Source organism: Catharus ustulatus, chromosome 14 (genome assembly GCF_009819885.2).
Source record: "Catharus ustulatus isolate bCatUst1 chromosome 14, bCatUst1.pri.v2, whole genome shotgun sequence".
NCBI classification, from domain to species: Eukaryota; Metazoa; Chordata; class Aves; order Passeriformes; family Turdidae; genus Catharus; species Catharus ustulatus.
Window position 1 is genome coordinate 15,345,681 of NC_046234.1, and position 136,531 is coordinate 15,482,211.

General features: G+C 53.0%; 7 protein-coding genes and 1 pseudogene across 12 annotated transcripts in view; 6 read left to right on the forward strand and 2 right to left on the reverse strand.

Moving 5' to 3' along the window:
* Positions 1 to 6,962: 6,962 nt before the first annotated feature.
* NALF2 (NALCN channel auxiliary factor 2) lies at positions 6,963 to 29,494 on the forward strand. The gene is made up of 3 exons (XM_033072261.1): positions 6,963 to 7,742; positions 23,936 to 24,107; positions 24,553 to 29,494. Exons 1-3 carry the CDS (start codon positions 6,963 to 6,965, stop codon positions 24,960 to 24,962), a joined length of 1,362 nt encoding a protein of 453 aa, XP_032928152.1. The 3' UTR covers positions 24,963 to 29,494.
* Positions 28,263 to 30,843, reverse strand: LOC117003005 (annotated as a pseudogene).
* A 12,366-nt stretch (positions 30,844 to 43,209) lies between these two features.
* On the forward strand, positions 43,210 to 103,840 carry EDA (ectodysplasin A). 2 transcript variants are annotated; one of them, XM_033072550.1, is made up of 8 exons: positions 43,210 to 43,488; positions 77,916 to 78,021; positions 94,424 to 94,453; positions 97,531 to 97,710; positions 98,461 to 98,495; positions 98,592 to 98,643; positions 101,094 to 101,224; positions 102,569 to 103,840. In XM_033072550.1, exons 1-8 carry the CDS (start codon positions 43,210 to 43,212, stop codon positions 102,818 to 102,820), a joined length of 1,065 nt encoding a protein of 354 aa, XP_032928441.1. In that variant the 3' UTR covers positions 102,821 to 103,840. The 2 variants fall into 2 exon arrangements, with proteins under 2 accessions (XP_032928441.1, XP_032928442.1); XM_033072551.1 differs by having other exon boundaries at positions 101,094 to 101,218.
* A 2,998-nt stretch (positions 103,841 to 106,838) lies between these two features.
* LOC117003115 (transforming growth factor beta activator LRRC32-like) lies at positions 106,839 to 113,901 on the forward strand. Of its 3 annotated transcripts, XM_033072777.1 has the most exons (4): positions 106,839 to 107,533; positions 108,063 to 110,019; positions 113,123 to 113,307; positions 113,824 to 113,901. In XM_033072777.1, the coding sequence occupies exons 1-2, from the start codon at positions 107,429 to 107,431 to the stop codon at positions 109,998 to 110,000; spliced, it is 2,043 nt and encodes a 680-aa protein (XP_032928668.1). In that variant the 5' UTR covers positions 106,839 to 107,428; the 3' UTR covers positions 110,001 to 110,019; positions 113,123 to 113,307; positions 113,824 to 113,901. The 3 variants fall into 3 exon arrangements, with proteins under 3 accessions (XP_032928668.1, XP_032928665.1, XP_032928666.1); XM_033072774.1 differs by having other exon boundaries at positions 107,457 to 110,019; XM_033072775.1 differs by lacking the exon at positions 113,824 to 113,901 and having other exon boundaries at positions 107,457 to 110,019; positions 113,123 to 113,796.
* Positions 113,902 to 114,054: 153 nt separating this feature from the next.
* Positions 114,055 to 120,447, forward strand: LOC117003116 (protein Wnt-11b-2-like). 2 transcript variants are annotated; one of them, XM_033072779.1, is made up of 5 exons: positions 114,055 to 114,115; positions 116,861 to 117,081; positions 117,429 to 117,706; positions 118,418 to 118,710; positions 119,376 to 120,447. In XM_033072779.1, the coding sequence occupies exons 1-5, from the start codon at positions 114,087 to 114,089 to the stop codon at positions 119,548 to 119,550; spliced, it is 996 nt and encodes a 331-aa protein (XP_032928670.1). In that variant the 5' UTR covers positions 114,055 to 114,086; the 3' UTR covers positions 119,551 to 120,447. The 2 variants fall into 2 exon arrangements, with proteins under 2 accessions (XP_032928670.1, XP_032928669.1); XM_033072778.1 differs by lacking the exon at positions 114,055 to 114,115 and adding an exon at positions 116,702 to 116,772.
* Positions 120,448 to 124,230: 3,783 nt separating this feature from the next.
* Positions 124,231 to 128,875, forward strand: IGBP1 (immunoglobulin binding protein 1). Of its 2 annotated transcripts, none has more exons than XM_033072772.1 (6): positions 124,231 to 124,431; positions 124,895 to 125,194; positions 126,274 to 126,469; positions 127,289 to 127,374; positions 127,958 to 128,061; positions 128,354 to 128,875. In XM_033072772.1, the coding sequence occupies exons 1-6, from the start codon at positions 124,241 to 124,243 to the stop codon at positions 128,500 to 128,502; spliced, it is 1,026 nt and encodes a 341-aa protein (XP_032928663.1). In that variant the 5' UTR covers positions 124,231 to 124,240; the 3' UTR covers positions 128,503 to 128,875. The 2 variants fall into 2 exon arrangements, with proteins under 2 accessions (XP_032928663.1, XP_032928664.1); XM_033072773.1 differs by having other exon boundaries at positions 128,357 to 128,875.
* A 2,109-nt stretch (positions 128,876 to 130,984) lies between these two features.
* On the forward strand, positions 130,985 to 134,417 carry LOC117003006 (diacylglycerol O-acyltransferase 2-like). The gene is made up of 8 exons (XM_033072597.1): positions 130,985 to 131,033; positions 131,628 to 131,756; positions 131,834 to 131,941; positions 132,194 to 132,264; positions 132,344 to 132,548; positions 133,320 to 133,494; positions 133,586 to 133,788; positions 133,869 to 134,417. The coding sequence occupies exons 1-8, from the start codon at positions 130,985 to 130,987 to the stop codon at positions 134,021 to 134,023; spliced, it is 1,095 nt and encodes a 364-aa protein (XP_032928488.1). The 3' UTR covers positions 134,024 to 134,417.
* Positions 134,418 to 135,745: 1,328 nt separating this feature from the next.
* Positions 135,746 to 136,531, reverse strand: part of P2RY4 (pyrimidinergic receptor P2Y4) — a 1,122-nt gene continuing 336 nt past the window's right edge. The window contains exon 1 of the mRNA XM_033072445.1: positions 135,746 to 136,531. This exon is cut by the window's right edge and continues 336 nt beyond it. Coding sequence (XP_032928336.1) covers positions 135,746 to 136,531 — 786 coding nt within the window.

The following is a 136,531-nucleotide window of genomic DNA, read 5'->3' on the forward strand; positions in this document are numbered from 1 at the left end:
GGGCTGCAGAGGTGTTTCCAAGGATACAGGGATGCTGCCAGGGGTGTTGGGGACTGCAGGGATGCTGCCAGGGGTGTTGGGGACTGCAGGGATGCTGCCAGGGACTCCCAGGGCTGCCAGAGGCTCTCTGGACTGCAGGTCTGCTCGGGGCTGGAAGAGTTCTCGAGGCTGGCAGGGATATTCGGGATTGGCAGGGGACTCAGGACGGGCAGGGATGCTCCAGGCGGTGGGGATGCTCCTCTTGGGGAATGTTCCGGGCTATGCTCCGAGCTGTGGGGACGATCCGAGATGTGGGATGCTGGGGGCTGGGGGGTGGCCATGGACAGGAATCCAGGGCTGGATGGCAGGGGCTCCTCCCGGGCCGCTCGCGTGGAGCTCGGCTGTCCTCTAGTGCACGCCCGGCTCCATGACACGGAGCCGTGGGGCTGGGAAGGGCTGGGAAGGGCTGGGAAAGGCAGGGAAAAGCAGGCGGGGCTTGCCCCACCTCCCACTCCCTTCCAACCTCCGCATTTTTTGGGGCTCCGCTATTTATTCAGCATCCCTTTGTCCCTCAGTTTTTTCCCACGTCCCTGTCCCCCTTGGCTTTCCATCGCTTTTTGGTCACGGTTTTATATTAAGTCTCCACTTAATTTAATGGTCTCCAGTTATTCCTGAGTCTCCTGCACCTTTTCAGTCTCCCGTTTTCCCGTTTCCCACTATATTTTTATCATCGTCCCATCTCTCTTTGGCTTCCCCCTCTTTTTCAGCCCCAAAATTTTCTTGGTCTCTACTTGCCCTCAATCATGCCACACCTCTTCGGACTCCCACTCCATTTCGACACAGGGGAGCCACCACAGGCACATGGCACGGGGAAATGAGGGGAAGAGCGAGGGAAGAGGGATGCAGTGCAGGTCCCTGAGCACTCGGGGCTGTCACAGCCTGGGCAGCCTCACCTGAGGTGAGGTCGCCATCGAGGTGGCTGTCCCCGGGCACAGGGAAGGTCCCTGACTTCTGCCAGCGCTGCACAGAGGGACCCCTGTCCTTACTCCACCGGAGTGGGTGGTAGCCCCTGTTCCCTCCGCGGGCTGGGGGCTTTGGGGCTCTTTTGAGGTCGTTTGGGGTGGCGCTGTCCCTGCATTGTCCCCGCGCTGTCCCCGCGCTGTCCCCGCGCTGTCCCCGCGTTGTCCCCACACTGTCCCCCCGCTGTCCCCGCGCTGTCCCTGCGCTGTCCCCCCGCTGTCCCCCCGCTGTCCCCGCGCTGTCCCCGCACTGTTCCCGTGTTGTCCCCGCGCTGTCCCCCCGCTGTCCCCGCGCTGTCCCCGCGCTGTCCCCGCGCTGTCCCCGCTGTCCCCGCTGTCCCTGCATTGTCCCCGCGCTGTCCCCGCGCTGTCCCCGCGCTGTCCCCGCGTTGTCCCCACACTGTCCCCCGGCTGTCCCCGCGCTGTCCCCGCGCTGTCCCCCCGCTGTCCCCCCGCTGTCCCCGTGTTGTCCCCGCTGTCCCCGCGCTGCAGTGGTGGCGGTGGCCGCGCGAGGGCAGCAGAGCCCCGGCGCGGCCCCGAGCGGGACCGGGACAGGACCGAGGCACGGCGGGGATCGGGGACAGGGACCCGAAACACGGGTAGCGCCACCCTCCACCAGAGCAGGCTGTCCCACCGCCCTCCAGGCTGGTCTCAGACATTGCCAGGGGTCCTGCGGCAGCCACAGCTTCTCTGGGCAACCTGTGGCAGGTCTCGCAGGATGCTCTGATGGAGCCAGGTGTTGGCTCCTCTCTCCTGCTCAGGCAGCTCCAGGACCTGGCATTGCTCGCAAGGGTTTCTTCATTTCAACCACCAAATAACAGAGGATTGAGGAGCCAGCCGTGTCTGTGGGTGCTACCTGTGCCTCTACTCTGAGTCATTAACCTGGCCCGGCCCTGCCCTGGCTGAGGAGCAGGTTTGAGGATCATCACTCCTTTGCCCCAGCGGGATGAGGCTCGCAGCAGTCGCTGGTGCAGACGCGGGTCTGTCAGCCTGGCCTCGGGCTCTGTGCCCAATCAGATATCCACACATGAACCCCCCTCACCAGCCCCCTCTCCCACCCCCATCGTCTTCAAAGCCAGGGACCTGGCAGTGGTTCTGAAAGCCGGGCAGAGCCTCCATGCCATGGCTTGGCATGGAACTCAAAGGCTCAATTAGCAACATCTGCTCTTGTGGGCTGTAAAACCCTCTCGCTGCTCCCCTCCCTTGCTCCGAGCGCTCACAGCTGGGAGCAGCATGGGGCTGCAGCCAGCCCGGCCAGGGGAGCTGTGCCCCTGGCTCACAGCTGTCATAGTTTGCTGTGCCACCTCTGCCACCGTGCCATCTCTGCCACCACTCTGCAGACCCCTTCGATCCACGGGCTGATGGCAGCTGAGGGTGAGGGACAATGAGTGAGCTCTTCTCTCTGGTGACCGCTGGAGCTGTGTCAGGGAGGGTGAGGATGGATATTAGGAAAAGGTTCTTCCCCTAGATGGTGGCCAGGCACTGAACAGAGGGAAGGGTCTGGAGAACCAGGAGTGGCTGGAGAAAAAGAGGCTCAGGGGGGACCTTCTCCACATCTCCCTGGCAAGAGAGGGCAGTAGGGGGGATCAGGCTCTGCTCCCGGGCAACAGGGACAGGATGAGGAGGAACAGGGACAGGATGAGGGGAAACAGCCTCAAGCTGTGCCAGGGGAGATTCAGGTTGGACATCAGGAGGAATTTCTACAAGGAAAGGGTGGTCAGGCCTTGGAAGGGGCTGCTCAGGGAGGTGGTGGATTCTTCATCCCTGGAAGTGCCTAAGGAAGGACTGGATGTGGCACTCAGTGTTCTGTGCTTGTTGACCAGATGGAGATCGGTCAAAGGTTGGACTTGATGACCTTGGAAGTCCTTTCCAACCTCAATGATCCCATGATTCTATGAAAACCAGCCCCTGCCCTGGAGGCTGGCTGAGAGCCCCCGCCAGCACCCATTGTTCGGGAGCTGAAGCAATCGGAGCCCTTTCCCGAGGAGCCTGGCGGGCCGGGCTGTCCCGGGAGGGCCATATAGCAGCAGGGCTGGACACTGCTGTCATCATTCCACAGATGCCTCCAAACGCGGCCAAGCGGCGCCACACGAGGCCACCAAGGTCAGGAGGGAGTGGAGCCAGCCGGGAATGGGATTTGTGAATGGGAGCGGGACGGGCAGTGCAAACGGGGTGAGACTGTGTGGTACCCGCTGGAAAAGGGGTCCCTGAGCCCCCATTTGGAGGCAGCTGTCCCCTCACAGCCTGGTGCCAGGAGGGGACAAGGGACAGCACTGGCAGGGTATTACAGATGTCTGACACCAGGCACCAAGTGCTTCGCCGCCTTTCCCAGCCTCATTCCAAGAATGTCCAGTATGTCCACTCCTTCCCCACATTTTGTCCATTAGATCTGATTATCCTTGATTTACTCGCTGTCTGGGGAGCTCTCAAGGCCTCTCCCTCTGAAGCAACCTCAGCTGAATTCTGTCTGCAGCAAAATATCCCACCCTGGGGACATCCCTTGGGAGATTCCCCAAACCCCAGTCCCTCCTCAGCTGAGGATGTCCCTTAACTCCTGCCTGGGAGCTGGGGGGACAGCAGGGCTTGCCAGGACTGTCACCCCAGGACAAACAAGGGGTGTGATCACAATCCCATAGAAACACACAATTGAAGCTCAAGGCCAGGCCAAGCCTTGATGGTGAGAAAACACCTTGTGCTGATGGTGACTTCCTCCCCAGTTATCCCCACCGAGGCTCTGCCTCACAGGTAATCATGGAAACTCCAGATTCCCCAGGGAATCCTCCTGGAGACAGCTCTGGCAGCCTCTCCCACCTGAGAACCAGGACTTGAGTGCCAGCCTGTCCATATCTGCTTGGAGTAAGAGAAACATCCATAAACCACATTTCTGTTGGAATACAGGCAGTAAAACATCCACACAACGCTGGCCTCAGTACACCAGCAGCAGCAGTAGAGGGAGAGAAGCCAGAGGAGGGCTGAGCAGAGCTGTTCTCTCCTGAAGGGTCATGTGTGAGCCGCTGGTTTTGCAGGGAGTGGGAGGAGCAGATAATGTTTTGCCAAGCAGAGGAAACTCCTGGGTGGAAATAGCGCTGTGCCCTGGAAACGGAGCCGTCAGCAAACAGGGCTGGTGCAGCCTCATCTCTGCAGGTGATGCTGAGCTGGGCACAGGCTCTGTGGTGAATGAACCACTCCCAACAGGAATGGGAGCGATGAGCTCCTGTCACAGCCCTATGGGAGCACAGGGGAGGGGAGCAGAGGTCAGGGATGGGCAGAGGGTTCCTGCCTGGTGACTCTCTGGGACACCCTCTCCGTGCCCTCCCTCACAGTTTCATTCAGCCCCAGGGACACTAAAGGACCAGGAGTTGTGGGGCAGGAAGAAAGCTGAGTCCTCAGGCTGGGGAGAAAGCTGAAAAAGGATGGCAACAAGTGAGGCTTTGTGGGGACAGGAAATAAGAGAGAAAGGACAGCAGGGCTCAGTGTCCCTTAACTATCAGAGTGCACATGGCTTGGAGGGGCTCTGTTACTGTCTCAGCTCTTCCAAGACTTGATGTGCCTGCAGCATTCCCCCTGAGACATGGAGCAATGGGACAGGGGGGAATGGCTTTAAACTCAAGAGAAGGGAAGTTTAGATGGGATATTGGGAAGAAATTCTTCCCTGTGAGGCTGGTGAGGTGGGGAGGTTGCCCAGAGAAGCTGTTGGTGCCCCTGGATCCCTGGAAGTGTCCAAGGCCAGGTCGGACGGGGCTTGGAGCAACCTGGGCTAGTGGAAGGTGTCCCTGGATGGATAAGGTGATGTTTAAAAGTCCCTTCCAACCCAAAGCATCCAGTGATTCCTCAAAACACTGTTTTGATCCTGCATTCAAAGAGTAGGCACAGACACTCCTGGAAAGAAAACCACCACAGGAACCACAGACCTGCAGGAACAATGCTCTCAGCTATTCCAGCATCTCCTCCCAGGGAGGCTGTGCACATGCTGGAGAAGCAGGAAGGGATGGGGTGGAAGAGCCAGAGGGAAACAGCCCCTGAGGGGTGGAAGAGCCAGAGGGAAGCAGCCCCTGAGGGAGTCTCAGGTGTCTGTGCCACGGCTCAGAAGAGCTGAGCCTCCAGCCTGGGTTGCAGATCCTTATATCACTCCTGGTGATGTTCAACATTTGCTCGTTCCGGCTGTAAAACCTCTCCTGGCTCCGCACCAGGTGTTTCCCTCCCTGAGTGCCTCAGCCAGGGCTGAGCTGTTGGAGCGTGAGCAGCTCACACACCGTGGCCTTTGTGACTAATGGCACCAGCTTTGGTGACAGTCCCTCCAAGAGAGCCCCTTGTCCAGGGCTTCCTCGCAGGTTAGGATGATAAACAGGAGAGGGAAAAAGCCTCTGGTGTCTTTCCCCGTGCCTGCAGGATCCCACTCTCCTGAGGGAGCTTGGGTAACCAGCTCCAGCACCTCGTGGCCTCCAAGGAACTAGTTCATTTTGGGACAGAGCTTGAGGAAAACCCCAGGAATAGCAACCTGAACCAATTCCCAGAGCCAGGGTAGTGCCTGAGGCTGAGGATGGCTTTGTGCACAAAGAAGGAGCCTCCAAGCAGGCTCTGCCCTCTGTTCTGTGTACACTGGGGTTTCGCGTCCATAAAACTATGGAATCATTTAAGTTGCAGTGGCTCTCAGGGACTGTTGAGTCCAACCATCACCCCCAGCACAGCCAAGGCCACCATTAATCCATATTCCCAAGTGCCACATCCACATGATCATGACCACATCCAGGGACAGTGACTTCACTGCTTCCCTTGGGGTCTGTTTCAATGCCTGACTACCTTTTCAGTGAAGAAATTTTCCCTAATATCCTATCCCTCCTAAACCTCCACTGGGGCCACTTGTGGCTATTTCCTCTTGTCCTGTCTGTTCTCTGCGAGCAGAGCCCGATCCTCCCAGCTGTCCCCTCCTGTCAGGGAGCTGTGCAGAGCCAGAAGATCCCCTGAGCCTCATTTTCTCCAGGCTGAGCCCCTTTCCCAGCTCCCTCCGCTGCTCTTTATTTTCCACTCCAAGGGAGCTGATGGTCTCTCAGGGTTTAGCCATGCCAAGAACCCCCAAAGAGGGATTTAGGGACATGAATAAGGGATGTCCCTGGGAGCTGCTTTTGCTGTTTGGTGATATCCCTCTCCTAATCCCCCAGAAAAGGAATCGTGGGGGCTCTGTGGGGCTGAGGGTGTGTGGGCAATGAGGGGACACCTGTCGTGTGTGTGGCATGCTGTTCCCATGGCCCGTCTCCACTGGGACCTGTTGACACCGGAATAGGAATGGGACCGTGAGGGTGAGGATGGAGGTGAGGACTCAAGCGAGAGTGAGGATGAGGGTGTCAAAGATGAGGATGAGGGTGGGATGAGGGTGAGGATGACCATGGGGGTGAGGCAGCGGAAGGGCTGAGGAAGAGGGTGAGGCTGAGGGTGCGGGTGAGGTGGATGAGGGTGCAGGTGACGGTCAGGGTGGGCACGAGGCTGAGCGCGGAGCTGCCGCCGGGGCAGCGGCGGTGTGCGGCGCGGGGGTGTCCCGGCCCGGCGGTGTCCCGGCCCGGCCCGGCCCGGCCGAGCGGAGCGGAGCGGAGCTGTCCTTCAGCACCTCGGCAGCGCCGGCCGGGCCGGGCCGCGGCCGTGCCGGTGCCGGCGGAGCGGAGGCAGCGCGCAGGCGCAGCGCTCGCGGCTCCTCAAGGTGTTGGCGGCGCGGCCGAAGATGGCGACAGACTGAGGGCGATGGGGCCGGGCGGCGGCGGCGGCGGGCGCGGCGCGGCCCCGGCACCGCGCCGGGGCAAGCGGAAAGCCGAGTGAGGGCGGCCGGGGCATGCCCGGGGCCGGGACCGGGGCCGGGGCGGGCGGCGGCGGCGGGGCGCGGCGGGGGCGGCGCGGGCATGGCGGCGGCGGCGCGGGGCAGGTGACAGCGGCGGCAGCGCGGCGCTGCCCGCCCGCCGCCCGCGCGCCCCCGGCATGATCCGCGGCGCCTGGATGTCCCCCCGCGGGGGCGCCGCCGGCGGGGCCGTGTGCTGCGCGCCGCGCCGCAGCGACAAGCCGGTGGCCGACCCCGAGCGGGCGCAGAAATGGCGCCTGTCGCTCGCCTCGCTCCTCTTCTTCACCGTGCTCCTCTCCGACCATCTGTGGCTCTGCGCCGGGGCCAAGCTGCGGGCGCGGGAGCGGCCGCGGGGCCGCGGGCCGCGGGCGCTGCTGGCGGCCGAGCCGGCGGGCGGTGGCGGCGGCGGCGGCAGCTGCGAGGCCCTGCTGGGCAACCTGAGCCGCGGCCCCGGCGGGCCCTGCCCCGCCGCCCGCGGGGACCTGGACTCGGCGTGCGCCCGGCTGCTCGCCCCGCAGCGCCCGCGGGCCCCCGGAGCGCCCCTGCGCTCGCCCCCCGCCGCCGCCGCCGCCGCCGCCGCCGCCGCGCCCTTCTTCGCCTCGCCCTCCTCCAAAAGGACCTTCCTGCAGGCTTACTTCAGGAACTTCAACCTCTCCTTTTGTGATACTTACACGATCTGGGACCTGCTGCGGGAGATGGCCGGCCCCGACGGCCTGGACTGCAGCCTGGACAACCTGATGGTGGACCTGGTGGTGGCGGCGGCCGGGGCGCTGGGAGGGGAGGCCTGTAGCAGCTGCGTCCAGGCGTACCAGCGGCTGGACCAACACGCTCAGGAAAAATACGAGGAGTTCGACCTCTTGCTGGAGAAGTACTTGCAGTCGGAAGAGTACTCGGTCAGATCCTGCCTGACGGACTGCAAGGTACAAGGGGTTGTCCCGGGTGTGCTGGGCCACAGAGGGTTTGGTGGTGTGTGGGTACCGTGGTTCCCCTGCTCTCACACCTGCCTGCAGGCTGGGGTCTCCTCAGACCTCTGTTGGCAGTGGTGGTGGGACAGGTCTGGAGCCCTTGGGAAGGTTGGGACAGCGTGGTGGGACAGAGAAGGCAAAGCAGAACTTGGCCTGAATGAGCACTCACACATCCCTTCGCACTTGTGCACACACAGGCAGCTCCTGACATCCCACTCCCAGCACTCCATTTCCAACACCCTGCTGCCAACACCTCAATCTGAGCACCCAGCTCATGACACCCCACTCCCAACACCCCTCTCCTGACACCCCAATCCCTACCAGCCTCACCCACACCCCTTTCCATGTGCACCCCTGTGCTGGGTCAGGTGTGGGGCCTTTTGCCTCAGACCTGCTGCTGCTCCTGGGACAGCCCAGGGTTCTGCCTGGCTGTCATTAGACCAGTGGTGACCTGAGATGAACCATGGTGCCAGGGCCCCTTCCCTGTACACAGCAGCAGTTTTCCAGCTCTTACACCCTTTCTGCCTGGGGAGCTGGCCCAGGGGTGCTGGATGTGACTCCCACCTTGGTGCTCCCCCCAGTGTCACTGACTGTCCCCAGCCCTGGGGCACAGTCCCTGTTCTGGAAGCTGATGGGTTGGTCGTGTCTCCCAGCATCAATGGGATGGAGGCTCAGGAAGGAGCCATCTCCTCTCCCAGATGGGAGATGTGATCAGATCTCCATTGGACCTCCAGCGTGGTTTTGCTGGATGCTCCATTCTTACAAGCCCATTGTGCCTCCAGCTTCCACCTGCTCCAAGCTGCCAGGCTCACCTGTGCACCCTCCAGACATCATCTCTGGGAAGTGCAGTGTCCATAATTAAACCTGCTTCCCTTTCTCAAAGCTGTGCCTTAGGGTGTGTGACAGCATTGTCCCCACAGGGACGGTGGCAGAGTTTCCTCCCTGGGTTGGCTGCTCCTCTTCTGGGACAGGAGTTTTGAGGGACACTTGGAGCTGCAGGACAGCTCTTGGAGTGATGTTCATGCCCTGGGAAAATGCAGGAGTAGTGCTGGGACTCTGAAGTGTTGTCTTTCACTGAGGGCACATTTATGAAGTCCTGGCCACTACTCCAAGGGTCACTTTTGTGAGGAGCTGGGTTTGAGCAGGAGCTTCTGAGCCCGAGCCAAGGCAGGTAATTACAGTCTGCTTCCCAAATTCCCCCTGTGCTTTCCAAGGGACGTGGTATTCAACCTGCTCTGAGTAGTTTGGTCCTGCTGCTCCACTTCCACGGGGAGTTTGGTGCTGTCCATTGTGCTGCTCCTGCTTCCAGGGGCCCAGCAGGATCAGGATCTCCCTGTGCCATTTCTGGTGGAGCATAAACGTTCCAGCTTCAGATTTAGGTTCCATCTCTGCTGGGAGACCCAGAGGTGAGAAAATAATCATTATGTTGGGACTCCAAAGTGTATAGAAACAGAGCTGTGCTTTAATGAGTATCCATTAAGTGTCCCTGGGTTTAACATCCTTGATGGGAGAGCAGGAAATGTGCTGGGGAGATGCAGAGCTGGAGGTAGTGGCAGGACTCGTCCCTCTGAACTGGTTCTGTGTTGTGTCAGTGCATCCTTAAAGCATCTGAGAGCTCCAGCCTTGCATTCCACAGGCAGCACTTGGGAAGCAGCAGGAGGCAGGAGCAGCAGGGACAACCTGTGCACACTCCCCTGGGCCACCCACTGGGGAATTCCCATGGGAGTGCCTGAGTCTGCACACTCCCACCAGAGCCCTCACAGCTCCCATCCTTTTGGTTGCTCCTGAAAATCAGCCTGCTTTGTTTAAGGCCATTCACTCCATGTTTACGTGTCTTACTCCAGCCTTTCACATCCATGAGACTCAGCTTTTCCCTCTCAGTGGCTGTTCCCCATCTGTGACTTGAGGCTGATGCCAGACCCCTCCAGCATTGTGGTGACGAGCGAGTTTTGGCCTGATTTGGAATCCTCTGGACTTGAGCAGGGACTGCAGTTACTCATTGCCTTGGAAAAATGTGGCTGGCGGGATTTTTGAAGCAGTTTGAATTTAGAATTCCCATCCAGATGCTGGATAATACCTGTTTGTGAGGGATGGCAGAGCTGTTGCTTGATGGTGATAACATCTGAGAGCAAACAATAGGAAAACAGGAGAGGAGTGGAGGAAAACAGAGTGGAATGTGCAGCTCGGCCAGTGTGAGAGCTCCTGCAGAGCCCTCACAGCAGGATTCTGGCTGCAGGAGCTCTGGAGCTGGAGAAACAGGATTTAAATGATATTTCTGGGACACGGGGCTGTGGGAGCAGGGCTGTACATGGAGCATTAGTGCTGTTTCCCATTCACATCCCTGCCATGCTGTAACAACAGCTGGAAAATTGAAGATGAGGAAGCACAGCAGCTCCAGCTCACCTACCTCTCTCTGCATAGCCACAGATCCCTCTGGAATTTGGTGCCAAAGAAGTGTGGCTCAGTACACAGCTCACAAGGAGCTCTCTGGTGATTTTGACTCTTTATTTCACCTGATTTCAAACAACAGCAACACCAAATCCCAGCTGGAGCTGCCAGTTCCTTCCTATGGCAGCAGGTTTCACCCCCAGCTAAAAATGTGGGAGTGTGTGAGTGTTGTGGATTGGTTTAGGAGGACATATAAGTCCCTGTTAATAAATCTTCTTGAGAGCTGCTCTCAGGTTTGGGGAGAAAAGGCAGATGCTGTCAGGAGGGGAAACAGCATCCTAGACATGCCAATCTGTCTGTGCCTGGAGACTGGGGAAGACTGGACCAAAGTCTCCCTGGGAGATAGGAATCCCATGAAATGGTGTAATGTGTGTAATTCAGCTGCTGAAATTACTCAGTGCTGTAATACTCTCCCTTTTTATTTTCTGCTTGGGGATCATTCCTGGGCAGATCTCACTTTCTGTATATGTTCTTATTCCCATACAGCACCATCAGCTTCCAAATCACTCCTTGAAGTGTTTTATTTGTTACTCTTACAACTAACCCAAGAAATCCCTGTGGCTGAGAGGTAGCAAACCATGAGAATGCACTTCTGGGGTTTATTGTTTGCATTTCCCATTTGGTGGGATTTTGGGGGTCTGGCTCCCACAGGGATGCTCATGGACAGGGGCACCAGCATCCTGTGGACAGGAGGAAGAGGGAAGTGGGTCCACAAGGTCCATCCATCTTCTCAGATATATTTCATCTCATGCTGCAAGGATGTGCCTGCCAGCTGCTGGGTGATGGTGCTAGGCAGGGATGATGTGGATAAAAGGTGGAAAATGCCATTTTTTTCTGAACATAAGAGTGAAAAGTCATTAACTGAGTCAGGAGCAGCTGCTGGCCGCCTCCATGTCGCCTGTTGCTGTGTGACTTGTACCCTTTGTCACTGCAAGACACAATGAACTGCACTGAGCAGGTGTGGGGACACTTTGGAGCATCCTCCAAAGGGGCTTGAGGAGGTCACAGCCTGGGGATGTGGATATTGGACTCGAATATCCATCAGGAAATGTGGGGCAGCAGCAGTACTCAGACTGTCAGCCCAGGCTTTGCAGGACTTAGTGCAGGAGGAAATCGCTGTCCCTCCAAAGCAATGCCCTGAGGGATGTTTAGGGCTCCTTTGTGCCTTTTTCCCATCTTTCCAGACAGGAAAAGAGCAGTGTTGCTCCAGCTCAGACACCAGATGAGAGCTTTGCTCGTGCCAAGGCTGAGCTCTGCGTGCTGGCTCCCGCCCCAACAGCTCCCAAAAGTGCCCCCTCCCACCGGTCCTGGGGCAAATCAAGATCTATGGGACAAAGCCTGCGGAATTAAGGAGTCATTAGGCTGCAAGAAACAAAGCTGTGGTGAGAGAAGGGCTGACAGGCAGGAGGAGGCTGGCAGCAGAGCTGGGCAGCCTGGGCTGGACAGGACCTGTAGCATCTCAGATGTGATTAGATTATCAGGATTCTCTGCGTGGCTGTGGGATCTGGTTCTGCACCTCTGGTTTCCCTGGCACCCCTGGCAGGGCAGGATTTCACTCCCGAGGTTTTGATGATGTTTCTGTGTGCAGTGATGTGAGAAATGGGGGCTGTTCCTGCTCTGGCATCAGCCCACATGGAGCAGGGAGCAAATCCCCAGTGCCCAGGTTCAGCACCCTCTGGGATCCTGTTTTCTGGCTCTTGTTTAACCAGGAATAGCATCAGCAATCAGCATCCCTCTCTGTGGAGCATCCTCTGGAAACCCAAGCCTGCTGGCACCAGGAGTTTTGGGAACACCATGTCTTGGGGTTACCCCAGTGCCAGGGACACCTCTTGGGGCAACCAAAGCAGTGTTTTACCTTCACAGAAGTAGTTAAAGTTGGATTTTTTTGGCCTGGGCTTATCCAAAATTCTGCTCAACCTGGTGCACTCCTGCTCTGAGCCTGGATGGCTCCATGCACAGAGGGAAGGTGAGAACCACAGCAAAAGTGGTTTCACCAAAACTTTGTGCTTTTCTAAGGGAGTTACTTTAGCAGTGAGGCTCCTAGAGAATCTGTGCATGGGTGACTGCAAAGTTGCACTCTGGATCTGATCCCCTGTGGAGCATTTGGTGCACCAGGAGCAGCACCTGGGAGGGGAGAGGCTGCTCCCACACATCTGTGTCAGCTCCAGAGCTTCTCCAGAACCAGCCTGGCCAGTGAGGCGTTTCATGAGGTGAAAGAAGGTTCCAGAGTGAATTCCAGAGTAATTCCAGCAGATCAGTGCAGTTATTTGGCGCCTTGAGCAGGAGCACATGCACAAGCTTAACCAAGTGTGTGGCTCCATGTTCCCCACCCATTCCATGGGAACAAAGGGAATTTTTTTGCAACCTCACAAAGATGTGATTCAGTTGTATAAAGAATTTGGGCCAAAGGACGACGGTGGGTTTGGTCTGCAGGTGCTGTGGCTGCAGCCTCTGGCACAGCCCAGTTCCAGTGCCTTGTGTCTGGTACCTTGAAAACTGAGATCCAGGCTTGGAGAACAGGAGAAAAACTGATGGAAGGAGTTTGCCCCGTGGAATAAAAGATGTAGAGGTGTCAGGAATGTCAGTGGTACCTGGACTTGGGACAGCTGCAAGCCAGGCAGGAGTGGGGATGCTCAGATAGTGCTTGGATACTTCTGAGTTTTGCTTGGGGTGTGCTTGGGGTTGAGACATCTCAAGCTGCCTAGGAGTGTGTGGTGGACTGGAGGCCCAACCTACACAGATGCTGTGGGTGAAGCAGCCTGTGGTGGGGTCAGGGTGTGAATGGGAGGGATTTTGGGGGGATTGGGTGGTGTTTTGGCTGCCTCTTTTGCACTGGTTGTCTGTCAGTTCTTGTCTGCCTGTCCTCACCTGTGTCTGTCAGTGGTGCTGTGGGGACAGCCCACAAGTGTCCCAAGGCAGCAGCAGGTCTCCATGGAGCGACAGGCAGGCCAGCAAATGGTGCAGGGACAGCAAGGGAGGGTGACACCTGAATCCATCAAACTGTCACCAGCAGCTCCAGGTGCCACAGGCTCCGTGTGCTCCCGGCTGTGCCTGCTGCCACCAGTGCCAGGTGCAAGCACAGGTTCTCCATGTGTGCCCATCCCTGGGAGCATGGTGGGCACAGAGGCTTCATCAGCAGGGTGGGATGAACTTCTCGGAGATGCCACCTCAGCAGCTGGAGATGGAAAGCTGCTCTGTGTGATGTGGGAAGGCTCTGGGAGTCAGAAGCTCAGCAGTGATATCGGCAAAACAGGAGATGTGGGAAAACAACACGACCCCCAGCCCCCTTGCTGTGCACATCCATTGTCATAGGCTGCCTGTGTCCTCCAGATCAGGGCTGTCTTGCCACGCTGCTTTTCCTACCAGGCAGTGATCTGTGCTCCCCATGGACAAAGGGATCTGCTGGTGCCACGCTGACTTCCAGCCCCGCAGGCATCCCGGGGAGAGGAGGCAGCACCTCCCACACCAGCACCGGGAGGTGGGAGAGGATGCTCAGGGTGTCTGAACCCAGCTGGACCTGCCCTCACAACGGGCTTCACCTGGTCCCTGCCTGAGGACAGGATTCTTTTCCATCAGGAAAGGAGCCGTTCATGCCCAGCGGGGATCACACATGGCCTGGCCTGACCCCAGTGCTGGGCAGTGCCAAGGATCACACACAGAGAGGCTTTGTCAAAACATCCCACAGCCCCAGGCCTGTCCCTAGGGATGCTCCACGGGCTTTTCCTCTGCTGTGGGCTGCTCCAGGGTGGGAGGCAGCAGGCGGCAGAGGCAGGATGTACTTGGCTGCCGGGGGCTATTCCCGCTGTCACCGGGATGCCATTAGGATGCGACTCATGCCTGGCTCCACGCAGGAGCTCAGCTCCGCTGTCCTTTGAAGGGCAATGACTCAGGGACAGCAAATCTGTGAATGAGACACGGAGGCTGCCTGGGCAAGAAGTAGCCATCTGTCCACGCTGCTCCAGCCCCATTCCTGTGGGCAGAGCTGGCAGCTGCCTGCCCAGAATGGCTCGGCTCGCCTGCTTCAGCCTCACTCCTCTTCCCAGCTCCTGCCTTTTCCCTGGGGCCTCTCTCCCAGCTGTGCTCCTGGGGTGTCACAGGAAGAGCAGTGCTGGCAGCATTGGCTCCCCCAGATGCTGCCAACGTGGCCACTCTGTTAAAAAAGCAGCAGGAAATGGCCTCACCTGGCAAGGATTTGATTTTCCAGAGCGCTGCCCGTGCCAGCATCCTGGTGTTCCTGGTCCTGGCTGGAGAAAGAAATGCCACCTGCCCTGTTCATCCTCTTGGGAGTAACAGATACACGTGTTTGGCATCTTGGCTGGAATCTTATCCCTGCACGGCAGCTCTGCAGCGCTGCTGGTGGGTGGAGGCTGCGGATGGACAGGAGAGCAAAGGTAGAGCTGGAGAGGGGGCCTGCAAGTGGCTGGGTTGGGGGTTTTCCTGCTGAGGGGTGTCCAGCACCTGGGTTTGCCCACATCAGGGAGGCTGGAACACCCTGTGCCTGCAGGCAGGCAGCATTCCCCACTGCTGCTGGTTACAGAGGGACAGGAGGCAAGTGGGATTTTTTTGGAATTTTCTAAACAGCCACAGTTTGGGAAGGACTGAGCGGTGCTGACTGGACAGGAGCTGTATTTCTGTCTTTAAAGTATGAGTACAGCCCCCTTCAGAGCCAGGCATCTCCCTGACATGCTCCTAATCTTCAGTGTCGTATTCCTTGGAGCTGGTTATCTTCGATGTCATTTTCCATGGATCTGGATGTGGAGAGGAGGAATCCACAGGGGTCTCTGCCTGTGTGTGCAGGGAGCAGTATTTTCCTGCCGAGCTGTGTTGCTTGATTGTCAGCATTCCTTGCTCTCCCGTTCAAATGAGACTGTCAGGAAGCACCAGGAGCTCTGGGGAGGCAACCTGGCTCAGAGCATGGTCCTGGGACTGCTCACGGGAGTGCAGGGGAAGCACTTTTATTGTGCAGAGCGCAAGGAGGGACAGGGACAGGGACAGCCCCAGCCTGTCCTGGGCTTGCTCCAGGGCAGAGCAGCAGGAATGGGGCTTCCCTGCAGTGGAGCATCCCTTGGGATTCGCTGCCTGAGGAGTGATTCCAGCCGGGAGTGCCTGCCTGCTGCTCACCACGGAGACTCACAGTTACCCTGGGGCTTTCCTCCCCTGGAAGGGAGAGAGATTTCTGCAAGTGCTGTTCAGCCAGAGATAGGAAACCAGAGGTTGCAGCTCTCAGGTCTGACATGAGCCTGTTGTGTGTCTCCAGCAGTAGGAGCTGCCAGGAGTGCTGATAAGCATCTCAAAAACATCTTTGCTTGCATTTAAGGGACCTGTGGGCACAAGTTGAGCTGGCTACAAGGCCCAGCATGAGCATGGAAAATTGTGCACTTCCCTGTGACTATGGAAGGTGCCCAGGAGTCAGGATGCTCCTGTCTCCCTGCTGTTTGCTCCATGAGGGAGTGGGGATGGACCAGATCCTGCTTGTTCATCTCCATGAAGTGCACAAGGATGGCATGAGGGACCAGGTTCCTCCTGCTGCCTTGTACCCTGTCCCATCCCCACTGTCCCATGCCCCTGTCCCATTCCCACTGGAGCCAAAGGGAACCTCACAGGATGCTGTGCAAGGAGCTCCTGGCACAGAGCAGGATTGGGCCCTTCCATAGTCACAGGGAAGTGCACAGTTTTCCACTCACACCATCCTGAGAACAATTTTCCAACCTCACCACTTCCTTGTGGAAAGGGGGATGAGCAGAGAAACTTCTCCCTCGCCCCCATCACTGGTGGGTAATTTATGGCTCGTGGCACTGAAGTGTCTCGCCTTTATTTTTTTATATCCTATCTAATGTAACAGGATGTTCTCATTAGCTGTATAAATGTTTAATCCACTTTTGAATCCTGCTAAGCCCCTGGCTGCAGCAGGATCTAATGGGAGTGAATTCCTCAAGCCATCCTAATGGATTGCAGGGACCTCACTTTCCCTCTGTCCCCAACTCCATCATGCTCAGCTTCAGTTTTGCAGAGTCTTTAATTACTTTTGAAGTCATTGGCCTGGTAGGATGGGCTGGTATCTGACCCACTGGAGGCTGGCAGGTGAGGGGCTGTACAGGAGGGAGCTGCTGGAGCGAGTCCTGAGGAGGTCCTGGAGCTGCTCCAAGGGCTAGAGCCCCTCTGGAGCCAGGCTGGGAAAACTGAGGGTGCTCACCTGGAGAAGAGAGGCTCCAGAGAGATCTTAGGGCCCCTACCAGTGCATGAAGGGACTCCAGGAAATCTGGAGAGGGACTTGGGACAAGGGCCTGGAGGGACAGGACACAGGGAATGGCTTCCCACTGCCAGAGGATAAATGGGATATTGGGAGGAACTTTCCTCAGAGCGTGGTGAGGCCCTGGAACTGGAGACCTGGTCTCCCCTGTTCCACCTTGGGGCACAGCTATGTGGTGTCACAAGGACAGAGCCCTCCAGATGCAATGAGAGCTGCTCTCTCCCTGGCCACCAGATGTTTGTCCCTGTCTCCTGGTGTCCACCCCCTTTCCATACAAACCTCCACACTCCATCTGGCCTCACCTTCCTGACAAACTGCTCTTCTCTTCTCTTCTCTTCTCTTCTCTTCTCTTCTCTTCTCTTCTCTTCTCTTCTCTTCTCTTCTCTTCTCTTCTCTTCTCTTCTCTTCTCTTCTCTTCTCTTCTCTTCTCTTCTCTTCTCTTCTCTTCTCTTCTCTTCAACCCTTTTTGAAAGGGGAGCACAGAGCAGCAACCTGGATTAACTGCAGCCTGGATTAACTGCAGCCTGGGAATGCTGGTCCCTCACTGTGCTCCCAGGCTGGGATCTTGGGACAGGGACTGGCTGTGCTGAGGTCTGGCAGCAGTGCCCAAGGGCAGCCCACCAAGGCTGGGCCACCCTGTCCCAGACACTGCCAGGGGACACATCCAGGATGTGAGGAGGGGGCACAGAACAGGAGACTGACATCAGGGATGTCAGTGAGCAGAGCACTGTCACCCTGTCCTCACCCCCCTTGGAGAGAGGATGCAGCTACCCCGAGGTGGAGTTTGATAATGAAATGGAAATATTCCATGGGAATTGGGATTTTTGTAGCAGTGATCTGGGGTCAGGAGCCTCCTGCAAGGGACTGGGGGCTGTGGAGTGGTTGGGAAGGGCTGGGTGGCAAAGAGGGGGTAACCTCCAGCCAGATCCCAGCCTGCACTGGGAAAAGTGGGAGCTGTGGTGGGAGGGAAGGGGCTGCAGACACTGCTGGGCAGGGACATGGAGCAACCTGTGACAAGCATGGAGACAGGCACTGGCTGTGGGAAGCAGGAGGGCCTGGCAGTGGTCACTGCCTTCCTGTTCTTCCAGCTGTGCCATGAATTGCTGTGATTAATCAAGAGACACAGGCACATGGCCATGTTGGGATGCCATGTGCTCTGTCCCCTCAGCACAGGAGCTGCCAGAGGTGTCCAAAGTGGCTCCACAAGCTCTGCTCTTCCAGGGAATGCTTCCTGCTCACTGCAACCACGAGCACAAGCTCTTCCTCCTGGGCTAGTTCCAAGGGCAGTGTGTCATCTGCTGGGATGAGAGCAGGCTTTTCCCTGGGTTCTGCACACAGCAGCCCTCGGTGCCATGAGCACATGAGCAAAGCCAGGAGGCTGTGACTGTGGTGTCTGTCCCCTGAGAGCATTCCCAGGGCTGGGAGCTGGCACTGCCACCCCCAGGCCATCACCTGTGGGTGCTGGGGGTGTGTGTGTGGTTGCAGAGACAGGTTGGGGTGCTGGTTCTCCCATCCTTTCCCACTCCAGTCCTTCCCAAGGCATGTGTTGTGCTGCCTGGTATTGTGACATAGTGGGACAGTTGTTACTGGGCCCTAAGTGTGTTAGGTGTGTGGGGGTCACACTTTAAAACTATTTTCTCTAGTTTGGACCAATGAGCACCTGGGGTGCTGTGTGTCTCAGACTGGGGTTGAGTGGTTTGAGGAGGAAATTTGGGGCTTTTCCCTCTAAAATAAGGAGCATTCAGACAGCCTCTTTAATCCAAGAACTGGGAACTAAAGCTAAAATGCTTTCTTTTTAAAATGAAAACTCAAAGTTTTAAACTTTAAAACTCTCAGCTGCTTCATGAGGTGATAGAGTGGTGAGTGAGTAGCTCTGGCAAATTGCTTCCAGGTAATTTGGGAGTGACTTCTTCACTCAGGTCAAGGGATATGTCTGGTCTGTGGGGTGTAGGTGGGAAGCCACAGTTTGGGAGCACAGGGGACATTCCAGTGCCCAGGACCTTCCCTGAGGATGAGCTGGTCAGTGCCAGACCCGACCCCCTCTGTGCCCAGAACGACACACAACAAGCAGCATACAAACTGATGTCATGGATGGGATGGCTGGGGGACAACTTCTGGAAAAACCAACCCTGGAGAGGGGTGGGCTGCAGGAGAGCCTGGAATGGGCACGTGCCAGCCAGCCCAGCTCTGTGTGGAGTTCCCAGTGGTGTTTGAGGAGCATCCATCCCCATTCCCCATCCCCATTCCCCATCCCCATCCCCATCCGTGTCCCAGGCATTCCTGCTGGCAGCCCCATCCCTCTGTGCCCTCTGGAGCTGGGTACAATGGGCACAGGCTCCCCTGGTTGGGAAACGGAGGAGCTGCGGCTCCAGTGCTGTCATCACCAGGAAAGAGGCAACTTTATATTAAAAATGAAGGAAAAACAATACAAATCTCATAATCCTGTCCAGTTGTTGGGGTTTAGGGTTGGGTTGATGTTTTTCTCCCCCCTCTCCTAACCCAGAGCATGTGGATGTGTCAAGGCAGGGATAACAACTCCAGAATTATCAAAGAAACCAGAAATCAGCTGCTGCAGAGATGATGTTGGAACAGCCCATAGCAAGGATAATTTTTTTAAAAGTCTAAAAAAAGCCGGTTTAAAGCTCCACATTGTTACTGTCCGAGTTAATTGAATACAGTGGTAATTGGACATTGCAGATGTGTTTGTGACTCCTCCTGACTGGCCCTGGACCTCAGCATTCCCTTAATCCTCTGCCATCCAAGGGGGCTCTTCTCTCCCCCCCAGCCTGTCCTGCTTCCCGCGCTGCATCCTGATGTGCCAGAGCTTGGAGAGCTGCCCGAGCGGCTCATTAGCAGTGCTCATTTCCCTGTGTCCAAGATTAATGAGGCACAGCCACTCCAGATGCTCCTCTCAGGCCAGGATGGAAATGTGAGTCCCAGGAACTGCTCTGAGAGAGGAGGGAGCTGCTCCAGACTGGGAGTCTGGCAGGGATTTTTCTTCTTATCTCTGCTGGGAGCTGGGTGCACCCAGTGAGGAGAGGGAAAGGAGGAGAGGCATGAGGGAAGAGCTTCCAGAGTGATCCTCATCTCTGCCCCAAGCTCACTCCTAGGTTTCCTTCTGGGGTTATTTTGTAGGGGAAAAGCTCCCTATTTCCCCCTCTGCCTTCCAGTCTGCATCTCCCCCTTCCATAGAAGTGATTTTGGGCTGGGGATGCTGCCCCAACCCCTGCCTCTAATTAAGGAGAAGGGTTTGCTACATTTGTGCCATTAGCAGGATTTTCTTGGGGGAAACTTCCCGAGCATTGATCCCTGTTCAAATGGGAAAACACCACTTTGTTGTGTTAATTACAGCTGGCATTCCCAGTGGGCATCCAAACATATCCAAACATCCTCTGAAGTGGTGCTGGATCCTTAGAATGCTGCTCCATTCCTGCTCCTGGGTTCTCCCAAAATGTAGCTGGGATGATTTCACAGGCAGTGACAATGTTTCCAACATACTGGACTGGCCTTGAAGTGGCCAAATTTGTGCAGAAATCCTAAGGACACAGAAGACTTTGGAAAAGCTATTTGGTAGGGAATGCTGTCCTGGTACTGACAGGAGACAGAGGCAATAGTGCAGGCAGGGAAGAATTCCCATTTGGCACAGAATTCCCTGTGAAAGCACCATCCCTCTGACTGCTGCTTCCACATCCCACTGGAAGTGTGAGCAGACAGGGAGCTGAACTCACTGTTGGAAATTCAATTCATTTTGGGGTTTTTTAATGTCTTTTATGATGAGGTTTTTCATCCCACCTGGAGAATTCTGATGTGGACAGAGAGCCTGTCCTCCTCCTTCCATATAAATTGGGTGTCTGAAGCTGGCTCCTTTCCTAGGCAGCCAAATTCCATGTGCTTTCTCAGAGTCATGCAGCCAGTCCTCCAGAGCTAAAAATGCAGGAAGAGGGCACCAAACTGAGCTATTTTGGAGTTGAGGTCACTTATATTTACTTGGCCAGGCTGGAGATCTGCCAAAAGCCAAACCAGAATGGCTGGAACAGTGATTGCAACCCAACTCGCTTCCTGAAGAATCCAGAGAGGGCAAGGATGGAAACCAGGGAGCTTTCCTGGTTGATCTAAGCAGGGAATAAATTTCTTCCTGTCTTAAATTCTCACATGTTCTTTTTAACAGAACTGAGGAGGTTGTGTGGGATAAGGTTGGAGATACCAAAGCCTTGAGCATCTCAGGGAATTTGCTCCTTGTCTGTGACATGGATCTCTGTGGGTGAGTGACAGGGGGACACTGGGATCTCCTGGAGATCCTGTCCAGTGGAGTGGGAGAGCCCTGTTGAACCAGCAGGTCTTGGATGTCTCTGGTTTTGAGTACACACAGGCAGTTTCCATCCTGCAGAGCTGCAGGAATTCCTGCTGCAGCACGTAGAGGATCTGCCACAAGGGAATGGCAAGGGCTGGCTGGGGTCAGTGCTTCTCTCAGGGAAGGCAGGTGCTCTGGAAAGGGAAGGAAGAATGGAAGGCAGCCAGGGAATCCTGGTTCAGCTTCTGGATGAGTGCTCCAGCTCTGCCCTCCCTGGTAGCATCAAGCTCCTTGCAGTCTCTCCTTGCACATTTTCATTAAATTCATGGAATGTCCCTGTGTGTGCCCCCAATCCTCTGCCAGAATTCCCTGACAGGAATCATCATTCTAGGGGGAATACATGTGGATCCATGCAGAACCAGCTCTGTTTCCACATGAGAGCAGGATGAACCCAAATTCCTACAAATTCCTGTAGAATTCCTACAAAGCTCTGGGAAATCCCCAGTTCTGTCTTCCTTTTCCACTTAAAAAAAAAAAAAAAAGCTGGGACAGCTCTGGTGACACCCACAATCCTGTATCCTGTGCTGGAGCACTCAGTGTACCATCCATGCCAGGCTGCATGTGAGATGTGAGCCCAGGTGGGAGCTGGGATGTGACTGGGAGCTGGGAAGCAGCGTGGGAGAGAAGACTGGCAGGAAATGGGAGTGAGTAAATCAGCCGAACTCGCCTCAGTTGTGACTAAAGGGGGAGCGTGAGACATCTGCAAATATTAGAGATGTGTAAACACGGAGCAGGGAGAGGGAATGGTGGAGGGAATGATTGAAGGGAGTGAACTTTTGGATGGAAAAATGTAGGTCAAGTATGAAGGAAAACTTGTAGGCAGCGAAATAAGTGCTGTAAAACAAGCTCCTTGGGAAACACGAGGAAGTCCCACTGATGGAGATGTTTATCCTAAGGCAGATGAGGGCTGGAATAGAGGCTGAGCTGGAGGAATGGATTCAGGGTGTCCATCCCAGATGGGGCTGGGCACACCAGTGCTGTCCATCCAGCTCCTTGGATGTTCACAATTCCCCTTTAAACTACACGCTGGATGTGATTTAGTTATCTGGATTTTAATGCTGGCCTTGGGGGGAATTGAATTCACCTGCCTGACTTCAGCCAGTTCAAATTCAAGCAGGTCATCCACACCAAAATCTGTCCAAAATCTGTCCAAAATCCTGGATGGTCATCAGGGCAAGGAGAAGCTTGTCCAGCCCCTCGCTGCCAGATGCTCTGAGGATTGGGATGTTCTCAGGAAACCCTCTCCTTGTTGTTCTAAAGGCAGCCCAAATAATGAAGTTAATTAATAAGGCTTCTCTCTGTTTTGCTCCAGATTACACTGGAGTGTGTCTGGAGTGTATGGAAACAACAGCGTCATGTCCAGGCAGGGATTTGTTGAGGCTGGAATAAGGATATTCCTGTCTGGATAAATCCTGGGCAGTCAGTGCATGCTTTGGAGCCCATTTTACACCCCCTGGTGCTGTGTCCCATCAGTGTAAGGTGTCACTGTCCCCTGAGCTCTGTCACCATCCTGCTTGTGTCCTCACACTCTGCAGCAGAGCCATTCCACTGTGTGCCTGTAATTAATATCCAACAGGACAAGGAGAACCACACCTGCACTCCCACATCCCAGGGGAAAGCCACAGTACTGGGGACTGCTCCAAAATACTCACTCCATAAATCGTGTCCTGGTGCCCATTAAACTTTCTGGGATAAAAGTTGCACCAAAGCTAACACAATTCTGTGAAAATTCTGGGTTTCATGGTTTGGCATTTTCCAGGAAAAAAAAAACAAAACCAAACTAAAATAACTTGCCAAGAAATTTCCCAACCAGCTTTAATCCTGAGACACCACCGTGGTCCAAACAAAGGAAACATGGGGAAACAAAGAAGTGATGGGTTTAAAGCCTCCAGAAAATGAAAATGCAGCTGGGAGGAGGAGCACAGGGTTTCTCTAAGCATGCCAAGGAGGGAAACTCATTCCCTTTGTATCACAGGGAGCCCTTTCTAGCTGGTTTCAAAGGAAGTTGGGTGTGGTCGTGGAATGACCGTGGTGCTGTCACTTGTACCCACACGAGTTCGTGGATGAGCTGGAAGTGCCACGGGTTCCTTGCAGCCTGAGGAATGATGCACACCAGGAGAAATGGGAACTCTCCCTCCCTCTCTGCTGCAGCCAGTGGAGACAAACAACTTCCCCTAGGCCTGATGCTGGGGAGATAAGGGAAAATATGGCTGTAACTGAGGCCATATGCCCGTGTGCCTGCCATGGGCACAAGCACATGGAGGCTGGAAGAGGGAAACTCAGGACTGGAGAGGCAGGGAGTGTGGCACAGCCTTGCAGTCACAGCTGGGTGCTCTTCCTTGTGGAAATGTTGCCAAGCACAGCTTGAAGTATCAGGAAGGAGAACAGAGCACATGGAGGCACCTGTACCACTGGTACATCCCGGTGCCAGAACACCCATGGAAAATGAACAAGCTTGAACCAAATAAATGGCACAGCAGAAGTTCCAGATGTCAGGGAATCAGGAACCTCTCCCAGGACCTGCTGGGGAAGGTGAGGAAGGTGTTACTTGGTGGCAGAGAGGGACAGGCCTGAGGAGCAGTGACTGTGTGTCCCAGCTGCTTCTGTCCAGCAGCTTTTCCAGCAGGAAATTTCCAGTGAAGACCAGCCCATGATGTGTTTTGCTGTGCCATGTCCAGAGCTGATGGGGACCAAGGCACTTTAGAGGAGGTGAGAATCCCTCCTCTTCCCAGGAGAGCAGTGGGATGTCTTGGGGATGAGGAGGGTGCTCTTGGATGGGTGATAAAGCAGCATTTGAATTTTTGTGTGACAGGCTGAGCTCTTGGGTCACTGATATTGGCAGAATCTGTCACGGTGCCTGTCTGTAGGGGACATTATCCCATGTGGCAATTAGCTTTATTTTTGTGGTGGATTTGGATAGACGAGTTCCACCATTGTTACACTCCAGCGGGTTGTTTGAATCCATCAGCTGTTCAACAAATGACTCCACCACACATTTCCCACAAGAGCTGGGAGCTCTCCCATCCCCTTTCACACTGTGATGCTCCAGCTATCCCAGTGCTCGGGAAGTGACGTGTCCCTCTCCGTGAATTCCCCCAGGCTGTCTACAAGGCGTGGCTGTGCTCCGAGTACTTCAACGTGACCCAGCAGCAGTGCCGGCAGCGGATCCCATGCAAGCAATACTGCCTGGAGGTGCAGACCAGGTGCCCCTTTGTGTTACCGGACAATGACGAGCTGATCTATGGAGGTTTGCCTGGCTTCATCTGTACGGGTAAGGAGGGCAGGGCTCACACCGGGCACGGGGTGGGGTGATGGTGAGCCCTGCGGGTGTTTCCAAGCCACTTCCCGGGTTTGGAAGGTTTGTGGGGGCGGAGTAGGTGTGGAAATGTTTGATGGCCGTGCCAAGGGTACGGGATAAGGGGTTAATGGGGACACAGCAACATCTCAGCTCAGGACCTGAAAGCTAAAGCACGGAAGGAGCTGCAGGTGATGGATTAAAGCAGGGTGGGAATATTGAGCCGCTGTGAGCAGGATTTGGGGAGCCTTGAGCTCACCTTGCTGTTGTGTGCAGGCTCACAGATGCGCTGAGGCCAGTCCCAGGGTGTGTCTGGGTGTCCTGGTTCTCAGGTGTGCCCATCCCACAGCTGGTGGGCACCAGGGCTCATCCCCAGTGTCCCGCTGACCCCTCCTCCTGCTTCCTTCCTTCCTTCCCGCAGGGCTGCTGGAGAACCAGCTGCCCGACGAGGAGGCCAAGTGCTGCGAGGTGCAATGGGACTCCTGCGAGCACCCCCCAGACAGCAACGAGGACACATCCCCCAAATCCACGGCGTCAGAGTCGCTCCATTTCCACCGCCACGACCCCCACCTCCATCACCAGAGGCAGAACCACTACCACCTCTACCACCACCACCACCAGTACCACCAGTACCACCAGCCCCGCTCCCCGTCCTTGCTGCCGGTCTCTGCGGGGTCTCGCCTCGGCAGCAGCAGGATCAGACTGTGCGTGCTGGTCCTGATGCTCCTCCACACCATGGTGTCCTTCTCGAGCGTGCACGGTGGCGGCGCCGGGGGGCTCGGCCTGGAGACCCCACCCGCCCTGGAGGAGAGCGTGGCACGGGACGAGTGACACAGAGGGCAGAGCCGACCTCCAAGGAGAACGCCAGATCTTTTTCCATAAGGGGGGCACATGCTATTCCTCCAATGGGAGGCACGGGGTTGGGGGTGGCTCACACGCACCCCCGCACATCCCCCAAGAGCTGCTCGCCAGGGGCATCCCCGTGGTGAAGAGTCTCTAACGCGCACAGGGCTGCGGGACCCGGCGCCAGAAGGGTTCGGGCAGGGGCAGCATTCCGGGCCCCGCAGGAACGGCACGGGGGCGGGGGGACCGAGGGGAGGGGTCCCTTGGATGGAAGGGTGTCCCCATGGGACTGCCGAGTGTCCCCCGGCCGCTGCCGCGAGTGCCTTGGGCGCCCGCGCCTCCCCCGCCCGCGCCGTGCCGAGGTTTGACGGTCGGCCCAGCCCAGCCCAGCCCAGCCCTCGTTCCTTTTCTCCTGGGTCTGTGAATCCCGAGGGAGCAGGCGGAGGGGCAGCACCTCCCGGCACAGCCTGGCCCACTCCTGTCCCAGGGAAAAGCCACCGGCTCGGGGTAGAACCGCAGTGTCCTCAGCGCGGCGCTGCCTCGCTGGTGGCGTTTGGGGACAGGAGTGGGACGCTGTGACGCTGCACTGTGGTACCACTCGGGGTTGGTCTCACTGCATCCCAACCTGCTCCTCCAGCCTGGCCTTTCCTGCTCCTCTGTGCGAGGAGGAGGAGAGGGAGAAGGCACAGAGCAGGAGGGATGTCCCCAGCATTCCCACGTCCCACTTTGCCAAGTGTCCTGATGATTTGGTGTAACCTTTTTGTTGTCCTCCCTGGCTGGTGGGACTGGTCTCAGTGAGGAGTTGGGGAGATGTGACTCCAGCAGCACACAGGCTGTGAGGGAGAGGGTTCCCACGTGGCAGCAGTTGGATGCAGGGAATCCCAAAGGCGTCCTTCCATGCTTCCCAGCTACAAATCATTGGATGGCAGGAGGACTGGGCAAACAGGCTGGAGAAATCTGGCTTGAAGGGAAGAGTCTCCCACACAAAGAGGCACTAATAAAGCCCAGCTAGGGAGGAGCATTTTTGTGAATAGTTTCAATCCATGGATGCCCCCAGATCCGGAAATTTCTGGGAGCCCAGCTGGACTTGGCCGGGCAAGGTGCTGGCTGGTGCAGCCTCATTCGGCTCACTTGGGGTGTTTTTTAACCTGAGCTCAGCATATCCAGGGATTCAGCCCCAAACAAACATCAGATCCATAGGATCTGATCCCCAGGTCATTTCCTAGGAAACTCCCAATTCTCCACCCACCCACCAGAGCTGTTCCCAGCGTGGACACTGCGAAGTGGTGCCTCCAGGCCGGGCACCAGGGGCTGTAATTTGTCCTGGGTGTGGGCAGGGAAGGAGGAGAGGGTGTTCTAGCACAAGGTCACAAGTTGGGTGTGAACCCACTCCCTGCTCCCAGAGGGACTGGGATGGTCCCTCTGTTTCCAGGCTGGCTCTTGACAGGAACCTACAGCAGAGCCCTGCTTGGGTCGCTGCAGGAGACAGAGATGGAGCAGGAAGAATGTCCCAAATTGATCCCAGATCCCTGTGAGGGTGCAGGAAGCTGATGACCTGTAGGAGTTTTGTGGTTTCTGGTCTGTTGAGGTGAAGCAAAACCAAGCAGAGCCCGATGAGCAGAGCCCCATGAGCAAAGCTACTTCCTGCCCGGCTGGAAGAAGGAAGTACCAGGCATCTGGTGGGAAGCACAGGTTTCCTGACATTTCCAGCCCATTTCCAGACCAAAGAGGCTCTGAGAAGCAGCTGAATGTTTGATTCCTGCTTTGACTTGAATCTCAGAGCTTTGGGGTGATGTTTACACACCACCAGTTGCCTGTTCCCAAAGTCCTGCAGAGACAAGGCCTGTGATCCCGTTGTCCCATGGTTTTTGGGGTGGGAGAGGTGGTGCTCATGGAAGATGGAGAGTGTTTCCTGGGCAGATTCTCTTGCTGTTGCCACCCAAAAAGTAGGATGTCTCTCATTTGACTGTTCCTCATGACATCCATATGATTTCAGCCTAGTTTACAGCAATCAGAACAGTTGGGCATGGAGCAGTTCTGCAGGCCGGGATCCAATCCCTTGGTTTTCTGTGAGCAGTGGGTTGTGGAGCTGCTCTGACAAGGAGCAAAAGCTCCCAGGCAGGCCAGGGGAGGGAGCACAGCCCCATCCCTGACTCAAGGAAATTAGATTTCTCCTGTGCTGCCAAGAGTTAAGCTAATTCCAGGCTCCTCTCTCGGAGATAGACTGTGCCCAATCTCGGAGCGACTCATCGGCAGAGGGAACAGTAGCCCAACGTCAGCAAGTGGCCCTGAGTCACTGGCCCTGTTCATTGTGTCATGTGAGACACTGAGCAGTGCTGGTGGGCACGGGGTGGCCCAGCCTCAGCCCCTGCACCACATCCAGATCCAGCAGCATCCTGAGGGATGTGTGTCCTTCTCCCTGCCCAACCCTTGTGTCCTGCTGGTGATGGAGCGTCAGGCCAGGCTTGGGGTGGTGATGGGTGATGTGGGATTCCCAGAGAAGCTGTGGAAGCGTCCAAGGTTGTACAGGGCTTGCAGCAAGCTGGTCCAGTAGGAGGTGTCCCTGCCCATGGCAGAGGGTAAAACAGAATGAGCTTTAAGATCCCTTCAACCTAAACCATTCCATGATTTCCACAGAGCTGCAGGAGTGAGATCCAACAACCCAAGTCATCTTCAGGGGGTGCTGTCAGGGATTTGCTGTGAGAAACAGTTTCACCTTCCCTAACACCAGCTGGAAGCTTCCCTCAGGTGGTCAGGAGTGTATGTTGCATCCCAGTGAATCAGGAAGTGGAGCCGGTTCAGAACTGGGCTGGTTTGGGTGGCTACTGGAGAGGTTTGAGCCCCATCCACTGAGAGTGAGGAGGCCCCCAGGGCAGGAGATCCATGCATTTTCCAGGCCATGGCTCCCAGGGGGTGTTTCCAAGGAGATGAGATGCCAGAAGGAGCGCACGGGATGCGGATCTGCTCTGGGAGCGTGGGATAGGCTTTACCTGCTGCAAGTGGGAAGAAAGTGCTGAGTCTTCCCAGAGCGAGGCTTTGGAAGGAGATCTTTCCTTTAGCGAGTCTGGGCTGCTGTCAATAAGTTCTGTGGTTTTAGGGCACCATATGCTGCATTCAACACTTTGCCAATCTCCTTAAACAGATCCAGACAAGGCTGTTCCCAGAGCAGGAGCAGCTGGAAGCGGTGTATGGAGCAGTCCATCATCAGGAGCCCGTCAGATAAAATTCCTGCCTTTGGTCTGACATTACAACCACCTAATCCTCCATCCCTGAGTGCTCTGACTTTGCTCTCTGAGAGAACAGCCCTAGAAGCAGACGGTGACATTGTCTCACTTAACAGAACTGGCATTATTTTTATTGCAAAGTGGAGGGAATGTGCCTAGAAAAGGAGGGAGTGTGCTTAACCTGTGCCTGCCAGAACAGAGATCCTTTGCAATCCCAAATGCTCTCCACATTCCCAAAGCCACCTTGGAAAACACGAGCTCTAAATGATTCATCCTGCCAGGAATTAAACCCAAAGGGCTTTGTCCTTCTCATCCAATGATCTTATCTCTTCTCCTTAAAGAAGATGCTCCATGTTGGGATGGATATGTAAAACTCAACTTTTCCTTCAGTGGACAAACTTCTCTTTGCTCAGAGAGAATTCCCAGTGAGAAGCAGTGATTCCTCCCTGGCCAGGGGGTTTCTCATCCCCAGGGAAGTGAGGGGTGTTGATGTCTCCACAAGCTCCAGGTGTGGGCAGAGAGAAGGAGCAGAGGGAGCCGGGTCCAGCGTTATTCCCGGGTTTTGCACTTTCATGTAGCTGCCAGTTGTACAAATTAATTAAAAATAACTGAAGAAAAATCCCAAAGAAAGGCCCCGCTTCCTCTGGGGAACATTAATCATTAGCTGAGTCTTTTTCTTATGAAAATACAGATCCATGGTAGCCCCAGGCAGAAGATTCCCAGGGAGAGCCCTCACCATTCGTGCTCGGAGTTAGGGAAATCGCTTTGAAAGCATCTGACAACTAAAGCAGAACATGTTGAGTAACTTGGCAACACTGGGAAAACATCTGGAACTGGTTTTTCTTCAACACATTTTGCTTTGCTTCAAGAGGAGATGTCAGGGCAGTTCATTCACTGCCACTCAGGGCCGCGGGCGGGGCCGGGAGATGCTCGGCTGCCGCCTGGAGGAAGGGAATAAAGGGAAAATCCAAGATATCTGTGGCTCCTGGGCAGGATCCTGCCAGGCCACACCATGGAGAGTCCCTGTGCTGAGCTCTGCAGGTGCCTCCTGGTCTCTGGTGGCACTGAACGTGTGTGGTTTGGGATGAGGTGTTGAGTTTGCTTGGAAATGCTGTGGCTGTCCCATCCCTGGGAGTGTCCAAGGCCAGGTTGGACAGGGCTTGGAGCAACCTGGGATAGTGGAAAGTGTCCCTGCCTATGCCATGGTCTTGAAGGTCCCTTCCAACCCAAACCACTCTGGGATTCCATGGTTTCCACAGAGCCAAAGCAAGTGAGGTCCCATAGCCCAGGTTACCCTCAGCTTGTGATTCATCCTGATCCCATTCCTGCTGCCGTCTGGGAAAGGAATGCTAGGTGGAGACAAAGTCAGGACAGAAACATTCCTGCATTCTGCCAGAAAGTGATGGGGCAGTGTACTAGTTTGAAAGCAAACCAGCAGGAGATTCCAGTCAGAACTACAATTTAATAGGAAAATGAAAGGTAGCAGGACAGAAACACGGGCTTAGACTGACAGAGTGAGAATACAACCTGACACCAGTCAGGGTGGTGGCAGCAGTGCCATTAAATGGGGGCTGCAGTCCTGTTGGAGTGATCAAAGCATTGATCCTGTAGAAAGATCTGGTCATTCTCTGGAGGTCCAGTGGTGGTTTTGGAGCTCCTGTCCTCTGGGAACCCAGTGGTGCTCCCGTGGGGATCCAAGCCTCAGGTTATAACCAGGTAGGAATGTTCAGTTCCTCCCCTCAGGGCAGGGGAGCTCACAATGAGATGATGTGATTTTCTGAGTCATTCTACAGGACCCTTCCTCAACACCTGTCACTTGCTCCTCCTCCTCTTCCTCTGGGCATCTCCCACAGTGGTGCTGGATGTTGTGGTTGTGGAAGCAGCGCTTGTTGTTGTACCTTTTTTAGTGCCAGTCACAAATTCAATCTTTGTACGTTGTTTCTTGGCCTTCTTCCATTTGTCCATCTCAATCGTCTGGGCTTTAGCTAGTGCCTCATAATATGAATCCTCTGACCAGCTATGGGGATCAAACATGTCCTTTGGGAAATTTGTACCAAATTCATCAATGGAACAAAACTGGATCAGCTTTTCATAGATGCTGGGATTGCGAAATGCCTTTTTCTTCTGGATTATGTACTATCCATGCCCTCTTTCATTTTCCTCTCATACAGCTTCTCAATTTTACCCTGCAGTTGCTTAGAACATCTGCCAGGAGGCTCAGGAGGGATTTTGATCTCATCTGGAGACATGTTCTGCACTCTCTTTGAAAAAGAGGCTGCCAGTTCCTGAGGATCTCTCTCCTCCACTTCTCAGAGCTCCTTTAGGTCAGCAGCCTCAGGTTTTTCAGTCTGTGAGTCTCCATCTGACTGCCTGCTGTTCCCATCATCCCCATCCAGGCAGGTAAAGTCATCCTCTCCATACCCAGGTGACACCAGGCCTCCTTTCTGTCCTGTGGGTGCTCCAGGGGATGCCTTGTCCTTGCTGTCCAGCTCCAGCTCCGAATCCTCGGCGCAAACCGCCAGCGAGGAGAGACCGCTGCTGTGCTTCACCCCTGCCACCTTCCACCTGGAGCTTCCCACTTCCAGCACCAAAAATGTCCTAGTTTGAAGGCAAACCAGCAGGAGATTCCAGTCAGAACTAAAATATAATAGGAAAATTCAAGACAGTAGGACAGAAACACTGGCTTAGACTGACAAAGTCAGGGAGAATAATACCTGGCAGGGTGGTGGTGGCAGTGCCATTAAATGGGGGCTGGAGTGATGGATGTGGCTCTGTCAAAGCAGTGATCCTATAGAAAGATCTGGTCCTTCTCTGGAGGTCCAGTGGTGGTTTTGGAGCTCCTGTCCTCTGGGAACCCAGTGGTGCTCCATTGGTGTTCCAAGCCTCAGAATATATCCAGGTAGGAATGTTGGGTTCCTCCCCCTGGGTGGAGCATCTCCCAGTGGGGTGATGAGAGTTTGTGTGGGACCCTGATGGCCCATTAGGAATGGTGCTGCTTCCCTGGAGGAGTTACCAGGGCTGAGTCATGGAGAGGATAAAGAACTGCCCCATTTACCTTTTATTTACATCTTACATTGTAACCCATGACAGGGAATTCTGTGTATCAGCTTTTTGTGCAGCTTCCCATCCCTGGGGGTTAAATCGCTCTTAAACCGAGCTGGAAAAGTTGGGAATGCCATGTCTGCTGTTCAGGTTGGATGTTAAGGATCTCCCTGTATCCCAGCTGGAGGTACCACCATCACACAACCCCAAAATCCCACAGAAGGAGCCTGCTCAGAGCTCCTGGATCACAGCAGCCCTGGAGCTGCACAGCTCCCCCTCCATGAGCCCATGATCCCAGCAATGGAAGGATTTCAGCAGCTCTTTTTGGGTGTTCTTGGTCCAGGTGGCTCTTTGGGTGACCCTGTATGTCTCTGTGAGGAAGGAGTAAAGGAGCAGAGGGAATGCTGTGATGGGGGATGGACCATTTTAAATTGGGGATCATAAAAAAATAAGGAATAATAATTTTTTTAAATTGTTGGGGTTTTATCAAAGCTCTCAGCCCCTTTCAAAGGCCTGGGCAGGAGATGGGTGAGTTCCTGAGCCCAGTCCCTCCACTCTTTGCTGCTCCACATCTCCAGGACTTGTGTTCCAGGCAGGCCAGGAGTGGTTTCCAGCCTTTTTAGCACTTCAGGATGATCCTTTTTCAGCCCAGAAAGCTGACAACTCCGCATGTTGTAAACTGAAACTCAACAAAAAAACCCCAAGAATTAGGTTTGGCTTATGAAATTTGGGGTTGGTTTTACCATTTTTAAATGTATTTGGGAACTGGACATGCCTGAGTTGCAAAACAAAAAGACAAAAAGAGCCAGACAGTGATTTTTTTAATTTTGAAACTTGTCAAAACAAGCCAGATTGATCATTATGACCAATTTTTTTTCTTTTTTTTTTCTTTTTTTTTTCCAAATTGAGAAACGCATCCAGAACAGTCCTTTCCCACAAACCCTTTCATTTTCCAAAAAGAAAACGAGGCAAAATAAAATAAAATAAAATGAAATACCAATCACACTTTTTCTGCTCGCACAGTTGGAACGGGCAGCAGCGGATTTGGGAGAGAATAGCAATTTGTAAGGAATTCCAACCAGCTCTCCTTAAAATAGCATCCAGCCAGTTTCTCCAGGGCAGGAGGCTGGGTGGCTCCGTGGTGGGAGCAGGCTGGAGTGGATCCTGGCTGAGCAGGGATAACACCTTGGCAATGCAGGGACACCTTCCCCGTGGGAACCAGAGATGCTGATCCTGGGAAGAATTCCTGGGGATCCCTTCTGATGGAGGTTTGGTTCGGTTTTTTTGTTCCAAACCAAACTGAATCCAGCTCCTCTGAGCCTCCTGTTTGGACACAGCCTCAGGATGCCTTCCAAAGGGAAACGCTGCTGTCTGAGCACAGGGGTGGAAATTGGGAACAAATTCCATGTGCTGGTCCTTGAGGGAAGGGAGAGCAGGAGGAGACTCCAACCCCTCGTGCCCTTCTCCCTCCGGAGTGTCCGAGCTGGGGCTCCCTGCCCTGTGCTGGCTGTCCCAGGGCCTTGGGGGGACCCGTGGGGACCTCAGGGGGACCCGACCCCTGCAGAGCCCCGGCTGCTGCTGCCCGAACCCTTCTCAAGTGCTTGTGCCGTGTGGGTGGTGACAGAGCTCGGCCCGACCCCAACGAGGTCCTGTATCAGTGCGTGGTGGTGAAACACAAACCAACATTGCTGAAGTCAAAGTATCCTTTCTAATCCCCCGGCCCGGTTTCTCTTTCTTTCCAGCTTTTCCTCCTCCGCCTCCTGGACCCTCCCTCTGTTCCCACCCCCCTTCTGTTTCTCTTTCTCCCTTCTGTCATAAGAAAGTGACTGTGTCCTCGAGGGGACAGTTTTCTTATGCCATTTTATACACTGTGCTTCATGTTTAGAACTTTTTTGCACTAGTTCCTATTACATTTATTTTCCAAACTGGTTTGACAAAAAACAAACAGAAAAAAAACCCAACAAAAACACAATCCCATGCTATAATTCAGTTGTATTAAAATATTATCCTACTACTCTCTGTGTTCAATAGTCTCTGTACCTGTAATGCTTTCAGTTCTGTTGTATTTTGGGGCCGAGGTTTTCTCTGCTCCTTGTTTAACCCAGTAAAGAAATAAAATGTTAAGAATTGATGATAACTCCTCCCTGTCTCTGCTGTGTCATTGGGGCCACCGGGGTCCCACAGGGACGGGCTCCCCCCAGAACCTGCTCTAAACCCCAGCCACTGTCCCGTGGGGGTTGTTTTCCTGCCAAATCCAATCCCAACTGGAGGCCAGAGAGGCGGGATGGAGGGACAATAACCCTGCCTTAACTGAATTTGATTTCGTAACCTTTCTTTATATTCTTTTGTTTCTTGCTTTCACATTTCTTGCCACGGGGCTCACCTCAGAACAATAGGGGCGAAGGCTGTCACCAAGAGATTCATCAGACAATAATGACTCAACCAGGGTATCCAAATTTTGCCCAGCTGAAGTCCACACCCACACATAATCTGGAATTAATTCCTCTGGACAACAGAGCTCGGCATGGAACAGAGCGAGGACACCGCGCTCCAAATTGAGCGCTGCGTGCCAGGCTGGGAAAGGCCACGGGATAAAACTCTGCAGTTACACTCTGGCCATCCCCATCCCGGGCTGCAAACACTCTGTGTGGAGAGAAAACCAGGGAGAAATTGGATGGGGGTGGAAAGAAATGTTTTAAAAATCCAGATTGGTGCGGGAGGCAAGGCACAGAGTGGGGGGTGCAGGAGGGGGAGTTTGGGGGGCTGGTGGGTCACAGTGAGAGGGGCTGGGGGTGATGATGGGGGCTGCACATCCCCAGCGTGGCAGCAGGAAGGGGGGATTCTGTCCCTGTGCCCTGCTCAGGTGAGACCCCACCTGCAGAGCTGCCTCAAACTCTGGAACCCCAAAATCAGAAGGACCTGGAGCTGCTGGAGCGAGTCCCAAGGAGGTCACAGAGCTGCTCCAAGGCTGGAGCCCCTCTGCAGCCAGGCTGGGGGTGCTCACCTGGAGAAGAGAAGGCTCCAGAGTGACCCCAGAGCCCTTTCAGTGCCCCAGGAGAGCTGCAGAGGGACTGGGGACAAGGGAGGGAGGGACAGGACACAGGGAATGGCTCCCACTGCCAGAGGGTGGGGATGGATGGGATATTGGGAAGGAATTCCTGGCTGTGAGGGTGGTGAGACCCTGGCACAGGGTGCCCAGAGAGGATGGAAGAGGTGTTTGACCCCCCAGACAGCAAAGCACCCACTGGAGCCTGTCCCCAGGAAACCTCAGGTGCCCCAGCCTGCCCTGCAATTGCAGCAGCAAGGTGAGCACCAATTCCAGGGTGATTCCTCCTGAGTGTGCCCTAAACTGTCCCAGTTTGGGAGCTCTGGGCCCCAGCTGGGCTTTAGGAACAACAAAAATGGGTCCTGCAAGAACCTGGGATATGAACAGCGTTGGGACGCAGCATCAGCCTTTTCAGGAGAGTGTTTAGGATTTTTTATTTTCCTTTGGGATACTGGCAGGATGTGTCCTGGCAATCCTGGTGCCACCTCTCATTCCAACCTCCTGGGCGTCTGGGGGGCTGTGGTGCCACTCCTGAGCTCCCAGGGAAGGGTTTTGGTGGCCACATGGTGCCCAAACTGCTGCTGCAGCTGCAAATCCACCCAGGAACGCGCTGGTTCCCCAGGATTTGATTAGCAGGGATTTGAGTTAAGTGGATGTGAATTTTCATGGCTATAGGGCTGTGCACATCAAAGCTGGGAGGCAGCATGGGGCCAGGGAGAAGTTTCTCAGCTGTAAATTTGCCTCGTGACTCCATAAAAACTGCAATGGGCAGCATGGAAAGAATTCTGCTGGAATGGGCCTGGAAAATGCTGCACCCCCGAGAAAAAAACACAAAGAGCTTTTGCAGACCCAAATCAAAGTCCAGGCCTGGGAATGTTCTGAGGTGAGAGATGGGACTCTCCAGATGCTGAAATCCTGGGTGGGGTCTGGGTTTTGAACCTCAGCCCTTCTGGATGTGGATTAGGAATTCCTCTTTTATGTCTGTATTTATGGTTTAATAGATGGCACACCAGCTCCTGCTTTCTGGGTTATCAGAAAGGAAAAGGATCGTTTTCAAATGGGTATTTCTGAACAATTTCAGACCTCCTGCAGCTTCTCCATCCTCCCTGAGCATAGGAGAACTTGGGATTCATGGAAATCCAGAAACAGGGATCTAGAAACATGCTTGAGATCCTTGTTTTTCACACCAACACTTGACCATGGGGGGTTACGAACACTGAAGAGAGGATTCCTCCTCTCAGAAATTCAGTTTTCAGGGTGTTTTCCACCTACCAGGAAACTCCAGGATGATTTTAGGCCTTTCCAGTTCTGGATATTCTGGGCATATTCCAGCTGGAACTCCTCATGTTGGTGAGTTCTGCATTTATTTTTCTGGGATCAATCAGGTTTTTTGGGTGTGTTTATGGCTTTTGTGAGTTGACAATGTGATGCCACCTCAGCCAACTGATGAAAATCCTGGAGTGAGGAGTTGACGTTATTAATGATTGTCATTTTCCACATTTTTTGCCTGAAGGACTCCTTTGTTCTCTTCTTTTTGTCTCAAAATCTGTGTTAAGTAACAGCTTACAATTAATTTTTCATTCCAGCCCCCTTTGCCCCAGCAGAGCCTGGAGGGGCTGTGGAAGGTGGGTTTGTATGGATTTCCTGGGAGCCAGATGGGTTTTACTGGGTGATTTCTTTCTCCCTTGTTCTGCTTTTCCTGGTTTCTCCTTTGGATCATGGCCTTGCATCTGTTTTGGTACCTGAGGAAGATCAAGGTTTCACTGATGTGTTTTCCCCACTGAAAAATTTGTGTCTTTATTAATTCAACTTTAATTGCAGTGAAGAGAAGCCGTTGATGGGAAAGAGCTGGGGAGGGTTGGGTTTGGTGCCTCCACCTCCCTCTGGTTTCCTGCTTACCCTTCTCCCTCAAACCCTCACCTTTCCAAGGGCTCTGCTCTCTGTGACCAGGAACAGGACCCAAAGAATGGCTGGAGCTGTCAGGGCACACTCAGGTTGGATTTTAGGGAAAGGTTCTTCCCCAGAGGGTGTTGGGCACTGAAAGGGCTCCCCAGGAATGGGCACAGCCTCCAGGAGGGTTTGGAAACCCTCCCAGGAACAGGGTGGGATTGTTGGGGTGTCTGTGCAGGGCCAGGGCTTGGACTGGATGATCTGTGGGTCCCTTCCAGCTCAGGAAATCCTGGGATTCTGTGGGATTCTTCTTCCTCCAGTCTCAGCATCTTCCTACCACCCTCTCCTCTCCCTCAGCCATGTTGCTTGACTTTTTCTCGAAAACTTGTTGAGTTTGGGGCTTTTTTTAATAGAATTACTTGGGTTGGGATCTTTGGGTCACTTCTACCCCACTCCTGTTCCTTGCAGAATGGGTTCTGCCTCCCCCACATCCCTTGGAGCCCTGCCCAGGTGAACAACCAGCCCCAGGTAAAACCCAGCACAGGCTTGGAGCAAAGCCTCGCCGCCAGGAGATCCCCTGACACGTCTGCACTCATAAACTTGTCAACATTTGGCTTTTTTTGTCCCTCTTGGGGGAAATTGCTGCTGTTCCTCACCCCGTGTCAGCTCCCGAGCCGCGTTGGGAACGGTGCTCACACCCCTGCTGTGGGCGAGGCTCCGGTGGGAGCTGTCACTACCGCGGGGTCAGCAAGCCAACGGGAACCTCTGCTCCATAAACTGTGAGTTTTTCATAAAAGCCTTTCTAATTTGTACCAAAGAGACTCCAGCACACCCTTGGGACTGGTAAAAATAATAATAGTTTGAGTGGTGGAAGACTGCGAATTTGAAACAGAAGGTTGTGAGATCCACGAGAATTACCCGAAACATCAACGTTGGACATCAATTAATGTAATTTAGATATACAATGAGATAGCAGAGATTCCCACAAAGAACTGTCAGCTCTTACCTCTTCAGATCTCGGTGAGACAAAGCAGATGTTTCCATCCCATCGATCCGGAGGAATCGGCCCTTCCATCCGACAGCATCGCCTCCACTCGCACAGGAATTATTCCTCACCAAAATTACAGGGTTTGCTATTTTTTCAATCATTTTTTTATTCATCCTGAGATGAAATGCACATGTTCCTATCAGCAGGTTTAGCTCAGGAATGCTGCATTCCCAAAGCCAGGAGTCTTCTCGTGGAGGTGAAGGCGAATGGCACTCGGAGCTGGAGGTGTTCCCTCTGGAAAGGTCCCTCTGTAACAGCCAATTTAATCTTCACTATTCCATCCCCAACAAACGGCTCCTGCCCCTTCCCAAATCCCCTCAGCCAGGCTCACATGGAGTGCTTTATCCTGCCTTGATCTCACATGGGCTCTGCAGAGGAAATTGCTGCTTTAGGGCTGTGTTCTGGAGGATATTCTGTCTGAGCCTTGTGATCTTTCTCCTCACTTAAATCCACAAGTGCTGGCGCGCTGGGAAGAACAAACACGTGGGGTTTTCCTTGCCTGGTTATTGCTGTCATCTCACATTAGCAATCCCAAGGCTGGAAATCGCTGAAATCCTGGGTCACCTGGAAACTAAGCCCCGGATGTGGGGTCCTGTAGCTGGATCAGGGCCTGGGTGTGCAGTTTCCAATCACTGTGAGCAGAAAAAGACCCTTCCATATGTTCTCCTTATGACTGTTCCTGCTTTGATATGAATTCCTAGGATTTACCCTTTTTAAAGCCAGGGCTTCAGTTCTTAATGCTGGGCTCGCCCTGCCTTACACAAAATAGTTGGAAGTTTGAGTTCAGGCCAGAATTGAGCTTTGGAAAAGGGCCTGGAGTGATGGGAAAAGGGGGAATGGCTTCAACCTGACACAGGGCGAGCTAGATAAAATTTTGGGAAGAAATTCTTCCCTGGCACAGGGTGCCCAGAGCAGCTGTGGCTGTTCCACCCCTGGAAGTGTCCAAGGCCAGGTTGGACAGGGCTTGGAGCAGCCTGGGACAGTGGGAAGTGTCCCTGCCCATGGCAGGGGTGGGATGGGATGGAATTAAAGGCTCTTTCCAACCCAAACCATCCTGGGATTCTAAACTGGGGCTGGAACTGTGGCCCTGCTCCACCTGCAAAGGAGTTTGGGCACTTTGTGTTTGTCTCTCTTCATGCAGAAATTGCATCTTTAGGCTCAAATCATTATCCATGGAATTTACATCTCTAAGGAGAGAAAAGCAAAGACCAAAGGGGCTGAAATGGGCACGAGCCTGGGGCAGGGCATTTCCAGGAGCTCTCCTGACAGAATTCCCCCTGCCTGGAGAAGACACAAGTGGTGACACTGAGGTTCCAGTTTCCCGTGCCCACAATTCAGTGTTAATCCTATGGACTTCTGGCAGTGGGAAGCCATTCCCTGTGTCCTGTCCTTCCATCCTTTATCCAAAGTCCCCCTCCAACTCTCCCTTTAGGTGCTGGAAGGGACTCTCAGGGTGTGACAAAGCAGCTGCAAACCCTTGTGCTGTGACAGCAGTCATGGTTTAGGTGGGGAGGGGTCTGCTTGGGGGGATCCCACCTGGACAGGTGTGGATCCTTTTCCCCAAGGAGCCCCAAATCCAGAGCTGTGCTGCTGGGCAAACAGGCCTGGAAAATCACAGAACTGATTGAGATCCCTGAGACCAACCTAGGACCCAACAAGCCACGGCACCAGGAGGGCTGGGGATTGGATAAACCCTCACCAAGGGGCAGGGAGAGGAGCCCCCTCCCCGTGCTCAGGCTCAGCATTAGGGTGCAGCCCCCTCCTTCCCCTTCTCCTCTTTTTCCCTGCCTTTTGGTGAGCGATCTGAGGGGCTGAGCAGGCTCTGGGCTCTCTGGCAGAGCATCTTTCATGTAGCACGTCTGCTCCTCCAGGCACAGATCGTATCCTCTTTCCCTGGCACCAGCACAGCCCGAAAGTGGCACCCCCAGGACAATGCCTTGGCCGGCTCTGGCGCTGACCCGGGATGTGGGAGCCGAGGGGTCGGCGTGAGGGGGCCAGGAGGCACCGGGGAGGTTGAATAAAGTGGTGTGGAATATCATTGTTCCAGCCAGGATGAGTAAGAGCACAGCTGAGCCTGGTCACCGACGGCACTTCCACGATTCCGGGGGAGGCAGGGGCTCGGCGACGGCTGCACAGTTGAAAATCGAGACAATGAGTCTATAAAAGTTTAAGAACTGAATAGACCCCGAACATTTGGTTCTCATTATCACCAAATAACATATAAATAAACATACAACAGAACCAAGAGCAGCATCTTCCTCACCCCCTCTGCAAGAAGTTGTGTTTAGGCTGAGCTTGGCCTCCTTGGCCAAACCTCCTCCGGGATGGAATCCTGGGGCTGCCAGGCCTCATCTTCCTCCAAAACAGAGCAAAGCCTGCTCCAGGCAGGAAAATGAGGTGTCAATGTGCTGCTGGTCCTCAAAAGTCAGCAGTGCAGGGGGAAATGTGAAATAAGCCCAGCAAGAGTCAATACAGATATTTTTTTTCATGTTGTAAAAAGCTCTTTTCACTCCACCACGGGCAGGGACAACTTTCCCTATTCCAGGTTGCTCCAAACTTCATCCATCCTGGCCTTGGACACTGCCAGGGATGGAGCAGCCACAGCTGCTCTGAGCAACTCAGTGTTCATTGTGAGAATTCGTGGAGTAAAACGAGAGGGAGAGATGAATCATCAGACACTTCGATGTCCTGAGAAGGAAAATCCTGGCAGAGCCAGGAAAAAAGCCATGAATGTAATTCCTCAGTACATGTTGCTCTTCTAAGATTAACACATTGCTTAATCCCTGCCCTATGGACGCAGCTGGACACAAATAATTATCTTTCCTGCATGGGCAGAGCTCACAGTTACTGAAAAAACAGCCCTGAGCAAAGCAGATTGCATGGAACATCTTAGATCTCACTGAGGAGAAGGAATTGAGATTGCAGGGCTGGATGGAGGCTCCATAAAATCGGGATTCTCCTTCCTAAGGGCTTGTAAACACCCGTGGATGTGCTGTTGGAGTGCCAGGATTTCAGGTTTCAGGAAACTTTATTGTAGTTGTGTTGTTGAGAACATCACTGAGAGAGCAAGGGATGGCTTTCCTCAAAAGAAAAGTCAGGAATTCCAAAGCTTTTAGGTCACACATGTTAAACTCCACTCTGCAGCCGCTGCAGGAATTGCAGCTGCTGCCAAAATGTAAATGGGAAATGGGCTCAAAGCTGCTTTACATGGCTCAAAGGTTCCCTGGTCTGTGGAATTCACGTGGGGAGGGGCACACAGACCTGCCAGGGAGTGCCCTGTGCTGGGCAGAGCTGTCCCCATTCCGAAGGGAAGGCAGATCTGAGCTGCAGCAGCTTCCTCCCACCTGTGGTTAAACCCTGCTGGGATGGGAAGGCCGTGCTGGAAAAAACCCAGTGAGTTTGGGAATCAAGAAAAAAAGTCATTCCAGGCATGTTCTCTGTGTGTTGTCCTCCTCTGTAGCCTCTGCCCACCCTCTCAGCTGCTCTTTATTTTCCCACCCAGAGCATCAGGGATCCCTGTCCCTTCTGCATCTTCCCCACCCTCTGGTTCCCGTTTCTCCTGGACCAGGACCTTGGAGAACAGGCAGGATATAAAAAACAATTTAAACCTGAGAGGTTCCTCATCCATGTAACAAAGTTTTTCAGGGCTGGCAGAGGAAGGGGAGGGAATGCTCAGAATAAGAGGAATTAAAATAAAATCCTGGATAAACTGCAACCATGGGCTGTGGGGTTTGATGTGAGGATCCCACTTATTAATTATGTTTTAATTCCATCATCACATGGGATTCCTTTTTAATTAGCAGGATGATGATCAGCTCTTGGAGGCAGAAATCCCTCGATCTGAGGATTTGGCCCAAATCCCTGATGAGATCTAGGCAGGGATGGAGAACTCACATCTCCCCCTGACCCAGCCCCAGGCTGACCTGACCTCTAAAACTCACCTTCAAAGTAACCTAAATGTCTGTGGAAAATGGGATGAGGCTGCTGCAAGCATGGCTAGGATTTGAGTTAGGATTTTCATCTTGAAAAACAGGATTTTGGTAGTGCAGGGGTTTCTCTTGACAATCCTTGTGGGTCCCTTCCAACTCAGAATATTCTGTGATTCTATGAGAACCAGTAACAACACTAAGCACTCAAATAATTATAAATGTTCTTAAAATAATTGCAGAGTTTTGAACAGAGGGTTCATTTGTGTTTATTTGCTTTTTGCTCCTCAATTGTTGGGGTTGGCAGCGCTTGATGCTTCCAGTTTTGCTCTTCCCAAATATTAGGGAAGCATTTCTTTCTTAAATGAAAACAGAGACTCTCATGGAATTTCATGTCTATGACACAGGACTTATAGGAAAAAAAACCTACTGCAGGAAAAGAAGGCCAGGAAGGGCTGGAAAAGGTTGTCCTTGTCCCCAAAGGCAGGACAAGGCCACCATGGGACTCTTTATGGCTGTGATCTGTGGGATGAAGACCCCACAAATTCTCAGACCATGTGTTCCAGGGATTCTCCTGGAAGGGACAGCTCAGCCTGCCCCCAAGGTCTGGGAGCACAGACCTGGCTCAGGACCACCCAGCTCTGGGAGCCCACCCAGGAGAGCTCAGCAGGACCATCCCAGGGATGTGAGTCCTTGGTGCTGGCCCTTCCTGGAGATCTGGGGATGGCTCTGACATCTCCCAGCACTGCTGACCTGCTCTGCATTACGTGATCCTCCAAACCCAGCTGGAATCTTCCTCTGCAGTGCCACCTCCTCTGCACCTTCTATTTAATCCCTTTTTTTCCTTTTGCTTTACCAAATCACATCCTATTCTCTTCAGGCCACCTCTCGAGTTTGTTCAGAACACTTCCAATTCCTCAATTCAAATTTCCTGGCAGCCTGTGAGCATCACAGCACCTTATTCATTTCATTATCCCTCTCATATCAATTAAACCCCTTAATTTGGAACAGAACCAGCAAAGGCTTTGCCAGCTCCTTTCGATGAGCTTTAAGGTCCTTCCAAGCCAAGCCAGGTGTAATTCTATTCCATGGTTCCCTCTCCCTGGTTCACTCTTTCCCAGGCTGTTTTCCAGCATCCATTAGCTCCCAGCAGTGACAATCAACCTTTAAAAAGCCGGAGAAGGCAGCGACAGCTCCCCCAAAACACTCACACCCCCCTGGGCACCCCGTGCTCGGCCGTGTCCCCTGGCAGAGCGGTGACAACGCTGCCCATGCCCGGGGATCGGTGGCGTTTGGTGTCTGGAATTCCCGGGAATCCTCCGCCGGCTGCGGGGACAGCGACAGGCGGGACTGCGGTCACCGGGAGCGGAGCGGGTCCATCCACATCGGGATTGGGACCGGGATGGGGATGGCGAGCGGGGCTGGGACTGGGATGGGAAGAGGACTGGGCTGTCCTGCACCACACTGGGCTCGGGCACACCCATCACCTGCCTGTACCGGGACAGGTACAGCAATCAGGATCGGAACCGGGACCGGGATCAGGTCCATCCATACCGGGACTGGCACTGGGACTGGGACTGAGATGGGGATGTCGAGGAAGACTGGGACTGGGATGGGAAGGGAAGGGGACTGGGCTGTCCTGCACCGCACTGGGCACGGCTCCATCCATCACCGTGCCTGCCTGTACCGGGACAGGGACAGGAACCGGGACAGGGACAAGGACAGGGACAGGAACCGGGACAGGGATCGGGATCGGGCCCGCAACGGGGCGCGGCTCCAGCCCTATATGACCCCGCCCTCCTAATTTGCATATCCCCGCCCAGCACCCTGCGCTGCCCAAGCCCCGCCCCTGCCCTGCCCAGGCCCCGCCCCCGGCCGGACGCTGAGGCGGCGCTGCCCCGGCCGGGCCCCGCCCCCGCCCTGCCCAAGCCCCGCCCCCCGGGCTCGGCCCCGCCCCCTGGCGGGGCGCTGGCGGCCCGGCCGCGCAGCCCGCGGTGCCCGGCGCGCCCCGGGAGCAGCAGCGCTGGGGCCGCTCCGCGCCGCTCCGCCCGAGCGCACCATGGGCGCGGAGCGCAGGGCGGCGGCGCCGGCTCCCCGCGGCTGCGCCTGCGGCGGCGGCGGCGGCAGCTGGCGGCTCTTCCTCGGTTTCTTCGCGCTGTCGCTGGCGCTGCACGTCCTGACGCTGGGCTGTTACCTGGAGCTGCGCTCCGAGCTCCGCCGCGACCGCGGCCCGCAGCCCGCGGCCCCGCCGCGCCGGGACGGGACGGCGGCAGCGCCCGGAGCCCCGGCCGGGGGCCGCCCGCAGCGCGCGGCCGAGGGCGCGGAGCGGCGCCAGCAGGTGGGTCCGGCCGGGGGCGGGGGGACCGCGGGGGCTCCGCGCCGCTCGGGGCCATCCCCGGCTCCATCCCCGCGCTCGGTGCCGCGCCCGGGGCGCTCCGGAACGGCCCCTTCGCGGAGTTGGGTGGGAGAAGGGGGACAGCCCCGAACTCGCGGTGCGGGGATGAAGAGCGGGGGGGAGCTCGTCCGGGCTGGGGGTGACGGGCTGCGGGGCCGCCCGTGTTCCACCTGCTGCTCGCCGTCTCCATGTCGCGACAGACCCGCCGTGTGTCCCGACAGCACGGCCGTGGCCGGGGGCAGCGGCTCTGCCCCGGGCCTTGCGGGGTGTCCCCCGGGAGCGGGGTGTTGCTGTCGGGGAGCCCCGCACGGCACGGCCCCGCACCCGCCGTGCGCGCTGGGTCCCGGTCCCGCACGGCTCTGCTTGCTCCCCTCCCTGCTCCTGCTGGGTTCGTGGTTCCCCCTCTCCCCCGGCCCAGGTGCATCCTCTCCTGGGTGATACCTCGGTGTGCCCCCCGCAGCAGCTCCTCAGCCCGTGCAGGACAGGTGGGCAGCACCTCCCGGTTGTCCCCGCCGGTGTCCCCAGCCCCTGGCGGGGGTCGCCTGTCCCGAGAGCTTCTGCGAGAGCCGGAGCAGAGCTGGGGCCTCCGCTCGCAAACTTAGCTCATTTTTTCCAGGCACGAAACCTCGCTGCGAGCAGGATAAGCTGGAGGAAGGAGTTTCCTCCCCTCCGAGCCTCCCGAGCGGATGGCCCGCTCCCCCGAGGTGCCGGGTGGCTTTGCCGCGGAGTCGCAGCGGGGTTTCGGGGGAGATGCCAAGCCCTGCCTCGGCACCCCGGCGGTCCTCGCCTTGCCGCTTATCAGTGTGTGTGGGGGGAAGGACAAAAATAGCTTTGATAAAGCGGCGAGTTTGGAACTCTTCCTCGCACTTGGCAGCGGGAGCCGTTCCGCCGCGCCGGCCTCGGCTGCCCCCGGGAAAGCCGGGCTTGCGCTTCCTCCGCTGCCTGCATCCCGCTGCTTCCCGTAAGGAATGCAATCCCGCCTTGGAGCGGAGGGAAGCCGAGCCTCCCGGGTCACCGCTCGGCGCTGTCCCCTCGAGCGGTGTCAACACAGAGTGAGCCGGAGCAGTTTGGTGTCGTGCTGGGATTCCTGGGTTGCCTTGGAATAGCGCGCGGCTGGAGTGCCTGTCGTGTTATCGTGCTGGATCTGTTTAGTCTTTCGAGCTCTTCTTTCCAGCGAGCGTATAATGAAATACCAGGGCAAATACTTGAGGCATTCATAAATTACAGCGTTAGATAATTTGTCTCTGGATGCGGACGGAGCTCCGAGCGTCGCTCTCTGCAGCTGACGGACTCCAGATAAGGTAACGCTAATTATTTATTTCTTTATTCTACATCTGGCCTGTCAGGCTCGAGATGAAATATTCTTTGGGGCACATTGAAGCGGTTGGGTTGGAGAGAAGAGCTGCTGGTAGTAGGGACGTGGGGAAGGAAGGCTGAGTGTCCCAAGCTGCTCCGGTTGGGAACGGACAGCGTGTGATTAATGGGATTTGTAGTGGTGCTGCTCATCTGTTTCTCGCTGGTTTTTCTGCCTTGAGTCGATGTGCAGCTGAAAAACAAGCACTGTGAGTGTCCTGGGGTGCTGTGAGTGCAAACAGCTTTATTTAGGAAGTTATTGTCCAGCTTTGGGTCTCGGCAGCTCTTCCAGGTTGTGCTGCTGATAAACCCAAAGTGTCATCCCATACGTGTGATGCTTGCATAAATTGGGCTGAAATTACGAAATAATTAATTCAGGAGATGTGATCAATGACATTGCTCTCCTGAGGACCATGGCCAGAGTCAGGATTCATTTAGGGGGAGACCAATGGCCACAGTGCTGTGAGCCCTCAAATCTCCTTCACTGTCCTCGATAAAGAGGCTGAGTGCTGTGCGTGTTGTGATTGTACAAACTGATTTAAACCTGAAAGATACTCCCCGTCCTGACCCTTCTTGCTTTATTTTTAAATTCTTTTATTTCCCCCTTTCCTGACCTGAGGCAGGAGGAAGAGGAGCGTGGGGGGAAGGACGGGGAGCGATGGTCAGCGCTGAGAATTTGGCTGAAACCTCACCTGGCTGTGTGCCAGAAATGACCTCATGACAGGAGTGAGATTTGGCAGCTCGATAACACCCCGCTTCCCTATCTCACAGGGTATCCAAATATGTAACTCATTTGGGATGGAAGGGCAGATTTTCATGGCAGAGGTTGAGGCATTGTAGTTCCACATCTTTGTCCCAGAACCCGCCGGGTGTTGCATCACTGCCTGGCTGTGAAATCAGGAGTTTGTTAGAGCTGCTTTAATTCATTGACTCTTCAGTGGCTCCGAGGTGTCAGAGAGAGTTTGGGGAGCGCTGGAGCCTTGGCTGGTGGTATAAAATCCAAATAATCCCTCTGGATGGGTTTGGGATGGGAGAGGGGTTCTGCCAGGTGGGCTCTGCTTGCTGAAATCCACATCAGGGCACTGTGTCCCTTTAGAGGATTTTGTGCCTAAGTTAAATTGTATTTTGCTGTCAAAAAATCATCCTTGCAATATTTGAGCTGTGCATAGCATCATCATGGTTGGTTTTTCTCCAAGTAAATCCATGTCATGCCACTTTTCTGACAAAACTTTAGCTGATGCTGGGTGAAATGTGTGCCTTGAGAGTGTCCCAGGATGGGGATAAAAACTGCCAGGGCCTGGCAATGGGATCAAATGCCATCGGTTTTGTCAAAGTAATTGTGGAGATGCTTGCAGCTGGTGGGGGGAGGGAGGGGGGGTGCTGAGTCATCCAAAAAATGTGCTGAGCAGCAATTTGCTTACTGGCACTTCACCTTCCCGGTGCCAAGGTGTCTGATCTCAGTCTTCACTTCTCACCTTTCTAACAAGAGATGTTCTCACTCTGGAGCAGTGCCCACATCGGCATTCCTGACCTTAGCTTTTATGGAATCATGGAGTAGTTTGGGCTGGACTGGACCTTAAAGCTCATCCAGTGCCACTCCCTGCCATGGGCAGGAGCACCTTCCACTATCCCAGATTGCTCCAAGCTCTGTCCAGCCTGGCCTTGGACACTTCCAGGGATCCAGGGGTAGCCACAGCTTCTCTGGGAACCTGTGCCAGGGCCTCACTACCCTCACAGGGAGGAATTTTTTCCTTTCTTTTCCCTCACCAGTGTGAAATTGCTTTTATTTTTCCCTTTTTTGGTCAATTCTGGCTCCAGAGTAAGAGGGAGCTCTTGGTGTGGTTGGCACAGAGGCTCTAAAGGTGTCAAAGCTGCTCCAGAGCAGCTCTCCCCTCCCCGAGCATACCTGCAGCTCATCCATGCATCTTCATCCCCATCCCAGCTGAAACCTGCCCAACCCTGCAAGCTTTGAGCAGAGCTCCTGAAAATGCTTCAGCAGCCTCAGCACAGATCCTGTGTGCTCAGAGCTTTAAATCCCTGCTCAGGGCCTGTGTGTTGGGATTTCACAGCTCTGATCCCAGGCAGAGGGAAGGTGGTGATTAGGGATGTGCCCCCCACTGTGGGTTTTCCCTCAAATCCCACTTTGTGGTGCTTTGTGGAGCTGGAAGAAGCTCTCAGAGGGCAATAAAGGGAGTCCACAGAGCTCTGTGGCAAATGTCAGGCTCTGGTTACCTTCATTCACAACTCAAATTCTCATATTCCTGCTGCTGTGCCTATGGATATTCCATGCAAAATGTGGCCTGAATCCAGAACTCCTCCTGTTGAGATGCTCCAGAGCAGCAGGAGCGTGGCAGTGGCTGTGGGATGTGTGGCATCCTTTGGGAAATTAAATACAGGGCTGGAGGTGCATCCCTGCATGTCCTGTGGGGTGAATTCCTGCTGGGAGGAGAAACCTTTGGCAGTGTGGGAGCAGCCTGGCTGCTCCTTGGGAATTGAGGAATCACAGAAGGGTTTGGGGTGGCCACCAAGTCCAATATCTCTGCCACAGGCAGGGACATCTTCAGCTCAGTCAGAACCTTCCCAAAGTCCTTATTCCCAGATTTGTGGTGCTGCAAGGCTGAGCTGGGCTTTAATTTCTATTTTCTGCTTATTCCATGAAGGAGAAAAACTGTGACATTGTGTGAGGACCAGGATGTTTTATCAGCATTTACCGAGTTCCTTGATGGAGAATGTTGTTGCCAGAGTGTTTGATTGACCCATGGCCAAACTGCAGGGTTTTTCCACAGTTTTTAGATGAGTTCCCTGGCAAATCCTTGAACTTGGGTTTTTAACAACATTCAGTGGCATTCTGAAGTTATCTTCCCTTTAACCCCAGAGTAAACAGTGCTGTATCAGCCCCATATTATTTTAACCTTTTAACATTATTTTTCTTACCACATAATAACATAAATCTTCCCTGCTCTCCCATACACATGTAGTGTCTTGTAATGCTAATTAAACTGCACATCAGCCTAATTTTGCTCTCAGACTAATCTAATATATTTTTCTTGACTGGAAGCCAAACCCTGAGAGCTTCAGAGCATGCGGAGCTCTCATTCCAGTCTTATTATATGTTAATGGCTTTATATTTTAATATCTTTCAACACTTGGGGAGGATGTTATTTTTAGAGGTGTCTGGCTGCAGAAGGTACGGTGTGTGAGGGGTTTGGGGGATGTGAAGCACCGAGTAAACTGTGCAGTGAATAAGTGGGAAGCGTGTCCCTGAAGAGGTGTAATCTGTCAGGATCCATTGTGGAATCACAGGGAGGTTGGATGTGATTTCCCCGTGGTTAAGTGGGGAGATTTGGCTGCAGTTTCGCCGTGGTTAAGTGGCAGGTTTGGCTGCAGTTTCGCCGTGGTTAAGTGCCTTTATGGGGCGGTTGCAGTGGTAAGTGCTCTCTTGTTAAACTCTGGGTTTGTGTGCTAATGGTGCTGATGCCAGTCGGGCCTGGATGCTACTACAGCAGGAATAATCACTCCCAGATGGGTGTGGATGGAAACGAGCTCTTTCCCTAAGCCCAAATGAAACGCTGTTATAAGTGCAAAATCCTAATGATGCCGGACCCCATTGATGGGGTGCCAGCCCTGTAACACCTTCCAAATGGAATTGCCAGCATCCTCCTGCCTGGCTGCACCTCAGCTGCAGGGATGGAGCTGAGATTCACTCCTTGGGGATGGCTGTGGCAGTAGAATCCCAGGATCTGCTGAGTTGGAAGGATCCCATCAGGATTGGGGTTCACGGCGTGGCGCGGGGTTGAGTTGTGTCTGCAGCTCAGGGCATTGTGTGACACCAAGTGACATGGTGTGGTGAGGGTTTGTGTCCCTGGTGTGAGGTATTTGTCTATGAGGAGGGTTTCTTTGGTGTGGGGTGGTCTGGGTTCCATGGTGTGAGGGTCTGAGTTCTATGGGGATGGTCTGTGTTCTGTGGTGTGAGGGTCTGAGTTCTATGGGGAGGGTCTGTGGTCCATGGTGTGGGGGTCCATGTCCATCATGTGTGGGTTTATGTCCATAGGGAGGATCTGTATTCCATGGTGTGAGGGTTTATGTCTATAGGGATGGTCTGTGGTCCATGGTGTGAGGGTCCATGTCCATCATGTGTGGGTTTATGTCCATGGAGAGGGTCTGTGTTCCATGGTGCGAGGGCCCATGTCCATCATGTGTGGGTTTATGTCCATGGAGAGGGTCTGTATTCCATGGTGTGAGGGTCCACATCCATCATGTGAGGATTTATGTCCATGGGGAGGGTCCATGTTCCATGGCTGTGCCATGGTTGGAGTTCCTGGCTCTGTGGCTCCATGGCAGTGCTGTTGTGTGATGTGTCTGTGCCATAGTGGGAGCTGCTGGCTCCATGGCAGTGCTGTTGTGTGCTGTGGCTGTGCCATGGTTGGAGTTCCTGGCTCAGTGGCTCCATGGCAGTGCTGTTGTGTGCTGTGGCTGTGCCATGGTGGGAGTTCCTGGCTCTGTGGCTCTGTGGCAGTGCTGTTGTGTGACGTGGCTGTGCCAGGGTGGATGGAGCAGGGGGTGTTTGTGCTGCACAGGGCTGTGCTCACTGCATGGTGTGTCCTCACAATGGCTGGGAGCTGCTGGATGCTCCCAGGAGGGAGGAGAGGACTGGGGCAGAGTTGCCTCCTGCCAGAGCTGCCCCTTGGGAGCTCAGACCCCTCCTGGGCAGTGCCGGTGCCCCAGGGGTTAAATCCCATCCCTGTGTGACAACAGGGTTAAATCCGGGTGCTGTCCCTGAGTGCTGCCTTTGTCCTTTAATCCCTCTTTGCAATTCCTGTCACCTCTGGGCTTTCAGCCTCTCCTGAGGCACAGACAGAGGGGGCAGACAGGGAAGGTGTTCCCTGAGCTGGGCTGGAAGTCAAACCCACCTGGGAGCAGGTACAGGCTCTGTGTTGTAAATTATCTGCAGGGGGGGATTTTGGGGAGATGCTGTGTGGGACAGACCCCATTGTGCTTTTTAATCCCAGAATTCCAGCATGGTTTGGCTGGGAAGGGACCTTAAAGCTCATCCCATTCCATCCCCTGCCATGGGCAGTGACTCTTTCCTCTATCCCAAATTACTCCAGCTTGGTCTTGGGCACTTCCAGGAATGGGGCAGGCACATCTTCCCAGGGCACCTTCCCAGTTGTCTCTTCTTCCTTTTCCATTTCTTGTTTTAACTGGATAATGCTGACATTCTTTCCCAGATTTGAGAAGATCAGAGTGCCCTGTCCAGAAAAAAAAAAATTAAATACAAATCTCTGAATCTCATTCTGATTTGATAATAGTTTTTATATTTTCTAAAAATAACTAATTCTTCCTTAGATTTTCTGATCCATGAGGCAGCAGCAGCTTTCCTGGGTTTCCCAGGGAGGTGTGGGGCCAGGGATGTGGGGCAGGCACTAATGGCCTAAACAGACCTTTGTGATCCTTCCAGCCTTCCCCACGTGCCAGGCTCAGTGAAATTAATCCAGGAAATAATTTCAGAGCAATCATTTCCTTCAACTTTGCAAACAAGTTGCTGAGTACTGGTTCCCTTAACCAGCACTTTATTCTAATTTTCCCATGGGATAGGAAAATAGGATAAGGCATTTAAAGCTGGCAGCTGGAACTGCTGCCAACCCAAGAGGATGGAACAGTTCAGACTCAAAAATGAGAGGTTTATTTTAATTTTTACTGCAGTTGCTGCTGTTCCTGGGGCTGCAGGAAAATGAATTCTCATGCTTTCCCATAAAACATAACCCATGGCAGAAAAATGGGATCAGACCAGGAATTGCTGGATGTGCAGCTGACGAGGTGCATTTGGAGAGCAGGATGGAGACAAAGTTGGGATTTCTACTGCAGCTGTTTGTATCTTTTGAGTGATAATGAACTCAATGAGTAGCTGGCTGCCTTGGGGCTGTGGATGGGCTTGTTGGTGCTTGCTCTGTCTGTCTGGGCTGTTAACTCTTGCTGGGAAGGGGGGAGATCCCATGCAAAGGTGAGGGAAGCCCATCAGGAATTACCTCCACATGCCTCTGAGTAAATTCTGGCAGATTTCTGAGGTCAAAAGAAGGGTTTGGGTTTTTTTTAGGGGGCAGGAAGGTAAAGTTTAAAGCTGGTAATTGTCCATTTTAAAGGAATGTTTAATGTTCTTTTGAGCAATATCTTTATTGCCAACTTGGGGTTTTCTCCTGTTGTTGACAAGAGCTGTTTTGGCTCAGAGCATGGGTCCTGCAGAGATTCCTGGGCTGTGCAGGACTTGATGGTGAAGGGACAAGGGGTGATGGGTTTAAACTAAGAGGGTTGGTTTAGATTGGATATTGGGAAGGAATTCTTCCCTGTGAGGCTGGTGATGCCCTGGCACAGATTCTGTGGCTGTTCCATCCCTGGAAGTGTCCAAGGCCGGGCTGGACAGGGCTTGGAGCAAGCTGGGATAGTGGAAAGTGTCCCTGCCCATGACAGAGGGGGAATGGAACAGAATTTAAGGTCCCTTCCCACCCAATCCATTCTGTTCTTCATTCAGCTGTGTGCAGGAAGCTGAAGGCTTCAGCTGAGCCTTGGAAGCTGAGCTCTAATCCTGGCTCAGCTGAGCTTGGCCTCTGTGTCTGGTGAGGTGCTGAAACCAAGAGGAAAACCCAACCTTTTGCTGGCAGTGTGGATTTTGTTTAGGAGATGGGGGAGGCTCCATGCTCAGCACCTGCAGGAATGCTGTCTGCTGTAATCCCTGGATCCCTGGATGGAATCCAGCACTCCAGTGCATCCTTCCCTGTGTCCCTGGTTCTTATTTTGGGACAGGAGAATCTCTGTGCCACAGGCAGGGATGCTGGGAGCCAGCACACTCCTAATAAAAGCAGGATTTAACCTCAAACACAGGTGCTCACGGGTCACTCATAGCCCTGTGTGGCTGCAGGGCTGGGACAACTCCAGATGTGCTGTGTGACAATTCCAGATGTGCCATGCCCTTGTCCTGGCTGGGATGGAGCTGCAGGAGGAGCTCTGGGGAGTTGAGGTCTTCAAGTGTTAAATCCCAAGCGCTGCTCTGCAGGCTCAGCTCCGATCCCGGCTCTGGCGCACGTTCCCAACAACAGCCTGGATTTGCCAAGGAAAATGACGCTGGATGCTGCACAGAGCTGTCAACTCTTTCCTCCCTACCCTGCAGGGCAGCTTTTCTCCTGCTTTCTGGAATAACTGGGCTGTTTGGAAGTGGTGTGGAGCCTGGGGTTCTCAGGGATGCTTTCATCCCCTCGCCTCCATCCTCACCCCATGGCAGACAGCAGCGCCTCACTTGAGGGCTGAGGGTCACATTTAGCTGAGAATAACTCATTTATTACTCCTCTGGTATAGAAATGTTGGATCAAGGGGGTTTTGGCTGGAATATTAAAGAACTTGTTCCTAAAAAAGGCTTTCTGAGCCTGGTTTTGTGCAGGTGGGTTCAGGAGAAAACCCCCCACTTGCTGACCATGAGCTTCTCTATTGAGTCCTTCTGACTGAAAACTCTTTTTTTCCCATCTCTGAAGATGCTGAAACCCCAATTTATAAATGATAATTCTGCTGATGAGGGTTCATGGAGTGTTTGGGGCAGCTGCCCTTCAGCTGAATCCCTGGGAAGGTCCCATGTGGCTTCAAGCTGGATCAGGTACTGAAGGAGTTAAAAATTCCTGCTGCTGGTGCACATGAGCAGCGCCAGGTATCTCGAAGGGGATCCAAGTTTGCTTTCTGAAATCTGGCAAATAGCAAAAATTTTGATGTCTGTGAACAGCAATCACAGCCCGAGGCGATGACGGCTGACAGGGAAGGGCTCCTGACATATTTACCGAACAATTTTCTTATCGTGAAGTGCTCAAAAAGCCCAAACCTGGAGAACAATAGCAACAAAAGCCCCACTGCAGGGTTTGTCAGCAGATGCAGCTTGGAGATAACAAATGATTTTTTGCTTTTTGTTTGACTCCTTGGCATTTAGGGGTTAATTGGAGCGAGGCCAAGTGTGGTGAGATAGTGCCTGAATCAGAGTTTTAAAAACACTGGGGTTGGAAGGGTTTTAACTTTTAACTTCTGTGAGGCTTTTAGAGGCTGGAGAAGAGGTGAGTTAGAAAGAACTAAAGGAAAACATTTGGGTTGGGCAGTAAAAATTGACTTTGGGAGGGGCAGCCCTTCCTGAGACCCCCAAAAATCATCTCAGCCCTCACCCCAGCTGGGCTTCCCCTTGTGCTGGGGCTGGATTGGTCTGAAGTATTATTAAATGGGAATTAAATGGGAATAAATGTTTCTGTGAGGGTGTTGTGTCACATGTTCATCCCCCAGTCCCTCTGTCCTGGCTGTTGCGTGTGTTTGGAGAATGAAGCAAAACTGCATTTGTGACAAACAGAGGGACTTTGACACAATAAATCAGGAATAAAGTTGCAGTGTTGGTCCTGATCCAGCTGCCCCCTTTGATTTCACTCTGATACAAGAAAGGCACTGGCCTGAAACTGGTCCAGAGGGTATCCAGGATGCTCTGTGAACTCTGGCATGAGGAATTCTGAGCAATAAAACTTTGGAAGTGCGGCCTTCGAGGGCTATTGTGGAAGGAAGGGCATAAGAAACATGACACTGGGATTGTGATTCCTGGCAGGAATGCTTTGCAGTGGGGAAATTTCAGTTTGGTTTGTGTTGCTTACATGCCTTTCTTCTCCCTGAAGGGCAAATGACAGTGTCAGCATTAAATGTGAGGAGCTGACATCTTCCCATGAAATATCCCCAGAACAGAGCTGGAACTGCTGCTCGCCTTCCCTGGATTTTACTTTTGGTCTTACCCCGAAAGGGACCCGGCTGAAACGTTCCTGCTGATGCAGAGGTTGGTTGTGGAGGGAATTGTGCTCTGGGGAGAGAGCTCTGAGAGCAGGAGGAGCCGTGGCTGAGCTGGATGTCCCCGTGTCCCTTTTGGCCCCCGGGCTCTCGTGTCGGGACGTGTCAGCCTGACGGGCGCCTGAGATGGAACAAAACCCAGGGCAATTGCTTGCATGTTTGGGGATATTTTTATTTTTTTTATTTTTTTAAGGCCACTTCTCTGGGTTTGAAGATCTTGAACTTCTGTGAGGAAAATTTATGGCGGTTTAGAGATGGAGGAGATTGGCCACGTTCTCTGTGATGCCCTGTTGGTCCCGTGGCCCCGGCAGCTTCTGTTGTGGTGGCTTTTGGGTCGCTTGGTTCAGCTGGGCTTGGTGTAGCCAGGGCTTCACCCCACAGGGTGAGTGATTTAGGGAGCTCTGGGAGCCAGTGGAGATGTGTGTGGCAACTGGAGCTGCAGGAGGATGAGGAGTCACTCGGTTTATCTTTACATCCAGTGAGTTGTGCCGCTCGTTTCGCAGATCAGGAATTGCTCGTTGGGCTGGGCTGAGTTTGGGCCCCTCGTGGGTTTTTCCACCCGGATCTGCCAGGATTGGTGTCCATGGGGAAGAGGAGCCTGTCAGGCTGCTCAGGAGGTGCCAATGAAGCAGGTACAGAAGATCAGCTTGGCTAATCTTGACCTTGCATGGGAAGGGTTGTCTAGCCCTGCACAGGAGTGGTGGAGTCCCCATCCCTTAGCTGGAGGTGGCACTTGGGGACATGGTCAGTGGTGGCCTTGGCAGCACTGGGGGAATGGTTGGACTCCAATCTCACAGGGCTTCTCCAACCTCAATGATTCCATGATTTTTCTCAGGCTTCTGCTATCATTGCTTGGTGCTGACATGCTCAGATTGGAAGAAGTTGGATTATTTCATACGCAGTCCTTGTTTTCTTCTTTCCCTCTGAAATCTCCACAACAGAACCATTTGCACATAAATGAAGCAGAATTTTTGGCCAGCTCTTGAGCACACCTGTGCACTCCCATCACCCACCAGGAAATTGCTGCCCTGAAATGCTGCTCCTAAAATATTTGCCAAGGAATGGTTCAGGAAAGCTAAAAATTATTCTTTTGAGAGTTTTCACATGGTCAGTTGTGAACTAAGGCTGCACAAAAAGAGTTGTTCAGGCAAATGAGCTGTTCTTAAAAGCAGTGGGGTCAAGATGGGGCCACCCCCTTCCCATGGGCAGGAACACCTTCCACTATCCCAGGCTTCTCCAGCATGGCCCTGGACCTTTCCAGAGATGGGACAACCACAGTTTCTTCCATAAAATGGTGGAAAACACTGGGCTGGAGGGTCTCTGGTGAATATAGGATTATTTCATGTATAGGATGATTGAATTTCTGTTTCAGTAGCTCTGTTTGCCATTGGGGGCTGGGGTCAGCTGGGGTGAGGGAGGAGGATGAGGGGATGAGGCAGCGAGTCCCTGCTCCAGCAAGGCAGGATTTCCAGTAGGAGAATGCCCTTGGAAGAGCCTGTGTTTGTGCCCACAGCCATTAAGCTCCATAATCTTGGTGTCTGTATTGACTTACAAATGAAAGCTTGCAGTAATTTGGAGCAGCATTTGAATTGTGAGTGGTAGTGATGATGCTGAGCTTGTCTTTTAATGCTGAGTTTAGAGGCTTTGAGGTTTGGATTAAAAAAAACTTCAATGAAACCACAAAAAAGACATTGGAAGCATAGCTGAACAGGTGGAACAAATTTGTTAAATCTGTTATTGGGAAAACAGCAACTTGCTTTTAAGAAATAAATCAATCTGCAGCTCAGTGTTTCATAATGAGGAGTGGGATAGGAAAATCTAAAAATATCTCCAAATGAGAGCTAATGCTCCGAAGGAACAGATCCAAACTAGAATATAATATTGCCCATTGTGGTGACAATAAGGATTTTAAAGTTCATTGAGATCCTTGCTGGGATGCAGATGGGACTTGAAGAGCCAGCATATTTCCCTTGGCCGGGTCCAGTTTTTATTTGCATAATAACTTATTATATGTATTGCCAGTAGCTCGCAGAGCCCCTGGTCAGGATTGGGAAACCACGATGAGTTCATCCCCCTCTGCCTGCTGAGACAATATATTCCCCAAGAACTGGGAGGGAGGCGTCTCTAGCAACTAAAGCAAGTGATTATGTGCTTGAGAAGGCAGGAAAAAGCAGAGTTTTAACCCTGTGAACCTTTGTGCACCTCGGATCTTCTCACCAAGCCCCATTTCAAGGGTCTTTGTCCTTTGGCTGCTTTTGTCCCTGTCCCTCCTCCCGTGGCGTGAGCTTTAGCAGCTGATTGTAATGAAGTCAAGGAGCTTTTCCAGGTGGAAAACGCGTCCTGGGTTTTCAGGAGATGGGGCATCTGTGCTGTGGTCTGTTATTGTGGAATCAGGGAATGGTTTGGGTCAAAAGGGGCCTTAATGATCATCTCATTCCTCCCCCTTTTCTGCTCCTTCCCTTAATTTCCTCTGTGCTGTTCAGGCAGCAGAGCCAGCTCCGCTTCCATTTTTCTTGGAAAGCGATTCCACAGGCTCATCCCTCTCTTAGCAGGTTCTTCCAAGCGTTATTCCAGAGTTTCCCTTGCTCAGCAGAGCCTGGGTGCTCTGTCACACCCAGCCAGGCCAGGCTGGGGCACTGCCATCGCCTTTCATGCTCCATCATCCCTTTCTTTTGGGATTTGCTGAGGGCTCCTGGGCACTGGGGGATTCTTCCAGTGCTGCTGTGGAGTAGCTGCTCCCAACTAACCAAATCCACATGGACAGCTGTTGCTCAGAGGGGAGTGGGTAAGTGCATCCATGAGGTTTGGGATTTGTGCCGGAGGGAGCGCAGCTGGTGCGTGGCCATCGCTCTCTGGGAGCCCTCGGCACTGAAACCCAGGGAAACAAACCCCAAAACCTCCCCAGCTTCCAGATTCTGGTTGTGGGAAGAATCAAGGTGCTGTGGGGTTGTAAATGAAAATGCCAGGTTTTCACAGCTGGGTGTTCCTGTGCCCTGGGACCAGGATTGCTCAGGGTCAGGGATTGTGTGTGATAGCACAGCTTTGTTTTGGAGGCAGAGGAGGTTTACCTGAAACTGCCTTCAGCTGGATTTTAGGAAAAGGTTCTTTCCCCAGAGGGTGTTTTGGCACTGAACAGGCTCCCCAGGGAATGGGCACAGTCCCAAGGCTCCCAGAGCTCCAGGAGGGTTTGGACACTGCTCCCAGGGATGCTCAGGGTGGGATTGTTGGGTGTCTGTTCAGGGCCAGGAGCTGGACTGAAGATCCATGGGGGTCCCTTCCAGCTCGGGTTATTCCATGATGCACTGTCCTCTTGTGTGCCAGGCTGAGATGCCCTTGGGGGGACAAAGGCTGGGCTGGTGCCTTTGCCATGGTCAGTGCTGGCTCCAACCAAACCTTTGGGGCTTCCATTCTCCTTGGGAAGCATTTCTGAGTGTGGGGATCCCAGCTTTTCCATGCTGGGATTCCCTAAGTGATTTATAACATCATTTTCTGTCCCAACCTCAGCTCAGACTTCAAGGACTTATTTCTCACCTCACCACTGTCACCATGCCCAGGCTGGAATCTGGATGGATCCATGGCTTTGGAAACTCCTCCTGTGGCTTTAGTGCCAAGAGGGGCTGGTGTGGCGCTGGTTTGGGCAGCGCTGCTCTCCGTCTGCTCCGTGGTTTGGGAGAGCTGGGATGTGATGCCGGGATCCCCACTCTGACCACGACAGCCCAGCTGGCCAGGAGCCACCCAGAGCAGCCACGAGGCAAGGATTTGGCACCCATGGGTGCTGCTGGAGGTGCCAAAGCTTTTGGGAGGTGCCAGGAACTCGCTCTGGCCACGCCGCCAGCGATTTTTCAAGGCTGAGGGGTTGGTGGAGCCTTTGTGTTCCTGCTTTGAAGCCCCGGCCTGAAAGTGTTGTAATGAGATTTTATGATGTATTCTGGCAAGGCCTGGTTATTTTGTGTGTGGATTTATTGTCTAATGAATTGAGTGATTTTGAAATGTTTTGTGCAACGCTTTTTTGGAAAGGACATTGTATTTTGTTTATGGGACGTGTGAGTTTTTATGAAACTTTATTTAGCTTTTAGCAAGAATAATCTTTATTCAACAAATAGTGCAAATAAATCTTTAATTGAACAAATATGTGCCAACTTTCAAACACAGTAACAAACAATGACATGAAACAAGGAAACTTTGGAACAATATACAACTTTAAACATAGTATTAAAAAAAAAAAAAAAATAAAACAAACCCCAACCCAAAACCCCTAACAAAGCAGAATTTGGGCTGTGGAGAGGAGCATGGATATGTGGGACCTGCCAAGCTGGAGGGAGCAGAGCAGGGAATGTGGTGCCTGGTGCCTTTCCAGGGGTGTCCAGGGATTGGGGTGCCCCCCATGCCGGGGTTTGGAGGGAATGGGAGCTGCTGGATGTGCCTGGGCTGTGGAAACTTCCCTTGTGCAGCCCAGTGGGGCACCCCCAGCCCCAAGGAGGGGTTGAGGATTTGCCTTGTGCAGCCCCACGTTGTCCTCAAGCTCTTGGAGGGCAGCCCAGGGGCTCTGAGCTCTGTGTCCTGTGTGGGAACTGGGATGAGCATTCCCTGCTCCTCTTTATTCCTGCCCGGGCTTGGCTGCTGCCACTTTGGTTGGAAATGGAGATTCCCATCCCCTGCACTGCATGCAGCTGGAAATCCCTGGAAAACTCTCAAATGCAGCATGAAAGGGTTTGAAATGAGGGGAGGAAACCCTCAGCATTTTTATTTCACTTTTTGGGTGTTGGTCTTTAGGGAAGATGGGCACAGTCACCTTTCTGTTTATTTCCTTATTAATCTGATCCTACTGGATTTCCTTCCTTGTTCCAAGTGTGGAATGTTCCTTTTATATCCCTGGAAGTGTTTCAGGCCAGGTTGGACAGGGCTTGGAGCAACCTGGTCTGGTGGAAGATGTCCCTGCCCATGACAAGGGGTGGAATTGGATGGGATTTAAGTGCCCTTCCAACCCAAACCATTCCAGGATTCTTTGCAAATAATTATCCTAAATATGGAAGGAGTTCAGTACTGAAGATGCTCATACAACCACTACTTTTCCCTGGAATTTCCTATATTGATGACAAAGTTGGCAGGAGGAGACCAAGCTCTGCATTTAAATGACTTCCCTACATCCTCAAACCCCAGGAAGATGAACCCTGATATTTTTTCTTTCTCTGGGAAGAGCATTTTCAGCCCTTCATTGCCCTTTTCAGCCCCTGGAATTGGAACAAAAGAGCTTTTCTTCTAAAAGTGAGCCATGGAATTGGGTGTTAATGGAAACTAATTAATGCTGAATGGAAAATTCCTTCTTGGCTATGTTTTGCCATTCTCTTTTATAGCCCCAACCTACCAGACCTCTCTTTTCCAGGAAGGATAAATGAGGCTTGTGTTTCCAGAATGGGAGCTGGAGCCATCTCACCCCTCCATGCACCCTTGGATTGATCTGACCCAACCTTCTCCAGACCTTTGAGTGGTCCCAGAAGTGCTGCTCTGTGCACCCACCTCACCTTCAGACCCCCCTTTCCCTTGGATTTGGCCTCATTTTCTGTTTCAGACAACCACAGGATCATTCAGGTTGGAGAAACCCTCTGGAATTATTGAGTCCAACCTTTTCCCAGCACTGCCAAGGCCACCACTAGCCACATCTCCAAGTGCCACATCCACGTGGCTTTTAAACCCCTCCAGGGATGGAGACTCTAGGGCTGGACAACACTTCCATAAGAAATTTTCCCTAATATCCAACCAAACCTGCCTTGGCACAGCCTGAGGCCGTTCCCTCTCCTCCTGTCCCTGTTTTGGGAGCAGAGCCCAAACCCCCTGGCTGTCCCCTCCTGTCAGGGAGTTGTGCAGAACCACAGGGTCTCCCCTGAGCCTCCTCTTCTCCAGGCTGAGCTCCCTCAGTTGCTCCTGGTGCTCCAGACCCTTTCCCAACTCTGTTCTCTCCTCTGGACACAGGAGAAGCCCTGAAGAGCAGCAGGAGATGGTTGGGTTGGGGAGTTTCACCCCATCATAAATGGGGAGATGTTGGTGCTCCATACCCAAAGTGGCAGAGTTGGCTGAGCCAACATTTCCAGTTGGATCTCCTGAGCACAGCCCTGAGCTCTGCCTGAAGCTCTCTGAGCCCTTCTGGCCTTTCAAACAGAGCCAAAAGCCCAACTGTGGAGGGAAACACCTGCCTGTGCTTTGTTTTGAAATCCATATTAAATCAGGAGATCAAGGAGTCGCTGTCCATGCAGAGGGATGGAGGAAAGCCATTGATGTGCCAGATGTGTGGTTGGAACATCTGTGGTTGGAGGTGCTCTGCCCAGGGTTTCTGTGCTGAGGAAGGCAGGGAGGTGGTGCCTGAGGGGGCTGTGAGTGGTGGTCTCCTCTCTGTGGTAAATCCATCTTCATCCTGAGGCTCAAATCCATAGAACAGCCGGGGGTGGTGTTAAGGATAAACTCACTGGATTCATGATTGGTGTTTTTAACTTCAGTTCCCAGTTAGTGAGGAGGGATAGTTCCCTGTAGGAGCAGACTGAGCATCAGAGCTGTTTGTCCTTGCTGAGCTGGGTGCAGACACACCCAGCAGACAGTGGGATGGGGGCTGTGATGTTGGGAGCTGTCACTATGGAGATGTTCCACATCCCCGTCTCTGGATGAGCCCAGAGGAAAGGGACATTCCTCAGGCTGAGGCTGTGTCCCATGAGGATCAGAGGGACAATTGCACATGGCATTGGGACTGGTGTCCTTCCAAAGGAGGAGGGAAGGAGCACTGGCAGGATCTTGGTGCTTGGCCAGTTTGGTGATGGATCCCAGTAAAGCATGGTGAGGTCCAGAGCACAGACCGAGCTCTTCACATTCCCTGGGAGGAAAAGCTTTTCCTTGCTCTTCCTTCCCAGATCTCCCCATCCCTCCCCAGCTGTGGCTGCTGCAGGGTGAGAGCTCAGAGCTGCCGTTGGGTGGGAGGACGTTCCCACATCCCAGTGGGATGTGCAGGTGTCTTGTCTGCCACAGCTGCTGAGCTTTTTTCCTGGGATACACCAGGATCCTGTGAAGCCTTGGCTGCTGGGAGTCCTGTCAGCAGATCACCTGCTCCTGCCTGGAAGTGATAAGTGCTCTCTGTCTCCGTGTCAGCAGCCTATCAGACCCACAAGTGTGTTGGCAGGAAACCTTCCTCTCTCCCAGGCTCTTGGATCGCAAGGGGAGGATCAGATGTCCTCAAAATCCTGCATATCCTGAGGCTGACCTGCAGCTGGCAGGGAAAACCTCACTCTGTGTCCAGGGAATCTCTCCCAGGTTTTGTAAAGACAGAGCAATTTCAGATCTCTCCATCCCTCCTGCCTCTCCTTGGTCCATGTCAGGCTCCAGCCTCCTTTGGGGTGGTCAGAATGGAATTTGTGGGAGACCAGAAAGGTGCTGAGCTTCTCCTGCAGGGACTGCAAGGAATGTGTCTGACACTTCTGCTTTTCCCTAGGGATTTAAGGATGGGGGTCAGGGCAGCAGGGCTTGGAAGATATCAATGACTCAACCAAAGAAGTAATTTATTTGCAGCAAGCTTGGCATTTAAATGCTGATGGCTAAGCAGGAATAATGCATAGAATTGGTGATACCTGTTTAAAATAGCTCTGTTGGAGCCCCAAACCAGACATGGAAGGTTTGGATTTCAGACCATCCTCTTGTTCCAGGATCTTCCTTTGGAAAGAATGCAATATTCCGTGCCAGCTGCTCGTGCTGCCCCAAAGATCCTCCTGGTTTTGGGATGCAGATTTTGATCTCAACCTGGGAGTCGGAGCACGCACTCGAACAGCATCTTAATGAGCTTATGGTTGAGAGCTATTTATTATCTGTTAGAACAGGCCTTTTATTCCACTGGCAGCCTAATTTGCATGGTTTGTTGTAATTAACACCATAAAATGTTTAAACAAAAGTACAGATAGAAATTAAATTTACAGGCATTGAATTCAATAGCATCAGAATAAACCTTTGATTTGTTTTTTTCCTTTGGCAAGAAAGTGATTCACTCAAATTAAATTTAGGAAAAGCTCTCAACTTGGAAGGAGGGATTTAATGAAAAAAAGGCATCCCAAAGTGCCAGAGCAGCTCGGGGGAAAGCCGGGATTTCACTTGGACAAGGCTGCTGAAGGGAAACTCAACTGTTTTGGGTGGGAGAGGCGTCCTGAAATCCCCAAACCCCACGTCAGCCCTGCTGGCAGCACACATGCAGGCAGGATGGTGCCTTTGCTGTCCATCTGTTCCATTTTTCCATGCTCTAGCAACTGTTTTGGAGGCACTGAGGGGTTGGGATGGAGGCAGGTTGATGGGAGTGTTCCCTGGAATTGTCCAAGGGTGGGTTGGACAAGGTTTTGGAACAACCTGGGGTAGTGGAAGGTGGGGAAGGAGTAGAACAAGATGAGCTTTAAGGTCCCTTCCAATCCAACCCATTATTCTGTGATAGTTTGGAAAATCAACCTGAGGCTGATCCAGGTGAAGGAGTTGGGATTCCTGAGGGGCTGGAGGCATCTTCCAGGAGTTCCTGTGGCAATACATCCCCTCCTGCTGCAGAGCATACAAGGTGGCTCTGGAAAAGTCTTTAATGGCACCAAAAGAGGCATCACCATGTCCACCCCCAAATGATGTCATCAAACCCAGGCCACTTCTGCTCTGATTTATGCTGCAAACATTATAAAAAATTATATTGAGAGCAGCAAATGGTCTCTGGGTGAGGTTTGGATTCCCTTCTATTGTTTGGGATTTTGGGTTTAGTGTTATGGCTGGGATTTGTATAGTCAGAACTAATTTGTAGCGTCTGGAGCAAGGCTTGGAGCGGTGCAGGAGTTGGGATTGAGCTGCTGGAGACGTTAGTGGGGAGCAGCACGTGTTCCCTGGGGTCAGGGCTGCCAGGATTTACAGCCTGTGGGATCTCAGGAGCTGATCCAGCAGGAATTCTGGTAGTCAGGAAGCAAACAGGGAGAGTTCAGCACATCTCTGCCTCTCCCTGGATCTTTGAGGTGCCAAATCAGGCTTTGGAGGGTGAGCCACAGGTTCCTGCTCTGCATCCCAAGGGATTTGTCCAGAATTTCCTCTGTGAGATGTTGCTGTAGAGGATATTCCCCAACAGGTTGGGTTTTGAAGCATGAAAAGATCTATCCCAAAGGTTTGTAGTGTGAAAATTGGGGTGATGATGGAGCAGATTGAAAGCTCCAGGCCTTTGCCAGCTCCTGGGCAGTGTGATAAACTTCCAATGGCTTCTCCTCCTTGATTTCCTCCTGAAATCCCTCCTGGATCAGGGTAAAAACCACTACCAAGGACCTGTGTCTGTAGAGGACATGGAAAAAGTGAGATAAGTGGACTAAAAACAGCTTGCATCAACACCTTGAGGAGCAGTGCTGGAAATCACAATTTCTTGGCCAGGTCATGCACAAACTAAGATTAATTAATTAATTTCTGTGGCTGCAGCAGGGAGGTCTCCATGTTGTTTTATTCGCTCTGTTGAAGCATTTTTATTTTTACCTCTGGCTCCTATTGCTCCACTGGTTGCTTCTCACTCTTTCCCAGCTAAACCTCTAAAAGTTCAAGGCTCCATGAGATTTTTGTCTTGTTTAGGTCTATTTTTATTCTCTATATGATTATTTGGATTGGTTTTCCAGGAGAAATCCAACCTTTCACCCACTGGCTGCTGCAGGTTCTGAACATTGGCTCTATAGTAAATAAGAATTAATTTAGCATGAGTTGTTTGACTCTGGGATAAACCAGGAAGAAGGATCATCTTGCTGTGCCAACACCTGCTAAGAGCACACTTTGCTGGTTTAGGAGGGATTTGTCATGCCCAAACTGGAGATTCTGAAGCAGGAATAAACTTTTCCCCTCTTTTCTCACTTGCTTTGTAGTGTGAAGGGCCAGGTAGGGCCCTCTGCTGGGGTTTGCAGTGTTAATCAGTGATTAACAAAGGAAAGTTGTAAAATTAGGGAAGACACAGTGTTTAATGCCTGCAGTTTGATAATTGTGTGGTTTGGGGTTTTTTCACTTCAAATTAGATGGCTTTGGTAACATGATAAGCTGCTGTTACATGTTGGAAGCACAGGACTTGAATTTGAGATTTGTCTTTTCTAGCAGAGTTTTTTAAGAACAGATTCTCCTTGTATTTACTGTCAGTTCTTCTTTGTAAATGACATGTTGGGAATGATGTTGTTGGAATTTGAGGGGGTTGGAGTGAGGTTTTTTTGACTCAGAGACTGAATTTTTGGCTTGCTATCCAAGGCCAGGTGATGTGCCCCGTGACAAAGGTGACCCCAAATGGGTCCCTTGCACCCCAAACCATCCTGTGAGTGTGGGATTCTGTCTCACATCAGAGCCTGGAGGAGCAGCTCAGCCTGGGAGCATGTCTGGGCAGGGACAGGAGGGAAACGGGGAGCAGAACTGCTATTAAAGGGATTATTCCCAACATTATTCATCAGGCAGGCTTGAGTGATGGCCTCAGATCTGCTTGTGTTTGTTTTGGGAGCTTGTTTGTGTTGCTGATGGGAAAGTGGAGCCTTGCTCTGGGTGGGAACTGCTTTTATACTGGTTTTGGGGAAGTGTTGGTAAAGAGGCTGCTGTTTATATTTACATTTATATTTCTGTATCATGTACATACATCGGGTTTTTGGGGTAGGGGCACTGTCCATCCTTAGCCCATGGACATCTCCATGGACACAGCCACAGAGGCTGGGCCTGCCCCATCCCTGGAAGTGTCCAAGGATAAAACTTGGAGCAACCTGGGCTAGTGGAAGGTGTCCCTGCCCATGGCAGGGGGTGGAACTGGATGAACTTTAATTTCCCTCCCAACTCAGACCAGTCTGGGATTCTTCACAGGGAACATGAACTTGTGCTCTGAGCTTTGTTTGTGACCCAGGTTGTTCCAGTGCATTTTCCTTTTTCCTGGTCTGAGTTTTCCTGTGGTTGTGAGGGGAAGAGGTGACTGCCCTGACTGTTGGTGGAAAGGCTCCAATGCCACATGAGATGTGTCTCAAAATCTGCTTGTCAGGGGAAAAACTGCTGCTAAAAGATATGAGCTGGCACTGGTGTCAAGAGGAGATTCTGGAACGTGGATGGAGCTCCAGCTGAGGGCTCAGGAAAGGTGCTGGAGGTGCTAAACAGGGAAAAAGGTGGAGGAGCAGCTTCCACTGCTGCCTGATCACACATTCCCTGCCTGGAACATTCTGCATGCAGTAAGTGCTGCTTTTTCACTTCACAACATCACACAGAATCACCAAGGTTGGAAAAGCCCTCCAAGATCATCCAGTCCAACCTGGGACCTCACTGTCACCCAGCCCAGAGCACTGAGTGCCACATCCAGGCGTTCCTTGCACACCTCCAGGGATGGGCACTCCAAACCCCTTCCAATGCCTGACATTTCCATGCAGAAATTGCTCCTGCTGTCCACCCTGCACCTCCTCTGGCCCAGCTGGAGGCTGTACTAGAAGTGAAGAGCACTTTTGTTCATCTTGTGCCTCTCATGGAGCGCGGGGTAGCCTCGTGCAGCCTGTTTGTTGTGGCTGTTGCTGCCTTTCCCTGGGTTTTGTGCCTAATGCCTGGCTGAGGAATTACCCTGATGGATGCACAGAACAGGCACAGCTCCTGGCTAGAGGGATGAGAGCAGCTAATCCGCAGGAACACAGCCCAGCCTTTTGTTACTTCCCGTTGTGGGGAGTTGTGCAGAACAGGATTTGTCAACACTCACAGAGCCCCTGACGGGCTGTGGGTGAGGCCAGAAAGCAGAGCCCCAGGGGAAGGTGTTGGGACTTGCTGCTGGAGCTGTGTCTGCACACACAGCTGGTTCAGAAATCCCTCCTCTCCCCTGGGAATGCAGAGCTGACAGTTCTTTTGGCATCCCACAAGGAAGTGGGTTCAGGAGGTGCACACACACTCGGGCCATGGGGAGTTGTTTTCTAGCAGTGAGGTGAATTTTGGGGGGTTACACCTTGTGCTTCTGGGGTTTCATCCTTTTCAGATGTTCTTTTCTCTTTTTTTCTTCGACTCTGAAAGTTGAAAGAGGCCTTGGGTGGCTTCTCCTTTTGAAAGGTGACCTTGCTGCATAAAGTTGTCTGAGTGTGCTGTCCATGCCCAGTGATATATGGGAGCATCTGGAATGAGGGGGGGCTGCTCATTAATTCCCTGAATTTCTCTAGGATCACACATGTACCTCAGGATCCCTTCCCAGCGCTGGTGAAATGTTCTCCCTTTAATCCAGCCCTGTTTGAGGATCTGCCATGTGTAGGCAGAGCAAAGAGAAGTGGGGAATGGGCTTTTTTGGGAGTCTGGCACATTCCAGTAGTGCCAAGTGTGTCTCAGTTAGTCCAGTGTGTGCATCTGTTATTTCACTGTGGTCCTAAACAGCACCTTCTCCTCCTGCCTCTCTGACCATGGTTTAATCAGTTAAATTTAAAAATTCAGCCACAAGCTGTAGGTGAAGGTGCTGCTGGGGGAGTGGGAGCTGCTACCAAAACACCATGGTTAAGTGGTGCTGTCATTCCCAAATAATCCACTTTATAAGGCTGTTTTATTGGTAGTTTCTGTGCTTTGCTACTTCCAGGAGATCTCTCACCAGAGGCTGGTTCCTGCTCTGCTCACTCACTTCCCACCTCCACCCTGCACCTCTCCAGGCTAATAATAAAAATCAAATTGTTTTCTCTGCTGGAGAAAAGAAGGAGAGTCAGAACTGAGGCTGATGTGATCCAGACCAAGCATTTCCCTCTCCTTTGGGTTCTGGATGTCCGAGTTCTCTGGGAATTAAAACCACCAGATGCATTTCTGCCCCTTGGGCACCCTGAGCTCCCTGCAGCAGCATTCCCAGTATCTTTCTCTCCACATGGGATCCTCAGTCATTTGGTTTTTCCTGTTGCAATGTTACAAATTTCTGCTGCCCTGGATTTTATTTGTGGGTTTTTCAGGCTTAGCAGGTAATGGTTATAAATGGAAATTTGACTGCAGCACGTGGTTTCTGGCTGCAGTAAATTCATTCCCTGCGGGCTTGGGGACGGATCCCATGTGTTTTCTCCAGTGCAAATGGTTGTTTCAAACATCCATCTGCTTTATCTGCTGTTGTGTTTACAGTTCCCCTTTGTAGTTCCCAGCAGCATCTCCTCTCTCTCCTCTGCTTTTGTTTATTTAAGGTTATGGTAAAATGCCCCTCTCGTTTGGAGCTGTTTTGTGGGAGCCTTTCCCAGCTTGGCTGATCCCAGGGGTCAGGGAAATAAAATATCATGAACCTGATCACTCCAGGGGAATCCCACAGTGGTGGTTCCAGCTGGTCCCTGGTGTTGTTGCTCCTCTGGAATGGGATTTTAGCCAGATCCTGCCCTTGACCTTCCGGTGCTCTGCAGGCAGCATGGCTGGTCATTATTGAAAAATAAAGGGTTTATCCACTCAGTTGGTAGCAAAAGCTGACCAGTGGATTCATCTTTGTTTGGGTATTGAATTGTGTGATGTCCCTGGTTGTTTGTGTGTCCAGGATGATTTAGGAAACCAGTTTCAACTTTAGAAAAAAAACCTACCAACAAAATAATACAACAAACAAACCCAAACCAAGCTGTCTGAAAAATCCTAGGAGGATATATTTGATACTTTTTCCTGGCAAAAGTTAAACATTTTCCATCCTTCTTCAGTTTCCAGCCTTCAGAAGGTTTGTGGGTCCTTCTCCAGCACGTGGTGATGCCTCTCCATGTCCAAGCAGGAGCCACAGGGAGCACCCTGAGGCTCCACAGCCTTTGGAGTTTCCCTCAGGTTTTGTGTCCCCATCATGGGCAAAATATGACCCAGGATGACATTTGGAGAGGTTGCAAAATTCTCTCTGTAAACAGTATTTTATTTCTTTTTTTCTTATGCTGAGCCCCAAGCAATGTCACTGCTTTTCTTGCACAGAGAAGTAGGAAAATAGTCCCTGGCTGCAGGAGGGGGTTGTTTTCCTAATTTTTCTTCACCACAGCAGCATTTCCTGTTACTGGTGAGTGTGGAGTGCCTGGATGTCACCCCAAGTTGTGTGCTGGAGTTTTGTGGGACACTGGAGAGCGACCTTGGAGTGGGACCAGGACATGGAATGGCTTCCCACTGCCAGAGAGCAGGGTTAGGTGGGATATTGGGAAGGAATTCCTGGCTGTGAGGGTGGGGAGGTGCTGGCACAGGTTCTCAGAGAAGCTGTGGCTGTCCCTGGATTCCAGGGAGTGTCCAAGGCCAGGTTGGATGGGGCTTGAAGCAACCTGGTCTGGTGTCCCTAGAACATGATGAGCTTTAAGGTCCCTCCAACACAAACCAATGTGGGATTCTATGGTCCTGATTTCTCCACCCTCTGCTGCTGGAATTCTCTCTTTTCCGGGGTCAAAAGCTGCTGACCAGCTCCAAAAAGTCCAAGCTAGCTGAGTCTCATTTTAGCCACTGGGTATGGACAGAACTGTCCATGAAATTCTTTTTCTGGCTCCTTTTTTATTTAACCTTCCAGTATTTTCAACCTTCTGTTTGTTTTAACTCAGTTTTACCATACAGTGCAGAACCAGCTGCCGCAGAGGCACGAGCAGCATCCAGGAGCTGAAACATTAAATCCTTTCCTACTCTCCTCACTTAAACTCCTCTCAACAAACAACTCAGACGGCACAAAACCCTTTTTCTTTCGAGCCTCCCAAAGTCAGAACATGTCACAGGGGATGTTGAGCTAGCGCTGCTCCCTCCCAAGAGCTGCCCCAGCCCGACACGAGGCAGCTGTGCAGCAGCTGGCCTGGCTGCCTGGCTGGAAACATCTGGATGGGCTGCGGCGCATGGCGGGAGCCGCCGAGCCGATGCTGCTGTGCAGCCTCGGGCGCTGTTTGAAGACGTGAGCCGGGCTCTGCACTTCAAAGCCCGGCTCAGAAAGGCTTGGCTTGCACAAACTCACACCTCTGTCTCTGCTCTGGGGCCGCCGTGGCTCCCCAGCCGCAGCCAGAGTCCCAGGATTGCCGCGGTTGAGGTTTGTTTGCTGGGGAGATAATGGAATTCCTGCGCGCGGCCTCCAGATCCACTTGCTCGCGCTGTGCCAGCTGCTCGCGCTCGCTGCCGGGCCGTGGGGGCTTGGGGATGGCTTGTTTGGATGGAAAACGGAGCTGTTGCCATGTGGAGGGGGAGTGGGGAATGTTGTTGTGATTAGGAGCTGTCTGGTGCCTGAGCAGCAAGTGGAGCCGGGTTTGGCGGCCCAGAGCCGGGCCTAGAGGCGGCCGGGGATGCGCTGGGCCTGGCTGTGAGATAGCAGCCCGTGGAAAACTCACATTCCTGAACTCCTCCCAGCTCCTTTTCCCAGAGTTTCTGCAGCACATCGTGGCGTTTCTGCTTCAGCTCATCCCTCCCAGCTCAGGGTTGTGCTGTTCCAGTGATGGGGCAGAGCCATCCTTGTCAATCCCATGGAGCCATCAGGGATCCCGTGTGCCTCCCTCAGCTGCCCACACATCCCAGAGCACATCCAGGGGTGAGGAGAGGCACAGCTGGCAGGGGGACCAGGCTGCCACAGGATCCATCCCAGAAGTGCTGGGGTGTTGTTTTCCCCTCGTGTCAGTGATTTCAGTGGGTGCCAAGGCTGTGGGAGCTGCTCTGGTATCCTCACTTCCAGAGGAGAAAATTCCTGCTGCTGGGCTCACACAGGTAGGGGAAGCCAGGCCAAGAGGGGAGTAAAGAGCAGCAGAATTTGAGGTTTTTTTGCTATGAGGTTTTTACCACTGCTGGCACTGGATGCCTGGAAAGCAGGTGGATACCCCAAACCCTAGAAATATCCAAGGCCTGGTAGCATGAGGCTTGGAACAACCTGGACTAGTGGCAGGTGTCCCTTCCCATGGCAAAGGAATGGGTCAAATGGTCTTGAAGGTCCCTTCCAACCCAAACCATTCCACATTTCTATAATCCAGATTTTGGGAAGCAGGATGTTTATCTGGAGCTGCTCCAGTGCCACGTGCTGGGACGCCCCTTGGTTCTCCCTGGATCCAGGGCTTGAGGGGATGTTCCCTCTTTCCCCCATTCCCATGCTGTGTCATTTTGGCTTCTGAGGAGTCCCTGTAGGATCTGCAGTTTTGCAATTCCTGCATGAAGAAGCATCTCTGGCACCGCACCCGGCCCTGCCTTGCGGGGACTTGTTCCCATGGCCGTGCCCGGAACGGAGCCTTGCAGAGCTCTTAATCCTGTCTGCATGAGGTCACTGGCTCCTTGACGTTAATTGCAGGGGATCTGATTAATTAGGCAACAGAGCATAATTTATTTGAGCAGATTATTGTATAGAATTAACCAGGCAGTGGCTGTCTCCCACCACAATTCCATGCATCCCTGCAGGTGTGGGAATTGCTTTTATTACCCAGTGGATGGCTGGGTAATAATTGGATTATTTCCCTGTTGCTGCAGTGGGATGTTTATCCACACTATTTTCATGGATGCATTATTTTGTGGCTGTTACATTTTCAGCAGACTTGTTTTCATTTTAATTCTATTCAATTTGGACTCCTAGATTCCCTCCTCCTGTTTCCTTCCCTTCCGTTTTTCTTCTTCCAATAAAATGTCATAAAAATTAATCCCCACCGAAGGCCAAATTTAACATTCAGATTGAGAAAAGAGGATTTTAAAGCCCTTGTGCTGAAAAGGGAAAAAATGCACTCAGACAGGAAGTCATGGGTTTGTTATGGAGCAAGGAAAAATGTTTTTAAAACTTTATCATAGATTTATGAAATCCCAGGATGGTTTGGCCTGGAAGGGACCTCAAAACTCATCCATGAGCAGGGACACCTTCCACTAGACCAGGATGCCCCAAGCCCCATCCAGCCTGGCCTTGGACACTTCCTTAAACAGCTCAATTACCTAAACAGCAGAAAGATTTTAAAATTGTGAAGATTTCCCCCCAAGAATCGATAGGAGGGGTTGTCTAAGAGCAAGGGCAGAATGAAGTTCATCGGTTCCAGTGTGTGACAGATGTTCTCCTTTAACTTCTCCCATATGGATCCATCTCCATGAGTGAATCCAAACCAATTCCTTGCTGCAGCTGGTCCCACTCCAGGCAATGGGGTTATATAGAATGGAGATAAAAAGCCAAATACCAGAGAACTGAAAAATGCCGCAAATTTGGATCCTGCAGCCACATTCCCAATGCAAAGCTCCAGAGCAGGATCTGGTTGGTCACCTCCTGCAGGAAGAGGTGGCTTGGTCACCTGGAGTGTTTGTCTGCTTTGGAGATTGGGGACTGTGCATTGAATCAGCTTCTCTTCCCAGATGTCAGGATTTCAGTCTCTTGAGAAACATCTGGAATTGGTGGGAGTTGAAGGAGTTGGGTGGCAGAGAAGCACCTTCAGTGGAAATGATCCAAAGCATCCTCTGGGAATGGTCCCCGTGCATGTCATGGTCCATGTTATGTTGGTTGTGGAAGCTGTTGAGGTCATTGTTCCTGCCATGACTAGCAAGACCTTCCAGATATTCCTAAAAGTGTTTTCAAACCTGGCAAAAGGAGTGTTTCTCCTAAGGAGGAGCCCCAAGGGTGCTTTGAGGCTGGAGAGAGCCCAGTTCATTCTGCAGGGAGCAGAGGTGCTCCAAGGGAAGCAGCAGGGCCCTGAAGCTGGAGCAGCTCCTGATTTGGGGAATATTTTTAAGAGAGATTCTGGCTTGAGGAGGATTGTGCTGTTGACTTCATGCTGTCCTGGAGAAGCTGGAGAAGCTCCAGGTCATGAGGAGCAAGAGCAATGGTGCAGCTGGAGAAAGGAAAGGGAATTATGGTGATATGGAATTGCTGTGGGTTGGGTTCCCCCAGATCAAGTGTGTGCTGTGTTTTATAAAATGCATGAATATTTTGGGAATCTAACTGCTCAAATAAGGAAGGAATTGCTGTTGGAATGCAGGAGAAGAACCCATGACCTCCATCTGGAAGGGGGCGTAGCCCAGCTGGCTGAAAATGGGCCTGAAAAGGGCTACAAAAGCTAATTAAAATGTGAAAAACTGAGAAATCCTGCTAATAGACAGCAGATCCCTGCCTGGCGCTGCTTCACAGCTAAATTTGATTTCCTTGGGAGGCAAAAGGAACTGATTTAAGTTCCTTACCTTGCTGACATTGATCCCTCTCAGCATTTAGCCTGTTCCCAGCAAGGAACTTCCCCTGGCTCTGCTGTGCCGGACCCGGAGCCTGCAGCAGGAATCTCTTACCCCTGCTACCAGTAAAAAATTCACTGCAGGTGTCTCCATGTGCAGTGTTAAACTCAGCTTTGACCTTGTTCTCCTCACATCTGGGTTGTGTTTGAGCTTTCCCTTCAGAGCCAGCAGGTGTAAGGATTGGGAAGCCTCAGCCATGGCTCAGCTGGAGCTGTGTCCATCGCTGTGACATTGTGCCCCCATCAAAGCCCCACTCCAGCACAAGGCAGCTCCAGGGAAAGGTGTCTTAGACAAGTGCATGGACAAACAGCCTTGTTGAACAAATCATGGTCTTCCAGGCTTGAGGTGATGCTGGTTTGGGGTCACATTTAGTGATTGAGGTGCTCCTGCAGTCGGGGAAAGTTGTGGGGTGTGTGGGAACCAGGGATTCAGACTGTGGGCCTGGTTCCATTTTGTGCTGAAACAAATTTTCTATGGAGGTTTAAGACAGAAAGTGTTTCTGAGGGTTTCAGAGGTTGTTCTCCCTGTGCTAAAGGAATGCTGGAACTTTCCTTTTCCAAAGTTACACTTCACTCCTCCCATGAGGAGCAGATCCATCTCCCTGCTGCCTCTGTGGTGTCCTTACCTGGCAGGTTTACCTGCATTTGCTCCAGGTTTCCTGAGCTGATTGGAAGTAAAAATCAAGTGGTGTGTTCAGTTGGATCAGTGGTGGAAATGTAAATATTTGTGATGTTGCTTATTGAACTGGGTGAGCTGGGGAAGGTTTGGATTCGAGGAAAGGAGGAAATTCCCGTTGGGACTGGGAGTTGCAGGATGATTGCTGCTGTCGTAGGTCTGCTTAAAGCCCAGTTCCACATGGAAAGGAGGAAGGGAGAGGGAAGGTTTGGGGCAGGATTTGGTTCTGAAGGGAAGTTTATAAGATGCATAAATTGTTCTGGTGGTAATTCATTCCCTGTGTCCATAGCTTTTGCTTGGACTGAGAACTGGCAGTTGGATTTAGGGTTCTGTCCTGCATAGCACAGTGCTTTCCTGGGTAATGAAGGCAAAATACCAATAAAAGCCTGGAAAAACTGTTCCCTCCTCTTCATAGCTCTCCAGTCAGTGCCTGTTACTGCAGTGCCTGGATGACCCAGGGTGCCATTCTCCAAACTGGGATTGCACAGTCCTTGGGGCAGGCTGTTGACCCAGGGACAGGGATGCTCAGCACCTTGGCAGCATCTCAAATCCCGTTCCCAAAAGCACTGGTGGCATGTTCAGGGTGTAGATGTGCTCAGATGGGGGTTCCTGCCCCTGGCAGATACTGTGCCCCCAGACCATGGCAGTCCATGGTCCATCTCCAGGTCCATTTCTGTTTTCTAGTGGTCAAATACTCCCTTGACTCCTTGGCTGTCATTTTTGTGAAGCTCCTCATGAGTGTTGGAGGGAGGTGGCTCTGCTGTTACAGCTCCTGCCCTCCTGCCTGGACCTCAGTCCCTTCTCCCAGACAAACTTCCCACCTGGATAAACTCCTTAGCATCACTGCTGTTTTGGGATTATAGAACAGCTTTGAGTGGAAAATGCTTTTGAAGTTCCCTGTTGTGTCTGAAAACCTTGGTGAGGATCCTTGAGTGCAGGTTGGAAGGAGGAGGAGTTGGGATTTTGTATCAACTCCAGGGTGAAGGATTGTGCCTCTGGGGTCTTGGGCTTCAGGATGAACAGCTGGAAAGAGCAGGAGTGGCATTGGGAGGGAAGGATGTCAGAGGTGAAGCAACAGGGACCAGGGAAGTTCTGGGCACCTCAAAGATGAGGACCAAACTGGAGCTTCACACAAAAAAAAAACTGAGGGAGGAGATTTGTTATGGTGTGGAAGCTGCTCCAGAGGATTCCCACAGCCAGCTGGGAGTGCCAGCTTTGGGGAGGCAGGTGGCTGGTGGAGCTTCTACCATCTCTGCTCTCTCCATCTCTGCTCCTCCCCCTCATGGTATTGATCACATCCCACGAGTTTGGCAGGCAGGGCTGTGGCTTGTCCTGCAGACAGGACACGGTGTCAGAGTTCTGTCACGTTGAAATGGGAATTGTTCCCTCGTTTGCTCCTTGCATTTTTATGAGGAGCAAGAAATGATGACAAAAACAATTTTTATAATATGTTGAATGGGGTTTCTTTTCAATAAAGCAAAGCTACTCCCTGAGCTGGTGGAATATAAATTATCTACTTGATCATTTTTTTTTTGCACCACGTGTGACCAGAGGCGAAGTTCTGGAGGACAATGGGGCTGATATTCAAGTAGCTGCTCCTCTGAACCACAGGCTGAACTTGAGAGCACCAGAAAAACAACAATATTGCTTACAAAGAATGCTGCTGCAAAGCCTGGGCTGGTTCTTAGGCTCCTCACACTGCTCATCTCCCAAACTGCAAAGAAAGAGGGAATTTGACTTTAACAATCCTATTAAACACTTGTTCAAGAGGGTGAGCTCATGGGTTTTTTTCTCAGGTGCTTTAAGACATTGAGCTGTGGGTTTCTGGATGAGATCTTTGGCTGGACTTGCTTTCTCAGGAGGAACTGGGAGCTGTTGGATGCAGAAAATCTTTGTTTGTTTGTTTGTTTTTCACTTTTCACCCGAAAGTCCTTGTACACCTGAAGGTTTGGGTGTTTTTCCCTTCTGGAGAAGAAGACACACGTTGTTCTTAGCAATTTAGCCTAAGAAAAAAATCCAGCCTTTGTGCTTAATTGTGTTATATTTTTCCACTTTTCTTCCTTTGAAGCTGTTTGACCATTGGAAATACTTTCCCTTGGTGTCCAGTGCTCTACAAAAGACTTTTGAAAAGGGCCTGGAATGACAGGACAAATAATACTTTATTTTATGAAAAATGATAATACCTTTTTTTTTACCCCTACTTGTGTGGAGTGCAGAATGTCCATCCTCCAAAGTTTGAGAGGCCCTGGTATTTTGGGAGTTCCCACAGTGCTCCCTTGACATCCATCCTGCAGCAGCTTTGTCCAGTGTTTCCCAGGCAGGTTCTGCAGGGAAAACCAGCTCTGTGTGCCTTTGTTTTGCTTTATTTTGCCCAGAGAAACCGAGGCAGATCCGATTCCCTCTGGCGAGCAGTGCCTGTGCTATTGTTTCCCAGGTTATTTTGAGGAATGCCTTCCCCTGAGATTTTTCCTGTGTTGGATTTTTGACCTTTTTGCATCCTATAGTGATTCTCTTGATTAAACTTACGGTGTTGCTAAAATTAAAGGTGATTTGAGGGCTTTAGGTTGGAGGAGGAGGGAAATGGGGATTGCTTAAACTGTGCAGGGAAAATACCTGCTCCCAAAAAAGAAGCTGTGTGTGCTTCACTCTTGAAAAATTCTCTGCCTCTAAAAGTGCACAGGCTGAATCAGCTCCCTGTGACTGAGCATGGGGAGTTTCAGTGAAATCATGGACTAGGTAAGAATTCCTTTTAGAATTCTGCAGAAGGTGGCCAGGTTTGATGCAGAGGAGGGAAGGAGCCTTAAAAATTATTTGGTTCTTGGGCACCTTCCACTGTCCCAGGTAGCTCCCAGCCCTGTCCAGCCTGGCCTTGGACACTTCCAGGGACAGCCACAGCTTCTCTGTGCCCAGGCTTCACAGGGAGGAATTTTTTCCCAGTGTATTATGATATCTCAGGGTTGGTGAATGGAAAAAGATCCCAGTGGTGCCGGCCACGATTCCCAGGCGGACACAGACGGGCCCTTCATCCCCTGACCCCCGGCAGCTGCAGCCCTGGAACAAGAGAGCCCTTGAGTCCCCAGAGAGGGACTTGGCCTTTGGTGGCTCTGATGGCTGCAAGAGGCTTGGTCACCCTTTCCCTGCCCCTGACCTCGCCAGGGGTCTGAGCATTGCCTCCATCCCCGACCCCTGAGCCCTGGTGCCAGTCACTGGAGGGTCAGTGCTGTTATTTGCATAATTCAGAGCACTCTGGAAGGTGCACCCTGGGGATAGCCCCTGTTTCTGCTCTCAAGGGTTGTGTCCTTTCCCAGGTTGGAGTTGTCCCAAAGCAGCAGCTGCTGTGCTCACAGTTAGTGTCACAAGCTGCTTTTATGGGCTTGTTTCCTAAGTAAAAGGTGTGATTCAGTCATTCACCCTCACTGCCATTTCTCTTTCTGACTAGAAATACAGAGTTGAATGGGCTGATTACTTTTAACCAAAATTTAGTGTTTTTCTGAGTGGTCAGTGACAAATCACATCAGATTAAAACCTGGAGTAGCAGCAGAGTTGGGCTTGTTCAGCCTGGAGGAGCAGCCTCTATTTCCCCCTGTTCTGTAAAACTCCAGTAGTGATCCAGGCAATGACAGCATTCCAAAGCCACGCTGAGGATTTCATTGACACTTTAACCTAAATTATAATGCAATTTGTTCCTTCAATTAGTTCTCAGTGTCTCAGTGTGAGTGAAATAAGGGGTTTAAAGGGAAATCCATTTGTTCTCATGCCTGGCCCTGCTCTGGTGTGTCAGGAAAGGTGCTGGTGGTGCCTGCAGGAGCATCCTGCTCCAGTGGGGCAGTGCAGTGGGATGTGGGGCTTTGGGAATGTGGTGCTTTGGGAATTGTTCTCGTCCTTTACTCCTCGTTGTAAACAAGTTGTCCACCCACCCCTGTAGCTGGCATCCCTCTGGCAGATAAATTTTACTCATCACTGCTTTTTTGGGATGTTTAAAAGCCCAGCAGTGAGGCTTTGGGAAGCTGATCCCAGGTCATCCCACAGCGTTTTAGGGTCCTTTCAGCCACGGCATCATTCAATGAGAAACACCCAGGAATTTTGCAGACCTGCCTGCACAGGGACAGAAGGAAATAGCAGCAGTTTGGGAATTTGAGAAATGCTTTGGGGGTTCTTTGGAAACCGAAGGGTTTCCAAACGTTTCTGTTTGTGGGACTGCACCGGAGCTTGTTGGAGTAAAGCAAAATGCAGATGTAAAATCTGAGTGAAGGTTGGGAGGGGAGCTGTGCTTGGGAAATGCCTTGGGAATTCGAGGGGAGGGGAGGTGAGAGCCCTGGGGCTTGTGAAAAGCCGAGGGCCTTTGCGATTATTGCTCTTGATAGGGACTTTTTATGGGTTGGAGCTTAACGAGCCCGGCAATTCAGGGGAGGTGTTTGTTCTTCTGTGCTCTTTCAAAGATGCTTTTGATGCCCCAGGTTTTGTTCTCAGGACAATGATGAGCTCGATAACCTTTGGGGCTGCTTTTTGAAGCCTCCTGGTTCTTGTCTTGGGCTGTGATTTTGTTTTGCTGTGTACTTACAACTTAAATCACTTAAATCACTTACAGCTTAAATCATTAATTTTTTCAGCAAGAAAACCCATCCTGGTCGGAGCAGCCCTGGCTGTTGGATGCAGTAACACACAGAAGGTGTTTGGTCCCTAATTGATCTTTGACTTCTCTTTTTTATGAAGTGGAAATAACAGGAAAATGCTGCTGGTGATGATCTGCCACACCCGGGGTTAGCTGGGATCCTGGTTTCTATCCCCGAATTCCAATTTCTGGGTCGGGATGTTGATCTGTTAAAGGCAGCAGCAATTTTTTCCTGAATAAGAGGTCGCTACATAAAATTTTTGCCTCCTGGCAAATCTCATGTTACAAATGTTGCTGTAGGTTTAAAGTGTTAATTTATGTGGCATATTGGGTTGGATTTAAAGGTCCCTGAAGACCTTTGAATCTCAGTAGCTAATGAGGCTTGCAGAGAAGAGCTTGAAAGAGGAAAAACTTACTGGCAGTGAGTATTGCTGGAGGAAGAGCTCCAGGATTGAGCAAGTTTTGCAGAGAAGAATTAGGAATTGTCGCGTCGGCCTTTGAGGTGTTAGATTATTTCCAGCCATAGATCTCCCTGCAGCCCCCATCCCTGGGGGAAGGATTCTCCATGCCAGAACCCCTCAGGTGGAGTTTTCCCAAATCCTAGACCACTTCCAAGAGGACATTTCTCCTTGGGATGAGCTGAGATCTGTGAGCAGCCATCTCGTGTCCTCCTCGGCTCATCCCTGATGGAAAGGATTTGGCATTTGGGCTCCAAGCTCTCAGCTTGGCTGAAGCAGCTTTGCAAAGATGCTTAAACTTGTCCCTCTTCTTCCAGCTGGCCTTGCTGAACTTCTTTCACCCTGAGGAGAAGCTGCACGTTGGAGAAGAAGGGAGACGCGTGCGTCGGAATAAAAGGAGTAAAGGCAGCGAAGGGCCCGACGGTGAGTCCTGCTCTGCTTCTCCCTGAGTTTGGTTCCCTCCCAGATGAGGAATTCCAGGAGTTCTGATTTCTTCAACTGTAGGTCTTGTGTGAATTAATGCTGCTTAGGAATTCCATCTTTGACTCCTCGAACTGTGTTCGTTTAAGGCTTTAATTTGTGCTTGTTTGCCTTTATTTGTTGTCCTGCACACCTGGCTTTGCTTAAAATCGTCAAGGAGCTTTTCACAATCCAACAAACATCTGCATCCCAAACTGGTGACTGCTCTAAGGGGGTTTTGAGGTGCTGTGGGGTCAAAACCCCTGTGAAGGGAAGGCAAAGTTTTACAAAGCTTGGATTAAAAGAGCTGAAAGGTTCCTGATTTCTTTGTGAGGAATTTGATTTCCAGTCCTGGCTTTCCACGATTGTCGTGACACAAAGACTGGAGCATGAAATTCTGGAAGAGTTCCCCTGCTTCCCTGCCACAGGAAAGCACAGATCCCTTTTATAGGAGAGGAGAAAGGACTGGAGGCCAGGGAAAGCAGGGGCAGAACTGGTGGTGTCGTGGTTCTGTGCCTGGCTAAGCCCAATCCTAACTCTGTAATCATCGTTAGTTTTCCAGTGCAACTCTGTGAGTTTCCCATCTCCCCTGAAACCTTTGCAGTTTCACAGTGGAGAAACATTCCCTGTGGCTCTGCTCCAAGACAGAGCTTGGTGAAACTCCCTGGATTCCTCTTGCCCGGAATGCTGACAAGTCTGATGCATTTGGTACAGACTGCCTGAGTGATTCCAGCCCGGTGTGGGCCACCAATTTTGGAGCTGGTGTTGCTCTGGTGCTCAGATGGCTCAGGCAGCATCCCAGTCCTTTTCCCAGTCTCCTTGAAATCTATCCCAGTGTCTTCACCAGTTGCTTGTGTAGTAGCAAGTTCCCACTGGAGGCGAGCGCTGTCGGTGGAGCGCTGCCGACAGATGTTGGGAGGGATTAACTTCATCCCTCAGGCTGCCTCTGCCTTGCCAGATGTGCAGAGAGCTGCTGAGGAGGGATAGGGAGGCTGAAGGTTGGTGTCTAATGAGGGTTTTGCCTATCACCCTTGTGTCCAGTGTTGTCCTTTCGTGACTGGCATTCCTTTCCCAGATTTCCCTGATGTTCCCTGGATGCTCAGAGTTGAGCATGCCTCCATTTATCCAGTGCTGGAAGGGGAATGGAGATGGGAAAGGATCTGGAGCACCAGGAGGGGCTGAGAGAGCTGGGGAGGGGCTCAGCCTGGAGAAAAGGGGGATCAGGGGGGACCTTGTGGCTCTGCACAACTCCCTGACAGGAGGGGACAGCAGGGAACAGGGACAGGAGAGGGAATGGCCTCAGGCAGGGCTGGGATGGGTTCAGGTTGGACATCAACAGGAATTTCTCCATGGAAAGGGCAGTCAGGCATTGGAAGGGGCTGCCCAGGGAGGATTGGAGTCCCCACCCCTGGAGGTGTCCAAGGAACACCTGGCTGTGGCACTCAGTGCTCTGGGCTGGGATCAGTCACAGCTTGTGGCTGTGATCTCAGAGGCCTTTTCCAGCCTCACTCATCCTGTGATTCTTACCTGTGTCTTTTTGAAAATTAGGAATTTTGACTCCACAGGCGGTGGAGATGGGAAAAACTGCCAGAGTGACAGGTTGTGTCCCTCTGGCTTTGGCAAGTGGTTGCCCCTGTTTGGCTGTGGTGGTTTGAGAGCTGCATTTAACAAGTGGGAGCCATCAGGGCAGGGCTTGACCTTGTAACAACCATAAAATCGAGAAACAAACAGAGCCAGGCCTTGGGGAACTCAGGCTGTTTGTTTTAGACCTTCGTGAAGGAATCTTGCTGTCAGAGCAGGGCAATGAATCATGAAAGCAATAAATAAAATCATGTCATGGTCCTGATAACACCGTTTTCTTCGTGAGTTTCGCAAAGGGAAAGTTGATCAAATCTTTGATCTCCAAAGAGCCTCCCGAAGATAAAAGTGGCTGAACTATAAATTCCCAGAAGGAAAGAGATGTGCTTTCCACTGAGGCCTCGCTAATATTTGTCTGGAATTAATTTTATGAACTTTCAAGTGCTTTTACACATGCAGGGAGAGACCAAAGTGATGTGAGCGTGGAGGCTGGGGTTGGAGGGAGGCTGCTCCGACCCTTCCCAGCTCTGCCAGTCCTGCCCATCCTGGTACCAACAACAGGCTTGGATGATTTATAAACATCAGGGAGAACATGGTTCCTTACCCAAAAGCTTTTTCTTTTTTGGAGGATTTGCTTTCAAGCCTTTTGCTGTGATTTTGGGACAGAGCACAGAGCCACAGGGATGGGACATGGGAGCAGCAAAGCTGCTTTGGTGCCTCTTTCTTAAAAAATCCAAGGAAAAAAGTGCAAAGCCATCAGCTGGATCCTGTCACTCCCCAACAGGACTCTGGAATGTTAGGGGCTTCTCCTTGGACAACTCTGGTTTCAGCCCTCTGACCCCTGACATGTTTTATTGGTTGGGTTTGTGGCTCTGCACCAACAGTGCCCTGGGGCCTCTTAAAGCAGCTGAGGTTGTGTCCTGACCAAGGTCCCTCTCCTTGTCCCTGCATCCCTCCAGCCCTGAGGGATCCTGTGGGATCTCTGGGGGCTGGTGCCTGTCCCAGTTCTGGGATCATCATCTTGAAACCCCTTTCCAGTCCATGCCACCAGACCCAACTTTTGCACAGCTTTAAAATCTGCCACCAATTTTTCCAGCTTCTCAAGGATTCTCCTTTTCCACTCTATTTTTCCTGCCTCTTTTCTCCTCAGTGTTCCCATCTCCACCTGTCACTTTATTTCCTTTAATTCTCTCAAACCTGCCCCTCTCCAATGCCTCTTCCCTATTTTCTCCTTTCCCCCTCCCTCCCTTTTGCCCTGGTGTATTTATGCTGCCGTGGAACCGCCGCTGCTCCCAGATGAACAAATCATTCTGGAGCTGCTAATTAGCAACAGTTGTGCTAAAAGGAACCATCAAGGATGTTAAATTAGTCCACTTTTAAATAAACTGGGTATGAAATGTTAGATCTCTATTCCCAGAGTGCCAGTAAAAATGCTGCTGGCTCTTTGCTAACAAAGCCAAAATCTGGGAGTAGCATGGTTGTAACTCCAGAGACAATTCCATGCTCTGGAGGTTATAAATAATGACAGAGCATTTACAAAGCAGATGTCAATAGGACTCTTTAAAAAACATTGTTTTAAACAAATAAAATAGTTTCTTTTTCTCCTACTTTCATCTCTGTTCCCAGTTAGATCCCTGCCGGGCTGCTTTCCTGGTTTCTGGGTTTTTTTGCATTTTGGGTTTGGAGTTGTTGGGTTTGTTGGTTTGTTTTTTTTCCTTCCTAGATTTTTTTCATATTGAGCTTGGTGAGAAACATCAGGGATTGTTCTCCAGGCTTTGATTGGGAGCATGGCAGCTGGGAAGAGGCTGAGCAGATGGCTGGCCTTAAGCTGACAACAATTTGGTTCCTACTACTTTGGCAGTTCTTACTGCAGAGGAAAGTCCTGGAGGAGAACTCCAGCACTGCAAATGGCTTTGGGTTGAAAGGAAAACGAAATTCTGGGGGATTTAAAGCTCTTCCCCATCCCTGCTCCTACCTGGAGCTTTGGAAATGATGCTCCAGCTACGTGGGTCCAGTTTCACCCTCTTAGGATTTGCTTTAAGGTGATCTCAGTGTGGTTTTATGATGATTTTAGAGTGGGTTTTGAATAGGTTTAGAATGGTCTTGCAGTGGTTTTAAGGTGGGTTTTGGATGGTTTAGCAGGTAACTGATGCCAGAGCTTGGCTTTTAGAGTAGTTTTAGGATGGTTTGAGGGTGGGTTTATGGTAGAATTTGGATATTTTCTGGATGGTTTAGCAGGTAGCTGATGCCAGAGCCTGGCTTTAGGATGAGTTTAGGATAATTTCTGGGTGATTTAGCAGGTAGTTGATGCCAGAGCCTATTTTTTAGGATGAGTTTAGGATGTTTCTGGGATGGTTTAGCAGGTAGCTGATGCCAGTCTGGCTTTTAGGATGGATTTGGGACGTTTTTGGGATGGTTTAGCAGGTAGCTGATGCCACAGCCTGGCTTTTAGGATAAGTTCAGGATAATTTCTGGATGATTGAGCAGGTAACTGATACCAGAGCCTGTTTTTTAGGATGTTTTTGGGACAGTTTAGCAGGTAGCTGATGCCAGCCTGATTTTTAGGATGGATTTGGGTTAGGGTGCCTGACTCCCTTTGGGCAGCCCCCAATCCCACAGGTGCCCTGCCCCAGCCACCCCCTTTTCCCAACCCAGCAGCACTGATGATGCAATGAGACTTTTTTTTTTTTTTTTTTTTTTTTTAAATATCCAGCTCACAATAGCAACTTTTCCTGCTGGCTTCCTCTCCTGTGGAAAGGGCAGGTTCGTCCCTCTGCCTCCAGAACAATGGGTGCCTTTGTGTCAGCCCCGTGCAATTCCCAAAGCCCCAGCATTCCCAGAAACACAGATGGATGCAGGGTGATAGAGCCTTATTGTGCTCTGAAACCATGGTGATGAGCACGCAGTAAATACTGCACATTTCCTGGATCCTGGAGCACGGGAGACACTCCCAGAAGGAAAGGCTCACCACAAAGTGCTTGTTCTTACTGATTTCCCCCAGAATTTCTTTGAGATTTCCCCCTAAATGGGAGGAATTGGGAATAATGTGATGTTTTATTCTTTGGGGGTAAACTCATCCTTTTCCTGGGGTGTTGCTGTCAGGATTTGTTATTACTGTGATAAAATTAAGGCTGCTGCTTATTTACTTATCCCTATCTCTGTGTTATTCCCAGGTTTATGATATGTTTAAGATCTTGTCCCTGCAAGCCCAGAGTGGTGTTTAGTGCTGGTTCCAGCTCTGTTCCAGCCCTGGCACAGGCTGCTCAGAGAAACTGTGGATGTTCCTGGAAGTGTCCAAGGCCAGGATGGACAGAGCTTGGAACAACCTGGGGTAGTGGAAGTTGTCCATGGGAAAAGCTTCAAGGTCCCTTCCAACCAAAGCAGTTTATGATTCCATGATTGACTGCTGTAGTCTGGAATTCCTCACTGAGCTCTGCTATGTCTGTCCTGGTTGGGGAAAATAATAGGAATAGGATTAGGAATAGGAATAGGAATAGGAATAGGAATAGGAATAGGAATAGGAATAGGGATAGGGATAGGGGTAAGGGTAGGAATAGGAATAGGAATAGGAATAGGAATAGGAATAGGAATAGGAATAGGAATAGGAATAGGAATAGGAATAGGAATAGGAATAGGAGTAGGAGTAGGAAAAGGAATAGGAATGGGAATAGGAATAGGAATAGGGATAGGGGTAAGGGTAGGAATAGGAATAGGAATAGGAATAGGAATAGGAATAGGAATAGGAATAGGAATAGGAATAGGAATAGGAATAGGAATAGGAGTAGGAATAGCTTTTCCCATAGGAAAAGCCCAGTTGTGTGGTGTCCAGGGTGAGGAATTGTCCCATCTCACAGGGATCACAGTGGGATGATGGGCAGTGTGTCCTGACCCATCCACAACACCCCTTTGCCCCCTGGCTTCTTCCAGTTGGGATGTGGATTGTTCCAGAAGGAACTCTGCTTTGTTGTTGGGAAGTTCACAAAGCTGTGATGAGCTCTGATCTGCTTCATCCCTGGAGCTGCTCTGGGGCTCTTCATCCTTCCCTGGTTGGGATGAGCCCGTGGGAGGTTTGGAGTTGCTGAGGGTGAGAAGGAATTCTCTTCTCATTGTCACCTCAGGGACACTTTCAGACACTTTCCCTGCCTGCTTTTGTGGATTCTGAGCTGTGCTCAAAGCTGACCAGAGCTGAGCTCCTAGTCCAGCTGCACTGTGAGCAGTGAGGGATGTTATTGGAAGTGACTGGTGATTCCGTCTGAACTGCGCTCCTCAGAGCCGGGGCTTTTCGGAGCGCCGCGGGTCAAACGCTGAGCTTCAGGAATCTCACAGAGTTCCTTGTCTTACAAAACAGGGCCAGCACTAAGGAGAGGAGAACAGATGTTCCAGAGGGGCAGGAATGTGGCTGCAGCTGAGCTGTGAGTGCAGCTGAGCTGCACTGAGCGCTGGAAATGCCGGACTGCTCTGGAAGCTGCTGCTCCCCTCTCGCAGCATGAGAGGCTCCATTGTCTCCCTGCTGGAGGATTTGCAGCTGAGCTTTGATTTCGGTGAATAAACCCTCAGCCAGGGAGGTTCTGCAGGCTCAGCACGTGCTCCAGGCCTGTCTGGTCGCTGCAAGTGGAGGAATTGTTGTGGAACTGGATCAGATCCACCTTCCCCACCTGAGCCCCTCCTCAGGACCTGCCCCTGCCACCAACAGGGATCCTCCTCCTCCTGCACGTTTTGGGGTGAATAAGCTTGTTTTTGTGTCTGGGGCAGGGCAGAGGGGATCTCATAATCCTTACAAATATTCCAGAGGGTGTCAGAGGATGGTGCCAGGCTGCATAAACTACAACACAAAGAGTTCCACCTCAACATGAGGAAGAGCTTCCTTCCATGGAGGGGGCAGAGCCCTGGAGCAGCTTCCCAGGGAGGATGTGAACTTTCCCTCTCTGGAGACATCCCAAACCCACATGGACGTGTTCCTGTGCCACCTGCTCCAAAGGGTGACCCTGCCTAGGTCTGGGTGATCTCCAGAGGTTTTTTCCAAATGTTCTGGGATTCTGTGAAGAGCCAAACCTGGAGCTGCTGCTCTGGTGGCAGGAGTTGTGATTGTCCTCACTGGAACCCTCTGGTCTGTCACAGAGCAGCTGCACCAGCCCAGAACTGCAGAGGAAATCCAGTGAGGAATTCCTTGGGGGAAAAGCTGTGAATGAGGCTGGGGCTGAATGTTTTCATGAGGGCTTTGTTGGCCGTGATGTATGGAGACATTGTTGGAGTCATATCTGATCCCACTAATTCCTGCAGGATTTGGGGAAGTGCCTTAATTGCTTTCAATGGATGAATGCAAGGGTTGGCTGAGCCAGGCAGCATTCCCTGTGTCCCAGCTGCTGCAGGGACTCCACTTGAGCTTCCCAAGAGTGGTAGAGTCTCTCCTGGGTTTCCTTTTTTCCCCACTTTTTTCCCCTTTTTAACCCCCTCTTATCAAATTCATCCAATTCTCACAAGAGCAATGGGATCTCTCCTGGGTTTCCTTCTTTCTCCCCCTTCTTCCACTTTTTTTTCCCCTCTTTTTTCCTGTTTTTAGATTCATCCAGCTGTGGATTCACACAGGTAGATCCTTGGATATAGACCCCACGTTTTTCCGTGTAATTAATCCATCAGTTCTCAGGCAGCTGCTCACTGCCATGGAGGTTTTCCATCCAATTAGGCAGGATTATGGATGGGAGGAGGAAAAACACATCAAGATCTGCAGGGATGAGACAGTCACAGAGGTTTCCTCCCACCTGCCCTCCATTCCTTATGGATAACCACGGGAAGAGCTCATTTCAAACATCCAGCAAGCAATTCAGGAGATCCTCTCACACTCCCACTTCAAACCTTGCTGCTGCCCCACTTGGGAATCATTTCTGCTGGAATTCATGACATATGTTCGTTGTTTATCTTAGTGGGATGTGACTGAAAATGTCAGAGTGTTTTGTGTTAGGCAACAACCGAATAAAACAAACAAAATAAAAACACAGCTGTAATGCTACGCTTCAAATTGCTGGATTTAAATATGTGGGATTGATAAAGGAAACAAGAGGGTGCAGTGGTGGATAGAAAATCAGCCTGGTGACTCCAGCCAGCAGCCAAAAAAAGCCTTGGGATCCTCGAATTAGAACTGGGAGTGTTGTTTGTCAGCTCTGTGCTTGGAATCCAACCGAAATGCCTGAAGGGAAACAAAAGGCACATCACATCCTCCTTCCAGAGCCAGCCAGAGGGTGGAAAATGAAATATGATGGCCACAGGTTCTGGTGTGAGCCCCAGGAACTTGGCTGGGACTGGTGATGTGGGAGCAGAGCTGAGGAGGGTGGGGATTTCTGTTTGATTGGCTTTTTGTGTTTCTGAGGAGGCAGTGCAGCAGGATTTTGCCAGCAACAGTGGCTCTGGAGTTAATTGGGAGCAGGATTTTGTCTTTGCTCGTGACCACATTTGTGCTGTGGTGTTCTTGCACCTACTCAGAGACTGGAGCTGGTTTTTTAGAGCTTTCTGGTGCCAGCAGCCTGTCCTGGTGCCTTGCCATTGATCCTGCAGTGGATCTGGATGGGATGGAGGAGGTAAATCCCTTTGGTTGTTCCTGGGGTGCTGTAAAACCTTGGAAATTCCCCTTGCAGTGAGCAGGGACACATCTGCCTTGCTCAAGGAAATGAGGAGGGATTTTCAGCACAGCTCTGGCTCTTGAAGGGCAGAGTTGAGGCTGTAGGGTGGAGAGAACCCCAGGAGGTGACTGGATCCAGTTCTCCTAAATGGGACCAGCCCTGTGACAGAGGTGACAACAGCAGAGGTGCCAGACCTCTGAAGGGCAGGGGCTGTTCCACCCTGCTTCTCCTACAATCCTGCACCTGCATTTTAACTCATGTCAAAAAACCCTTAGGAAGGAGATACACAGGGCTGGGGGGCTCTACCTGCTCCAGCACCTCCCTTGTGACAGCACCTGGTGCCCTTTGAGTCCCATCATCCTTCTGAAGGTGGAAAAGCCTGTGGAATGCATGAACACAACTAATTCATCCTGCTCCTTTTGTCCTTTCCAGCTGGGGGTTGCTGCCCCCAGCACTTTTACCTGGAGCAAACATCAGGTTGTTGAGTGTTTGTCCCTTAGGTCTGTGTCCTGTTCACACTTTGGTTCTGATCATCTGCAGTAATCAGATTTTTTTCCCTTGAATTTGATTATAGATCAGGATAAACTACATCACAACCTACTGCATTGACTATTGGCATTATTTGTAAATTTGAGTTTAACTGTCCTTAGGAGCTTCACCAAATGATTCCCCAAGGAGTCCTGGGTTTTGTCAAGCCAAGCAAAAATCTCTGAGTACTGGCAGGAGAAAAAAAAAAACTTTCTCAACAGCAAAAAACCCTCTGTTCCTGATGAGATCTTAGGAGAAGAGAGATTGTGGCTCTCTGGCATCTCGTGTCTCTCCAGGGATTCCAGGGATGAGCTGTGACTTCCCTCTGTTTGTTTTCAGCCCCATGAGCTTGAACTGGGGGGCTGGTGTTTGGGATCAGAGGAATGGGGAGGGGGCAGGCTACTGATCCATGGAGCTCCTGGAGCAGCATCTGCTCATCTGGATGACACATGGATGGAGGTTTGTCCTTTGGTGGAATGTGAGGAGAGGAGCAGGGAGGCAGCAAAGGGCACTCTCATCCCTAAGCCACCACATGAGGGATGATTCCCAGCCCTTGGTGCCAGGGCACGAGCTCTTCTCACACCCTGTGGCCAGGCAGTCCCAGGAGTGACCTCAGTGCAGGACATTTCCCCTGGAGAGACATGAAAAATCCATCAAAGAGATGCAGAATTGCCTCAAAAATTGGATGGAGCCAAGGGAGTGCCTCAGAAGAGTCCAGAATGAGCTGCAAACTGTCCTTGATCTCCCAGGCTGGAGGAGACAGCTTTGAACTGGGGCAGTCCAGCACTGGGCTGGCAGGTCACCAGTGTCACTGTCCCCAGGCCTTTTCTGGGGACTCTCACTCCACTGTGGGACAGGGCAACACTTAGCAAAGGCTCCTGAAATTCAGGGTTTGTGTTGTGCAGGCGGAGCAGGCTGGGGTGGCCCTCTGGGGACTCTGGGAATGGCACAGGACCAAGATCCCGGTGGATGAAGGACAGGGAGGGGACACTGGTTTGTGGGGTGCTGTTGTGGAGCATCTTGATTTAAAGTGTAACCAGGCAAGGACCATTAGGGTGGCTGTGTTCACATATGAATTTTGAGGAGTTTTAAAGCAAGGTTGAAACAAAAGCAGGGAGAGAAGGAGAAGTGGAATGCCCTGGGCTTTGCCCTATGGGCTCACACATCCCACAGTGCTGTTTCATCCTTCCCCTACTTGGTGTCATGAATTCCCTCCCCATTCCCTTACAAAACATATTCTCTGTATTCAGATTTGTTGAAATTAGTTCTAGTTTACACCCCTGGCTTGGGTTCCTGTAAGTGTGGGCAGCACTTTGCCTCTACTCTCAGCAGAAAGCCACCCTGGGAAGGTGCACCAGAATTCAGGAGTAACACAGGATGAGATTTATTTCTGGGATGTTTTCCTAGATTTTTCATTTATCATATTCTCTAAATATTCTGCAGTAATAATCCCAAAGCTGCTCTTCAGCAGTTCTCTCTGGAGTTGGTAAAGAAGCACTTTCTTTTTTTCAGGGAAAAGGGAAAATATTCCTCTTGTTTCAGTGTTTGTATCACTGACTGATAGTTCAGTAGAGTCCAAGAAGCTTTCATCTGGATAGACCAAATTTCCTGAAAATGTTGAAAACATATTGGTTCCAAACCTCCCCCGAAACCACATGTTCTAGATTAGGCATGTGTTTGGGAGCTAACATCCCTCTTTCCCCAATCCACTGGAATCTGGCATTAATAACCCCACATTTAAAAATATTTGAAAAGCTTTACATTTCTCCTAGCCATGGGAATGAAGTGAATGTCACTGCACCAATGCTGGAAAGGCAGCTGCTGAATTTTGGAAGTTTCTTGTTCATTCTTGTCAGGACAAACTGACATCCAGCATGGCAGGAGGTTCATCATCACCTGGAATCTCAAGGAACATCCAAGCTGCCCTTTCCACCCTTGGAATTGGTCAAAGAGGGATAGAGGGGTTGAGGTTGGAAAAGCCCTCCAAGATCAGCCAGTCCAAGCTGTGATCCCCACATTGTCACCAGCCCAGAGCAGAGTGCCACATCCTTGGACACCTCCAGGGATGGACATTCCACCACTTCCAGTGTTTGAAAGGACCTGCAAGGAATTCAGAGAGGGACTCCTCATCAGGAGTGGTAGTGACAGGACAAGGAGAAATGGGTGCAGACTGAAAGAGGGGCAATTTAAGCTGGACCTATGGAAGGAATTCTTCTCTGTAAGGTTGGTGAGGGGCTGGAATGGATTTCCCAGTGAAGCTGTGGCTGCCCCTGCATCCCTGGAAGTGTCCAAGGCCAGGCTGGACAGGGCCTGTGGGAGGTGGGAAGTGTCCCTGCCCATGGCAGAGCTTTAAGGTCCCTTCCAACCCAAAGCATTCCATGATTCTGTGATGATTTAATGTTTATTTTATGGAAGGGTGAGAAGTGATGAGGTGTTTCTGGATGACACTGACATCTCATCAATCACCAGGATTTTGTCTCTACTCTGTAACCTGGGATGAGGAGAATTCCTCAGTACCTCCATCCTCCCATCTCCCAGGGTGAAGAAGAGATGCAAACACAGAGGTCCCTCAGTGGAATTAATCTGGTCTTACATGTCCCCAAACCAGTGTCACACTTAGGGAAGAAGATTGAGAATGTTCCATAGTAACTCAGTGCTGGGAAATAGAAGGATGCATAATTCCCAATGAATGCTGAAAACAGGTTGGCACAGTCTCCAAAGGATGGATGGATGGATGGATGGATGGATGGATGGATGGATGGATGGATGGATGGATGGATGGATGGATGGATGGATGGATGGATGGATGGATGGATGGATGTACCTTTCCCAAACTGGATTAAAACCTTAAAGACATCACTTGGTGTCATGTCCTGAATCAAATGATGCTGCTAAAACATGGTTGTGGCATTCCATGGCTTTTTCCTGCTCTTGGCAACTGGGAATTCCAGCATGTTCAGCACCTCTTTAGGTGTATCCTTTGTTTGGCTGATTCCTATAATGGTCAACCTTTTATAGGTTTGATGTAAAATCAACATAATTACAAAGATCTGTTCCCGTCCATAAAACCAGTTGGAACTTTTTGGCAGGAATTTAAACTATTTCTTGTTAATCCACACACACAGCTAATAAGGGAAGGCAGGGGTTTTTTAATATCCTATTTATATCAGCAGATGTCCTAAAGAAGTTTGGGATATTTGTGTATTTATAGTAAATCATAGCAGTGTGTAGCGTGCAGAAAGAGAGATTGGAGGGGGGGCAAAGTCAACTCTATTAATCTTGCTAAGAGCAAACATGTCACATGTAATATCCTTGAGTTGCATCACCATCTGGGATTTTTCTGAAGGCCTTGGAATTGATCCAGCAGATGGTAGGGCTGCAGGAGCTGGGGCTGGAACCTGCTCCCTGAAGCATGGGGAGATGTCTTCTGCTGCTGGCTGGGTCACAGCTGGGGGTTTGCACACCAAAAATTATCTCTGGCAAGTGTTTGCCTCAGCTTCAAGGGAGATGTTTGCATCTGAAGCCCAAGTGCTTCTGCTGGAAGGGACTTGGAGTTGTTTGGAGTGGCTTGGAATGGTGTGGAGCTTTCTACCTGTGGTGGTTGTGTTTGGGTTGAGGTGTTTTGTCATCATGTAGAGATGTCTTTCCTGCTTGTGCCTTCCCCTCTAGGTTTACCCCTCCTGCAGGCTTGACATTTCTTTTCTTATATCCCCTTATATTTTCTGATATTATAGCTGTGGAAAATCAGCTTTTGGAGGGGTCTAGCTCTGGAGTGCTGCTCACAGCCAGGGTGTCCAGAGCCCTGCAGGCAGCATTCCTGCTCCCATCTTTCCTGGGGGAATCCCATCCTGTGATGAGAAATTCCAGTTACTACAGCAGAATCAGGGGCTTTTCCTACAGGAAAAGGGAAAGGGAAATCAGTGGTAGGAGGACACCAGGTAGCAGCAGCTTCAATAGCAATGGCTTCTGTGGTTAGGCAAAAATAATCCCAAAAGTAACATTCCAAAGGGAATTTAGACTTTAGAGAGACTTTCCAGCCATGCCCTGAGACACAGGAGGGCTGACTCTGAGCCAGAAGATCCTCCCAGACCTGTGCTTCTCCTTGGAAGCCTTCTCATTCCCTACTCAATGGTCTGGGGAACAATTTGGGTGTCCCAGCACTGTTCTTGAAGCCCTCCAGGTCTTCTCCTTCTTCAGCCTTTCCCAGAGATGCTCTCACCCCTTTCCCAGTGCTGACCACCAATGCAAGCTCACTTGCCCACTTCTTGCCCTTCCCAGGAGCCTTTCTGTGGAATTCTTCTCATTTCAATTCATCTTTCTGTATCAGATGATCAGGATTGACTTCACTGTTCCCAGGATTCCCTGGCATCAGGATTTCCCCATGTTTTCCAGAGTTATTACCATTTCAGGACTGTATTTCTGCCTTGCCTGGCTGAGCAGCAGCAGCTGAGCACGTGCAGGTGTCCTCCAGCATCCACCAGAACACTTTATTATTTCCCATGTATATATATATTTTATAGGACTGTATATTTTGTATGACTGAATCTCATTCCATGCTTATTATCCTTCAAAGCCATCCAGCCTGTCCTGCTCTCCCAACCCTTTTCTGTATTAACAGTTCTGGCCAACTTCCCTCCCCTTAAACAAGGGGTGAACAGACTCCTTCAGGGAGTGATCAGAGTCTAAACATATATTTAATTCCAGTTGAAAGATGAGAAAAAATAGACTTCTTTTGGTTTGACCTCAAAGGAGAAGAAGATGTGGAAAGGGAGAGGTGGAGTTAGTGGGAAGGACAGAAGTTGGGAAGAATAATTGTGCTTGTGTGGCTGTCACATCCAGTCCTGGCAGCTGGCACCACCTGGATCTTCAGGACATTCCTGATGGATCTGGAAAAGGATTCATGAGGAGCAGAAAGGTGCACTCATAAAGGTGCACACTTCTAAAGAAGGGTGAAGAGGTGGCAGGGAACAGCTGAGAGGTTGGGTTGCTCTTAGATCCCTTTGGGACTGGAATAAATCCTCAACTGCAGCACGGCCAAGTCCCTAAAATCAGGTATGGGAGATGCAGATCAGTCAGAAATTCTTCAAATCAAACCAGTTTCTTTCTCCATGGAGGTGGCAGGTCTGTAGACTCTGGAGCAGCAGAATATATCCTGTAATTTGGTTTTTGATACTCCTGTACAGTGGAGGAGCATGGGGGATGCACCTGTGATCCACATCATGGAGTGGAAAAAAACCAGAGTTTTCTCTTGGGCCATCCTTGGAATCAAGGCCTCCATGAAACTGCAGTAAATAAATGTGGGTTGGGTAACAGGCTTGGAGTCCTGGAGCCTCTCCATGGCAGGAATGGGATGGGGAGGTGGGAAACACTTAGGTTTGCATAACTTGTGGGTATTTAACCATCAGTTAAGAGGTAACCAGTGGGTCAGATCTATCATGGGATCCCAGACTGGTTTGGCTGGGAAGGACCTTAAAGCTGAAATCATTCCCCTGCCTTTGACAGGGACACCTTCCCCTATCCCAGGTTGCTCCAAGGCCCATCCAGCCTGGCCTTGGACACTTCCAGGAATGAGGCATCCATTATATTATAATGACATTATCTTTGTCTTCAACCACTGCATCTAAGTTTTAAACTTAAATGTGCATTAAGTGCAAGTTTAAATATTTTGAAAAGTATTCTAAAATATTTTAGCAAGTTTAATGTTTAAATATTGAAATGTAGCCTCTGAAAACCCTGGCAGAAAGGATTTTTTAATCACCATTTTTCTCTTCTGCACATCAATGTTGGAACAACCTTCATCAAGCCACGTTTTCAAGCCTTATGCCTCAACACCTCAGCACCTGGGAGGAATATTGATCTGAAATTTTGGTGGCCCTCAGCTTAGGCTCAGTAATTGATTACCATTTTAGCCTAAATGGAGCAGTAGCTCATGAACTCCCCATTTTGAGCAGAACCAAGGAAAATTCTGCTGCATCAGAAGCTTCAATTAAACAATCCCCCCCTGCTCTCGGGAGGCAAACAGATGCAAACCCCAGAGAGACTCAGAAGCTCCCAAGCTTAATAATCCTGGGCTTTTTTTTTCTTCCCCCCTCGTGTCAGGAATATTTTTGTGTCTGTCGAAAGCTCCACTTGCAGATCCATAACATCTCTCTCTGCCGTGCCTGGAACAGATGCGTGTGTTGTAATATAGACTGCGAACATTGACATCCCATGTGGTTCTCATTCCTCCCAGTCATCTTTGAAGCTAATTGGATCCAGCCAGCCCAAATGTGTCTGGCTGGCCACAGCTATTTGTACTTTCACTCTGGTTCTGGTGCTAATGGTGGGATCTATGGAACATGAAATAAACTCTCGTGACTCCGAGGGCTGCCGAGGCACAGCCGCTCGCGTCTCGCTGCGTTGGGATGGGCTGGGATCTTTAAATGGGATTTTTTTTTTTCCCTCTTCTAATGTTGTTCAGTGGCTACAGTGAGGACTCAGAAGTGCAGAATCAGGAGCTTGGTTGTCCAGCCTAAAATGTTTTGCAGTCGGGTGTGGATTCCTAGTGGGGTACTGGGATGGCATCGTTAGGAATCCATGTGTTGTCCAACCTGTGAATATTACTAAAATATTGAATAAAAATATTATTTAAAATTGTGAATTAGCAGAAATTATTATTTAGATGGAAGCACCTTAAAGCTCTTTCACCCCATGGGCAGGGACACCCTCCCCTATCCCAGGGTGCTCCAAGCTCTATCCAGCCTGGCCTTGGACACTTCCAGGGATCCAGGGGCAGCCACAGCTGCCAAGCCCTTACAGGGAAGAATTTCTCCCTAAAATTATATATACCCCCATTTATAGAGAATGTCTTTTACAGATAATGCCTTTTGTAGATAATACCATCATTTTCCCATAACCCAACAGCACAATGTAAGAAAACCAGTATTTCTGTTGGAAAGGCATTAGTGAGGTTGATGGGTAATTTCTCTGGTCTTTTTCCTAATTTTCCCCTAATTGTCCATGGGGAAAAGGCTCTTCTATTGGGAATTTACCTTTCCCCACCCCCTCAGACACAAAGCAACCTCATTACCTTCAGTTAATTATAATTTTCTCTCAGTTAAAGGTGATTTCAGTCAGAGCTGTGCTAAACCCCAGGTTTTAGAGGGATTTCCCTCTAGAATCACGAGGGAATATTTGGGGATTTTTGCAGTTCATTCCCATACATGATGAATTCTTGGGGAAGCAGTGGAACATGTTTCACACTTCAGCCTCTGCTCACAAAGTCCTGTCATTTCTCAGCTTCACTGTAAATATTTTCTCTCCATGCTTGGGAGGTTTGGGTCCCCATTGTTTCAAACAGCCAGTTCGGAATAATTCTTTGCTTTTGTGGTTTTTTAGTGTTTTATTCTTATTTTTAAACAACTTGGCTCACAAGGAGTCAGCAGGGAGTTGGACCAGATGATCTTTAAAGGTCCCTTCCAATCCCAGCCACTCTGTGATGCTCTGAAATTTGGGTTACTGCTCTCAGCTGAGACCATTCCTGTGCTGCTGCATGGGCCACAAATACATCCATTGTCCACTTGGAAATTAAAATGGCAATAGGGATTTTCTCTGATGAAATGATCCCTGAATTTCACTAGTTTTCTTTTTTTTTTTCCCTTTTGTAGGTCCAAGTTCAGTGAAAAACAAGAAAAAGGGTAAGTTTGAGTTTTAAATTAATTTTCCTTTCTGTGCTTTGTGAATTCTCTTTGGCCAGCACAAAGGAGAAACCAATGGCAGCTTCCCTCTCCAGGAAAAGCTGGAACAATACCCACAGGCACCCTTAAAACTTCTTTAAACACTGAAAAAAGTTAATTGTGTGAAAGTAATTCTGAAGATTCTCCACTTTTGAAGAGTTGAGTCAGTAGCAAATAGCAGGAGCTGTTGCTGTTTGCCAGCCTTGCCTTTCATGCCAATCCTGCCAACCTGAGCTTGGATTCTCCTCCAGACCCACCAAACTCAGCATGAGCACACTTTGCATCCCACTTTTCCTTGTGTTGACCTCCAAATTATCATTTTATGAGCCCCTTCTGGGTGTTGCTCAGTTTTGTGGATTTGGTGATGTTCCTCAGACAGTTTGCAGTGGTTTGTTGGGATTTGGGTTATTCAGGCAACCCTGTTTGGGGGGTTCCTGATGTCACCCTTGTTTCTGTGGGACTGCTGGGAACACTTAGGGTCCCACACTAAGGGTCCCACACTAAGGGTCCCACACTTAGGGTCCCACATTTAATTCCAGGAGTTTTAGTGAGTTCAAGGAGCTCAGCAGTCGAGTTTTCCATGTCTGTACTACTGCAGTAGCACATCAAATGGCTTTAATCCTTGGATGCAAACTCCAGAGCCACAGCTGAGAGGTGGGAACAGGCCACACTTAGCAACTTCATTTATATTTTCTCTGAGAAGCAGTGTAAAATTTTATGTTGGAGAAGTTTGCCCTAACAAAGCTGAACCCACGTTCAGTCAGCCCAACAAATAACAAGTGCTGGCTGCAGCCTCCAGAGCAATTCCAGAGGGGCAGGGGGGTCTCATGGAGCTGGATTGCATACAGCTGTATAAAGTAGCTTAATTTTATGGTATTGTCACATTTAATTCTTTTTCGAGTTCCAGTTCATTGTTTGATGATGAGGATTATGGAGAACTCCCTGCTTCTGGTGCTCTGAGCTTTGGAGCCCCTGGGTACGGACATGGGAGACTTGGCAGGCTGGGATTTGGGTACTGGGACCCTCCTTGGAGACCTGATAAGGGAGCTGTCAGATAATAAATGGAATATCTTTTGTCTTGTGAGGTTTGTTGATGCAGAGGAGTGCTTGAAATGCCTTGAGGGAGGGAGAGGCACAGAAGTGTGTCACTGGGGTGAGCGATTGTGTCACTGCTCGAGCAGCAGCTCCCTGAGTAGCAGAGCAGAGTGGGGAGGCAGATGAGTTAAACCAGCTGTGATGTGCATCCCTCTTGGGAGGGGAAGCCTGGAGTGACAGCAGCAGCATTCCCATGGATGGGGGACGGGGGACAGGAGAGGAGTTTGGTGTGGTTCAAGGTGATCATTTCCAAAGCATCATCCCAAGGAGGAGGAGAAATGCTGGATTAGAGGAAAGCTGGATTGTGGCCAGCTCAGGTTGGAGGTCATGGCTGCTGATTTGGAAATACTGCTGTGGAGATTTGTCCTCTGAAGCATTTTCCCACTTTTTGTAGGACACCAGTGTGGCTTTACTCACCCCTGCTTACTTTAACATCATTTTCTGCACGTTTAAATTATGCCCACAGTTGTCCCACCCTGATGTCCTTGTGCCCTTGCTCCTGGCTAGTGACCATCCAGAGATTCCCACACCTATGCTAAAACAGAAGGATTTTTCCTGACACTCCTGTCCATTACAAAGATGGATAATAGTAGAGAAACAAGTACATAAATATACTCAGAAACTCTTCCAACAGCTACAATTTCATATCCCAACTGCTGCTGTCGTGTAAATACCAGTTTAATTCTGTCCTACTGGGGACCTTGTGGCAGCAATTGAAGCGATTTTGCTCCGTTTATGTTCCTTGGCAGAAAAGCTGTTCCTAAGTGGCATTTTAAAAACTACATCAAAAGATCATCAGTTTTGTCAGGATTGTGGAAAATCAGGAGAGCAGGGACCAGGCTTTCCCTGCAGAGTTTGTTTCATGCTATATTGTGTGTGTAAGAGTCATTCCTGATGTGGTTATGTCATTTCTCTTCCGTGGGATGTGTGAGGTGTTAGAGGATCATGGTGGGGAAGAAGGTTTTTACCTTGAGGCTGGTAAAATACTGAGACAGTTTTCCAGGGAATCTGTGGCTGCCCCATCCCTGGAAGTGTCCAAGGCCAGGTTGGACAGGGCTGGGAGCAACCTGGGATAGTGGGATTTGTCCCTGCCCATGGCATGGGTGGAACTGGATGGGCTTTCAGGTCCTTTCCAACCCAAACCAGTCTGGGATTCTGTGATTGTAACAATTCTCCAGTGTTTCCATCCCCTGGATGGGGCCAGTCCTTCCCAAGCCCCTTCCTCCATCCAAAGCCCAAAACATTGAATTATTTTGAGGCACAAGCAGCACAGGGGCTCCTCCAGTGATGCTGGGGAAGAGCTGGAGCTCAGCTCTGAACTGCCCTCTGGAGGAGACCAAGCCATGGGGATCATCTCCCAGTCCTAATGTGTAACAGGTAGGGAAGATTATCCCTGTTTTCCATGGAAACCCAGCAGACTGAGAAACTGCAGAGTGGTTCATTTACACCACAACAGCCCAGCCTTGGCTTGGTTGGAACGTGCTGTGGGAGCATCCTGGCTGTATCCAGAGACCATCCCAGGTCTGTGGGGATGTGACCAACCCCAGGCAATGGGACTTGAGGACTGACCCCATGCTGTGGGAAGAGATCCCCTGAGCCTCCAAGCCTTGAGAGGCCCCGGAGAGTCCTCGTGCCTCACTGGAGTGTAATTCCCAACAGGAAGGAGCCTGCAGGGTGCTGACCTGGTCCTGCCCTGTTGGCAGTGTTGTCCTCATGGTGCAGAGCCTTAGGACACCCACCCCACCCTTTTGTGTTGGAGAGGTTTGTCCTGACAAAGCTCAACCCACGTTCAATCAGCCCAACAAACAAAAAGTGATGGCTGCAGCCTCCAGAGCAATTCCAGAGGGGCAATGTCCTGAGGCTCCTCCTCATCCCTGCAGTGATCCATCCCCAGCCTCCCATTTCCTGCAGCCCCAGGTAACACCTGTCCTTGTGTTTTCCAGGTAAAAAGGCTGGTCCTCCAGGGCCCAATGGTCCCCAAGGGCCACCAGGGCCTCCTGGGCCACAGGGTCCCCCTGGCATTCCCGGCATCCCTGGGATTCCAGGCACGACCGTCATGGGACCACCCGGCCCCCCCGGCCCACCAGGCCCTCAGGGACCACCTGGAGTGCAGGGCCCCTCAGGTAAGGATCCATCCCTGCCCTCTGCTCTGAGCTGGACAGGTGGGAACACAGAGATGTCACCAGAGGTGTCACCAGAGATGTCACCAGAGTGTCAGGATGCGATGGCTCAACAGCCTGGAGCAGGACTTGGGTTCCCTCATGGGACAGGGTTGGAGCAGCCTATGGAAGTGTCCCTGCCCATGGCAGGGGTGGAACTCGATGGGTTTTGACCCTTCCAACCCTTCTAACCATGCTGAATTTCTGGGATTCCGTGGCTCTGAGTGGGCAGGAGCAGCAGGAGCCCCTCAGCTCCCTGCTGTGCACCTCCTCCTTGATTAGGATTTGGCTCCCAGGGAAGGGAGATGCAGTGAATGACCTGCAGAGGGAAACTTGGCATCTTGGTAGCCAAGAGGTTTTATTCCCACTGTGGATCAGGGAATGGGTTGTGCAGTTTTTCCTTCTAGTGGAAAGCTGTTGAATAACAAAATAATTTTGATGGTTGGACAGAAATGCCAGAAATAAACTAGAGAATTTTTTTCTTCTTTATATGTTTTTAAATAATTTTAAATATTTAATATGTCTAGTTTATATATTTTAATATTACCTGCACCCCATATCCCTCCTGCTGTTAAAACAGGTTTAATGGTTATCATGGAGTAAGAAAAATTATTTATATGGGACTTCAGGGTTATTTTGGGATTAAAAGAAGTGTTATTTATAGGATTTTTCATTCAACCTTCCTCTTCAATGATGTGGAATTGCCTTTTGCAGGTGCCACAGACAAGGCCAGCTCCAGAGACATCCAGGTGGGTTTTCCATGCAAAAACCCAGCTTTGGGGGGGATTTTTGTGGATTGGCATGGTGCTTCCCATTAATCCCCAATCCCTGTGCTCTCCCCTCAGCCAGCTGTGGTCCATCTCCAAGGCCAAGGCTCAGCAATCCAAGTGAAGAATGGTAAGGATCTCTTGATAATTTTGTACTGGGAAAATTATCTGCACCCATAGAGTTCTGGGTCCCAGTCCATCCCATGACACAGCTCCAGATTTTCCCTGCATCCCTGGCCTCATACCTGGATCCCATCCATCCCATGACACAGCTCCCAGATTTTCCCTGCTCTCCAATACCCCTGCCCAGACCCCCCAGGAGGAGTCTTGGGGGAGTCTCCACCCCCATTTCCCCTGAGCTCCTGTTTATCTCCCAGATTATCCCTGTTCTGTACATCCCAGGAATTCTGTCCCACTAAATCTCCCTTCTCCGGGAACATCCTGAGCCTCCCCAGCCCCTCCATGACCAGGCCGTTTTTTTCTCCCATCCTATTTTAAGCCCTCAGTGGATCCTTGTCCTGTCTCTTCCCCATTTGCTCATTTTCCTCTGGTTTCCCAGGAATTTAAAGCAGGGAAGACCCAGTGGTGAGAACACACAGAGGTGTCCGGGCACCAGCTCTTCCTGGGATCTCTTGAGCATCTCTGCCCCCACCAACATCCTTTAATCCCAAACCCTGCTGAGCCACTTCCCATCCACAGGCAGCTCCTTTGGATGGGATTCCCACATCCCCATCCAAATTCTCCTCAAGTTCCTGCTCTCCTTCCAACAGCTGGGGCTCATTCATCACCTCCTGCCTCCCTGCTCTGGCTGTGCTGGAGAGGAGCTGCCTTGTCCCCTCTCTGTCCCAGCTCCCCATCCATCCATCCTCCCCCCAATCCCAGACTGGCTCCCGAGGGTGGGGGCAGCAGGAAGGGGCTGCAGGATCCCTGGCCAGGAATTCCTGCCTCACACGTGGGATGGGGAGGGCTGGCCACTGCTCCTGTGGGAAGGCAGCTTTCCCTCTCAGCAGTGAGCAGTGGCAGCTGGAATTTCTCAGGACAGGGATTTGTGCTTGCAGCTCCCCGAAATTAAAAGGAAACCGCCCGTTCCCAGCAACAGTGTGAGGGAGAAGTTGCTGTTTGCTTACATTCACAAAGCAATTATCCCTTCATTGCTGGGGATGCTGAGGGTTTTCAAGGGGAACACTGCTCTCTAGGAGTGGGAATGCCCTGTGAGTGTCCCTCCCTGCTGCTGGGGAACAATCCAGAGCTGGGAGCCAGGAATGCTGTCCAGCTGCCAGCCTGGCGAGCTCCAACTGGGAACAGGGAGAGGAGAGGCAGATGGAGACTGGGAGGAAAAGAGGGGATTTGATAAACTGAGGCACCTACAGAGATTGGCTCGTTTGGGGCTCATAGCAAAGTGTGTTCCTAGGTTATCCCAGCAATCCCAGTGCCAAAGGACTGGGTGGTGGATCCATAAATCCCTGGCAGTGTTGAGGGACCCCTGTTAGGGGTTACTGTGTTGTGATATGATGCAATTTCCTAATTTGTTGTTATTCTGGCTCTTAAAAACCTTAGGAGTTGTAAAGGCAAAGGTTTTGTTGAAATGATCCCAGTTAGAAAGTCAGGAATGATGAAGTCAAGGAACACCAGAATTAAAATCAATCGTGTGACCCAAAGCTGGCCTCCCTTTGCCTGGGGAAGAGAAAGCTCCAAGAATCCCCTTCCAGTGCCTAAAGGGACTCCAAGAGAGCTGGAGAGGGATTTTGGACAAGGGCCTGGAGTGACAGGACAAGAGGAAATGGCTTTAAGCTGAAAGAGGATAGATTTAGATGGGAGATTGGGAAGAAATTCTTCTCTGTGATGGTGGGGAGGTCCTGGCACAGGGTGCCCAGAGCAGCTGTGGCTGCCCCTGGATCTCTGGAAGTGTCCAAGGCCAGGTTGGATGGAGCTTGGAGCAACCTGGGGTGGGGGAAGGTGTCCCTGCCCGTAGCAGGGGGTGGAATTGGATGAGTTTTAAGGTCCCTTCCCATCCAAACCACTCCATGATGGTTCCATGATGGACACAACAGGGAATAGAGATCAAACACAAGAGGGAATAGGGATCAGACACAACAGGGAATAGGGATCAAACACAACAGGGAATAGGGATCAGACACAATAAGGAATAGGGATCGGACACAAAAGGGAATAGAGATCAAACACAAGAGGGAATAGGGATCAGACACAATAGGGAATAGGGATCGGACACAATAGGGAATTGGGATCAGACACAACAGGGAATAGGGATCAGACACAATAGGGAATAGGGATCAGACACAATAGGGAATAGGGATCAAACAAGCTCAGCTGCAGGGTCAGGAGGAGGCAGATCCGTGTCCAGCCCTGGGATGAGCAGAGCACAGCAGGGTTTTGAGGTTGAGAACACAGAGGGATGGAGGGACAGGCAACCCCACAAGCCAGGGTGTGCTCAGAGCTAGAGAGGGATCCTGGGATTCCCCTCGGAATTCCTGCTCTCTGGGGTGCTGTGACTGTGTTTGTGTTGCTCCTGCGCTTTTCCTCCTGACGGGTACTGAGTGACCGCCGTTTTCTCATACTGAGATCTTTCAGGTGGAGTCCTCAATGACTGGTCTCGCATCACTCTGAACCCCAAGGTGTTTAAGCTGCATGCCCGCAGTGGGGAGCTGGAGGTACTGGTGGACGGCACATACTTCATCTATAGTCAGGTAGAAGTGAGTACGGTCCTAGGCTAACTCCTCCTATTCTTGTGTTCCGGTGGAAGCCTTGCATGAACCACGAGAGGGCTCCAGACAACAACCAAAATGCCAACAGCTTGTGTGGAGTTGTAACTGCTTCGGCTCAGGATGGGTGTGGGGAGGAGTGTCACACCCCTGTCACCGCCAGGACACCGCCTGCCAGGGATTAGTCACCGAGAGCACACCCCACACCCTCCAGGCCCGGGGTAATCCCTCCAGCTATCCACATGGTCATTCCCTGAGCCTTCCAAACCTCCCTGCAGGCAGGGGGCTGAGCTCAGTGCTTTAAAGGATCCAAACATTGGTCATTTGTGGTTATTTTGGAGCTGTGTCACTCTGGCAGCCCAGATTCCAGCCCAGGTGACTCCGTTTGCCTCCCCCTGCTCCCTGTAGCTCTGGGATGAAGTGAGCCACGGATTTCAGGTGCTCTTCTATGGAATTGGTGACACATGTCCAGTTTGGATAGGGACAGAAAATATAACTCCACGTAGGCCACAGTGTAATTATTTCCCAGGTGCTCGATGCTGATTGCTGGCCACAACGTTGGGCCACTGAAGCCTCATCGTTTGTGGTCCATCAAGAAAAAAAAAAAAAGGGATTCAGTGTTCAGGCAGCTCCAAAAGGGCTGGATTTCCTTTCTCAGGAAGAAGCAGCTCCCTGAGACTGACTTCTCCTTGGACAGGTCTTCCTCCTGCAGTTCTTTGGAACCAGAGAGTGGGAGAGGGTTAAATGAGGATGAGTAGAGTCACAGGGCCTTGGAAATGAGGGAGTTCAATCAGTAGAAACACTGTGAGGTGATTTCCTTCCAAGCTGTGGAGGCTGGGAGAGCCTTTTCCCTGTAGTAGCTCGTGCCTGTGCAAGCACCCAGTCCAGTTTCCCAGGAGGCAGCTCCCAGTCCACCTTAGGGCAGTTCTGATGTCACCACTAAAGGAGGCTCCTGGCACCAGGAAGCAGGACTGGCCAGGTAAGTGCAAGAGGCCTTCAGTGGAGTGTGTGTGTGTCTGTGTGTGGGATGAGAAGCTGTTGTAGCACACAGGGGGCCCTGCATGGCTCTGTGCAGCTGTGTCACTTCCCTGGAATAAGCAGGATGGTAGCTCAGCCTTAGGCACGTGGATTCAGGGGGTTTTGCATGCTTGGGTCAGTCTGAAGAGGAATAAAAGAGGTTCCTGGTTGGTTTGGGGCTCTCCCTGCCTCGCACAAGCCACCTGTGAGTGCAGGTATTGGGGCCAGGAGGGGCTGCACACACCCCCAGGACGCTGCACTTGCTCCCCACACCCCAACCCCATCCCTGACACCTTCCTTCTCCCTGTTTCACATCAGGTCTACTACATCAACTTCACTGATTTTGCCAGCTACGAGGTGGTGGTGGACGAGAAGCCCTTTCTGCAATGCACTCGGAGCATCGAGACCGGCAAGACCAACTTCAACACCTGCTACACGGCCGGGGTGTGCCTGCTCAAGGCCAGGCAGAAGATTGCTGTGAAGATGGTCCACGCTGACATCTCCATCAACATGAGCAAGCACACGACTTTCTTTGGGGCCATCCGCCTGGGAGATGCACCCGCATCCTAGAGAGGAACTTGGCGTGGCCAAGGACACCCACGGAACTGCACAGTGCTGCTGTTCATAAAGCGTATCAGTATTTCAGGGGTTCTGTAATCCGGCCATAAAGGAAACTGATCCAGAGCTATTTATTCCTATATGTGAATGCAGGAAGCACAATTGTCCTCTGTGACTCGCGGGGAGACTCGGATCAAACCAAAAAAGCTGGTGGGGAGAGCGTTGTGAGGAGGGAAAGGCTGTTGGGTGTGCCTTGTCTCAGTATTTCAAATATTACTGCACTGATACTCTGCTCTGTGACCTTCACACGAGGCTTGGTGGGAGAGCTGGGGGCTCTGCTCGGATGTTGCACTGGCAAGAGCATCCCAGGAGGGAGCGGGAGGACACGGACTCCTGTCCCAAAATCCCAGCCAGGCTCCTGCTTGTGCACGCTAACCACAGCCAGGAGGGGGGTTCTGGCTCCCTGCCTTCCCAGGGGGAGCTGGAAGGGCTGGGGGGCGAGGGGAGGTGGGTGAGACAGGGTCAGTGGTGTTTACATTCATCCTCAGGAGGAGGAGGAGGAGGAGGAGGAAAAGTGCCTCGACCTAGAGCTTGGAAGCAAAAGCAGGAAGTGCGAGAGGAAGAGGAATAACTAGAGCAGGCTTAGCAGATAGGAAACTGCCTCCACATTCCAGAAAGCACCAAATCCCAAAGAAAACGCCGATTCCCGGGTCCAGGCCTCTGCTCCTTGCAGCTCCTGCCCTTACCCCAGAGGTAACCTTGCCCCAGCGGGGGCTGCCTTCAAGTACTGCTGCTGTTACAGCAAGTTGAGTTGGGTTGGGGGTATTTTGGTTTTGGTTTTTTTGTTGTTTTGGTTTTTTTTGTTGGTTTATTTTTTTTTTGGGGGGGGGTGTTTTGTTCTTTTTAATTAATATTTTGCAAACCAGAACACATTTCTACAGGCTTCACCGAGCCACGTAGAGCAGCCACAAGTACTTGTGACAACACTCGGAGGAAGTTTGTTATGTTTAAGAATAAAATATTCAAACAGGATTTTTTTTTTCTGTTTTAATAGCAACTGTCCTGCTTTTAGATGTGGTTTCTAGCCTTCCTCCCCCCACCCCTTTCCTTTTGGCATCCTCCTACCTAAAATAAGTGGTGATGGAGACTTTAGCAAAGGAAAAAAAATGGGATTTTAAAATCCAGTCCAGCATGAAGTCACCACTTTTTCTTTTCTCTGAGCCCTGCTGAGTCTAGTCATAACTCGATTTCTGGTGACTAATAGAGGAGCTGGGACACTATTGTTTCTTTTGGCTTCTTGAGCAACTCTGTCCCGTTACCTCCCCTCAGCTGGGGAGACCTAAAGCCATAAGATGCTCTGGAGCTGAGGCAGAGGCACAAATTGCTCTGTTGTCTCAGCCCTTGGCTCACACTTGCTCAGCTTGGTTGGGGTTTTGTTTCCCTGTGTTTCTTTCCAGAGCCTGTTTGTGCTTTCAAGAGGGGAGTGAAGTTGCAGCCTGTGTAGAAATGGGGGAAATCCCAAAGTGACACCTTCAACCTGGAGCAGGGAAGGTTTTTGGGACCTCAGGGCCTAAAAGGGGCTGCAGGAGAGCTGGAGAGGGAGTGGGGACAAGGGCTGGAGTGACAGGACAAGGGGAAATGGCTCCCCACTGCCAGAGGGTGGGGTGAGATGGGATACTGGGAAGGAATCCTTCCCTGTGATGGTGGTGAGTCCCTGGAGAAGCTGTGGCTGCCCCTGGATCCCTGGAAATGTCCAAGGCCAGGTTGGATGGGGCTTGGAGCACCCTGGACAAGCAGAAGGTGTCCCTGCCTGTGGCAGGGGGTGGAACTGTTTGATCCATAGGATCCCTCCCAAAACCCACTCTGTGCTTCCACCATCGTGGTGCTGGCTCCGTGCAGAGGTGGCTCATGGTCACCTGCAGGGTGTGGGAGTGGCGTGTCCCAGCTCTGTGCTGTGGCCACAGAGGGCCCTGCCCTGCCTGGAGCGTTGCTGGCTCCATCCCTAGCGAGTGATGTCCCTTGCCAAGTGTTGCAGTTATTGGGAGACAAAAATTCCTCGGGGCAGCGGCGTTGGCCGCAGCCTCGCTATTCACAGGAGCCGTGCACTTCGGGAAACAACTGCGTGACAAATGGGCTGCTCTGGCTTTTTAGTGGCTTCTCCTCCCTTCAGCCTCGACATGTGGGACGGGCAAGAGCCTTGGGGGCTCTTCACTGGGCTTTGTGGTTTTCTTTCCTTTCAAACGGATTAAGAGGGACATGTTGCTGTGACAAGAATGAAGCGGGACAACTGCGTGCAGCGAGAACATGAAGCAAATCGTTAACAGGATTGCTTTAGAACAGCCTGAGCAGCAAGGCTGGGGGCAGCCATAAATAACAGGGGGTTGGGAGAGCTGGGGATGGAGTTTGCATTCCTTGTCCCCCACTGGGAGGATCTGGGATGTGCTCCATGGCTGTGGGCAGGGGGTGGCAGAGGGAGAATCCCTTTGCTCTGTAAAAGGCTGGAGTGTTGCTGTCCCCTCTGGTGTTGGAGGAGAGCAGGAGAGAGCAATTCCTGCGTGGAAGTTCTTCCTGGTGCGTGCTTGGGATGCAGGAGGAGGGCAGGAGGGAGCAGTTCCTTCAAGAAATGTGTTTTTCTGGTGCTCACACTAACCAAAGTGTGAGTTGGAGACGTGGAATTGGAGCTGGCTGCAGGTGGCCTGGGCAGATGCAGCTTTTTCCTGCTCTTGGTGTTCCTGGTGGGATGTCCCACCCCAGCCACTCCAGCAGCTCCCGTGGAAGGTGTGTATGGCCACAGCAGTGTTGGCTTTGTGAGGGGCCAGCTCCATCCTTCAGGGGTGGGAGAGGCACCATCCCCTCGTTGGGACCAGAGCTGCTTGGGAGTCTCCTTCCCAGTGCCCTGGGAATGAAGGAAAGAAGGGCAGATCCCATGGATTTGGATAACCAGGTGCTCCCAAACACCCAGGCTGGAGCCCATCACCCACTGGGCAGGAGGTTCTGTCCCTGCTTGCTCCACACCTCAGCCCTGCTGCTCGTTTGGGGACTTCTCCCACAGGGAATCTGCCCCACAGATCCTGCTGGAGCCAGCCTGGAGGGCAGAAGAAGCACAGGATGGCTGGTGTCAGAGCAGATCTCTCCCTGTTCAGGCTGTGTGGTTCACTCTGCCTTCATCACGATCCAAGAAAAGCCTCTCAGTGTTTGCTGGGTCTGATCCACACCCGGTGCTCCTGCAAAGGGAGTTCACAGCCTTGGGATGCAAATGCCCAGGGATTCTCTGCAGAAGTCCCTGATCCAAATCAGGGACTTTTCAGCTGCTGGCAGAGGCTGTGTCACCATGCAGACCCATGCCCAGCAGTTGGGGTGCAGGGCTGGACATGCCTGGGGCTGCTTCTGCTTTTGGGAGGGCCATGGGGTCATCCAGAGGTCGGTGTTTCCCTGGCAGGAGCTCACATCTGCACAGATGTGCTGTGTGCTCACAGCTGCCTCCAGCCCTGCATCAGCCCAGAATGCTGTCCCTGGCCTGTCACTGCTGTCCTGCTGCCCTGGATGCTGGGGACACTCAAGGCTGAGTCACATCCTGAGGTGACAAAGTGTCCCCCACCATGCCAGCCATCAGAGGGTGAGGGGTAACTCAGATGTTTAACTGTATATCTATATATAAATAATCTCTATTTATTTATTTATATGTATTTTATGTCTATATATTGTTTTTTTCCTGCCAGGATTAGAGCATGAGCTCCGTAGCTGACATTTCACATCCTTGGATAACCCCCTCAGCATCCTGAGTTGCTCTTTCAGATGGAATTGGCCACACCGAGCCAAATTGTGCATTTTGGAGAGTGCCCCGTGAAGCAGGAGGGGCTTGTCCCCAAGGAGTGTGTCAGCACTAGGTGGCACAAGGACACGGAGATGCCACCACAAAAAACAAAAAGTCGCTGTGGTGGGGACAGCTCCGGGTGCACAGATCCCACCTGCAGCTGCCGCAAGGATAATTCCCTGCTGTTCCTGCCCCGGCCGAGGAGGGGACACGGCTGTGACAGCGAGGAGCGCGCTGGGGAGGGACAGGAGGAGGAGGAGGAGAAGGAGGAGGGAGAGGATGATTCCAGCTCTGCACATCCCCCTGGGAAGGGAAGCTGTTGTTTCCCGAGAGGGGCAGAGTCCCCCCGGCTGGCTGTGCTGGGATGGGGAGGGAATGTCACTGCCTGGGTGTGACAGTCGGGTGATCCCGCAGCCAGGAGCTGTCCCTGGCTCAGGACGGCTGCAGAGCCCTGGGAGCTGGCACATCCTGCCCCTGGCACGGCGAAACTCCCCCAAACCCTCTCAGCTTTCCTTTGTGCCACCTCTGCCTCCTGCGTTTGATGTCACAGCGGGTCCAGCCGGTCACCTGAGCCCCCTCCTCCCCATCCTCCCGTTTCTCTTTCCCTTCCCTGTGGCTTTGTGCCGTTTTTCCCCCTCTGCGAGCTGATGTCTTTCTTTTCCCACTTCCGTAGCTACGAACACCCACATGCCTTATCTCCTTCCCCCATCCCATCCTGAAGCCTATTTATACAGAGCCTGGCTCCTGCCCAGCCTGCCAGCGACGCCGCAGGAGCGGGACGGGGCTGGCAGTGCCCGCAGCCCAACATGCTCTGGGCTGCTCGGGGATGTTTCCTGCTCTGGCTGCTCCCGTCCATCCTCAGAGCCCGGGCTAGCCCGGAGACGAGGCCCAGCTCCCCTCTGTGCCAGCAGGTAAGGCTGTTTTCCATGGAGCACCTGGGCTGGGATGGCTCCAGCAGCGTGGATGGGGCTGCCAGCATCCCTCTGGGTCTCCTCCCCATGGTTCTCACCTCCCTCCAGCCTCCGTCTCTTTAACTTTCCCAGCTTTTCCTGTGTTTTCCTGCCTTGGAGCTGGTCTCCTGTGAGGTGGTCCCTGGTGTCCAGCTGCTGCCACGTCCCTGCCATGCCTGAGGTGCTCAGAGGTTGGAGTGCAGGGATTCCAGTGAGGCAGTTGGAAACCTGGATGGGAAACAGCAAGTTTCTGTCACTCCAGAAAGAAATCAGCTGCTCCCCATCCAGGCTCCCAACTCCAGAGGAATCCAGAGCGAGAAAGGTGGATCCTACACAGAGCCCTTCCTCTGCCTAAACAGGGATGCTCTGGGCTTGGGAAGGAGGAGCAGGGCTCATTCCCACTTCTAATGCCCACGTTGGACAGCAGCTGCCTTGCCTGGAGCTGTGGTTTGTAGCCCCTCTCATTCACACCTCTGCTGTCTCTCCACAGAGCCCCACGAAGGTGTCTTGTAAAGGAGTTGGCCTGCGGAAATTTCCCAAGGAGCTTGGCCAAGGAATTAAGTACCTTGAACTCTCCAACAACTTCATCCAAAACCTGTCAGGCAGCAACATGCCAGGATTTGGGCAGCTGGAGTACCTGGATGTGTGCTTCAACCAGCTGGAAACCGTGTCAGCCACCGCCCTGGCTCAGCTGCCTCGGCTGCGCTCGCTCCTTTTGGCATCGAACCACCTGGACCGGAATTACTTGGCTAACGGGGAAGCTTTCCATCTGCTCAGGAATATAGAGGTCCTGGACCTGTCTGTGAATAACCTGGAGAGCCACATGGCCAGCTGGTACATCAGCAACCTCACCAGCCTGAGGGTGCTGGATCTCTCTGGGAACATGATGACCAAGCTGCTGGCAGGGACCTTCCGGAACTCACCGCGGCTGCGCCAGCTCGACCTCAGCCACAACTACATCATGGAAATCCAGGAGGGAGCTTTTGAGCCTCTGGAAGAGCTGGAAGTGCTGAATTTGGCTCTGAATTCCCTCCACTGTATCTCTGGCTTCAGCCTCACGCAGCTGCAAGTTCTAAACCTCAGCCACAATGCCCTGGAGCTCTTCTCCTCCAAGGAGGGAGCGGAGCCCTACCTGCTCCGAGTGCTCGACTTGAGCCATAACAGACTCCTCTCTTTTCCAGAGCTCCCCAGAGCCCATGAGCTCACACACTTAAACCTCTCCAATAACCTCATTGCTTCCCTGCTCCCAGGCTCACCCCATCCCAGGGAGTTTGTCCTGCTTTACAAGGAGATGCAGAGGTTCAACAGCACCGTGCGTCCCATGGCCGCTCTGACACGCGTGGCTGACCTGGATCTCAGCAATAACCACCTGGAGCTGTTCCCATTTTCCTTCTTCCACAGCCTGGGCTCCCTGCACAGGCTCAGCCTGGCAGGGAATTGTCTCCAGGACGTGGCCAGGGAGTCTGTCTCCAATGGCACGGAACTGTCCGTGCGCTCGCTGGACCTCCACAGCAACGCCCTCCGTGTGCTGCCGCGCTGGTTCTTCGATTCCCTGCCTCACCTGGAATCCATGGATCTGGGCTCCAACAGCCTCCAGCCTTGTGAGGGCCAGGGGAGTGACCAGGGAAAGGATTTGGGAAGGGATTCTCACACATCAACCCCTGGAGACACCTGCACCCCCTTCTACAACGTGCCTCGCTTGAAGCACCTGAGCCTGTCCAAGAACAGCATCTCCAGGCTGCAGCCCCACGCCTTCAGCCAGACCCCGCTGCTCTCCCTGGACCTGTCGGGGAACAGGAACCTGTCCATGGCCACAGGAGCTCTGGGGGGGTTGGAGCTGTCCCTGCAGGAGCTCTCTCTGAGGGACAACCAGATGGACGAGGGGCAGGCAGCGCTGCCCTGCCTGGGCAGGCTGCGGGTGCTGGACCTGGCGGGCAACGCGCTGAGCCTGCTGCCCGCGGGGCTGTCCTGCTCCCCGCTGGAGAGCCTGGACATTCGGAATAACAGCCTGCAGAGCCTGGCAACAGCCAGGAGCTGGTCCCACAGCCTGAGGGCTGTGGCTGTGGCTGGGAACCCCTGGAGCTGCTGCTCGCTGGGCTGGCTGGACACGCTGCGTGTGGCCGGCGTGGCCGTGCCCGACCTGCACCAAGCCCGCTGTGTGTTCCAGGAGCACGGACGGAATATCTCAGCCAGGATCACTGGCACTCCCAGCTGGATCTGTCCCCAGCCCAAGGGCACTACTTCCTTAGTTCTGCTGGTGGTCCTGATTGTCTTTTCCGTCTGTGTCTGGGCTTTCTGCCTCCTGAGGAGAGGGAAGGCTCCGGGATGTGCGAGACTCGGGAGCAACAGGGTGGGAATGTCCCAGCCCCACCCCAGAGGAGAGGGGCCAGCTGAGGAGAGGCCACCTGACAGCATCACCAAAGTGTAGCCCAGACCTGCAGCCATCGGTCAGAACTCTAATAATTATTATTAATAATATTAATATAATAATATTATTGTGGTTTAGATCTCACTGGTACCTGTGTGGTTTGTGAACCCAGTGACAGGAGCATGGTGGGTGCTGGGCTCTGAGCCACCTCCTCTTCTCCAAAAGGGACATTCTCCCATCCTCTCTGATCCCTGCCAGAAGTTAAACATGGAATTTGGGGTGTCATCACACATTCCCATCACTCAGCACAGGAAACCAAGCCCTGAGCTGGCTGTGTTGAGCACCCCCCTTCCTCCACATCACGACGGGAATTGTCTCCATTTGGGTACCTGGGTGTTTCCCAGCTTGCCCAGCAGCCCCTTTAAAAAAGGTTTAACAGCTCTGCTAAGGCCCTGCTGCTGCTCCTGAAGCGTTCCCTAATCCAGGAAGAAGCAGGAGGGGTTGGGAATGGTGCTTGGTGGTGGCTCACAGTGCCAGGGGGAGGAGGGGGTTTCTGTGGGACCCTGCCCACCCCTCTGCTGCCTTCCCTTGCTGCAGATGCTGGGGGGAATTCTGTCCTGTCCTCACCCACTGGGGTAGTGGGAATGGGAGAAGTGGGGTCTGTGCTGTCCCTGGCTGGCACAAGATGTCCCACATTGTCCCACACTCAGTGCCAGGCCCTCGAGGTGACAGTGGCAGAGACAGCTGTGCCAGCACGAGGTAAGTGCTGCCCAAATCATGGTCCTGGATGGATTTGGCACCCTCTGAGCACCCCCCAAAGTCAGGGATGATCCAGGAGCTCAGATCCCAGCTTGGGAAGGCAGCTGGAGGAGGTGTTGAGTGGGATTGTCACTGTGTGATGTGTCCATCTCTCCCTTGAGTGACCTGCCCAGCTCCCCGGGGCAGAGTGGGAGCACCTGAAGGGCTGGGCCAGCTCCAGGAAATATGAAACTGAAACTGCAGTGAAACCTTTAACGTTTCACATCCATTTGGTTCCACCTTGGAAGTCCCCAGCAGGGCCCAGTCACCTCCACACACCTGGTGGGTTGGAGCTGTAGGAACAAAAGGGCTTGGAAGTTCCTTAAAATTCCAATTGCTTCATTTTCTTCCTTCTTTTTTTTTTCCCTTTCAAGCTTATGGTTTTACTGGGAAGCAAGAAGGGCATTTTTGGTGTAAAATATATCAGGGCTTCAGTTTCCTGTCCTTTGCTGGGTGTGCAGCAGGACCTCCAGTGACTTTGGTGGCCCCCACATTTCCACCCCTGCCTCAGTTTTCCAAAAGTCTCTGTGCCACAGCCACCACAGTCCTGTCCTCTCCCATCCCAGTGATTCCCAGCTCCCAGCTGATATCCCTGGAGAGCCACAGCCAGCTGGGCTCTGGGCATGGAGCGTCCCAGGAGCTGCTGTGCCCACCTGGGGCTTGTCCCCAGCACTGTCCCCTGTCCTGGGGTGACACCTGAGCTCCCTGGGGCAGGCACCTGCATTCCCAGCGTCCACAGGTGAGTTCAGACTGTCCCTGGGACAGGGATTTGCTGTCCCAGTGCCCACAGGTGAGTTCAGACTGTCCCTGGGACAGGGATTTGCTTTCCCAGTGCCCACAGGTGAGTTCAGACTCCTCTGGGACAGGGATTTGCTTTCCCAGTGCCCACTGGTGAGTTCAGACTGTCCCTGGGACAGGGATTTGCTTTCCCAGTGCCCACCAAGTGCAGGGACAGCAGCTGGGTGAGCTCAGCACATCCCCGATGCCATGCCCAGCACTCTGTGACATTGCAGGGACACTTCAGAGCCCAAAGTGCCTTCACTGGGTGTCTCTGGTGCATTTTTGTGTCCTCTGCTCCTCGTTTAACCCTTCCCAGGCTGTGCTTCCCCCTGGTGTCACCAGATGTCCTGGCTTTGTGCTGCCACCAGCATCCTCCTGGAGCCGGGAGCTGGGGACGGGCGGGGACACTGGGGACGGGCGGGGACACCACGGACCGCCGGCTGCTCAGGGACACCATGTGCTGCCGGCACTCGGTGCCAGGCGCTGCCTCGGGCATCCTGAGTGTCCCCAGCCCTGTTTATCCAGTGTCGTGTCCCCGCCGAGCAGCAGCTGCCGGGGTTGACCCCTTCAGGGCAGTGGCGCTTGGGGACAGCGGCTGCTGAGGCTGAGGTTTCTCTGGGGATTGAAGCATCTGCTGGAAAATGCTCTAAAAATGCGGGGGGAGAAGCCTGGGGCTGGTTTTACCCCGCAGAAAAATAACTGGGCTCGATCTCAGAGGATTTTTCCAACCATAAGGATTCTGTAAAGCCCAGGGGGAGAGGGAGAGCTGCCCAGGCTGAGGAGAGGCTGTGAAGGTGTGGAAAATGAGCCAGGGCAGTGGTGTTGGGTTATCACCATTATTGATGTCTGTGTGCTTTCCCACCTCAAAGAAAAATGGGATTCCAGGTTGTGGTCTCATGGATTTGCCAAGGATTGAATCCAAGGAAAATGTCCCCTTCTCCCTGCCCCAGGAACAGCTTGGCCAGGAGCAGGACATGGGCTGAGGCTGTGCTGGCCCAGGGGACAATGAGGTGGCACCAAACCACGTTTGTGTCCCCAGAACCAGCACGAGGCCAAGAGAAATCCGGGGTCTGTCCTGAGTTCTGCAATGCTCCTCATCCGGAGCTTCCCGTGCTTTAGGGGAAATGGTTTCCCTATCCCAGGCGTGTCTTGGCATCTCCAGCGTTTTCATGATCCAAAAGGAGGGCAAAAAGATCTGTAGAATATTAAATTTTGAACAAATAAAGTGGTGATGCCAAAAATGTTGCATTTTCATGTCAGGCTGGAAGGCGGCAGGAGTGTAAATTTTGGTCTGACAAAAAAAGCAGCAGTGATTAAAATGTTGTGACCATTGACAAATTTTCTAGAGAAGTGGTTGAGAAATCCAGCAAAACTCATTCTTTCCAGTGGAAAGCCTTCACATTTCCCTGGACCTGCATTTTCAAAGAAGAATAGATTTTTATCAAAAATTTCCACCGAGCTGTTTCACTAACCCAGGCGGAAATTACCTTCCCTCGGCTCGCTTCAATTACAGCAGTTTTTCTTTTCCCCTTTTTCTTCTTTTTTTTTTTTCCCTTTTCCCTCTTTTTTTAAATTTTTTTTAAATTTTTTTTTTCATGATCCAGAGCTTCATCTGCTGCAGGAGCTGAAGGATATCCTGGAAGGGCCTGGCAGATCTCTCTCCTCAGGTCACCCAGCTGGGCAGAGCAAGGAGAAGAGACCACTTCTCTTCTTGTGTATTCAGACAGAGCCTAAATTAACCTAAATCTCCCCGGTCCTGATAAGATAAGGAAGATAACGAGTGCTGAAGGTAAATCCCCTTCCAGAGGGCTGCTGGAGGTAAAATTTCTTTTATTTTCGCTGACATTGCAGCACCCATTCCTGCATCCTTTTGCTCTCATCCTCGTGTGGTGTTCTGGCTGCCTGGGATGTGCTCCTGCTGAATGCGGCTTGGGGATGGCACAAGAGGCTGGTGGCACCTCCAGGACACCGCCCTGTGTCCCTCCCATCCTGGGGCTGCTTCCCATTATCCCTCCCCGGGATCTGGGGCTGGCACAGCTCCCCTGGCAGCTCTGGCCAGCCCCGGGGGAGCCCGGGCGTGTCGTTCATGACACTTTTCCTGCTCTGCAGGGGCTCTGGCCGGGCTGGCACCTCCATCCCGAGGTGTGGCAGATGTGGAGCGTGCCCCTCGGGTCCCCGCTGCCATGCAGATGTTCTGCAGCTGGATGCTCCCTCCCAGCTGTGCCCGGGCTGCGTGCGTGGGGACACAGCAGCTCTGTCAGTGTCACCCCGGGTTGTGTCCTCACAGCAGATGCTGTCCCTGCAGGTTTGGGACGCTGTCACCCTGTCACCCCCAGGCTGTTTCCCTGAAGGAGAGCTGAGCTCCATGGCACAAGGGCTCCTGCCACCCACAGTGACCGCCCCGCTGTCCCCAGCCTCCAGGGACGCTCCCAGCAGCACAGGAGTCTCATCCCCAGCCCTTGGGCTGTGGCAAGAGCTGGGACGTCAGTGCCACATGACCACGTGCCACCACCCCCTGCGTCACTGTCACCTCAGTGTCACCGCACCGGCACAGCCTCACGCAAAGGGATGTGGCTGCTCGCCGGGTCGGGCGGTAGGTGAGGGTGGGGAGGGGAACCAAGGTCACCGGGGCTTGAGGGGACACTGATGGCAGGGGAACCCCTGGGGTGTGTCTGGAACTGCCACTGGGAGAGGGGACAGTGCCTGGGGACACCGTGTGCTCACACAGGTCACAAACCACTCACAGCTGTTTGCTTTGGCCCCCGAGTCCCAGGAGTGAGGGACACCAACCTTTGCCCCTCTGGGACAAATCTTTGCTGTTCCTCGTGCCAGGAGCTCTGAGCCAGCACCAGCTCTGCCCCTTCAGCCCCTCCTGGAGCTGTCCCCTCCCTGTGTCCCCAGGGTGGCCCAACCACCTTCCCCGATGTTCTCCCAGCTCCTTTGGTCTCTCCCCTGCCAGTGCAGCCCCAGCTGGGGAAGGGAAGCCTCTCCTGGGCTGGGAATCCCCTCCTGCCTCCCTCCTTCCCACAGAGGCAGCCCAGGCTGGAAGGGGAAGGAAGGGGAAGGAAGGGGTATTTTTAGCACTCACCCTCCGGTTGTTCCAAGGATCGAGCTAAAAAGAGGAATTGACGTTCAAAGAAGGGCTGGCTTTGCTTTAAAAGGAAGGGTTTGTGCTTTTCCTACTACTCAGGCGTTGCAAAACTTTCCTGTGAAAAGGGATTGGTAAAAATACCTCGGGTGGGAGGTGGCAGCCTGTGACATGGGTGCACAGTTCCCTGTGCTGGCCCTGTTCCCATTGCCCCGTCCCAGGGTGAACTTCCACCCCAAAGGAAGGGATGGGACTGAGCCCCCCTGTCCTGGTGCTGATCCCAGCTCCCATCACTGTGAAGGGAATTCCCTCCTGCCAGCCCATCCTGGAGCTGTTCCTCTCTGCATTCCTGCTCTCCAGCAGCTTTTCCTGACCATTCTCACAGCTTCAGAACCCTCTGGGAGCTCAGGTACCTTCCCAGCTGCCATCCAACCCCAGCGTGGTCCTGGCAACCCCCTGGAGATCCTCCAGGTCCCAAAACAAGACACCAACCACACCCTGAGGAGGAGTTCAGCTGGGAGTCACAAGGGACAGAATCCAAAACACCGGGTTTGGTGTTTAGAGAATACAGACTTGGGTTGTCCCTGTGTTCCTCCTCTTCTCTCTGCCCTTTAACCAATCCCCTTGGAAGTGCTTGGGATTTGGGAGTGACCTGGGACCCTTCCTCAAGGGCCACTGCTCCAGCACAATGAGCTTGGCATTTGCATCCCAAGGGAATCTTTTGGGAAGGACAATGACCAAAGCCCAGTGTTCCTGGTTTTAGTGATCCCAAGCCAAAGGAAGGTCACAAGGGGACAATAATCACCCATCCAGGCATGTCCTGTCAAGGTGAGAGGTCATGGGGGGGTGACAACCAGCCCCCAGTTCGGTTCTGTCAAGGAAAAGCACCTTCCATAAAGAGGGGAAGTAGCACAGCCAAGGAGAAAGTGAAAGCATGAAAAGTGGGTTTTAACCTGTGACCCTTTCCAAAACCTGGGGTCAGCTGGGCTTCTGTCAAATGTCACCTCCCACTGTGGGGAAATCCCAGCCTACCTGGTTCCTCACGGGCTCCAAGCAGCACTTTTGGTTTTGTGCTTGTAGGAGATCCTGAGAAATGCACCTTGTGACAGGCATGTGCCAGCCCTGGTGCCCTGCCACGGCACCTTGGGCAGCCCCTGCTGGCACTGCTGGGCTGGTGCCTGTGGCAGCTCAAGGATGTGCACTCCCCTGGGCCAAGGAAAACGTTCTTTTCAAGGTTTCTGTAAAGAAAATTTGAAAAATAGAAATTATGAGCCTGTGCTGACCCTAAAGGAGGGTGCAAACAGGACACTCTGTTTACAGGGGGCAAGGGGCACAGCTTCCAGCTGTGCCAGGGGAGGTTTAGTTGGATATTTGGGCAAATTTCTCATGGAAAGGGCAGTGGTGGGGTCACACCCCTGCAGTGATTTAAAATCCACGTGGATGTGGCACTTTGGGGACATGATCAGTGGTGGCCTTGGGGAACATCCTGCAGAGGCTCACCCCTCCACCCCCTCCCAGGTGCTATTCGGGGACGGTCACTGCTAATGACAGCTGGACCTCCCTCCAGCCCCTCCTTGTCCCTAACCCTGTGAATGGCACCGAAACCGCCTTTGTTCCCCTCCCCGGGGGGCAGGACCCGCCAGCACCGCTGCTATAAAGGGGTGGTGGGGCCGAGCGGCCCCAGCCCTGCTCCCAATCCCTGTCCCAGCTCTATCCCTGCTCCCAATCCCTGTCCCACCTCCATCCCAGCTCCCAATCCTTGTCCGAGCCCCATTCCAGTTCCCAGCCCCATCCCAGTCTCATCCCAGCTCCCAATCCCCATTCCAGTCCATATCCCAGCCCCATCCCAGCTCCCAGTTCTTGTCCCAGCTCCATCCCAGCTCCCAATCCTTGTCCCAGCTCTATCCCAGCTCCCAAACCCTGTCCCAGCTCTATCCCTGCTCCCAATCCCTGTCCCACCTCCATCCCAGCTCCCAATCCTCTTCCCAGCCCCATCCCGGTTCCCAGCCCCATTCCCAGCCCCATCCCAGCTCCCAATCCCCATCCCAGTCCATATCCCAGCCCTATCCCAGTTCCCAGTCCCCATCCCAGCCCCATGGGCCGCCCCGCCGCCGCTGCCACCGCACTGCTGTGCCAGCTGAGTCTCTCCGCAGCCATCCAGTGGCTGTGAGTAGGGATCTCTCCTTCCAGAACCCCTCTCGGCGGTCCCTCGGCTCTCTGTGGGCCCCGCAGTGACCCCCACCTCTCCCCACAGCGGGCTGGCGAGCAGCGGGGTGGCGTGGAACGAGAGCCAGCACTGCCGGCTGCTGGTGCCCGAGCAGCTGCAGCTGTGCCGCCGGCATCTGGAGCTGATGCCCAGCATCGTGCGGGCCGCTCGCAGGACTCAGCAGCTGTGCCAGCAGAGCTTTGCAGACATGAGGTGGAACTGCTCGTCCATCCAGAGTGCCCCCAGCTTCGGCCCCGAGCTGCTCACAGGTAAGGGATGCTCCTCCCGCCGAGTCGCTGCTCCTCCAGGAGCATCCCGAGCGTTCCAGGCTCGCTTCTGCATTGGATTTTTGGTTTGGAGTAAATATCCTGCCTTTTACGTGGTGTTAATGCTGTGTGAGTTCCGTCTGGGGGAGGTGGCAGACTGTACCTTCCATTTCAAACAGCTGCCCAAAGCTCCGAAAAAGCGGGGGAAGGGATGGGGACACAGGTTAAAACACAAGAGGCCTTGGGTTTATCCCGCTGCAAGACGAAACAAACTCCTTGCGCTGCGAGATGTGCGAGAGGAGAGCCTGGCTGGGCAGGGAGGAAGGAAAATATCCGTGTTTTCTCCGCAGGAACTCGGGAAGCCGCCTTCGTGCACGCCCTGGCAGCGGCAGCCGTGGCTCAGGGCATCGCCCGCTCCTGCTCCTCCGGAGAGCTCCCCGTGTGCTCCTGCGGCCCCGGCCCCTCCGAGCCCCCCGCGCCCGGCTCCCGATGGGGGGGATGCGGTGACAACCTGAGCCACGGGCTCCAGCTCGGAGCCGCCTTCACCGAGGGCTCCGCCAGAGCCGGCACCGGCGGCACGGCCGGGCTGCGCGCCGTGAACCGGCACAACGGAGCCGTGGGGCGGGCGGTGCGTGCGGGACCCCCGCTCTGCGGGTTGGGGTGGGGGTGTGGAGCCCAGCAGGGCTGCTGCGGTGTGGGATGGGGTGTGTGAGACCCCGGGGATTCTGCAGTGGGGCTGAACCCCCCCAGGGCTGATACAGTGGGTGTGAGCCCCTGGGGTAGGTGGGGAAGCATCGCTCAGAGCAGGGGAACAGGTCCCTAATTTAAGGCAGCAGATGCAGTCGGGTTTTTGGGATGTCCTGAACATCAGGAGGCCACAAAGTGGTTTAAAAGTGTGTTAGACATCCCTACACACACTGCTGCCCACACATCCCATACCCTTTCCACAACCAACACATCTGCCACTTCACACCAGTACTCCCAGTTATCTGATATTTCACACCAGTACTCCCAGTGCTTCTTTCCACCCTTCTGACTGGAAACAGAGCTCGTCCTGCCCCACTCCAGCTGGGCTCCCCAGCCCATCCTGTCTTTGTGCTTCAATTCACTCCTGTTCACCAGGTGAGGCCAGGGAAACCTCCAATCCCTCTGGAAGTTCCCCGGGATCAGGCTCTTATCAGAAGGGATTGAAGCAGGGCTGAGTCCCTGATTGCCCCATTATATTCTGCTCTGAGCTCTTTCATCCCTCGAAACTTCCCATGGATGCCCTTAGGAGTGAGTCCCTGGGGTGGTACCAGGAGAAAACAAACTCAGCAGTTTGTTTCCCTGTGCTCTGCAGGTGCTCAGTGACTCCCTGGATACCAGGTGTAAATGCCACGGGGTTTCAGGCTCCTGCTCAGTGAAGACCTGCTGGAAAGGGCTGCCAGACCTGGGTGAAATCGCCTCTGACCTCAAATCCAGGTACCTGGCAGCCCTCAAGGTGACCCATCGGCTCGTGGGGCCCAGGAAGCAGCTGATCCCCAAGGAAGGGGATGCCAGGCCAGTGACAGAGATGGATCTGGTTTATCTCATCAACTCTCCTGACTACTGCACCCCAAACCCCCAGCTGGGCTCTCTGGGGACTCAGGACAGGTAGGAAGAACTCAGCCTCTGCTGCCAGGAGTGCCTGTATCCCTGGGTTTGAGTGTTCCGGGAAGCTGATGTGGATGGGCTGGGCTGAGCTTGCAGATTCAGATCCCTGAATCCCTGTCTTGTGAGACCCCACCTGCACTGCTGCATCCAGGTCTGGGGCTCCCAGCACGAGAAAGGCTTGGACTTGTTCAACAAGTCCCTGTCTGGCCATGGAGATGCTCTGAGGGCTGGAACCTCTCTGCTCTGGAGCCAGGCTGGAGAGCTGGGGGTGCTCACCTGGAGAAGAGAAGGCTCCAGGGAGACCTCAGAGCCCCTTCCAGCGCCTAAAGGGGCTCCAGGAGAGCTGGAGAGGGACAAGGGATGAAGGAACAGGACAAGGGGGAATGGCTTCCCACAGCCAGGGTTGGATGGGATATTGGGAAGGAATTCTTCCCTGTGAGGGTGGGCAGGCCCTGGCACAGGTTTGCCAGAGAAGCTGTGGCTGCCCCTGGAAGTGTCCAAGGCCAGGTTGGATGGGGCTTGGAGCAACCTGGGCTCGTAGAAGGTGTCCCTGCCCATGGCAGGGGTGGCACAGGAAGATCTTTAAGATCCTTTCTAACCATTCCATGATTCCATGATCCTGCTGCCTGCTGCTCTGAGGTCCCCAGCCCCACATCTCTCCACAGGCCGTGCAACAGGAGCTCAGTGGGCAGTGGCAGCTGTGACCTGCTGTGCTGTGGCCGTGGCTACAACACCTACACGGAGGAGGTGCAGGAGCGCTGCCACTGCCGCTACCGCTGGTGCTGCTCCGTGGTGTGCAGGCGCTGCCAGCGCAGCCTGGAGAGACACGTCTGCAAATAAAGAGGAGAAACCATCCTGGCACCCACCAGGCATGGCTGGACACCAGGAGCCCATCCCAAGGGATGCCTCCAGCAAGAAAGAGGCTTGGTGTCTCACGGGAAGCCTCACACTGAGAGATTTTTGGGAAGTCTTCGGTCCCTTCCAACCCAGAGCTCGGGGCAGGACAAAGAGCTGCCCTCCTGCAGCTGGTCAGTGGCCAGCCCTTTGTGTCCAGCTGGGAAAAGCCATTGATCATTCCACAGGCCCTTTTCTCCAGGGGGAATGGGGACCCTGGGCTGCCATTGTCCCTTTGCAGGAGGATTCTGACAGCAGCCTGAAAGCCAGGAGTGATGGATGGAAGGGGGTAGAGTTATCCACTGGGAGAATGCTGCAGGGATGGAATGCTTCTGCTTTGGGTGAGGGGGTCATGGGCAGCTCCTCTGGGAACAGGATTCTGCTGTGGGCTCATCCAGGATGCTCCTCCTCAGGGGAAAACATTGCTCCAGGGTCTTTGGCAGCACCCCAGTGGAAAACATTTGCATGGAGATGGTGCTGCTCTCCTTGATGGCAGAGACACCAGGGACAGGAGATGTCCTGGGGGCTGCTAAAACTGGGCAGCCTGGCAAACCCACCCCTGATAGTGTTAACAACCAGCCATGGCATTGCTTCTATCTCCATGTTAGAGGTGGGAGCCCACTCAATGTGTTAAATTCTCATGGCTTGTCCTTCCTGCCCCTCCATCTGTTCCACTGAGGTCTTCAGCCCACTCCTTCCACCCTTCAGGACCAGCTGTGCTGGAATTCTGGCCTGGAGAGGGGACACAACTCCAGGGCCTTGGGGAAGCAAGAAATAACCTTGTGTTTCTGTACTTCCTGTAAGTGGGATTCTGGTGTGTGTAATTTTTAAATAAATGTTATAATTCCCTATGCCTTGTTTTCTAGGACAATCTTTTCCCATGTCCTTCCAAGCTGGTCCTGGAGAAATGGGCTGTAAGGAGAGCCTTGTGTCCATAAAGTCTCATGTCCATTCATACATCTGAGGACCAGCTCACTTTCAACTCTTTCTGCTTCACTGGGCCAGATTTGCCTTTAATTACAGATCCCTGCCTTTCTCAGCTCCTGTTTTATCCCCTGCTTCCTCAGGTCTCCAGCTGCCTGGGATTCAGGGCTGGTGCTGGGAACTGTGGCAGCCCAGGATTATTTTCTGATCCTTGGGAATGTGGGCTGGATGAGCCAAGGGTGTGAGAACAGAAAGGGTTTGGGAGCCAGGGATGGGGGCTCCCACATTTCCCTTAGCACAGAATCCGGCCAAGTGCTTGGATGGGATGAGATTCCTGCTGGTGCAGCCTTGGGAGAGAAAAATGAATCCAAACAGGTGCTGGAGAGACTCCACGACACCAGGAGAGCAGGTAAATGGGATGGAAATCCTCGGGTGGATTCCTGCCGCTCCCAGCACTGCCTGGAGGCTCCAGCAGCTTCGCTTTTTTTTTTGGTTCCCATTGACTGGAGTTGGCCGCGCTCAGCCCGAGCCCAGCTGGACGATTACTCATTTCCATATCCATTCCATCATTTTTAATGGTCTCTGCTGGGTCACGGAATCAATTCATGAGCTTTTCTTGTAAAACATCCCCTCCCCTTAATGTGCTCCAGGTTTCTGTGTGAGCAGGGAAGGAATCAGAGGTGGCTCGGGAGGATGCAGGGGCTGGAAGCTGAGCCGAGCTCGGTGAGTGCCAGGACTGAGTTAACCCTCGTTATCAGTTGTTAATGTGCCATTGACTGGCTCTGCCTGCTGCCATCTCCCCTCCGAGAGCGCCTGGAAAACCGCAGCTGCCCAAGGTCAAAAGCTATCTCGAGATTTCCTTTTAAAATGCAATTAGGGGTCAGTGCCCGGCATTCCTAGGAAAAAAAGGAGTTTCAGCTGCCAGGCTGCAAAACAGGCACAGTTTCTGTGTGCGGAGAGCTGCAGGTACTAAATTAGGATTGCTTCAATGCCTTCCCTCCATCAGCTTCCCAGAGCATCCCAAATCACAGGGAGGTGACACCGGAGGGGCTGTGAGCATTGCAAAACGAGATGGTGAGAGGGGAAAAAAAACCGGGAAGGATCTTTTGGAGTGAGAACTCCAGCCAGGAGGGTGGGAAATGTGATTTGCATTTGGTAACTACAAACACACATGGCCTGGGGGAGAGGAGAGGAGCCACAATAGCAAGGAATGCCCAGGGGAGCTGTCGGGATCCCTCCTACAGAGGTCCCGTTGGAATTTCTGCCTGGGAAAAGGCAGGGTCAAGTGCTGAATATTCAGAATCCACTCCTCCTCTCCTTCCTTGACTCCAAGCTCGGCAGGAAAGAGCTGGGAAAAGAATGGAGGGGTCTCAGTGCAGCCGGAATCCTGCGGGAAATGGGAAGGCGCCGGAATTGGCTGGAGAGTGCGAAGGGTGAGGCTGGCAGGGGGTGACAGCTCTGTGACAAGGCTCTCAGTGGGAGCTGCTGGAATCCGGGCCCACACCTGGAATTAGCAGGGATGTGAGATCTGCAGGGCTGGGAGCATCCCCCAGGAACCGGGAGACTGAGGATGGAGGCAGTGGGAATGATCCCTGTGTTGGTCCCCAGGGGTTTTAAGGGAGGAACGTTGGTGTGAGCGTGGTTATTTGTTGCTGCTCAAATTTGTGCAAACAATAAAGTCTGGGGGAAGGCGAGTGATTTTCATGGAATATTTTGATTTTGCTGTTAAAACATGGATTTATTTTTCCTTTTATTTCCCTATTCATTGAGGGATTGTACCTAACTCATTCCAGGAGGAAAATGTGAGCAAGGGCACCAAACCGTTGGTAATTAAGTTTTTGGAGGAGGGATGACTCTGAGTTCAAGGATATATTGGGACATTTCTCCTGCACAGCCCTGGAGTGCAGCTCCCGCTGGAATGTGGATTGTGCACCTGCTTTTCCTTGTGCTGCTCACAGAGCTGAGCCAGAAGGAGGAGAAAGCCCAGCATGGGGCTCAGCTGTGGATCAACATCTCACAAAATCAGGGAATCCTGGAATTATTTGGGTTCCACCTCCTGCCATGAGCAGGGAACCTTCTCCTAGCCCAGATTGCTCCAACCTGCCCTGTTGGGAATATTTGGGGGATGTTGCTGTGACCTTTGGGGTGGTTGGTCTGTGCACCATCACACCACAAGACACACACATGAGTAAACGCCTGTATTGAAGGAAAAACCCTTCCCTCTCTGTTCTCCTTTATTCCCGGGGTGCTCAGCAGTGTCGTGGTGCTCTAAGGATGACAAACAAAAACAGGGATTGTCCGCCTGGGGATCTTCAGCTGAGGGACAGGGACAAACAGGGCTGAGTAAGAGCCATGAGATCTGAGGGGGAACCAACTGCAGCCTGAGGAATTTTGGGTGTAGTTCTGGCAGGGGCTGCAGGGTTTTTGGAGGGAAAGCAGCTCTCCATCCCTTGGAATCATGCAATTCTTGGCTGGTTTGATAGAAGGGACCTTAAAGCCCATCTTGTTCCATCCTCTTCCCTGGGCTCCAAGGCTGCTCCAACCCCAATCCAGCCTGGGCTTGGACACTTCAGTGATGATGCAGCCACAGCTTCTCTGGGAAATCCATTCCAAGGTCTCCTCATCCTCACAGGGAAGGATCTGATTTCTCCCAGGCTGGGCAACCATTCCAGAGGAACAGACTCCCTCCTCTGCAGAGCAGACACTGATGTGGCCATGAACCACGCCAGGGCTGCCGTCCCACTGGGAATATCCAGGAGATCTGAGCCCAGACCTGGGGCCAGACAGGTTTTTGAGGACTCATGGCACTCCTGGGCTCTGTGAGTAACAATTCATTGCACAATCTGACACGGGCACGAAGAAAACAAACAGAATAAACCACAAACTGAGTCATCCTCAGAGGGTGAGTTAGAATTACTCAGGAGTAAGGAGCAGTAGTAGTGGTTGCTACATCCATGCTTTGCTCACAGCCAGGTCCATCATTTTTATTTCTAAGGGAAATAACCTGCTCATAAAAGCACAGATTTAACCCTGACCTACCTAATGCCTGATTGAATTTTAGAGATTTTAGGAGCAAAACGAATGAAGAGAAAAAAAAAAGTTCGCATGTCCCACTCATGCTGTAGAAAAAATAGAGAAGAATCAGAAGTGTTGTGCTTAAACAAATAAATTTATATTTATTGACATCCAGTACTGTGCTGCCAAGGATCTCCACTGTGAAACCCCTTTATACACCGGGGAAAACTGATGTTTTCTGCCAATTTATCCAATTATCCACATTTATTTCCACTTTCCCTGACTCCATCTCGGCGCTCCCTGCCAGGACCCGTGCGGGCCGGCGCGCCAGGCAGGACCTGGCAGGGAAAAGTGTGAGGGCACTGGAGCCTCTGAGCGGCCCCGGCTGTACCGAGCCCGCGGTGCCCGCTCGCTGCGAGGGTCCCGGGCGGCTCCACAGCCGCGGGGCGAGCGCGGGGCCATCACGGCGCCCACCGGGCCCGCTGCCCCTCAGCCTGCCCTCACCAGCATGGCGGCACCGCGCCCCGGCTGTGTCCGTGCCCTCCCCAAGATGGCATCCGCTGTTGTTATAGCCGTGACCTTCCCAAGGTGTCGCCCTATGCTGTGGCTATGGCAGTGACCTCCCCAAGATGGCGGCCGGGGCGGGTACGGTCGCGCAAGACCGCGCCGGAAGTGGCGGCGGCGGCGTTCCCGGCCCATGATGGCGGAGGTGGGCGCGGGCGGCCCCCGGCTGGCGGAGCTGCTGGCATTGGGACGGCGGCTCTGGGACGAGCTGGAGGCCAGCACCGAGCCGTCCTCGGGAGCCTCGGCCGTGCAGGACAAGGTGCGGCAGGGGCTGGACGCGCTGCAGCGGGCGGCGGCCATGGTGGCGCAGCTGGAGCTGTTCAGGTGAGCGCAGGGGACGCGTCTGGGGGGACAGGGAGGGTCTCCGGGCAGGGCAGAGGTGGGGCGGGAGCGGGACAGAGTCCCAGAATCACTGAGATTGGACAAGATCTCCAGGATCGATCTGTGACCGATACCTTGTCACCAGCCCAGAGCACTGAGTGCCACCTCCAGTCCTTCCTTGGACACCTCCAGGGGTGGGGACTCCAAACCTCCCTGGGCAGCCCCTTCCAGGCCTGACCGCCCTTTCCGTGGAGAAATTCCTGCTGCTGTCCAACCTGAGCCCATGCTAGCCCAGCCTGAGACCGTTCCCTCTCCTCCTGTCCCTGTTCCCTGCTGTCCCCTCCTGTTGTTGTCGTGCAGAGCCACAAGGTCCCCCCTGATCCCCCTTTTCTCCTGAGCCCCCTCACAGGATAACCCCATCTCCTTTCCCATCTCCATTCCGGTCTCCCTGCTCTCTCCCTCGCAGTGAGAACGAGGAGCTGGAGGAAGTCGCCTCAGCCGACCTGAAGTTCATGCTGCTGCCGGCGCTGCTGGGAGGCCTCACGCTGAAGCAGGTGGATCTGAGCAGGAGAAGGGAGCACCTGGAGAGTGCCCGGGAGCATTTCCTGCGCTTCCTCAAGCTCTGCAGGAACTACGGGCTGGGATCTTTCCAGCTGCCCCCAAGCACCCCCGGCGAGGAGAAAGCCGAGAGCCCCTTGCCCCCCCAGGACCCCACCCAGCCCAACCTGCTGGCCATGGCCATGAGCAGGACGGCCAAAATTGAAAGGTGGGCTCCATGCAGTGGGAAAGGCTTTGGGAATCACTCTGGGAGCAGCAGGAGCCTGAGGCAGTGCAGGGTTGGATAGGGAAGAGTTTTTCTGGGCACTGGAATAATTTGATCATGAAATGCTCACATTAAGAGATGTGGCTCGCTGTTTAATGGGTGGGGCTGGGGAGGAGCATTTGTGTCTCCAGTTTCTGGTCTCTGAGGAAAAGCTGCTCAAAATCTTAAAAGCTCTTTAATCTTTCATAATTAATCTTACATTTAGTTCTTTAATCACTGCTGACAGGATAAAAACTTCCAGACTGGAAGTTTCCTACCAAAGAGTTCATTATAGCTTGAAAAAAGGTGGTTGGTGCCTTTGGTGCTGTGGTTGGGATTTTGGCCAATGAGTTGCTCATTGTGGCAGCACTGGAAGGTCCAAACTGGGCTGGACTTGCTTAAATTATGTAGAAAAACATAGAAAAATATTATTTATATTCTAATTGGGAAGGGTTTCTTTTTTAGAGCTACTCTTTTATTCTCCTTGTCCTCTCAGCCCTCAAAGGTTTCTTGGCTCTTATTGTTCATTCTTCAAGTGACAATAACTGAGGAAAGGAGGACACAAGGATTTAGTTTGGAAGTATGTTATATGTTTAGTTTCCCCTTTAATAACTAATTCCTGAATAGGTCAGAAAGTCAAAAAAGCCAAAATTATATTTTAAAAAACGCCTGCACACATAAAACCACCTGAGACAGAAGTTGGAAAACATTTGTGTGACATGGAATAAGCTCATACCAGCCATTCCATTTTCTCAGTCCTGCTTTCTCCAGGAGGCTGATGTTTCCAGTCTTTACCAGGAAGGTATTTCAATTTCCAAGGATTCATCAATGTTTAGAAGAAGAATGAAATCATTGATGCCCCTCTGAATTAAATGTCATTTTACAGCTGCTTTTAACAGACAGGAGAGGCTGAAATTCCAACAGGAATCAGCACAACTTCCAAGAAATTTGGTTGATCCCCTTAGAAAAGGTGGTAAAAGCACCAGGGCTGGGCTGGAAAAAAATGAGATTCAGTGATCTGATTTTGCTGTTGTTTGAGCCAGGTACAAGCAGAAGAAGGAGCTGGAGAACAAATTGGCCTCCATGAGCAGCTCTGTGGAGAGCGGGACGGCGGATGAGGATCAGATCCGGGAATTTTACATCCTCCAGATCCAGAAATGGATCAACACCAGCCTGGAGGAGATTGAGAGCATCGACCAGGAGCTGGTGATCCTGAGGAGCAGGGATGCAGCCAGGCAGGTGAGGGAGCTCTCCTGGGATCCTGGTGATGAATCCCAGGGGAATTCAGCAGCAGAGTTTTATTCAGTGACTCCCCAGTTGGAACTGAGCTCGATCACAGCATGAGCTGATGGGGTTTCCTTCATTCTGAATTCTGAGTTTTGGGCTGGGCTCTGCTGCCACACCTTCCCCACAGTCCCAGCCTGTGGAATGCTGGAGTTTGGGATATCAGAGCTGAACTGGGCTGTGCAAAGGTTTATCTGTAGATCCCTAATTCTGAAGAAAAGTTGGGTTTGGAAATTAAAAAAATCCCTTATGTCTTCTGTCAAACCTCCACTCCTGCTCTGCAGCGTGTCCAGGTGTTATCAGCCCATTTGGAATGGCAGAACATTCCCACAGACCTGCAATCCCTGTGCAGAACATTGTGTCCAGGATTTCTGTCTGGGATGTCTGCTGGGAGCAGCAGCTCCTGATGTGCTGGCACAGCCTCCTGACAGGGCTGCTTTGGGGGGTCATTTTTTGGCACTGCCAGACTCAGCTCTTCCAAGGTGTCCTGGAGATGCCATGGAATGATGGGCTCAGAATGTTCCACTGGAACAATAAAAAACATTTCCTGCTCTGCTCTGACCCCAGCAGGTGGCACAGAGGCACAGGAAGTGATTCCTGTACAGGCACAGATGGAATTCCTGATTTAAACCAAATTCAGGCCTGGATTCTCCATCCTGGGGGGTTGCTGTGACAGCTGAGGTGTTTCTCCTCCACAAAACTTTTAATAACTTCAGCATGGGAAGCAGAGGGGGAATTCTCATCCTCTCAGTTCCCTGTTGTTTGCATCCCCAGGCTCCAGCAGGTCCCCGTGGCCCTTCCCGGCCTGCCAGGACTCCACTGAAACCCTTCATCCTCACCCGGGACGCTGCTCAGGCCAGGTATGCATGGGAGGATCCAACCACACTTTGTGCTCTCCTGTCAAGCCTAAAACTCCTTCAAATGCAGAAATTCAGGTGGTTCCTTCGTGTCTGTGCTTGAGTTTGTGGCACCCTGAAATCTGTGCAGGAATTTTGGCACCTGAAGCACAGAATGGATTAGAAACCAGATTTCCTGTCATGTTTGGGACATGATTTGTGCTGAACTTTCCATGTGTGTGCTTCAGTTCCCAGGGGTGTCCTGGGGTTACCTTCCCCTATTCCAGGTTGCTCCAACCTGGCCTTGGACACTTCCAAGGATCCAGGGGCAGCCACAGCTTCTCTGGGCACCCTGTGCAGTTCCTCCCCACTCTCACAGGGGAGAATCCCTTCCCAATATCCCATCTATCCCAGTGGGAAACCATTCCCTGTGTCCTGCCTTGACCACAGGATTGCCATAATTGGCTCACCCCAAAGCCTTCCTCAAGCCCACCTTGTGATACCCTTGGAGATTGGATCATGGAACAGCCCTGTGCCTCTTGCCTGTGTTTCTGCTCATCCCAGGGGGTTTCACTGCCTGCTCTGGGCTGGTTTTGTCCCCCTGCAGGGTGTTTGGAGCTGGCTATCCTGGGCTGCCCACCATGACTGTGGATGACTGGTACGAGCAGCGGCGGAAGCAGGGAATTGTGTCCACCCCACAGAGGGTTCCAGGTATGGGACAGGGATGGGAATGGGGGGTTTGGGAAACCTCTTGAGGGGGGTGAGTGAACAGGGAAATGTGCAGGGTGTGGAAGAATCCAAGCTTTATTAGGAAAACAACTGGGTTACATTGTGCTTGGCCTGTCCAATCTGGAATAGTGGAAGTGTCCCTGGTGGCTCTGGATGCGCTTTAAGATCCCTTCCAACCCAGCCCATCCCAAGGTTCTCACTCTGCTGTCTGGCAAGCCCAGCTCCCAGCAGGGCTTTGGAGAGCCTGGATCTCCTCCCTGTCCCTCTCCTCCAGCAGGTGCAAGTGATGAGGAGTTGCAGAAGCAGCAGCAGGAGACAAAGGAGGAGGAGGATGATGAGGAAGCTCTACGGAAAGCTCGGGACTGGGACGACTGGAAGGACACACACCCCAGGGGCTACGGCAACAGGCACAACATGGGCTGATGCTCTGGCTGCCAGCAGGGCCTGGAGATCCTGGGAGAACAGCCTGGAGAGGGAGGAGGGAATCCAGTGTACATAGGTGGAGCATCCAGGAATTCCCTGGAAGGACAGGGGACAGGATGGCAGGAGGACACGTGACCCCTTGCTTTGGTTCGCATTCCGTGTCAGACTGGGGGCACTGGTCGTGTTTGGGGGGTGCCCCAGAGCTCTGAGGGGCAGCTCCATGAGGGTCAGGCTCCCTCTGCCCTCCCAGGTGGAGGCAGCCTCCAAGGGGAGCTCCATGGATTTGAAAATTGCTCTTTGTATTGTGGGTGGATATATTTATTTTTTTTTCCTCTCTATTTTAAGCAAAATAAACTCTCTTTGTGCTGCCTGATTCTTGCTCTGAAATTCTCTGAGCTTTTCCAGGGGGTGAGCCCTGGATGCTCTCATGGGGCCCACAAGGGACAGAAGTGGGATAAATTGTGCCATGTTCCAAGACAAAGTAGTCAGTGTGCTTTGCAACCCTCTAGAACAATCCCTGAAAGGGGGAAAACTGAGTCCCTCTGGCACCATTCCTGCATGAGGAAGAAGAGGACACACCTGGCACAGAGCAGGGGTGTGCAGGAAGGTGAGGAATCACAGCTGGAAGCTCTGGAAGTGCCCAGTGAGGGCTGGTAGCTGTGGATGGTCTTGTTCCAAACCTGGTAAAATACTGGGATGGAAAAGCAAAGCATGGCTGGCACTTTGTGTCACTTAGTGTCACCTGCATGATGCTTCCTTCCCCTGGGACAGTGGGATTCTGTACAAATGTGTTTTTCCTTCTTATTAGCAGGATTTGGGCACAACTGGGCTGTAGGGGTTGAGATGTTTTCCATGCAGCAATCCCTGTCCTCAGAATTGATCCACAGCCTGCAGGGACTGTGCCCCTTTCTCCCAGGTGCTGAGTCCCTACAATTCACAGGAGGGGTTTATGGGTTCCAAATCTCCCAGGAAAGGTTTCTAACTTTCCCACCACAATCCTGCAGGTGAATTTATCCCTTTCCTACACTGATGTTAGCCAGCACTTCCTAGGAGTGCCTGTGGACAGCTGGATCCTGAGGAGCAGCTTCAGGGATTTATTCCCTGTGGATTCTCCCTGTTCATTGGGTTGTTGGCCCCACCCCAGTGCTGACTCCCTGCTGCTCCTATTCCCCTTTTTTTGTCATTTTGCCCCTCAATCCCCTCCAGACAGCACTCCAGGCTCCCTGGGCAGGAGGCAGAGTGTCCATCCCGGGGCTGGGAGCAGCAGGAATGGGTTGGTGGCTGTGGAGCTTCAGGATGATGTTTCTGTGTGGCTCTGGGGCTGCCTCACAGCAGTGTTTGTGACATTCCCCCAGCGTGGACGCTACCATTCCCAGGGGAATTCAGCAAGAGCCATTCCCAGGGGAATTCAGCCCTGCCAGCACCAGCAGCCAGGACTCTGCAAGGAGCAGCAACCTCCCAGCACAGCCCCAGTGCCCCACTCTGTGTGTGACCCTTCCAGCACCACCAGCTCCTCTCCATGCTCTAATCCCAGCTGGAGCAGGTCCCCTCCCCTCAGCAGGGCCGGTGTCCCTTTGGTCACCTGGTTAAAGCCTCTGGACACACAGCCCAGCGCCCTGTGATTGCCAAACTCACCTTTCCACCACGCCACCACGGAGCTCCTGCCTCCATGAAAACCATCATAGCAGCCTGCTCCCAGAATCTCAGTGGTAAGAGATTCCCAAAAATGGGTTGGGATGGTTCTTGGTTCTCCAGCAATGAGAGGAGCTGGTGGTTGTCACTGTTGTCTGGAGTTTGGGAGTGCTGAGGAGAAAAGGGGTGTTGGGAGTGATTTGAGGATTAACTCCACTGGACAGTGCACAGTTGCTCCACAGGAATGAAATTTTGGGATTATTACACACAAGATGCTCCTGCAAATTCAAAACGTTGGGTTTGCAGAGGCTCCTGTGAATGGGGCTGACAGCAGAGCCCTGGGGGTTCTCTGTGTCTGTGGTGTGGACATTGATGGGGCTTTTGGAATAGGAAATAGGAAAAGGATGTTAAAAAGCAGCTGTTTGGTGGCACAAGTTTGCTGGGAAGAGCTCTGTGTCTTCCCTGGGAAAAAGAAGGGACTGGATTCTGCAGGTGGCTAGGATTTTGGGGATGTGTGGTGAGGGGAAGGGATCACTCAGAGCCCAGCATGCTGCATGGGAGAAAAGGACAAAAATTCCCCACTGGAAAAATCCCCCATGGTCCAGAGATGGCTCCAGTTTTTAAAGTATTTCACTTGTCCCATTCCTGGTTTGGATTGCACTGCAAAGAACTGAACCTGGGGTTTGTGGTTCTCTCTGACCTAGGGGTCCCTGGCTTGGGGAGCCACAGGGACAGGGCTGCTCCTGTGTCCCTCTGATAGCCTCTCTGGCCAACATGCAGATTTGGGGTTGTTTTTCTTACAAAACAAGGCTTTTGTGATCCTGGGGTGGCTCTCTGGGGTGGTCTCGGCATGGGGACCTTTGGCCAGGAGCACTGCACTGGCAGGGCCGGTGCCTCAGGCCCGTTTTGGGGAGCAGGGATGGGGCCAGCCTGGAGTTTGGATCCTGGCTCCCAGCCCAGGGAGGTTAATGGTTCACCAAGATCGGCTGGAGGGAAGGGGTGGCAGGGGGAGTGGAGTGGCTGTGCTGTCAGGGGTGTGTCCCTGTGGGGACAGAGTGGGACAGCCATCCCCAGCCACGCTGGCTGCTGGCCTTGGCACTTGCTGGGGGTGGTGTCTCCCTGCTGTGCCAGCTGAGAAATCCCCAAATCCTCTGTGAGCCTGAGCATGCCAAGGAGGGCACGGAACGGCTCGTGGAGCGGGATGTGCTGCTGCTCCTGGTGCACGGAGCTTTTGGGCTTGGGGTGCCCAGCTGCTCCCTGCTCTGGGGACAGCCCTGATTGCCCAGGGCCACCTCTGCCATGGTCCAGAGCTTCCTGGGGATGAGCCTCCTTCATTCCACCCTCCCCATCCCATCCCATCCCTCCTCCCCCAGCTGCTCATCCTTCCCATCCCACCTCCCACCGGTGTCCCTGGCTTCCCCCCGGCATCCCGGCGGCCCCACCCGCGTTCGAGCCGCTCTGTTTTGGGTGTGGCCGTGTCCCCCTCTCCGCAGGCAGCCGGGCCAGCATCCAGACTGCCCTGAGGACGCTGCTGGCCGTGCCCTGGCCCTCGCAGCGTGATGTCAGCTCTGCGCTCCAGCTCCTGGCCGTGCTGCAGTGGGTGCTCAGCTTCCTGCTGCTGGGTGAGTGAGTGAGTAGGGGGCTGCGGGGGGATGCCGAGGGGGCACACAGCTGCTCACGCCCTGCCTGGCTCCCGCAGGAATCGTCAGCCTCCTGCTGCTCATCTACCTGCTGTTCACCAGCCTCTGGCTCATCCCCGTGCTCTACGTGGCCTGGATCATCTTCGACTGGGACACGCCGGAGAAAGGTGTGCTGGCCGTGTCCCCGCTTCCTCCAGCTTTGCAGCAGGATGGGAGCGGGGTCCCGCTTTCCCCAGAATACGGAGAGCTCCACATCCCCCCTGCTCCTTCCCTCCGCTCCCCCATCATCAGCACCGCGGTGGGAATAGGGATGCAGGAGGTTCAGGGGGAGCGTTTCCCTCGGATCCTGCTGCCGGCTCTGCTGGGCTGGGCTGGGCTGGGCTGGGTGTCATCTCCTGGGTCTCCTCCCTGCTTTGCAGGTGGCAGGAGGCTGCCGTGCCTGCGGCGATGGACCGTGTGGAAGCACTTTCGGGATTATTTCCCGGTGAAGGTACGGCGCCGGGACGGGGTGGGACCACCCAAAAGGAGGTGCCACCGTCACGTTCCCGCGACTCCTTTTGTCCCCGCAGCTGGTGAAGACACACGACCTGTCCCCCCGCCACAACTACATCATCGGCTCGCACCCCCACGGCATCCTCTGCGTCGGCGCCTTCTGCAACTTCATCACGGGCTCCACGGGCTTCGAGGAGCTGTTCCCGGGCATCCGCTCCTCCCTCACCACGCTGGCCGGGAATTTCCGCCTGCCCGTGTTTCGGGAGTACCTGATGAGCGGGGGTGAGCGGTGCCTGCCCTGCCTAGCTCGGGAGGGCCCTGATGCCTGTGAGGGAAACACGGCAGGGATGCTGCTCCCGGGAGGAGGCAGAGCGGGGATGCTGCTCCCGGGAGGAGGCAGAGCAGGGATGCTGCTCTGCTTGCATTGTGCCTGAGCGACACCTCGCAGCTTGTCTGCACCTTGCCCACACCCTGCGTGAGCTGCACCTTCACCCTGCTCGCACCCTGCCTACACCCTGTCTATACAGCTCCTACGCCTTGCCTGCTCCTTGTCTACACCCTCTGCCCTCGCTGCCCCCACCCTGCCCTCACCGCTCCCTGCGCACCTTTCCCATCTCCTGCCCGATCCCTGCGCACCTTTCCCATCCCCTGCCCGATCCCTGCGCACCTTTCCCATCCCCTGCCCGATCCCTGCGCACCTTTCCCATCCCCTGCCCGATCCCTGCGCACCTTTCCCATCTCCTGCGCACCTTTCCCATCCCCTGCGCACCTTTCCCATCCCCTGCCCGCTCCCTGCACACCTTTCCCATCCCCTGCCCGATCCCTGCTCACCTTTCCCACCCCCTGCCCACTCCCTGCACACCTTTCCCATCCCCTGCCCGATCCCTGGACACTTTTCCCACCCCTGCCCGCTCCCTGCCCGCAGCAGAGGGAGCCCTCGCACTGTCCTTGCCCCGGTCCCTCCAGGTGCCACCGCTCGGGGGGACCCTCTGCGGTCCCTGTCGGGTGTCCGGGCACTGCAGTGCCACAGCCCCGGTGCTCCGTCCCCCGCAGGGCTGTTCCCGGTGACCCGCCGTGCCATCGGGTACCTGCTGTCCCAGAAAGGAACCGGCAACGCGGTGGCCATCGTCATCGGCGGCGCGGCCGAGTCGCTGTCCTGCCGGCCCGGTGTCACCACGCTCATCCTCAAGAACCGCAAGGGCTTCGTCCGCATGGCCCTGCGGCACGGGTGGGTCACGGCTGGGCCACCGGCACTGCCACCCTCGCGTGTCCCCGCGGTCCCCAGCGCCCCGTCACCACCCACTGTGTCCCCTCCTCAGGGCCTTCCTCGTCCCCTCCTTCTCCTTTGGGGAGAACGACCTGTTCCGCCAGGTGGTTTTTGAGGAGGGCAGCTGGATGAGGAGCATCCAGCGGCGCTTCCAGAAGATGATGGGCTTCGCTCCCTGCCTCTTCTACGGCCGCGGGCTCATCTCCTGCCGCTCCCGCGGCTTGCTGCCCTACGCCAGACCCATCACCACCGTGGGTGAGCAGCGGGGCTGGGGACACTGCTGGGGACACTCCCGGGTTGTGTCCCTGACCCCGTCCCCTGTCCCCTGCCGGCAGTGGGGGAGCCGCTGGCGGTGCCCAAGGTGGAGAACCCGAGCCGGGAGCTGGTGGATCGGTACCACGAGCTCTACATCAGTGCCCTGCTCAAGCTCTTCAACGACAACAAGACCAAGTATGGGCTGTCCGAGTCAGACGAGCTGCACATCCTCTGAGTGCCACCAGCACCAGCCCGGTCCTGGCTCATGAGGGCTTTTGCAGGGGGAATTTCAGCCAGCCTGGCATGGGGCACACGCGGGGGACAGTCCCCAGCCTGGCATTTTGTTCCTCCGACCTGAGGGGAAGTGGGAGGAGAGGGGCAAGTGAGGGGAAGATTGGGGAAGGCTCCCCCTTGCCAGGGGTTTGGAGGGGCTGTGGGGCAGCTGTTCCCTGCAAGGGGCTGCTGTGGGGCTGGGCCAGCAGCGGGCACGGTCCCCATGGGACAACCAGGTCACCACAAGCTGAGGGAGGGGTGTCACGGGAGGAGGGATTGACATGGGGGTTTTGGGGTTTTTGATGTGTGGGACCAGCCTAGGGGCACAGCCCACCCTGGGGTGGAAGGGGGACACTCCTGGACTGGGGGACCTGTGGATGTGGCCTGAGCCAGGACCATGTGGCCCCAGATGAGCCTTTCCTGCCATCTCCATACCCAATACAGATTTCCAACCTCCCAAACCTGTCTGTGTGTGTTCCAGAGGTTGGATTGGCAGCAGTGTGGCAGTACCCCTGCACTGCCCATGTGGGTGCCCTTGCCACCCAGTGTGTCCCCTCCCTGTCAGTCCCATCTCCAGCTGGGGCAGTGCTTGGCAGGGCCCTTGCACCACTCAGGTGCAGCCAAGCAGCGTCCAGGTGCACCTGGGACACACTGGATTTAATGGGAGGTGAGGGGCAGCTCTTACTGGTTTAACTGGGCTCAGGGGAGAGGTCTCTGCTCTCAGCTCAGTGGTGAGTGAGGGTCTCTCTGGGTGGCACAGGGGTGTGGGGCTGGGATGGGCCATCCCTGGGGTCCCCTCCTTCCCTGGGCAGCTCTTGAGAGACGTGGCTGTGTGTGACTGGTGCAGTGGCTGGGATGTGACACCCCAGTGATGCTCTGGGCGCCCCTTTCTTAGGCAGGTGCTGGCAAGGAGTGATGGGGACAGCCCCTCCTGGGCTCTGGAGTGGGGACAGCCCTGTCCCTGTCCCTGTCCCATCCCTGCCAGGCTGGCGTGGGAGAGTCAACAGCACTGATACCAATCTCAGAGCGCTGCTCTGCGCAGGAACTTGGTCAAACAAAAGGGTTGGGTAAACATTTGAGGAGCAAACACCCATAAAGGGAAATTCCCAAGAACCTTCCTGTTACCATGGGAGCTCCGGCTCATCCCTCCAGAGCTGTCCCAGTGGATTTTCTCTGGGGTAAGGGTGATTGTCTTGTCTTCCTTATGCTGCAGGGAGAAACAGGCCTGGGTGTAGAGAGGGGAGGGGCTTTATTGGGGGTCGTGGGCAGCAAGTGTCCCAGGCCATGTCACTCCCCCTCTGCCAAGGCCAGCAGTGTGACAGGGACATCTCTGAACCCACCCTGGGCTCTGTCCCCAGGTTCAGTCTGGTCCCCACATGTCACGGAAGAGCTGTGCCTGCCCAGGGAGGCACCAGTGTCCCTTCTCTTTAGTGAATTGTCAGCCTCAGGGATGGAACAGCAGCCTGCTGCCCCAAAAGAGCGTCCTCAGTGTCCTTCCCATTCCCAGTGGCTCTCCTGCCCTGACCAGCACCAGCACCCTCCTCCCACATCCTCCCAGGGCAGGGCTGGGACCAACCTGTGCCCTCCAGCCCTCAGCCCTGCAGGGCTGGGCAGGGACAGCTCAGCTCTGGGGATCTGGGAGTGCCCACACGGAGCCCGGAGGGGCTGAGGCTGCAGAACCCCCTCAGCACCCGCCTCCGCTGCGCGCGGGGCCGGTCCCTCGGGTGACACTGGCCACGTGGCTGCCATCCATGCTGTCAGTGAAGGGTGACACCAGCGCCAGGTCCAGCGTGGGCACGGGCCGGAGGCGCTGGGCGGCCCCGCGGCGCAGCTGGCCCCGGTACTTGTCCCCAACCATGAAGTAGAGGATGGGATCCAGGCAGCTGTTGATGCTGGCCAGGGGCCGCGTGATCTTGTAGGTGAAGTTGATGATGTTGAGGGTGCGGCAGTCGGCCTGGAAGTAGCGGGAGGTGTAGTAGAGGGTGCGGGTGATGTGGAAGGGCACGAAGCAGATGGCGAACACGGTGAGCACCACGATGATCATCTTGATGGAGCGCCTCTTGTAGGAGGGCATGCGCAGGCCGGGGGTGGAGAAGCTGGACTTGCAGAGCCGCTTGGCCATCAGGCAGTAGCACAGCACAATGACCAGGAAGGGCACCCCGAAGAGCAGGGCCATGATGGAGGAGCTGTAGTGCACGTAGTGGTCGAACTCCTCGGGCTTGGTGGTGTCGTGGCACAGGGTGATGTTGCCCTTGGAGCTGGTGGTGACGAAGACGAGGTTGGGGATGAGGCAGATGATGACCACGAGCCAGGCGGCCACGCAGATGATGCGGGCCTGCTTGGTCTTCACCCACTTGAGGGAGCGGATGGGGTGGCAGATGCCCATGTAGCGGTGCACGCTGATGCAGGTGAGGAAGAGGATGCTGCTGTAGAGGTTGGCATAGAAGAGGAAGCGCACGATCTTGCAAAG

Bases quoted from the DNA above. Each gene is read 5' to 3' on its own strand.
- LOC117003006 (XM_033072597.1), top strand. From the start codon at position 130,985: ATGGGGACCTTTGGCCAGGAGCACTGCACTGGCAGGGCCGGTGCCTCA. The intron at 131,757-131,833 runs GTGAGTGAGTGA...TGGCTCCCGCAG, and splicing joins GCTCAGCTTCCTGCTGCTGG to GAATCGTCAGCCTCCTGCTG. The intron at 131,942-132,193 runs GTGTGCTGGCCG...CCTGCTTTGCAG, and splicing joins CTGGGACACGCCGGAGAAAG to GTGGCAGGAGGCTGCCGTGC.
- NALF2 (XM_033072261.1), top strand. From the start codon at position 6,963: ATGATCCGCGGCGCCTGGATGTCCCCCCGCGGGGGCGCCGCCGGCGGG. The intron at 7,743-23,935 runs GTACAAGGGGTT...GAATTCCCCCAG, and splicing joins CCTGCCTGACGGACTGCAAG to GCTGTCTACAAGGCGTGGCT. The intron at 24,108-24,552 runs GTAAGGAGGGCA...TCCTTCCCGCAG, and splicing joins GCCTGGCTTCATCTGTACGG to GGCTGCTGGAGAACCAGCTG.
- IGBP1 (XM_033072772.1), top strand. From the start codon at position 124,241: ATGATGGCGGAGGTGGGCGCGGGCGGCCCCCGGCTGGCGGAGCTGCTG. The intron at 125,195-126,273 runs GTGGGCTCCATG...TGTTTGAGCCAG, and splicing joins AGGACGGCCAAAATTGAAAG to GTACAAGCAGAAGAAGGAGC. The intron at 128,062-128,353 runs GTATGGGACAGG...CCTCTCCTCCAG, and splicing joins CACCCCACAGAGGGTTCCAG to CAGGTGCAAGTGATGAGGAG.
- LOC117003115 (XM_033072774.1), top strand. From the start codon at position 107,934: ATGCTCTGGGCTTGGGAAGGAGGAGCAGGGCTCATTCCCACTTCTAAT.
- EDA (XM_033072550.1), top strand. From the start codon at position 43,210: ATGGGCGCGGAGCGCAGGGCGGCGGCGCCGGCTCCCCGCGGCTGCGCC. The intron at 78,022-94,423 runs GTGAGTCCTGCT...TCCCTTTTGTAG, and splicing joins AGGCAGCGAAGGGCCCGACG to GTCCAAGTTCAGTGAAAAAC. The intron at 98,644-101,093 runs GTAAGGATCTCT...TCTCATACTGAG, and splicing joins AGCAATCCAAGTGAAGAATG to ATCTTTCAGGTGGAGTCCTC.
- LOC117003116 (XM_033072778.1), top strand. From the start codon at position 116,702: ATGGGCCGCCCCGCCGCCGCTGCCACCGCACTGCTGTGCCAGCTGAGT. The intron at 117,707-118,417 runs GTGCGTGCGGGA...TGTGCTCTGCAG, and splicing joins ACGGAGCCGTGGGGCGGGCG to GTGCTCAGTGACTCCCTGGA. The intron at 118,711-119,375 runs GTAGGAAGAACT...ATCTCTCCACAG, and splicing joins TCTCTGGGGACTCAGGACAG to GCCGTGCAACAGGAGCTCAG.